This window comes from Bos javanicus, chromosome 2, assembly GCF_032452875.1.
Source record: "Bos javanicus breed banteng chromosome 2, ARS-OSU_banteng_1.0, whole genome shotgun sequence".
Lineage (NCBI taxonomy): Eukaryota > Metazoa > Chordata > Mammalia > Artiodactyla > Bovidae > Bos > Bos javanicus.
Genome location: NC_083869.1, coordinates 70133752 through 70277930, shown reverse-complemented (window position 1 = coordinate 70277930; position 144179 = coordinate 70133752). Strand labels below are relative to the sequence as shown.

The 144179-nt window shown below is 39.6% G+C and overlaps 1 long non-coding RNA gene across 2 annotated transcripts; it reads left to right on the top strand.

The window, feature by feature from the left end:
• Positions 1 to 125132: 125132 nt before the first annotated feature.
• LOC133261143 (uncharacterized) lies at positions 125133 to 129295 on the top strand. 2 transcript variants are annotated; one of them, XR_009741029.1, is made up of 3 exons: positions 125173 to 125587; positions 128575 to 128838; positions 128985 to 129295. It is a non-coding gene; the product is annotated as an uncharacterized LOC133261143 (long non-coding RNA). The 2 variants fall into 2 exon arrangements; XR_009741028.1 differs by having other exon boundaries at positions 125133 to 125587; positions 128575 to 129295.
• Positions 129296 to 144179: the final 14884 nt, after the last annotated feature.

Here is a 144179-nt window from a genome sequence, read left to right as displayed (position 1 = left end):
TTAATAATAATGACAATGCTAATAATGTCAGTGTAGGAAAAAAAGGGAGGCAAAGAATGGCCATGTGTATGCAGTGCAGCCTGTAAGGTGATTACAAAGATGCCCAAAGGCATCAACCTACAGGATATGTCCCAAATTGTCTCAACCCCCATAATATTATATTCACTCCCTTTTATACACCACATATAAGGCAGAAGTCCTTTAGATCTAACATACGTCTTCCTTCACCTGAAAACCCTTGAGAGCAGATCCTGTAGAGAATAAGGAAACAGTGGCAAAAAAAGGCAAATAAGTTGCCCAAGTGGCTTACTTAGCTATCTATTGCATAGCAGCTTAAACCTAATGCTTTAAAACAAGTTGGTGCCTTAAAACTTTAACTTATTGTCTCTACAGTCTCTATGGGCCAGGAATCCTACTGGGAACAGTAGATTTTTTTTTTTTTCCTGCTCTATGTCTGGGACCTCACATGGAAGACTTGAAAGCTGGGGACTAGATTCATCTATGGGCCAGCTCACTCAAATCTCTGGAAGTTGATTTTGGTCATTTATTGGGGCTGTTGTTTGGGACACTTAATGTGTGGCCTCTTTATGTGGCCTGGGCTTCCTTACAACATGGAACCTAGATTCCAAGAGCAAATGTCCAGAGAAAAGTGAAAGTGTTAGTCCCTTAGTCATATCTGACTCTTTGCAACCCCATGGTCTGTCCATGGGATTCTCCAGGCAAGAATATTGGAGTGGTTTGCCAGTCCCTTCTCCAGGGGACCTTCCTGACCCAGGGGTTGAACCCAGGTCTCCTGCATTGCAGGCAGATTCTTTACCATCTGAACCACCTAGAAGCTATGCCCTTTATGTCCTTACCTCAGAGGCCATGTAAAACTACATCTACCATATTCTATTCATTAAAACAACTCTAAATGTTCATCCAGGTTCACGGGAAGAAAACATAGACTACTACTTCTCAAAGATCAATGTCAGTGTCACATTAAAGAAGAGCACTTGGAACGGAGTATATATTGAACATCTTACAAAAACAATCTCCCACAGTGACCAACTGTCAAAAGGCTGATTGGACACCTCTCCCAGATTGGCTGCACAAAAACCCCTGCCTTTTTACAACAATACCAGCTTCCCCACTGGAAGGAGACACATTTGTTCTATGGATGTCTGTGTACCCAGAGGCATAATCTCTCAGCTGGAGTTGGATGGAGAAGGTGGTATTGCCTGAGCCTTGTCTTCCTTTGACTTGCTGGTTATCTGAGCTCCCAGCCATTGCTTTCAGAGAAATATGCATGACAGAACCCTGAGCGATGAGGCTCAGAAGAATGAGCACCAGCATAATCACCTAAATAAGTCTGCCTTCCTTACCTTAGTGTTTTGCAGAGGGGACATCCTTAATCTTGTTTCCAGCTGTTTCTGCATTTCTATGCTGCCTATCACCTTTTAGACCCAGATGTGATATGAATTATTCATTTGATTTGGGGCAGGTGCACCCATTTCCTCCCAGGACCCCAGGGGCAAGCATAGGAAATTAATTCACAATGTCTGTAGCTGAAGTCACTTGCAATTTCCACACCAAGGCAAAAATAAACTGAAGATATGGGACTTGAGAAAGCTCAAAGGTGTTGAGAATAGTCATTAGCAATTCTTCATTGCTCTAGAGAGACAAAAAATGGATACTGATTTCTACATGATAGGTTCATGTTAGCTATCAGGAAAGGACTTCTCCATCACAGAGGTGACAAGAGAGAGTGACTGAAAAGTGTCACAGAAGCTCATCCCTGGAAACCATGAGACAATGGTACAGAACTGTCTGAACACAGGGGGATGGACTGGTTGACTTCTAAGGTTCTCCCTACCCTGACTCTTCTGTTATTCACTGAGTACCACTCCAGGTAATGAATTGGAGCTCAGATCCTGAAGAACAGAGTAGGGGTCTCTTTCCCCTGGGCATTTTATGAGACTGATAGGCACACATTATTGACTGCAACCCTGACTGTAGCCAGCTCTCACTGCTCTGGGTTTCCCAAGAGCTATTTGGTTATGATGTGCTATCATCAGAAATGTCATTCATACTGCCATATTTATCATTTTAGAGCTGGCTTCCTCTTATTATAAACTTTAAAATATTCTCTAGCAGTCCTGACCCTTTAAACATGTCCTTATCCATGGGAAATTTGTGGGTAGGGAAGATTATTCTTGAGTATTAGAGATAAATAACTGTAGACAATTAGATCTTGGTGAGGAGAGAAAGTACCTTTCAGATGGTCTCCACTGAGTTCTGAAAGTCCCTCTGAGTTTCCATAGGTCCCTCAGGTGCAGGAAAGGGCAGAAAGTGGATGGGCCTCAGCATGAATTAAAGTGATTTCTGTTTCTCAGTTTTACCCTCTGAATGAGGAGATCCTCATTAAAAAGAGCTCAACAAACACAAACCTAACTCCCTTGACAGAAGGCAAAGTGAAGGCTGAAAGAGAGCCATTTCTTACCCATAAAATATTAAATGGGTTTTACATTAAGGGAATTATCTGGGAACTTCAAAACCCTAACTCTATCACATTTCCTTCTAGAAAAGTCACCTTCACACTGAATGTTTCGACTGTAACTCATGCAATTTTTCCCTGAGTCAAAAGCCATTGTTTGTTGGGGAGCTATGGAAACAGAAGGTTTACAAGGTGCTAAATCGCCTTTCCAGAATTACCTTGGTAAAAGACCCTTTTTTACATTTTTTCTCTTTGCTCCATTTTTGTTATTTCCATAATTGCTTTACCTAGACTCTTGGGACAGTTAGGGACCTGGCTGAATTGATTCTTTTCACACTTCAATTTGAAAGGAGTCATGGCATAAAATACATCTACCTGGATTCTCTTCTTCACTTCCATTTTACTTGGTAACTATTTGGCCTTAGCAACCCCTACTGATTAATAAGTGTGAGAGCTACAAGAAAGCCATGTAACTATAATTCTAAATGGATATGGTTATTTATGGCATGAAATTTAACAAATGCATCTGATACTAGGAATATTTGACTAAAATTTCTAGGAAAAAAAATGTCCTCTTAATACTTGGGGTTGGTTTTTTTTTTTTTAAGATTATTTTGTGGTCATCTTTTGGATGACAACTGATATGATGATTAATTATTGCTGTCATTCTGATTAACAGACTGTTGTGGTGATGGTGAGACAGGAGCACTCAACATCATTTAACTTTTCAGGTAAAAATAATAAAAAGCTTTCACTAGTAAATTTCTATTATATGCCAAGCATCATATTTACATATTTTATGATTTAATCCTCATGATCAAACCCTTTATTTAATAGATGAAGAAACTGAGACCACGTGTCCATGGCTCACAGTGACGAAAGGCTTGGATTTGGACCTGTCTTTGGTCCATGTTCTTTGTGACCCTACGGGACTAGATGCCCCTCTAGATGCCATTGGAGGTACCTGTGGTTAGAAATCTGCACCCTTTTCTTTTAAAAGTAGATTCAGAGGATTCTTTAAGCTTTTCTTGGTAATTCTGAACTATTGTTGAGGATTCCAAGTTGTTTAAAGCTTCAAAAGTGAATACTTAAGGACTATTAGAATTTGTGAGAAAGTTATCTCTGCATCAGTTGACACTGTGTTGTGCTTAGTCGCTCAGTCATGTCTGACTCTTTGCAACCCCATGGACTGTAGCCCATCAGGCTCCTCTGTCCATGGGGATTCTCCAGGCAAGAATACTGGAGTGGGTTGCCATGCCCTCCTCCAGGGAATCTTCCCAACCCAGGTATCAAACCCAGGTCTCCCGCATTGCAGGTGGATTTTTTACCATCTGAGCCACCAGGGAAGCCCTAAGTTAGATATTTTCAGTGTGTATGACTCTTTATTTTAAGTGACTTTTCTGCCCTCTCTCTTATCAGGAACTCTCACTTCTAGTTTGGGGAGATAAAATCACCACGTATGTTATGATTAGGTACAAAGTGATCAATGCAAAGAAATAGAGGAAAACAACAGAATGGGAAAGACTAGAGATCTCTTCAAGAAAATTAGAGATACCAAGGGAACATTTCATTCAAAGATGGGCTCGATAAAGGACAGAAATGGTATGGACCTAACAGAAGCAGAAGATATTAAGAAGAGATGGCAAGAATACACAGAAGAACTGTACAAAAAAGATCTTCACGGCCCAGATAATTACGATGGTGTGATCACTGACCTAGAGCCAGACATCCTGGAATGTGAAGTCAAGTGGGCCTTAGAAAACATCACCATGAACAAAGCTAGTGGAGGTGATGGAATTCCAGTTGAGCTATTTCAAATCCTGAAAGATGATGCTGTGAAAGTGTTGCACTCAATATGCCAGCAAATTTGGAAAACTCAGCAGTGGCCACAGGACTGGAAAAGGTACATTTTCATTCCAATCCCAAAGAAAGGCAATGCCAAAGAATGCTCAAACTACCGCACAAGGGCACTCATCTCACATGCTAGTAAAGTAATGCTCAAAATTCTCCAAGCCAGGCTTCAGCAATATGTGAACCGTGAACTTGCTGATGTTCAAGCTGGTTTTAGAAAAGGCAGAGGAACCAGAGATCAAATTGCCAACATCCACTGGATCATGGAAAAAGCAAGAGATTCCAGAAAAACATCTATTTCTGCTTTATTGACTATGCCAAAGCCTTTGACTGTGGATCACAATAAACTGTGGATCACAATAAACTGTGGGAAATTCTGAAAGAGATGGGAATAGCAGACCACCTGACCTGCCTCTTGAGAAACCTGTATGCAGGTCAGGAAGCAACAGTTAGAACTGGACATGGAATAACAGATTGGTTCCAAATAGGAAAAGGAGTATGTCAAGGCTGTATGTTGTCACCCTGCTTATTTAACTTGTAAGCAGAATACATCATGAGAAATGCTGGACTGGAAGAAACACAAGCTTGAATCAAGATTGCTGGGAGAAATAACCTCAGATATGCAGATGACACCATCCTTATGGCAGAAAGTGAAGAGGAACTAAAAAGCCTCTTGATGAAAGTGAAAGTGGAGAGTGAAAAAGTGGGCTTAAAGCTCAACATTCAGAAAACGAAGATCATGGCATCCAGTCCCATCACTTCATGGGAAATAGATGGGGAAACAGTGGAAACAGTGTCAGACTTTATTTTGGGGGGCTCCAAAATCACTGCAGATGGTGATTACAGCCATGAAATTAAAAGACGCTTACTCCTTGGAAGGAAAGTTATGACCAACCTAGATAGCATATTCAAAAGCAGAGACATTACTTTGCCAACAAAGGTTTGTCTAGTCAAGGCTATGGTTTTTCCTGTGGTCATGTATGGATGTGAGAGTTGGACTGTGAAGAAGGCTGAGCACCAAAGAATTGATGTTTTTAAACTGTGGTGCTGGAGAAGACTCTTGAGAGTCCCTTGGACTGCAAGGAGATCCAACCAGTCCATTCTGAAGGAGATCAGCCCTGGGATTTCTTTGGAAGGAATGATGCTGAAGCTGAAACTCCAGTATTTTGGCCACCTCATGCGAAGAGTTGATTCATTGGAAAAGACTCTGATGCTGGGAGGGATTGGGGGCAGGAGGAGAAGGGGACAACAGAGGATGAGATGGCTAGATGGCATCACTGACGCAATGGACGTGAGTCTGGGTGAACTCCAGGAGTTGGTGATGGACAGGGAGGCCTTGTATGCTGCGATTCATGGGATCACAAAGAGTTGGACACGACTGAGCGACTGAACTGAAGAGCAAATAGCTTCCAAGTAGGACAACTGAGCACTAACATATGAGCACTAGGACACCTATATCAGCCACTCAGTACTTTAGTTTTCTTTTGGATCCTCAACTGCATTTCAGACCACTGGTTGCAAGGAAAGTGACTTTGAATTAAGAATATTTCACCATAACTGCTATGATTGCTGCTATTACAACTACAAGAACCCTTCTTATATGTTGTTAAATATTGAGATGCTGCCTCACACCCTTTAAAGTAATGTTGGCTTGAAAAAATCAAAAGGCCTTTGTTACTTGGTACATTCATTTATACAGTGCTCCATTGCAAGAATACCTAAAATAGCAATAGGATTCCATGGTTTGTGATAAATTATATTAATTTTTATTGGTATTGGGCAATGATTAAGTCATTGATCTATCAGATATTAATTGAAGACCTACTCAGTGCCAGGTACTGTTTCCCTTATGGTTCAGATGGTAAAAAATCTGCCTGCAATGCAGGAGACCCATGTTAGATCCCTGGGTTGGGAAAATCCCCTGGAGAAGGGAATGGCTATACACTTCAATATTCTTGCCTGGAGAATCCCATGGACAGAGGAGCCTGGAGAGCTACATGCAGTCCAAGGAGTCCCAAAGAGTCAGACAGGATTAAACGACTAACACTTGCACTTCCATTTCAGTGCCGGGTACTGTTTTAGAGGCTGAAAATATTGTAATGAATAAAAGAAAGTACCAGTCTTCACAGAACTTATATTCTCTACGAGTTTTCTGTTTGAATGGCCGTCTTAAAATGTGATCGTATCCGTCTTCACATGCGACCTTTGGAAAAACTCTCAGGACTCAGCGGGCAGGTATAAATCATCCCATTTCACAGATGAAGAGAATTCCCTGAATGTTTCCCTTTCTGGACCCAGGAAGGACTGGACTTGGTGAACTCTGTAAGGAGAGAGGAAGTAAATGGGGCTGAGTGTGTGAGAGAGCGAGCACAGCATGTGAACACCTGGGGGACTTTATAGTTGTGAAGCCCATGGTCCCTGAGCTGGGTTGGATGTGGTTTTTAATCTGCTTTGGAGTGTCTCTGTTCTTGTTCCCCTGTCATGTTCTCTCTGGCTTCTCATCACTGCAGGAACATGTAGTGAATAGCAAGGAAGGTTCTGCTGGGCCCGGCGGAGCCCTTCCTCCCCCGGCTATAACCTGTGGCATGTGGGGTAGACCCATGGGCACATCCTAGTGGGAGCATCTGTCCCCATGCACAAGGGCATCCCATAAGAGCAGAGCAGTGACACATCTGCCTACAAGAAAGGACGTGTTCATCACAAACAGGACATTACAACTCTGCAGAGACTCACCAGAAAAGCATTTACTGCAGGACGAAAATTACACAGGTTCCTCATCCAGCAGCAGTTCTTAGGTGCTCGGATGCCCATTAATTCCCCAGCAGGGGAGGTGTGCAGTCAGGAACGTAGAGGAGCATCAGACTGCTGCAGTTCCTTACCCTTCGGCTCTCACAACCTCTATTCTTGAGGAATCCAGGAGGGATTCTCCCTAGCAGAGATAGACTGCAGAGTCATTGCCTTCAGATAATTTCTAGGGGCAGAAACGTGCAGAGAACCTAAAGAAATCCCAGGGAAATTCCCCCATGCATCCTCCATCCCCACAGAAGCCAGCGATGTTTCACCTGCTTAGGCCCACAAAGCTTTGATTCCCACCGCCCACCCTCACCCAGGGCATATCATTTTCTCCAGGGAATGTTCCAAAATATCCATCCACTGAAATAAATCATACTTTATTTTTATGGCTCCTCATTATCTCAAATAGGAGTGACTCTGCTATAAAACTTTCCTGTTAGAAAAATTAAAACTGAAATTGGGGATATTACAGATGAAGTCAGATCTTTGATTTTATCCACAGATCACATGGAGTGAAGATGAGACAAATTTATAGAGCACATTAAACATCTGAAAGGACAGTCATCCCCATTATTTAATTAGATTGTTGTTTTTCAGTTGTGAAGTCGTGTCTAACTCTTTGTGACCCCATGGACTGCAGCACATAAGGCTTTTCTGTCCTTCACTATCTCCCGGAGTCTGCTCAAACTCACAGCCATTGAATCAGTGAGGATATCCAACCATCTCATCCTCTGTCGCCCTCTTCTCCTCTTGCCCTCAATCTTTCCCAGCATCAGGGTCTTTTCCAATGAGTCAGCTAGTCTTTAATGATAGAGGATATTCCTTTATAATCATTTCTTTATAATGATTATAAATGACTGGGCACCTCACCATTCAAACGTTTATCTGAAACACTCAATCATGTGTTAATACAAAAGCACTACACTCAGTCTTTCCTTTAGCAATCCAGAGAAAGGAGTCATGACATTATGGCCACCTGTAGATTAAGAGCCTGAGGGCCAAAGATGGTCGGTGATACCCACAGGGACACAGGCTGGCTGGTCTCAAGATGTCCTGTGTCCTGGCCTGCAGTCTAGTGGATACTCCACTTACCTGCTCCCCTTCACCACCAGCTGCTGCCTAGATCTCTGCTGCCTAGAAATTCCCCTAGGCGCAAAGCCAACAAAAACAAAACATAAATTAATTTAACCTAAAATCCTTTCTTTTACCCATAAGAAATGTCATAAAGGTGGCCAGCTCAGGAATTCTGGGTGTAATGAGAGCAGCAACCTGTGGAAGGCTTGGTCCTTGCTGACTGGAAACGGTGACAAACTTCTACCAAACAGAAGGGCCCTTAGACCCCATTTACATCAACCCTGTGACGCAGACTCTGAGAAAGAGTGTTCAGGAAAGAAGCCTAATCAGTTCAAGGGTGAACAGAGAAAAGGGAAGGATGAATAGATGAATTTTACGTTTGAAACACTTTTGGATTTGCTCTTTAGATCGAGAAATCAAGGCTAGCTAATGATATTCCTATTTTAATAAAAGCCAAGTCTTCAAAAGTGGGGTCTCTGGGCACAGCACCAGGAAGTGGCAGGACTAGAGACAGAGGGACTGAAAGTCTGTATTACTGCAAACCACCTCAAAAACATATTTTTCCTCTATCATGCCGACCTCATTGGTTCTAATTCCTTGAAAAGTGGGAGGGGAAGGAACACCCCCAAACCATCTGCCTCATTCTTTTGTGGGAAAATATACGCACTTAAAGGGGAAACGTTATTTGCCCAGTCTGATGCTTTCAGTGCTCCCCCACAACTATTTGACCTGAATATATTAAATATTGTAATGTTTTGTTACATGTCCCAGGGCAAAAAAGAAATCAGGCTATCACTTATTAGCTTTCTGTTCCTGGATCCTTCCACAGTTGATTCGACCGTGCAGAAGATAGTGGGGAAATCCAAAGGTAAAGGTTAAACTCTGTTTTATTATGTTTACAGGATTTAAAGGGTAAGTCAGGAAGTGCTTACATAACAGCAAGTGAAAGTGGTGGATTAGTAACCAGAGCGGGACTTGAAAGCGGCCTTAATCCTCCGAATCTCCAGGGGTGAAAGGTCAACCTCTAACACCAGGTTGTGTAAAGAAAGGAGAAGGCACAAGCTTCTGTTTCATCGTGGCCCTGCTAATCCACTGAGGAAATGAGCAGCTGGGGGTCTGGCGGAGAGGTACCGCCTCCTCCCAGGGAAGCCACCTGTGAATTCCGCTGAGAGGGTGTAATTAAAGTCAGCAGGGCCTGTGCAGGGGGCAGGCCGGACAGACAGACGTGTGGCCCGGCTGCAGCAGTGGAAGGGGGGGCTTCCTCAAGCTCGGAGGAGTCAACTGTGCTGGGCCCCCAGCCAAAAGCTGTGACGGGATCCAGCTTTTCCCTGACAGGCTCTCATCAACCTGAAAAGTGGGCTGATAGACCAATGACAACTGCACACACATACAGACACACACACACATATGAACGTGCATGCACGCCCTCTGCCTATTGGTAACTCCGTGAGGGTTTACTGGACGTACTAAAAGAGCCAGCTGCTGAACACGGGCCTCAAAGAAATATTAATAAATCAGTTCTTCCTCACCTTCTCTCTTCCTCACTTGCTCTCCTCTGTTGCTCATCCAAAATGGAAAGAAAAAACTTTTCTTACTCATGAATATAAGATTTAAATAGATACTCTAAAATTATAGTCAGGCTTCTCCCCTAGGATTTTAAACACTTTGGGAAATAATTGCCTGTAATAGACTGAAGTATGTTTATCTAGCTCTCCATCCTTCTGACTGTCTACCTATATATCCATCTAACTGCCTCCTGCTTATCAATTGAGTGTGTGCTTAACATATCTTAAGCCACAAAAATAACCCAGAAGGCAAGTATGACATCATATGGACATAAGCACTTTTTATGAGAAGCTTAAGATTAGGGACAGCAAAATCCCCAGGTGCAGATTCCTTTTCTCCTCTGTCTGTTTTGGTAGCCATTTCAGCTCAAGAAAAGTCAAGTCAACTTTTTGATCCCCGGCCCCTCACTTTGCCCCAAAAAACATCTTTCCCTAAATTTCCCCTTAAGCCACAGCATGTTACATGGAATGTTTAAAGTCCACAAGTTAGTCTATGTCTCTCTTCCATGCATGGACAAATCGGAACTTTGGATACAATCAATTTACGGAAGAAAGTTCCAATGCATTTCAGCACAAAGCTAAAAAAGCTTTCAGAGTAGCCGTTCCATATTTATTCTGAGCTGGCCTTTATTAAATCACTGGTGAAAAATACGGAGATTCGTCTCAGCCGTAGTTTCATCATCTTAAAACAGCAGAGGCATTTATCTTATGAAATTGCAGGAGTCGGGCGCTCTGCAGACTGATGGCTCAGAGGTGTTCTTGGCATTAGTATCTGATTGTCTCGCCTAAGGTGTTTATGACGCGTACAGCTGCTAATAGGTTAGGCTGTTCATTTTTTATAGAATTTGTGGTTTAAGCATTATGCTTAGAATATCTAAAATATTTCTTCCCTTCTTTTAAAAAATGGTATCAAACTGTTTAATGTGAAAAGTGCTTAGTTGCATATATTTCATTCTCTGCCACCTTGTTTTTTTTTCTTCAGAACCCTCAACACTTTGCTTGGTGTTTCAGAGCCTGGCTCATTCCTACCAACTATTCTCTTTATTAAACCAAAATTAATAAGCTAAGCGCATTTGGAAAATGAAGGGGAAGTTCGAGTATTTGCTGCCCTTGGGATATGGGTTTAGAAAATAGACGGAACATGGGATTTAGGTGCAGGTCATGAGGATGGAGGGGCTTCCCTGGTGGCTCAGTGGTAAAGAATCTGCCTGCCAATGCAGGAGACGCAGGTTCAATCTCTGGGTCGGAAAGATCCCATGGAGTAGGAAATGGCAACCCGTTCCAGTATTCTTGCCTGGAAAATCTCATGGACAGAGGAGCCTGGCGGGCTACAGTCCATAGGGTTGTAAAGAGTCAGACACGACTGAGTAACTGAGCATGTGAAGATAGAGCCCCAGACTGGAAAAAAAAAAAATCATGATTTATTACACTGATTTGGTTTTTCAAAGGGCCAAATTGTGCCTCTTGACACAACCCTTTGGATAGTCAAATTTAAGGCTAAAATTAATCCCCAACAAAACTCTCAATGCTTGTCACTGCTATACAGCATTACTTTTGTGGGGGAAAGTAGGAAGAGTGGAGGCCTTTAAAAACTTGAAGTAAAATCAACTGGAAATTCCAGTCACAAGGGAACTTGTTTGGGAGGAAACTCAGTTGAGGAAAGGAACTGGTTGTGATAAATAGGTACAAAGTCAAAAGACATGAAGATTTATTTAAGGAAAAAAAAAAAAAAAAGTCCGAGTTATGGCCCCAAACTAACTCTTAGAAAGAGTAAGTTGCTTCAAAAAGAAGCAGCGTCCAGTGCATTCATGGACAGAAGTCATGGAAGGTTTCAGGACACTGGCTGGTAAACCCAACTAGGATGTCAGCGATCATGGCCTGTTGAAGAGGACCAGCCAGGACTTACATGCACATGGAGGATCAGAGGAGGGGTTGCTGCTGCTGCTGCTGCTAAGTTGCTTCAGTCGTGTCCGACTCTGTGCGACCCCATAGACGGCAGCCTTCTTCCTGACTGGCTGCCTTTCAAATGTCCTTCCTCATCTCCAGATTTGGAGTCTAATATTAAAAACAAGTGAAACCTGAAGGAAGAGAATTTTCCCATTTTCATTTTGCCAAAAGAGAATCAAGTAGATTTGAAGTAAAAATGGTTTTGTCCTATTTAGTTCCCAATTTAAAGCAAACTCTGGGAAAGCACAAGCAGGAAAACAATGTCTTAGACCTAAAAACTTTCTGCTTACATTTTAAGGCTTTCACAAATGCAAGGAACATGTCAGACAGACTGATATAGATCTAAGAAAAAAAAGACCAACTGTAGTCCCTCACCTCACAAATGAGCCAGACATTGTCATTCAGGAAGATTCCAGATTCCAGGCACTAGGACAGCCCATTTTCTAGGGGCAAAGGCCACATGTAATTTTTCTCTCTTACATAGGAGGAAAAAGGAGAAATTAGGGGTCAACCCTGTTGTCCTGAGTGATGCCAGGATGGGAGGCTCAAGCTGAGGGCCAGCTCTGCCCCTTGCTGGCTGTGTGAACTTGGCTGAGCACTGCATCCTGCAGAGCTCTGTCTGGGAAATGAGGGTGATGGTGGCCTCTCTTGAAGGATTGCTGGGGGAATTGAAAGGGATACTGTGTAGAAGCACTTAACACTGTCTCAAGCACAAAGTAAATCCTCCAGAAGGACACCATTTATTAGCAACTAGTCTGGCAGGCCAGCCATGGTGGGCCGGTTACTTTCTCTGTAACGATCAGCCCTAATGACCCAGCAGAAGTCTTTAAGCAGCAGAATCCTGCATTTAAGGAAGAATCATGCCACCTGCCCACAGAGGTCAACCGCAAACACAGGTTTAAGCTCCCCACAGATGTCAAGTTCATGTTCCTGAAGCTGCCTGTCCCTTTCTGAACAGTTGTGCTTGCCTGGAGTTGGGCATGGGTATCTTTGTGGCATAACCTGTATAGGGTGGAGCGGGGTGGAGCTAATTTCTGGCCTTTGGGGATCAGAGTGGGAGCACAGGAGAGTTGACAACTCCTTAGAAATTTAGCAAGCCTAGGTGCTAACATGATGTGTATCTTTCAGAAAAAGTGTCTTGAAAAAGACAACACAGACACAATTCCCATTTCCATAAAGCAGTTTTCTTCTTTCAGAACAACAAATTGTATAAAACCATACAATATTCATGGGGCTTCCCTGGTGGCTCAAACGGTAAAGAATCTGCATGCAATGCAGGAGACCCGGGTTCAATCCCTAGGTCGGAAAGATCCCTTGGAGGAGGAAATGGCAACTCACTCCAGTATTTTTGCTTGGAGAATTTCATGGACAGAGGAGCCTGGTGGACTACATACAGTCCTTGGTGATGCAAAGTCATACATGACTGATCAGCTAAAACTTTCAGTTCATTTTTCAATCAACATACATAAGAAATAAAGGTGCATCCTTGTATCCTTTTTAATAAAGACACAACGCACAGAGGCTCTACTTCACTCAGGATACACTGAGGGTTGTTGGGTAAGTATAAACAATATCCAGTTTCTCCAGGAAAAAATAAATAAAGAAATATTCTCTCTTAATTAAACTAAGTCCTAACACAGGGAATAAGTGCTTTCTTATAATATGTGTGACCACAACACCAATCCTCCCTGTATTAACCCAGTTTCTTTCTCTTTACAAAGAGATTCAGAATAAAACTAAAGTATCTTTGAAGCAAACAGCTCTAACTCCAAAGCCTCACTTTCAAACTGACAACAGTGACTGTCTGAAGAAAGCCTAAATGACTTGAATTCCTCTTACAGGAATTATTATACATGATGAGAGATGATTCTGGTATCTGCATCTTTGTATTGCTGGTCAGTGCTAAACACCTTTCACTGCATCATACATTCTTCTGGTTAAGCACGTAACAACAAGAAGAGTGAACAAGAAGGCACTGTTTGAAACACTTTGCATGGATGGGCTCACTTCACTCTTGCACAACCTCTGGGGCAGATACCACCACTCTGTTCATCTGGAAAAGGGCTCTGGCATCCTTTGGGGTCATCCTTTGGTGGAGCAACTGGCTGGGGCTCCTATCCAGAGTCCTGGGTCACTAACAGTGGGTGATCCTGGCAAGTTATTTGAGCCCATTAACTTTAATTTCCTCATCAGATATAAAAAAGGCAGAGAGCATATGACGTCTACTGTCCTTTTGAACTATGAATAGTCACTGCTTTCATAGAAGCCCAAAGCCAAGCGCCTATAAAGAGCCAGTGTTTATTTCTCCAGTGCAGTCACGTCTTGAATGTCAGGCCTGGGTATCTTATCTCTTGAAGATGTGTTGCTCTAATGAGTTGGGGGTCCTCAAAAACTAGTTGCATCAGAAAGAAAGCAAAAAAGCAAGGAAAAAAAAAGCCTGGACAGACAGGGTTGCTTGCCAAATCCAATTTCACCACATGTGGCTCCAGTTACCTCAAGGAGTGTCAAGAAAATTTTAAAGTAAAATTAATTCATTCTCATTTTAAAGTATGAGGGGGAAATGTCATTTTTCTTTCTAAAATGGGATGAAAAAAATAAATATCTGATCCTCGTTTATCAAAGTGGTATCTGCATGCTGTTAAAGTCTTTTATTTTTACTCTTTTGACATGCTGTTCACTTAAACTGTTAAAAAAAAATAAGGCTGTTATGTTTATAATGGCCTAGAAAGAAAATTATATCCAAGAAGCTTTATAGCTCTTAAAGTATGTCATCCTCTCCTATACCACACCCTAACAGTGAGGACAATAATTTACTCATAAAAATTGATAGCTGGCATTTGTATGCAAGTTATTCAGCTATTGCATGAGAATTAAAATAAAATTATCTTCTCACCAAAAGAGTTAGTAATCACCCGAGGCTAAGGCTGAGGTTGAGTTCAGAGGAATCTGGGTTCTGAGGATCTTTATTTTCTATGAAATTAGTAACTTCCTTGCACATTAAATAAATTACACACAACCTTAAATACCTATTTTGAAAACACAGACCCGCCCCAGAGGTCTAAAAATAGATCTTTCTTCTCAAAAATCAGTCCATTTTGACCACTTTGGCTTTTGTCATTGTCAGAAATGTTTTTCCAAAGACCTGATTGCCTCTTTTCCAGCCGGCACACTGCCCAGAGACGGTGTTCTTGTAGCTGCAGCCCCTGGGGCTGGACAGCTCATACATCAGTCAGAGAGGAAGAGATGAGAGGGAGGAGGAGGAGAGGGTGGCATGGGGGAGCAGGGGGTGGAGAGAGGGAGGGCGAGAGAGAAAGAGAGAAAAGAAGGAACCTGCAAATAGTCTCTGTTGTCCCGTTTGTCTCTCAGACTCTAAGCCTGTTTCAGAAGAGAATGAGTTTTGATAGAATGTCTTGCCTCTCTGAGTCTGTGACACATCTTTGACTTTGCCAGCACACACTAGGGATCTATCCTAGTCTATTACCCACCAGTCTAGTCATCTGTCCTCCTCCCCAACCCAACTACCTTCTGATTCTGTGTGTGTGTGTGTATCAATCTATACCACATGGATGTGCACATGTGTGATGAATAATACTGCAGTTAAAAGTTATAAAGATTCATGCATACACCAAAATACTCTGAAGCACAACTAGTTCAAATATCTTCTGAATTCTCAAAATCAGGAAGAGGAAGTTGCATATTGCACTAGAGGTCATAAATATAAACTTCAGAAGTTATTGCTTATTTCTGGAAAATACTTTAATCAGTGCAGATCTATTGTACAACTTAAATTTACACTTGCATGGTTTTCCCATGATAAAAATTGTTTACGATCATAGATATTTTTTCTAATTCAGGAAAAGACAATAAACAGAGGAGAAAAAAATATTCCTCAACAGAGAATTTAAAAAAATTCTAGAAATATAATAGTAGAAAGTTACTACTAACAGTTTGGTGTGTTTGCTCCTAGTGTTCACACATAGCTTTAATAGTTACAATCTTAGGTTCTACACAATTTTCTGTCATTGTATTTTTCACTAAAAATAAAATGAAACAACTGTTACACGGTCTTTGAAAACCTTGTCTTGAATGCCTGTAAATAATTACATTGAATGGAATATCATAATTTACATATCCCGTTTCTCATTGTTGTGTGTATCACAGAGCAGTGAGTCTCATCCATCTGCTTAGTGTCTGTGAGACCCTGAGGCCAGTTATTTAACTTCCTTGCACTTCAGTCTTCTCATCTATAAAATGGCCATGATAGAGGCACCTTCCACATGGTGATGTTGAAAAGAGAATGAGTGAAGTGTGTGCTCTAGTGACTGTGATGATCCTTTCTGTTCATGGGGACTCTCAGCTGTCTCTCCATCCACCACATCTTCTGTTCCATGAAGTGGTCCCTTTCCTGACTGTAATACAGTATGGCCATCTCTTTCTTTCCCTGTGCAGACAACTGCCCTCCCTGCAAGGGTCCAATGCTTAGAGTTTTCAAACTCTGTTGTTTGTCTCTTGACTTATTCTTGGTTGTACCTTTTCTCCCTTCAACTATTTTGAGCTCTTGGAAAGCAGTAGAAAGTCAATAATTTTCCTTATATGCCAAAACATACTACCACTCCAGCTCAATAATGCACAGGTTGAAAAAAAAATAATACACAGGTACCAGGTACAAATTCATACCTATTGATGAATATCAATTTCCCAGGGTTTTGGCATAGATTGGTGTCAGAGGATTGACTGAAAGAGGAGGTGGAACATTCCTTTCATCATTTTTTAGGTCTCAAGGGTTCAGATGGTCCATGGATGGGTTAGTCAATGGGAACCGGGCTGAGACAATGATTATTCCAAGACCAGTTAGGGAAGATAAGAGGGGGTCCGAGTCAGAGCTCCAGGGTAAGATGGTGCCAACATCAGGGCTCTTCTCAGAGGCCCACAGACAGACAGGTGATGACAAAGCCAGCTCCCACTTCAGGCTGCACAGCTGGCACCAGGTGGCTGATTCCCAGGCTGGGAGAGGTGGAAACGGCCCCAGGCAGACTGCATGTCTCTGAAGTGGGCCTTCTGCCAAAAAAGAACTCCATCAACTCCTGACTGTGCAGGACCCTCCTCCAGCTGCAGGCATTTCCAGCCTCAGTTTGGAGGAAATTCATGCTCATTGTTGATTATTTTATTTATATGTCTTTTATCCCTTTATGTTCATCAAAGGCTTGAATTTTAAGTATTTGTGTGGATGTTTATTTCATTTCAATTTATTTATCAGTCTTATTTTTCTGATTTAACAATTTGAAGTCTGACTTCATCTCATTGCCTTCTGCCTGCTTTCACTGAGGGTAGTTGTGTGCAGGTTTGTTTGGGGGTTTTTTGCTTTTTTAAAATTTTGCTACTTTGAACTCCTTCAGTTGGTTCTTTGTCATTGCTGAGTTGCTAAGTCATCTCCGACTCTTTGCAACCCCATGGACTGTAGCTTTCCAGTCTTCTCTGTCCATGGGGTTCTCTGGGCAAGAATATTGGAGTGGGTTGCCATTTCTTTCTCCATTTTTGTCATTAATAATACTTTAAAAATACATTATTTTTATAGTACCTTTATATGCTGCATTTTAAATAGCACCTTGCTCCTTGCACCTATTAGCTGATTGAATTCTCACAGCAACTGTATGATGTAGAAACCTTTGCTATTCCTATTTCCCAGGTGGGTAGATTGGGTTAAGTAATTTGATAACGCCATGCAACCAGCAAATGGCAAAATACTGATCTGAACTCCAGATCTTTCTTTGGAATTCACCCTTAAATCACTCCCTATGGTGCTAACCTGTAAGAGTAATGGCCAACACCACTTTCAGGCTTACTGTGTGCCTGGCCTGTGTGAGGTGCTTTGCATGTGTTGCCTAATTTAAGCCTGGAGTAGAGAACGTTGTTGTCCCAGTTTCCTAATGAGAACACTAATGCTGGAAATATTTAAATCCTGCCTCTGCTTCGCAGCAGCAGACCTGGGATCTGAATCCAGATGTGTGGACTCCAGAGGGTGCTTCCATAATCATCTTGCAGATCATCTTCATTTTTTTTCATGACTTTTTAAAATAACACAGGCATTAAAACTATGGGTTTATTTGACTCATCTTGAAGGAGAATTGTAAAATTCTAAAGGAAAAACAATAAAAGCTAAATTCTCTATAATGTCAATAGTACAATAGGATCTTGGCACACAATCCTGGTAAAAGGATCAAAGCAAGGACCGGAGCCTGTCTGCACCTCCACAAGGTTGGGGCTGGCAGTGTACCCCAATAGAAAGCTTAGGTTTCCAGACTCTTGGCTCATGCAGACTTGGAACTTTACCCACAAGCTTTGAGTTTTGATTGAACTTTAATGGTTCTTTTCTGTTTGGATGCCGGCACCCAGAGACCTCCAGATCATAGGCATAAAGTCTTGTAAGTCAAATGATGAAGAAATAAGAATTAACAAACATCAGGTGCTCCCCAGGAGAGCTTCCAGGAGCCCATCAGCTCCCTAGTTCAAGTATCTTGTCATGGCGGGAAGGGTTAATGAATAAACTGACTGGACCTGGAGGATGTATAGCTTTAAGGCTCTTATGGCTAAGTCATGTCATAACTCTAAGTATCTTTGGGAAGTGATACAGCAGTAGCTTCCTTTCCCTGTTCCCCCAATCATTAGGAAGGAGAAATAAATTTGTAAAGGGAAATAAAAAGCAAAAGGAAAGAGAAGAAGTAAAAGACAAAGATCATATGATATCACTTATGTTTAGAATCTTAAAAAAAAAAGATAAAATGAACTTATTAATAAGATACAAACAGATTCACTGACTTAGAGAATGAGTTTATGGTTAGCAGGGGGGAAAGGTCGGGGAGAGGGATAGATTGGGAGTTTGGGATTGACACACTGCTATATTGAAAATAAAATGCTTTTCTATGGCAGTGAAAAAAAAAAACAAAGGAAAGCTAGCTTTTCTTGATCACTGAGTGAGAATGTACATTATTTCATTGAATATCTGCTGCAGAGTTAAAAGGGAAATGTTATTATTCCAATTTCACAGTTGAAGGTATTGAGACTTGGAGAAGTGAAGCAGGATCATCAGCCAACAAGAGGTAGCACCTACATAAAATCTTACTTCCATCCAAGTCAGGCTAAATCACTATGCAGACTTCCTGGGAAGACAGGTGACATGTAGCCCCATTCCTCAGACCAGGAGCAGGCCAGTACAACACAGCAAGCATGAGAGATTCTAGTCTTGCACTGGTGGCCAGAGAAAGGGCACCCAGGAGCGTGGCAGATGCAACAGATTGAAGCTGTGAGTGGGTCTAGTTAAAACAATGCAGCGATTTTCCATGTGTGCTGGGACCTGAGTTAGAGGCTAGGGAGATGGAGGGTGGAGCAGAAGTGAGGAAGGACACCTAAGAAATTGAGACCCTGGGCTGTACTGCCAGGAGCTGGGGAAGAGGCAAGGGAACGACTGTCATGAACTTGGTTGCACATGGTGTTACAGAACCTGGACAACCACTCTGAGATTACGTGTACTGCTCGTGTCACATTTGGTCTTAAGTAAAACGAGCCTGACTTTCAAAAACAGAGATAATTTTAAAAAGAAAGAAACAAACAAACAAAAATAATCTTTAACCTTGTAGCCCCAAATAGCACCAGTTGACATAGGGGAAAAATGAAATTGCTACATGTGCATGCTTAGGATATTCAAAGTGTGAGAGAGGCAGGAAATTAAAAGTCATCTGCCTCCTTCTGACTCTCAGCTCTCAACCGTCACACAATTAGCAATGTTTGTTCTTACCTAAATGTATGCATTTATCAGTATCCAAACATCAGAGATCTCTCTATATTTTTACATATTTTGCATAATATATTTATATAATACATGTATGTAATTCTTTTTCACAAGAAACTGTAATACAGCATTCATCTCCACTTGATATTTACACTCTAATTACACTTTTTTTGTAGATCTTTCCACATAAGCATGCACCTCGAATCTCACATACTTTCATTGGTTACTAATGTGTTCATCATTTGAATGTGACAGTTTTAACCAGTTCCTTATTGATGGTCACTTTGCTTCCACTATTCCCCCCAGATTACAAACAATCCCATATTGAATAACCTTGTATCTCTTCTTTGGTGAATGTTTCAGTTCAGTTGAGTTCAGTTCAGTTGCTCAGTCGCTCAGTCCTGTCCGACTCTTTGTGACCCCATGAATTACAGCACGCCAGGCCTCCCTGTCCATCACCAACTCCCGGAGTTCACTCAGACTCACGTCCATCGAGTCGGTGATGCCATCCAGCCATCTCATCCTCTGTCATCCCCTTCTCCTCCTGCCCCCAATCCCTCCCAGCATCAGAGTCTTTTCCAATGAGTCAACTCTTCGCATGAGGTGGCCAAAGTACTGGAGTTTCAGCTTTAGCATCAGTCCTTTCTAAGAAATCCCAGGGCTGATCTTCTTCAGAATGGACTGGTTGGATCTCCTTACAGTCCAAGGGACTTACATATGGTCAAAAGATAAATTCCTGTAAGTGATCTCCATCAAAGGGAGCAAGTTCTGGCAGGTGCCACCAAACTGTCTTCTAGAAAGTTTATCCCAACATAAATGCCCATCAACGGTGTATATAAAGCCAACTTCCTCATGCATCATCAAATCCTTTAATAATTGGCCATCTAAGCTACCAAAATTACTGTTGCTTTTATTAAATTATAACAGAAATTATTCCTTCTTTACTGGCAGCTTATTCATAAGCCTCACACATTTTTTTGATTGAATTGTTACTTATTGATTTTTATGTTCTTTGTTAATTAAAAAATATGAGACTTTTGTGATATGTGTAACAAATATTTTTCCTTAGGTTTTTTCCTGTCTTTTTGCTTTCTGTATATAATTTTGCTTGCAGATATTTTAAATTTTTAAATCATCAGCATTGCCAGTCTATGCTTTTATGGTTTCTAAATAATGTATCTGCTCTGTAAATGCTTATTGCACTTCTTGTCTTCCAAAACTTAATGTAACTTTGTGTTTTCATATAATTAAGTCTTTTGTCTAATTGTAACATCTTTTCTAAAATGGGTAATCCAGCTTATCTTTTTCCATGCAATTGTCCTAAAACTACTAAAAATATAATCTCTCTTTTTCCTGATTTTAAGTTGTTGCTTTATCTTCTATATAGAGCCCACATATATTTGTGTCTATTTCTGTTCTCTCCATTTTACTCCATTAACTTTTCTTCCTGAAATTATTTTCTTCAGGTCTCCAAAGTACATTATTTACTGTGACTGCATATTTTAATATTTAGTAAACCTAGCAATGGCACCCCACTCCAGTACTCTTGCCTGGAAAATCCCATGGATGGAGGAGTCTGGTAGGCTGCAGTCCATGGGGTCGCTGAGAGTCGGACACGACTGAGCAACTTCACTTTCACTTTTCACTTTCATGCATTGGAGAAGGAAATGGCAACCCACTCCAGTGTTCTTGCCTGGAGAATCCCAGGGAGGGCGGAGCCTGGTGGGCTGCCATCTATGGGGTCTCACAGAGTCAGACACGACTGAAGTGACTTAGCAGCAGCAGCAGCAGTCTTCTTTCATTTTTCTGTTTTTCCAGAAGTTTTGATATTTATTTTTCCAGCTAAATGTCACATAATATATTTTAATTAAGATTGCAGTTTAGAGACTAATTTTTAAAAAATGATAGCTTTTTATCAAAGAATTCGTTGTATCTTTTTTCACAGTATAACTGTTTTTGAGACTCTTAAACTCTTCTGTTTAGGAATTGCATATATGTTAAATTAACTTTAGTTATAGATATTATATCTTTAGTTGCCATTATTAGTGGGATTTTTATTCTGCTATGTTTTCTGATTTTTGCTTCTCCACAGAAAAATGTGTTGATTTTCGTGCACTCATTTATTAACTAACACCCTATAGGATTGTTTCTTCCACGTTGAATTTTTTTCTAAGCTTTAAAGTATATATATTTTCTTTTTTTTCACTTATGCATTTTTTTAAATTTTATTTTTTATTGAAGGATAATTGCTTTACAGGATTTTGTTGTTTTCTGTCAAACCTCAACATGAATCAGCCATAGGTGTACATATATCCCCTCCCTTTTGAACCTCCCTCCCTTCTCCCACCCAATCCCTTCCCTCTAAGTTAATACAGAGCCCCTGTTTTGAGTTTCCTGAGTCATACAGCAAATTCCCATTGCATATCTATTTTACATATGGCAATGTACGTTTCCATGTTACTCTTTCCATACATCTCATCCTCTCCTCCCCTCTCCCCATGTCCATAAGTTTGATCTCTATGTCTGTTTCTCTGTTGCTGCCCTGTAAATAAATTCTTCAGTACCATTTTTCTAGATTCAATATATTTGCATTAGAATACGATATTTATCTTTCTCTTTCTGACTCACTTTACTCTGTATAATAGGTTCTGGGTTCATCCACCTCATCAGAATTGACTCAAATGTGTTCCTTTTTATGGCTGAGTAATATTCCATTGTGTATATATACCACAATTTCTTTATCTATTCATGTTGATGGACATCTAGGTTGCTTCCATGTTCTATCTATTGTAAATAGTGCTGCAGTGAACAATGAGATACATGTGTCTTTTTCAGTTTTGGTTTCCTTGGGGTATATGCCTAGGAGTCGGATTGCTGGGTCATATGGTGGTTTTATTCCTAGTTTTTTAACTCCATACCATCTTCCAGAGTGACTGTATTAATTTACATTCCCACCAACAGTATAAGGGCATTTCCTTTTCTGTACACCCTCTCCAGCATTTATTGTTTGTAGACTTTTTGATGATGGCCATTCTGATCAGTGTGAGATGATATTTCACTGTGGTTTTGATTGGCATTCCTCTAATAATGAGAGATGTTGAGCATCTTTTCATGTGTTTGTTAGCCATCTGTATGTCTTCTTTGGAGAATGTCTTTTTAAGTCTTTCTCCCACTTTTTGATTCGGTTGCTTGTTTTCCTGGTATTGAGCTGCTTGTATATTTTGGAAATTAATCCTTTGTCAGTTGCTTCACTTGTTATTTTCCCCCATTCTGAGGGTTGTCTTTTCACCTTGCTTATAGTTTCCTTTGCTGTGCAAAAGCTTTTAAGTTTAATCAGGTCCCACTTGTTTACTTTTGTTTTTATTTCAGTTACTCTAGGAAGTGGGTCATAGAGGATCTTGCTTTGATTTATGTCATGAAATGTTCTTCCTATGTTTTCCTCTAAGAGTTTTATAGTTTCTAGTCTTACATTTAGGTCTTTAATCCATTTTGAGTTTATCTTTCTGTATGGTGTTAGGAAGTGTTCTAATTTCATTCTTTTACATGTAGCTGTCCAGTTTTCCCAGCACCATTTATTGAAGAGGCTGTCTTTGCCCCATTATATGTCCTTGCCTCCTTTGTCAAAAATAAAGCACCCATAGGTGCATGGGTTTATTCCTGGGCTTTCTATTTTGTTCCATAGGTCTATATTTCTGTTTTTGTGCCAGTACCATACTGTCTTGATGACTGTAACTTTGTAGTATAATCTGAAGTCAGGAAGGTTGATTCCTCCAGCTCCATTCTTCTCTCTCAAGACTGCTTTGGCTATTCAGGGTCTTTTGTGTTTCCATATGAAGTGTGAAATATTTTGTTCTAGTTCTGTGAAAAATGCCATTGGTAATTTGATAGGGATCACATTGAATCTGTAGATTACATTTGGTAGTATAGTCACTTTCACAATGTTAATTCTTCCTACCTAGTAACATGGAATATTTTTATCTGTTTATGTCTTATTTGATTTCTTTCATTAGTGTCTTATAATTTTCTGTGTATAGTTTTTTTGTATCCTAAGGTAAGTTTATTCCTAGGTATTTAATTCTTTTTGTTGCAATGGTGAATGGGATTGATTCCTGAATTTCTCTTTCTGATTTTTCATTGTTAGTATATAGAAATGCAAGTGATTTCTGTGTATTGATTTTGTATCCTGCAACTTTGCTAAATTCACTGATTAGTCCTAGTAATTTTCTGATGCTATCTTTAGAGTTTTCTATATGCAGTATCATGTCATCTGCAAACACTGAGAGCTTTACTTCTTCTTTTCTGATCTGGATTCCTTTTATTTCTTTTTCTTCTCTGACTGCTATAGCTAGGATTTCCACAACTATGTTGAATAATAGTGGTGAAAGTGGAAGTGGATATTCCCCTGATCTTAAGGGAAATGCTTTCAGTGTTTCACCATGGAGAACAACATTTGCTGTAGGCTTATTGGAGAAGGAAATGGCAACCCACTCCAGTATTCATGCCTGGAAAATTCAATGGATGGAGAAGCCTGGTGTAGGCTTATCATATAGGGCCTTTACTATGTTGAGGTAGGTTCTTTCTATGCCCATTTTTTGAAGCATTTTAATCATAAATGGGTGCTGAATTTTGTCAAAGGCTTTTTCTGCATCTACTGAGATGATCATATGGTTTTCATCTTTCAGTTTGTTAATATGGTATATCACATGGATTGATTTGCATATATTGAAGAATTCTTGCATCCCTGGAATAAACCCATCTTGATCATTGTGTAACATGAGCTCTTTGATGTGTTGCTGAATTCTGTTTATTATGTTATTTCTGAACATAGATTTTTGCATCTATGTTCATCAGTGATATTGGCCTGCAGTTTTCTTTTTTTGTGTTGTCTTTGTCTGGTTTTAGTATCAGGGTGATGGTGGCCTTGTAGAATGGGTTTGGGAGTGTTCCTTCCTTGCAATTTTTAAAAAGAGTTTTAGAAGGATAGGCATTAGCTCTTGTCTGAATGTTTGATAGAACTCTCCTGTGAGGCCATCTGGTCCCAGGCTTTTGTTTTTTGGGATATTTTTGATCACAGCTTCAATTTCAGTGCTTGTGATTGGGTTGTTCAGAATTTCTATTCTTCCTGATTCAGTCTTGGAAGATTGAACTTTTCTAAGAATCTGTCCATTTCTTCCAGGTGATCTATTTTATTGCCATATAGTTGTTCATAATAGTCTCTTATAATCCTTTGTATTTTTGCATTGTCTGTTGTAACCTCTACTTTTTCATTTCTGATTTTCTTGATTTGATTCTTTTTTTCCTGATGAGTCTGGCTAAAGGTTTGACAATTTTATCTTCTCAAAGAACCAGCCTTTAATTTTATTAATCTTCATTATTTTTTATTTCATTTCATTTATTTGCTTGGATCTTTATGATTTCTTTCCTTGGGTTGGGGCGGGAGTGTTGTTCTTCTTTTTCCAGTTGTTTTAGGTGTAAAGTTAGGTTGTCTATTTAATATTTTTCTTGTTTCTTGAGGTCGGATTGTATTGCTATAAACTTCCCTCTTACAAATGTTTTTGCTGCATCCCATAGCTTTCGAGTTGTCATGTTTTCATTGTCATTTGTTTCTAGAAATTTTTTGGTTTTCCTTTTGATTTCTTTAGTAACCTGTTGGTTATTTAGAAACATGTTGTTTAATCTCCATGTGTTTGTCCTTCTTACAGTTGTTGTTGTTTTTTTTCTTGTAATTTATATCTAGTCTCATAGTGTTGTGGTTCAAGAAGATGCTTGACACAATTTCAATTTTCTTAAATGTACTGAGGTTTGATTTGTGACCCAAGATGTGGTCTATCCTGGAGAATGTTCCATGTGCACTTGAGAAGACAGTATATTCTTTTGCATTTGGATGGAATGTCCTGAAGATATCAATGAGATCCATCTCATCTAATGTATCATTTAAGACTTGTGTTTCCTTATTAATTTTCTGTTTTGATGATCTGTCCATTGGTGTGAGTGAGGTGTTAAAGTCTCCTACTTTTACTGTGTTACTGTCAGTTTCTCCTTTTATGTCTGTTAGTGTTTGTCATATATATTGAGGGGCTCCTGTGTTGGGTGCATAGATATTTACAATTGTTATGTCTTCCTCTTGGATTGATCCCTTGATCATTATGTATTGTCCTTCCTTATCTCTTATATCTTTAAGGTCTATTTTGTCTGATATGAGGATTGCTACTCCAGCTTTCTTTTGCTTCCCATTTGCATGAAATATACTTTTCCATCCTCCCACTTTCAATCTAAATGTGTCTTTAGGTTTGAAGTGGGTTTTAAAGTATCATATATTTTCTGAGTCTATAATTATATGTCTAAAAATAACAAAGTCACCACTTTCTTTTAAGCATTTATATCTCTTATTTTTTCTCTTGTCCTGTTAAAACAGCTAATACTTTTAGCAAATTATTAGATAGTAATTATGATATTGTCTTTGTTTCATTCCTAGTTTTAAAGGAAACATTTCTACTAGCTTTCTCTAAATATGATACTGACTTTTGGTTTGAACACACAGACAGAGATATTTATTTCTGTTTTACTATGACTTTTTTGGTTACTATTCTCATAGTTAGGAATAAGTATTACTTCTTTATTTTATCATATTAAGAACCTGGTCTATCTATTCCTGTTTTTACTGTTTTTTTTTTCTTTTTAATTTCAGGAATAAATATTTACTTAGTGAAGTTCCTTTTTAATACATGTTGATACTATCAATTTTTGACATAATAGTGTGGTGTATTCCATTGGTAGATATTTGCATTTTGAACTCCCAGGTTGAATCCTTATTGTTGAAGCATATTATTCTTAATTTTTGTAGTCCTGAATACTCTCTTATGCTGACATTTTATCAATTCCCACTTTATGTGCATTCAGATTGATAAGTAAGATTCAGCAACAGTTGTGTTTGTGCATGAGTATTTGTATGGGTGTGTCTGTGTAAGTTGTCTTGTCAGTATTTGGTTTAATTTTACTAGTAGTTTACTTAGTGCCACCTTCACAAGCCTTTGACTCTCTTCAGGGGAAAACTGTGCCTGAATCATCCCTGACCCCTTAGCACCTAACAGTGCGTAGCATTGAAATGCCACTCAGCACTTGCTCATAGGGTTTACTTAGTGGTAGCGCTGCCAAATCAAATATCATATTAGTGTAAGTCTGTTCCAAATATGGTATGGAGCATACAGATAGTAAACAATTATTTGTTGCTTATCTGAAATTCAAGTTTAGCTGGACATCTTATAATTTTGTTTGCTAAACCTGGCAACTCTAGTTTTTGGAACAAAGAAAGAAACAATACTGTCAGTTCTTACTCCAAAATGTTATTGAGAGAGACCACAGTTCCACTTATCTCTCAGAAGTGCTCCAAAGAGTCAAATGATGAAGGTTTCCTAGATGACCCCATGGACTGTAGCCTGCCAGGTTCCTCTGACCATGGGATTCTCCAGGCAAGAGTATTGGAGTAGGCAGCTATTCCCTTCTCCACGGTATCTTCCCTACCCAAGGATCCAACCTGGGTATCCTGCATTGAAGGCAGATTCTTTACAGTCTGAGTCACCAGGGAAGCCCTTTTTTCTTCTACTTTTAATTGCTAAATTTGGAAACTCTAGTTTTTGGAATAAAGAAGGAAATAGTATGGTTAACACCTGCACCAAAATGATATTGACTGAGACTACAATCCCACTGATGTCTCAGAGGCATCCATAGAGCCAGTGATGAAAGTTTCCTAGTCCTAGGAGCCTCTAAGGCTGAACCTGGAAGGACTGTTTGTGGGAACTGAAACCAACACCTCTGGATATGCACTATTGGTCTGTCTCATGGTGGGAGTGCTTGCCTGGCTCTGGAATGTTGCTATCATAAAAAGAGGGGAAAAAAAGAGTAGACCACGCTGGCTTTATGGCAATGACTAATGCAATAAAGTAGAAAAACAAGTAAATGGGCATGTTTAGTGAATGAAAGTAGTGATTTCTTCTTTTTATTTCTTTCCCTTTGGCACTTGGCTGAGACACCCAGAATAAAGCTCCTAAGCCTTGTCACGCTCAATGGAAACAATAAGCAGACCAACAAAGACTTAAGTGTGGCCATGTAGACATCAAGTCATCCTTAATTAGGCCCAGAGAAAACCATTTGCTGGGCAAGCCCAGCGGAGGCCAAAGCTGGTGGCTGCCCTGCCCTCACTAGCTCCACCCTGGGGAGATGTAGGGTTGCAGCCCCATTTGGCTCCTTTCCCACAAGCTGATGCACCAGTCATCAGAAAGGAGAGAGTTTGTTTGGCTGGTATGTGGGTGGAGGCCTGTCACTGAAGGGTATTTCCCAAGCAAGAAACAACTGGGGGACCTTGGGGATGGGAGAGAAGTAACAATGCTAAAATTTCCTGTTGGCTGGGCATTTAAGTGTGATAAGTCCTCTATCTCATTTGCTTTGTCTTTTAATCAAAATAATCCACATTTCTTAGCCTTTCATTATGTGTCCCTTCCTATTTCTCAGGCTCATCCCTCAGTATTATCCCCCTACCCTTGCCAAGTATAATCTGCTCTTTCTCACTTCCCAGGAGGTTCCTCTGTCCATGGGATTCTCCAGGCAAGAATACTGGAGTAGACAGCCATTCCCTTCTCCATGGTATCTTCCCTACCCAAGGATCCAACCCGGGTATCCTGCATTGCAGGCAGGCAGAAGATTTCTCACTTTCCAGGAGGCACCATGTTCTCATCTGGACCCTTGAGCATACTTTTGGCTCTGCTTGTAGATCTCTTCAAGTCATTATTGCCTCAAAGAGATATTTCCAACCCCTCCAGATGTAGTGACATGGATGTGCCTTAGTGCTCCAGCAGGGACTGGTCGTGCCTGCAAGGCAGGCCTCAGCACACACTTTGCATTGAAATTGCTCTATGTCTGTTTCTTCAACTTCTCTATGACCTTGTTGAAGGTGAGAACCATGCCCTAGATTGCTGCATACCCCTGGACCAAATCCCTTGTGCAGCAGGGCATCAATAATTAATAAGTTTTAAAAGTTCAATAAATAATGGTGCAGTCTTTCCCCAAAAGAAGAAGAAAGGATGTTCCAGGCCTGGGGCACAATCCCAAACATATTGAGCCAGTCTGATATGTGCTTAGTCACCCAGTCATGTCCGATTCTTTGTCACCCCATGAACAGTAGACCACCAGGCTCCTCTGTCCATGTCCTTTGTCCATATCCAAAAATACTGAAGTAGATTGCCATTTCCTTCAACACCAGTATGACATGGTAGGTACTTTATTCCATATCATTTAATCCATTGTCACTACCTAGAGGGAGCTCAGCCTTGTGCTGGCTTCCATGTGCACCTCCTGACTTTGAAAACATTGCAGTCTATAATCCAGTAAGGTGTACATCAACATGAGAACAGTCATGTATGGATGTGAGAGTTGGACTGTGAAGAAGGCTGAGTGCCGAATAACTGATGCTTTTGAACTGTGGTGTTGGAGAAGACTCTTAAGAGTCCCTTGGACTGCAAGGAGATCCAACCAGTCCATTCTGAAGGAGATCAGCCCTGGGATTTCTTTGGAAGGAATGATGCTAAAGCTGAAACTCCAGTACTTTGGCCACCTCATGCGAAGAGTTGACTCATTGGAAAAGACTCTGATGCTGGGAGGGATTGGGGGCAGGAGGAGAAGGGGATGACAGAGGATGAGATGGCTGGATGGCATCACCGACTCGATGGACGTGAGTCTGAGTGAACTCCGGGAGTTGGTGATGGACAGGGAGGGCTGGCATGCTGCAATTCATGGGGTCGCAAAGAGTCGGACACGACTGAGCGACTGAACTGAACCGAACTGAACCTATTTTTAAAAACTTATAGTATAATGAATCAACAGAGTTATGAATTGACAAGACCACATTCAGTGAAATAGCCATAAGTTTTAAAAGGAAAAATAGTTTATTGAAAAGAAAGTCAACTGGGGTTTGAAATCAGGCTCTACTAATTATAAATTGTGTAACTTCAGGCAAGTGAGAAAAACTCACTGAACCTCGACTTCCTGATGTATAAAATAATGCATTCATGCTCAGTCACTTCAGTAGTGTCTGACTCTTTGTGATCCTATGGACTGTCGACTGCCAGGCTCCTCTGTCCAACGCATTCTCCAGACAAGACTACTTGAATGGGTTGTCATTTCCTCCTCCAAGGATTTCCTCCTCCCCTTTCTGACCCAGGGATTGAACCCGTGTCTCTTATGTCTCCTTCACTGGCAGGCATGTTCTTTACCACTAGCACCATATAAAGTAGGGATAATAGTAAAAGACAAGGATTAAATGAGATTATGCCTATAAAGCACTTGATACAGTACCTACTGCATAGTAATATCTCCACAAATGGCAGCAAATATTACTCTACACTGTGCTCAACCTTAGGATATTTGTGACCAGGCAGATATTTCAATGTCACATAAATGAAGATGTTAGAATATTTAGGTTTTCTTTTTCCTAGTAGTTTTTTTTATTTTTTTTAATGGAGGAACACAGTGTGTGCTCAATGAACCATACTCCTTATGATAGTAGAGGATTGTTTTCAGTACTAACTCCTTTCCTCCTGCAAATCGGTAAGACCAGCTTAGTCTGAGTTTTTGAGAGGGCAAAACCAAGGTATTGTATGTCTGGATATGTTACTGACAGCCAAGTTCAAGTTACCACAGGTCCTGTTTATGCCTCATACTTGCTCATCCACTGTCTTTTTCCTGCTGGTCGGAAAGTAGGGGTAAGAGGATGAGGGCAGGGAGGACTAGTTTTCAAAAGAAGATATAAACCTCTGGGCTTTCTAGCACTGCTTGCACCCAAGATGTAGATTTTCCTCACTACTGTACATTTCCTTCTCATATTGTGAAAGAAAGGGTGCTATTCTTCATCTCTTTTCAGGGTAAACTTGAAAGAAGCAGCATCCTCTGGGGTCCTAGAGGAGAATTCAGCCCCTCAGAATTCCTGGGTGTGGCCATTAACTCCCCACTCTTGAGAGGGGACATCCTGAGTGCTTGCCACTCTTCTTGATATTTCCTTCTTCACTTGTCTGTCTTCTCCAATGGGCTGTGAGCCCAATGAGAACAAGGACTATATCTTGTTCATCTTTATTTCCAGCACCTAACATAGTGCCTAGCACATAGGAAATACTCAATAAGTATTTAATCTCTCTCTCTCTTTAGTCGCTAAGTCGTGTCCAACTCTTGAGACCCCAGTCTCAAGACCCTGGCAGGCTCCAGTCCATGGGATTCTCCAATCAAGAATACTGGAGTAGGTAACCATTTCCTTCTCCAGAGGATCTTCCTGACCCAGGAATCGAACCCCGGTCTCCTGCATTGCAGGCAGATTCTTTACCAACTGAGCTAGGAGGGAAGTCCAAATAGCCTAATGAAAAAATGAACAGATAAATCAATCAGTGAGTAAATATTACAACATTGCAAGTGTGTTTTCATTCTGTTTCTGAGAGATCATCTGCATCTAGGAGCAGTCAACTCAGACTTGTTCCCACTCCTGTCTGTTAAGATACTTTGGAAGATACCTTTTATATCAGAACCATTTTCTGTATAGTATGCATGGGATTCCTGAAATAGTCCCATGTTCATGCCAGGCCAGCTGTGACATAAGTCAGGCAGTTGCAGAAAAGCCAGAGGAGCTAAACTATTCAGCAACCCTAACACTGTGATTCCTAGAGATGGACACCTAGGTCCAGGGGGGCAACAGGCATGCACACACACTGCTTCCACTCACTCTGGGCTCCCTTTTAGTAGGTTTGCTTTTATTTGTCCAATTCCATGGACATCTCCATATAGGTCTGTACATACCAGATGCAGTTTTCAGATTCTCCAGTTCAAAAATGTTCCTCTGCAAACCCATAATGGTTCTCAACTTTTTGTTTTAGAATCATCTTCCTTCACAACTTAGGTTTATCTCTCCTGTCTATCATAAATAAATAGTGCCCTCTCACAATCTCCTGGCAGCCCAGGGGATTGCACTATCACCATAAATATCCTGCTCTGGATATCTTCCTCTCATGCTTACTTCTGTCCCATCCAAATCAGGGTTAAACCAATCTCTTCCAATGTATCATGGAAATTAGACTCTTCAAAAAGAAAATCCAGCAAGATATTTGACTGTAACAAACTCCTACCCTCTGCCCTGCTGCGAGAGAGGGATGATGGGCATATCATCAAGAAAGCTGGGGAGATATTTTTAGGAAAACAACAAAAGAAATTGTTGAATAGATGTTGCCTAGAATCTGTCTAGGTGTCTAGGTGTCTAGAATCACACTAGCACAATCTTGCCAGTGTGCTAAGGAGACATATCTTAATCACACTGCAACTCTCAGTAAATATTTGACCAGTGAATGCTGAGTGATTCAAGGGCAGATGTAAAAATGTTAAGATATCTGAACATTTTACCAATTAGCTACATATAAAAAGAAATACAAATCTGCTCAAAGACTCTGGTCTTTTATTTATTGATGACAATGGTGAGAGATATCGGGTCCAATGTTTGGTATGTAAGGTGTGTTAGATATACATCATTATGGATTGAAGGCACTTAGAGGCTGCATTTAAAACTCATTTCCTTTATTTGTGAAATCTGTGGAGAGTCCTGTTAATTACTCATTTTTGGTGAAATTTAAAACTACATCCTGAAAAGGTGACAGAGCCAAGCTGCTTGTGTGACACTGAGGTTCTTTGGCATACCAACATGATAATGGAAAGTGTTGTCCTACTATATCCAAAGGAAGAATATGTGCACTATTTAAAGTGAAAAAACAATGGCTAAAAAAATTCAACTTCTGGAAGAAACTGCTTTGTGAAGTTATGCTTTGAACATGGTCATCACTCTCAACTCAAATACATAGCTAAGATGGACTAAAAATGATAATTAAAAAGATTAAAAAGATAATCATACTAAAAAATACAATGCGTATCTCCATAGAAAAATAGAATAGAAATAACAAACAGATAAGACCTGCAGGATTCCAGATCTATATGATATGTGGGAATGGATTCATGTCCTAGGCTAACAGGCTAAAAATACCACCTCCTTCACACACACACACACACCTGGAGCAGGATAGCAGACTTAAGTTCACTGGTTAGAACCAGAAATTGAAGCAGGTCATTCCTGCCTGTAACTAAAAGCTAAAGAAGTTGTTGTCCACCTTGTCCTAGGGATGAAGAGAAGGTTTATGATTAAGCCTTAAGAGAAGTATCCTGCTGACTCCTTATTCCCAAGAGAATGGGAAATCCAAACCACAGTATAAACCACAGTGCTGGTCTGGGTCATCCCAGGAGGAGAGAGGGACATAACTACAGAGCCATAAGACACTACATGATGAGCCAAGAGACACAGAAAGCAGAAAATAAAAATTCTTATTCAAGATGGACCTGCAAACCAAAGTCCCAGAATACACGAAGAAAAATGATTTTTTAAAAAAGTCAGCTTAAAAAAATCAAATTAGATTTTTTAAAATCCCAAATGAAATGAAAATAAGAGAGAACTCTAAAAATGACTTTAAAGTATGATTATGAAAATGTAGTAGGTGGTAGCAGACCACTGATTTTCCTGCAGCAATTTGAAAGTCTAGATAAATTTAAAAAAAAAAATCATGTTTGTAAAGACTGGAGAGTTGTAGAAACAAAGAACTAAATGAACTAAAATTTCAGATAAAAGCCAGTCCTTCTAAGTGAATAGTCATTTTATGATTGTTGGATCTGGCTAAGAGTCAGGCCTAACCAACATAAGGGATTTTTTAGAGGAAACAGAAATGAATAAAGCTTTTGAAAGTTGAATAGACAACACAGTTTTGGAAGTATTGGCCACAGCAATCAGAGCAGAAAAAGAAATAAAAGGAATCCAAATTGGAAAAGAAGAAGTAAAACTCTCACTGTTTGCAGATGACATGATCCTCTACAAAGAAAATCCTAAAGACTCCACCAGAAAATTGCTAGAGCTAATCAATGAATATAGTAAAGTGGCAGGGTATAAAATCAACACACATAAATCCCTTGCATTCCTATACACTAATAATGAGAAAATAGAAAGAGAAATTAAGGAAACAATTCCATTCACCATTGCAATGAAAAGAATAAAATACTTAGGAATATATCTACCTAAAGAAACTAAAGACCTATATATAGAAAACTATAAAACACTGGTGAAAGAAATCAGAGGACACAAATAGATGGAGAAATATACCATGTTCATGGATCAGAAGACTCAATATAGTGAAAATGAGTATACTACCCAAAGCAATCTATAGATTCAATGCAATCCCTACCAAGCTACCAACGGTATTTTTCACAGAGTTGGAACAAATAATTTCACAATTTGTATGGAAATACAAAAAAACCTCAAATAGCCAAAGCAATCTTGAGAAAGAACAACGGAACTGGAGGAATCAACCTGCCTGACTTCAGGCTCTACTACAAAGCCACAGTCATCAAGACACTTCTGGCATGAAGACAGAAATATAAATCAATGAACCAAAATAGAAAGCCCAGAGATAAATCCATGCACCTATGGACACCTTATCTTTGACAAAGGAGGCAAGAATATACAATGGAGAAAAGACAATCCTTTAACAAGTGGTGCTGGGAAAACTGGTCAACCACCTGTAAAAGAATCAAACTAGATCACTTTCTAACACCATACACAAAAATAAACTCAAAATGGATTAAAGATCTAAATGTAAGACCAGAAGCTATAAAACTCCTAGAGGAAAACATAGGCAAAACACTCTCCAACATAAATCACAGCAGAATCCTCTATGATTCACCTCCCAGAATATTGGAAACAAAAGCAAAAATAAACAAATGGGACCTAATTAACCTTAAAAGCTTCTGCACAACAAAGGAAACTATAAGCAAGGTGAAAAGACAGCCTTTAGAATGGGAGAAAATAATAGCAAATGAAGCAACTGACAAATTAATCTCAAAAATATGCAAGCAACTCCTGCAGCTCAATTCCAGAAAAATAAACAACCCAATCAAAAAATAGGCCAAAGAACTAAACAGACATTTCTCCAAAGAAGACATACAGATGTCCAACAAACACAAGAAAAGATGCTCAGCATCACTCAGTATCAGAGAAATGCAAATCAAAACCACAATGAGATACCATTTCACACCAGTCAGAATAGTTGCGATCCAAAAGTCTACAAGCAATAAATGCTGGAGAGGGTGTGGAGAAAAGGGAAGCCTCTTAAACTGTTGGTGGGAATGCAAACTAGTACAGCCACTATGGAGAACAGTGTGGAGATTCCTTTAAAAACCGGAAATAGAACTGCCATACAACTCAGCAATCCCACTGCTGGGCATACACACTGAGGAAACCAGAATTGAAAGAGACACGTGTACCTCAATATTCATCACAGCACTGTTTATAATAGCCAGGACATGGAAGCAACCTAGATGTCCATCAGCAGATGAATGGATAAGAAAGCTGTGGTACATATACACAATGGAGTATTACTCAGCCATTAAAAAGAATACATTTGAATCAGTTCTAATGAGGTGGATGAAACTGGAGCCTATTATACAGAGTGAAGTAAGCCAGAAAGAAAAACACCAATATAGCATACTAACGCACATATATGGAATTAGAAAGATGGTAACGATAACCCTGTATGCGAGACAGCAAAAGAGACACAGATGTATAGAACAGTCTTTTGGACTCTGTGGGAGAGGGAGAGGGTGGGATGATTTGGGAAAAGGGCATTGAAACATGTATAATATCATATGTGAAATGAATCACCAGTCCAGGTTTGATGCATGATACAGGATGCTTGGGGATGGTGCACTGCAATGACACAGAGGGATGGTACGGGGAGGGAGGTGGGAGGGGGGTTCAGGATGGTGAACATGTATACACCTATGGTGGATTCATATTGATGTATGGCAAAACCAATACAGTATTGTAACGTAATTAGCTTCCAATTAAAAGAAATAAATTTATATTAAAAATAATAATAATAAAAAGAAAATTGAATAGAGATGCCTGGGGCTTCCCAGGTGGCACTAGTGGTAAAGAATCCGCTTGCCAATGCAGAAGACATAAGAGAAGTGAGTTCGATCCCTGAATGGGGAAGAGCCCCTGGAGGAGAACATGGCAACCCACTCCAGTATTCTTGCCTGGAGAATCCACAGACAGAGGAGCTTGGTGGTCTACAGTTCATGGGGTTGCAAAGAGTCGGACATGACTGAAGCAGCTTGGCAAGCATGCATGCATGGAGCTGTCTTAACAATTTGGAACCTCAGGAGACATTAATGCACAATTGTTTTTTTGCATAGTTAATCTTCAAAATTTAAGGCTATATGAAATGCTAGACAAGAAATATCAGCTAGCCTTATAATATTTAGGAGAAATTATCCTGCTTGAAGAGTATGGCCTACCTCAACCATATGCCTGCCCTCCTCCACAAGACATTTGTCAAATTGGGAATCTTGAACAAAAGCTCAGGAGAAACATGCCCAAGAAGTGAAAGGAAACAGAGATGAACGAGATGAATCTTACTAAAACTTCAACTAAGTCTCAACCTGGCTCAAGTTCTGATTAGATTGAAGTGGTCAGCTGCTTACAAGTCTGCCTAAAGGTTCATAGGAGAAGAAAGAGAGAATAAAAATAGGTACTATTGTAGTGAAAACTTTGCAAAACTGATAAGAGATACCAACCTACAGATTCAGAAGCTCTAAGCAATGTAAACACAAAGAAAACCATACTTAAATGCATCAGAGTCAAGTGACTAAAAAACAGAGACAAAGAACATTGAAGCATGCAGAGGGGCAGAGAACATGTTACTTTAAAAAAATCAACAATAAAACTGAAAGCTAACAATAAAATACTGATAAAATAATATCTTAAAATGCTGAGAGCAAATGCTCTAATCTAGAATTTTCCTTCCCTGAAAAATACTTTTCAGAAATTTAGGTAAAAACAACAACCAATAACAAACCTTGGAAATAATAAGTGTAGTCAACTTAATAAGCAAAACTTCAAGAATAAAGTTTGGATTGGACACAAAGAACAAACTGTGAAATGCAAGATAGTTCTAAGGACGTAACTCAGATTTAGCAGGAAGATAAAGATGCTAAATATTGTAAAGTGAAGCTAAAGATGTGCTTAGTGGGAATTTTATAGTCTTAAATGTATTTATTGAAAAATGATGTGTTTAGTTCAAGAAATTAGAAAGGCAGTAAAACATTAAGTGGAAGGAAGAAATAAGTAGTGATATGAACAGAAACTAATGGATTAGAAAACACACTAATAAATCAAACACATCAACAAAATCAAAATCTAGTTCTTTTAAATATTAAGACAAATTTTAGCAAGCCCAGTCAAGCAAGTAGTAGAAAACACAAATAAATAACACTAGGAATTACAAATAAGACAAAATTATGGATATAATAGAGATTTTCTCTTTCTGTGTCTATGAAAGTAAAAAAGTGAAAGTATTAGTCATTCAGTTGTGTCCAACTCTTTGCAACCCCATGCACTATACCCCATCAGGCTCCTCTGTCCATGGAATTCTTCAGGCAAGAATACTGGAGGGGGTTGCCATTCCCTTCTCCAGGGGATATTTCTGATCCAGGGGGTCAAACCTGGGTCTCCAGCATTGCAGGCAGATCTTTATCCTATGAGCCACCATATATACATATATATTAATATATAGTGTGTAACATGTATTGTTAATAGATGTAAAGAAATATGTATTACGGATATTATTTTAAATAAATTTTGAAACATAGAATGGTAAAGTGTCTGAAAAACATAAAGTACAAAAATTGACTAAGAGAATAACTATTTTGGTACACCCATACAATGGAATACTCAGTTCAGTTCAGTCAGTCAGTCGTGTCCGACTCTTTGCGACCCCATGAATCACAGCACGCCATGCTTCCCTGTCCATCACCAACTCCCGGAGTTTACCCAAACTCACGTCCATCGAGTTGGTGATGCCATCCAGTCATCTCATCCTCTGTTGTCCCCTTCTCCTCCTGCCCCCAATCCCTCCCAGCATCAGAGTCTTTTCCAATGAGTCAACTCTTCGCATCAGGTGGCCAAAGTATTGGAGTTTCCGCTTCAACATCAGTCCTTCCAATGAATACCTAGGACTGATCTCCTTCAGGATGCACTGGTTGGATCTCCTTGCAGTCCAAGGGACTCTCAAGAGTCTTCTCCAACCACAGTTTTGAACCACAGTTCAAAAGCAGCGATTCTTTGGTGCTCGTTTTTTATAGTCCAACTCTCACATCCATACATGACCACTGGAAAAATCATAGCTTTGACTAGAAGGACCTTTGTTGGCAAAGTAATATCTCTGCTTTTTAATATGCTATCTAAGTTGGTCATAACTTTCCTTCCAAGGAGTAAGTGTCTTTTAATTTCATGACTGCAATCACCATTTGCAGTGATTTTGGAGCCCAAAAAACTAAAGTCTGACATTGTTTCCACTGTTTCCCCATCTATTGCCCATGAAACGATGGGACCAGATGCCATGATCTTAGTCATCTGAATGTTGAGCTTTAAGCTAACTTTTTCACTCTCCTCTTTCACTTTCATCAAGAGGCTTTTTAGTTCCTCTTCACTTTCTGCTGGAAAGGTGGTGCCATCTGCATATCTGAGGTTATTGTTATTTCTCCTGGCAATCTTGATTCCAGCTTGTTATTCTTCCAGCCCAGTGTTTCTCATGATGTACTCTGTATATAAGTTAAATAAGCAGGGTGACAATATACAGCCTTGACGTACTCCTTTTCTTATTTAGAACCAGTCTATTGTTCCATGTCCAGTTCTAACTGTTGCTTCCTGACCTGCATACAGGTTTCTCAAGAGGCAGATCAGGTCGTCTGCTATTCCCATCTCTTGAAGAATTTTCCAGTTTATTGTGATCCACACAGTCAAAGGCTTTGATATAGTCAATAAAGCAGAAATAGATGTTTTTCTGGAACTCTCTTGCTTTTTTTATGATCCAGCAGGTATTGGCAATTTGCCTTTTCTAAATCTGCCTTTTCTAAAACCAGCTTGAACATCTGGAAGTTCACGGTTCACGTATTGCTGAAGCCTGGCTTGGAGAATTTTGAGCATTACTTTACTAGCGTGTGAGATGAGCGCAATTGTGCGGTAGTTTGAGCATTCTTCGGCATTGCCTTTCTTTGGGATTGGAATGAAAACTGACCTTTTCCAGTCCTGTGGCCACTGCTGAGTTTTCCAAATTTGCTGGCATATTGAGTGCAACACTTTCACAGCATCATCTTTCAGGATATGAAATAGTTCAACTGGAATTCCATCACCTCCACTAGCTTTGTTCGTAGTGATGCTTTCTAAGGCCCACTTGGCTTCACATTCCAGGATGTCTGGCTCTAGGTGAGTGATCACACCATCGTGACTATCTGGGTCATGAAGATCTTTTTTGTACAGTTCTTCTGTGTATTCCTTCCACCTCTTCTTAATATCTTCTGCTTCTGTTAGGTCCATACCATTTCTGTCCTTTATCGAGCCCATCTTTGCATGAAATGTTCCCTTGGTATCTCTAATTTTCTTGAAGAGATCTCTAGTCTTTCCCATTCTGTTGTTTTCCTCTATTTGTTTGCATTGATCCCTGAGGAATGGCTTCTTATCTCTCCTTGCTATTCTTTGGAACTCTGCATTCCGATGCTTATATCTTTCCTTTTCTCCTTTGCTTTTCACTTCCCTTCTTTTCACAGCTATCTGTAAGGCCTCCTCAGACAGCCATTTTGCTTTTTTGCATTTTTTTTTTCCCATGGGGATGGTCTTGATCCCTGTCTCCTGTACAATGTCATGAACCTCCGTCCATAGTTCATCAGGCACTCTATCATATCTAGTCCCTTAAATCTATTTCTCACTTCCACTGTATAATCATAAGGGACTTGATTTAGGTCATACCTGAATGGTCTAGTGGTTTTCCCTACTTTCTTCAATTTAAGTCTGAATTTGGCTATAAGGAGTTCATGATCTGAACCACAGTCAGCTCCCGGTCTTGTTTTTGCTGACTGTATAGAGCTTCTCCATCTTTGGCTGCAAAGAATATAATCAGTCTGATTTCAGTGTTGCCCATCTGGTGATGTCCATGTATAGAGTCTTCTCTTGTGTTGTTGGAAGAGGGTGTTTGCTATGACCAGTGCATTCTCTTGGCAAAACTCTATTAGTGTTTGCCCTGCTTCATTCCGTACTCCAAGGCCAAATTTGCCTGTTACTCCAGGTGTTTCTTGACTTCCTACTTTTGCATTCCAGTCCCCTATAATGAAAAGGACATCTTTTGGGGGTGTTAGCTCTAAAAGGTCTTGTAGGTCTTCATAGAACCATTCAACTTCAGCTTCTTCAGCATTACTGGTTGGGGCATAGGCTTGGATTACCGTGATACTGAATGGAATACTATCCAGCACTAAAAAGAAACACACTGTTAAGGCCTGAAAAAATACAGAGGTATGTTAAATACATATTGCTAAGTGAAAGAAGCCAATCTGAGGTGGAGATATCCTGTATGCTGCTGTTGCTGCTAAGTCGCTTTGGTGGTATCCAACCCTGTGAGACCCCATAGACAGCAGCCCACCAGGCTTCCCTGTCCCTGGGATTCTCCAGGAAATAACACTGAAGTGGGTTGCCATTTCCTTCTCCAATGCATGAAAGTGAAAAGTGAAAGTGAAGTCACTCAATTGTGTCAGACTCTTCGCAACCCCATGGACTGCAGCCTACCAGGCTTCTCCAACCATGGGATGTTCCAGGCAAGAGTACTGGAGTGGGTTGCCATTTCCTTCTCCATAGTCTGTATGACCAAAATATATACATGACACCCTGGAAAAGGCAAAACTATGGAGACACTTAAAAGATCACAAATTGCAAAGGGTTGTGGAAGGAGGGATGAATAGTCAGAGCATGGATTATTTTTAGGGCAGTGAAAATACTCTCTTTGATATTACAGTGATGGATACATGTCATTATACACTTGTTCTACCTTTAGAACATACTGCTGCTGCTGCTGTTAAGTTGCTTCAGTTGTGTCCGACTTTGTGCAACCCCATAGACAGCAGCCCATGAGGTTCCCCTGTCGCTGGGATTCTCCAGGCAAGAATATTGGAGTGGGTTGCCACTTCCTCCTCCAATGCATGAAAGTGAAAAGTGAAAGTGAATTCACTCAGTCGTGTCTGACTCATAGCGACCCCATGGACTGCAGCCTACCAGGCTCCTCTATCCATGAGATTTTCCAAGCAAGAGTACTGGAATGGGGTGCCATTGCCTTCTCCATAGAACATACTACATGGTATAAACCAAGGACTTTGGATGATTATGATGTGTCAGTGTAGGTTCATCAATTGTAAAAAATGTGTCACACTGGGAGGGGTGGTTATCAGTAATGAGAGAGGCTATGCATGTGTAGCAACAGAAGGAAGTATAGAAAGTCTGTAAATCCCACTCAATTTGCTGTGAACTGAAAAATGCTCTAAAAATAAAGTTGTTTAAAAATTGACTAAGGAAGGACTAGAAAACCTAAATGATTCATAATCATTAAAATAATTGAATCTATAAATATCTATATCTTATAGATTTACAGCTTACATCTTTAAGGTACCAACAGATGATTTTAAATGAGATCTCATTAACCTTTAAAGATCAGATAAGCTATATACTGCATAAGTTGTTTCAGAAAAAAAAAAAGGCAGGAAAATGTCCCCATATTTTATGAGCCCAAATGTGACATCAACACTGGAAAAACACGAACAAGAAAACACTATTGATCAATCCCACATGTGAACATTCATGCAAAAAAAAAAAAAAAAATCCTAAGGAAAACTAGCATATCAAACCTATCAATTTAAGAACAAAAGTGTTTCAAGAGTAAGTAAGGATTATCTCAAAAATGCTAAGATAGTTAGAAATTCCTATATATTCATATGTATGAGTATTGTCCTTTAACAAAATAAGAATAAAAACCTATAAGAATTTCTAAATGAAACAAAACATTTGCAAACTTCAACAGTCACTGATGATTTTATAAATAATAAAATAAAACTGTTAGAGATTTAGGGACTTCTTTACCTTAATAGACTTAATCATAAACCTATGGAGAGAGAGAGAGGAAGGGAAAAGGAAACGGAAAAGGGGAGAGAAGAGGGAAGGAAAGGAGAGAAAAGGAAAAAAGAGAAGAAAGCCCTTACAAAACGGTAGCATTTCATTAAAGTCAGGAACAATACAAAGGTTCCTACCATCCATGCATAGAATTGTCAATGGGGAAAAAGATCAAAATTAATTGCTAGAGATTTTTAAACAGATTTATTAAACTGTAAGTGAAATATAATAAATTGTACATATTTAAAGAGTTCAGTTTGCTAAGCTTAAAGCTATCACCACAATAAAAGTAAAGTATATACCCATTACTCTTAAAAATTATTGCATGTCCCTTTGTAACACTCTTTTATACTCCCAGACCCAAGACTCAGCCCCATGTAAACACTGATGTGCTTTCTGTCACTACATAGATTATTGCAGTTTCTAGAACTTTATATAAATGGAATCATGCAACATAAAGTCTTTTTTGTCTGGATTATTTTATTCATCTTAAGGATTTTGTGATTCATCCATGATTTTGCATGCATGTCTCAAAAGTTTATTTCTATTTCTTGTTGAGCTGTATTCCACCATATGGATATATCACCATTTGTTTATTCATTAATCTTTGGATAGGATAGACATTTGTGTTTTTTCCAGTTTGAGGCTGTTACAACAAAGGCTGCTATGATCTATATATTAAATATAATACAAATCAAAATCCCATCAAGTTTATTCTTCAAAAAAAATAGACAAGCTGATTCTAAAATTTACATGGAAATGCAAATGACCTAGAATAACAACATTTAAAAAGAGAAAAGTTGGAGAACCTAATAACTGATTTCAAGATGTATTATAGGTCTACAGTGAAACCTCAAGGCAGTGGCAGAGGTTTACACAAAAAGACAGAGATGAGATTAATGGAACAGAACTGAAAATTCAGAAATAAGTCTCACATTTATAGTATTGATTTTCAACAACATTGCCAAGGAGAATCTTTTCAGCAAATGGTTCTAGAACAATAGGATAAACAGATGCAAAAAATGAAATAAAACAAAACAAAAATCAAAACATAAACTCTTACCTGATGCCAGAAATTAACTCAAAATGGATAAGTTTTAAATGAGAGAGCTAAAATTATAAAATAAAACTTAGAGAAGAAAACAGGAAAAAATTTTAAAGCCTTATTTGGATTTGGCAAAAATAATGTTAAGCACAACATTAAAAATATGAACTACAGAAGAAAAAAATCAATATATATGACTTTAAAAACTCCCTTCTTCAAGAGGTAATCAAAACAGCATGGTACTGGCACAAAAACAGACATATAGATCAATGGAATAGAAAAGAGAGCTGAGAAATAGACCCACACACCTATGCTCAATTAATCTTTGACAAAGGAGGCAAGACTCTATAATGGCAAAAAGACATTCTCTTCAGAAAACGGTGTTATGAAAGCTGGACAGCCACATGTAAATAAATGAAATTAGAATACTCCCTCATACTATACACAAGACTAAATGTAAAATGGCTTAAAAATTTAAAAACAAGACAAGACACCATAAAATTCCAAGGAGAAAATGTAGGCAAAATATTCTCTGATATAAATCACAGCAGTGTTTTCTGAGGTCACTTCCAATGCAATAGAAATAAAAACAAAAAATTTTAATGGGACCTAATCAAACTTAGAAGCTTTTGCACAGCAAAGGAAACCATAAGCAAAATTAAAGGACAACGTATGGAATGGAAGAAAATATTTGCAAATAATGGGACCAAGAAAGGCTTAATTTCAAAAGTATACAAACAGCTCCTACAACTCAATAACAAAAACCCAATCAAAAACTAGGCAGAAGACCTAATCAGAGATTTCTCTAAAGAAGACATATCGATGGACAACAGGCACATAAATAGAAGCTCAACATCACTAAGTACTGGTGGTGGTGGTTTAGTTACTAGGTCGTGTCTGACTCTTACAACCCCATGGACAGTATGTAACCTGCCAGACTTCTCTGTTCATGGGGTTCTCCAGGCAAGAATACTGGAGTGGGTTGCCATTTCCTTCTCCAGGGGATCTTCCTGACCCAGGGATTGAACCCAGGTCTCCTGCACTGCAGGCAGTTTCTTTACCAACTGAGCTACCAGGGAAGCTACCAGGAATCACTAAGTATTAGACAAATGCAAATCAAAACTATAGTAGATACCACCTCACTGGTCAGAAAGGCCATCATAAAAAGGTCTACAAATAAAAAATGTTGGAGAGAGTGTGGAGAAAAGGAAACCATCCTATACTGTTGGTGGGAATGTAAATTGGTGTAGCCACCATGGAAAACGTGAGGTTTCCTTAGAAAGCTAAAAATAGATCTACCATATGATCCTGAAATTCCACTCCTGGCATACTCTGTAAAAGACAAAAATGCTAATTCAGAAAGATCCATGCATTCCAGTGTTCATACCATCACTATTTCCCATAGCCAAGACATGGGAAGAAACCTAAGTGTCCATCAACAGATGAATGGCTAAAGAAGATGTGCTACGTATACATATATTGGAATATTCAGTCAGTTCAGTTCAGTTCCGTCGCTCAGTCATGTCTGACTCTTTGAGACCCCATGAATTGCAGCACGCCAGGCCTCCCTGTCCATCACCATCTCCTGGAGTTCACTCAAACTCATGTCCATCAAGTCGGTGAAGCCATCCAGCCATCTCATCCTCTGTCGTCCTTTTTTCCTCCTGCCCCCAATCCTCCCAGCATCAGAGTCTTTTCCAATGAGTTAACTCTTCACTTGAGGTGGCCAAAGTACTGGAGTTTCAGCTTTAGCATCATTCCTTCCAATGAACACCCAGGACTGATCTCCTTTAGGATGGACTGGTTGGATCTCCTTGCAGTCCAAGGGACTCTCAAGAGTCTTCTCCAACACCACAGTTCAAAAGCATCAATTCTTCAGCGCTCAGCTTTCTTCACAGTCCAACTCTCACATCTATATATGACCACAGGAAAAACCATAGCCTTGACTAGATGGACCTTTGTTGGCAAAGTAATGTCTCTGCTTTTCAAAATGCTATCTAGGTTGATCATAACTTTTCTTCCAAGGAGTAAGCGTCTTTTAATTTCATGGCTGCAATCACCATCTGCAGTGATTTTGGAGCCCCCCAAAATAAAGTCTGACACTGTTTCCACTGTTTCCCCATCTATTTCCCATGAAGTGATGGGACCAGATGCCATGATCTTAGTCATCTGAATGTTGAGCTTTAAGCCAACTTTTTCACTCTCCTCTTTCACTTTCATCAAGAGGTTTTTTAGTTCCTCTTCACTTTCTGCCATAAGGGTGGTGCCATCTGCATATCTGAGGTTATTGATATTTCTTCCAGAAATCTTGATTCTGGCTTGTGCATCTTCCAGCCCAGCATTTCTCATGATGTACTCTGCATATAAGTTAAATAAGCAGGGTGACAATATACAGCCTTGACATACTCCTTTTCCTATTTAGAACCAGTCTGTTGTTCCATGTCCAGTTCTAACTGTTGCTTCCTGACCTGCATATAGGTTTCTCAAGAGGCAGGTCAGGTGGTCTGGTATTCCCATCTCTTTCAGAATTTTCCACAGTTAATTGTGATCCACACAGTCAAAGGCTTTGGCATAGTCAATAAAGCAGAAATAGATGTTTTTCTGGAACTCTCCTGCTTTTTCCATGATCCAGCGGATGTTGGCAATTTGATCTCTGGTTCCTCTGCCTTTTCTAAAACCAGCTTGAACATCTGGAATTTCACGGTTCACATATTGCTGAAGCCTGGCTTGGAGAATTTTGAGCATTACTTTACTAGCGTGTGAGATGAGTGCAATTGTGCAGTAGTTTGAGCATTCTTTGGCATTGCCTTTCTTTGAGATCAGAATGAAAACTGACCTTTTCCAGTCCTTTGGCCGCTGCTGAGTTTTCCAAATTTGCTGGCATATTGAGTGCAGCACTTTCACAGCATCATCTTTCAGGATTTGAAATAGCTCAACTGGAATTCTATCACCTCCACTAGTTTTGTTGGTAGTGATGCTTTCTACAGCCCACTTGACTTCACATTCCAGGATGTCTGGCTCTAGGTAAGTGATCATACCATTGTGATTATCTTGGTCATGAAGATCTTTTTTGTATCGTTCTTCTGTGTATTCTTGCTACCTCTTCCTAATATCTTCTGCTTCTGTTAGGTCCATACCATTTCTGTCCTTTATTGTGCCCATCTTTGCATAAAATGTTCCTTTGGTATCTCTAATCTCTTGAAGAGGTCTCTAGTCTTTCCCATTCTGTTGTTTTCCTCTATTTGTTTGCATTGATAGCTGAGGAAGGCTTTCTTATCTCTTCTTGCTATTCTTTGGAACTCTGCATTCGGATGCTTATATCTTTTCTTTTCTCCTTTGGTTTTCGCTTCTCTTCTTTTAACAGCTATTTGTAAGGCCTCCTCAGACAGCCATTTTGCTTTTTTGCATTTCTTTTCCATGGGGATGCTCTTGATCCCTGTCTCCTGTACAATGTCACGAACCTCCGTCCATAGTTCATCAGGCACTCTATCAGACCTAGTCCCTTACTCAATCATAAAAAAGAATGAAAAATCCCATTTGCAGCAACATGGGTGGACCTAGAGATTATCATACTAAGTAAGTCAGACAGAGAAAGACAAATATATCACTTATATGTGGAATCTAAAAGATAATACAAATGGACTTACTTACAAAATAGAAACAGACTCACACATATAGAAAACAAACTTATGGTTACAAAAGGGAAAGGGAAGAGGGATAAATTGGGAGTATGGAATTAAGAGATGCACACTACTGTATACAAAATAGATAAACAATGATTTATTGTATAGCACTGGGAACTACATTCAATGTCTTGTTACAAACTATAATGAAAAAATTGAAAAAAGAATATGTACATATATAAATAAGAATATATATGTATAAAATAAGAATATCTATCCATATATATATATATATATATATATAACCAAATCACTTGGCTGCACAGCTGAACTAAAACAATATCATAAATCAACTATACTTTAACAGAAAATGATTAAAAAATATAAAAAACAAGGCAACAAACAAAAAAAGAGACAAAAGACATTGTTAAGAAAATGAAAAGACAAGCTTCAGACTAGGATAAAATAGTTAGTAAACTATTTGTTAGTCTATCTAACAAAAGACTTTAAATATATAAAGAACTTTTACATATTAATTATAAGAAGACAGACAGCCCAATTCCAAAAACTGGGCAAAAGATGTGAACTGACATTTCACCAAATAAAATATTCAGATGACAAGTAATGAAAAAATATGTAACTTCATAAGGTTAATTAGGGAAATGAAAGTTAAAATTGTAGTAAAATGCTTCTACATACTAAGTACAATGTTTAAAATTAACAAGGCTGAACATATCAAGTGTTGGCAAGGATGCCAAGCAACTAGAACATTCTCACACTGCTAGTGGGAATGCAAGGGAAAGTTTGCCATCATTTTGAAAAGAGATTGACATTTTCCTAGGAAGTTAAACATTTACTTACCATGCATCAGTCATCCCACTCTTTACTTATGAGAAATGGAAACTTTTACCTACTCAAATATTTATACATGAAAATTATGACACTTTTATTTATAATAATCGAACCCTATAAAAATTTGAGAATAATAAAGTCATTTTTATATTTATAATGTAAATACCTTTAGAAAATCTGAGAAAAGTTTGGAAGCAATAAGAAAATTCCTAAAGATTGCTAATGGAATTTGAGCGGATTACGCTAAGTGAAACAAGTCAAGGAAAGGCTGTGATCACACCATATGATCTCACTTACATGTGAAATCTACAATACAAACAAAAAGCAAGTTCATATATACAGAGAACAGATTGGTGGTTGCCAGAGATGGGGTGTGGGAGATGGGTAAAATGGACGAAGGTGGTCAAAAGGTACAAACCTCCAGTTATAAAAAAATAAGTCCTGGGAATATACATACAGCATGATGACTGTAGTTAGTAATACTGTATTGCATATTTGAAAGCTGCTAAAATAGTAGATCTTAAAAGTTCTTATCACAAGGAAAAAAGGATGAAGGATGTTGTTAAGGATGCTAACTAGATTTATTGTGATGATCATCTCATGATATATACAAATATCAAGCCATTACATTGTATATGAGAAACTGATATAACATTGTATGTCAATTATAATGATAAAAATCAGTTAAAGTGATTTTTAGATTGACATACAAAAATCATTATCATTTCTATACACTGAAAATAACAATTAGAAAATATCATGGAAAAAAAGATAATATTGTAAATGTTAACAAAACAATAAATTTTTAGGAATAAATCTAAAAGAAGACATTTTTCAATAAACTGATAAAGAAAAATTACAAAATATTTTTAGGGAAAATGGAGGTTAATCCAAGTAAAAGTATAGATCTCGTTACGAATTTTGAAATGTTTAAAAAAGATAACAATCCTACCCAAATTAGTCTATAAATTCAGCATAATTCCATTTAAACACCAATAAGAATTTTCATAGAGTTAAAAAAAAAATACTAAAATCCACATAAAGGAATCAAAGTTCAAAGTTAGTAGTCAAGTAAAATTTGAAGAACAAGAGGAAAGACTCACCTCTCCAGATATTAAAGCTCATTATAAAACTGTAGTAATTGAAACAGTATGGTGTTGGCTGAAAGGTAAATAAATAAAGCAATAGAAGAGACTATAAATTTTAGAAAGAGAACTGTGCATAGATTAAAATTCTATAAACTGACAGAATGGTATAGCAAATCACAGGGTAAAGAAAGACTACATCATGTATGGCTGGGAAGAATCAGAGAAAAATTAATTGCAATTCCTATTTCTTTACATTCTGGAAAAGTATATTTGCAATGCATATAATTAGCTGATGCTTAGTATACAGATAATTGGTATATCAAATATATAAACAATGCTGCAAAGTAATAATTAAATAGTGCCTACTAGAAAAATAAACCAAAAATATGAATAGCCATTTTCACATACAAGAAAGTTTGATCAATATTGTCAAATAAATGTTCAATTTCATTAATAATTACGGAAAGAATCTTTGAATAATTTCACACTAGATGAGCAGAATTTTTTAAAGTTTCGCAATACCAGCATCTGGCAACTTGGGAATTCTCATATGTTACTATTGTGAAGGTAAATTGGTGTAAACCTTATGAGGTACAATTTGGCAGCAAGTAATGTTGAAGACACTCCTAGTCTATGACCCAGAACATGAATCATAGACTGGGAAATTGCATGAGTTATAGATCTTATAGTGGGAATCAGATTGTCATGTTGCTAACTTTGCATTTTGATTTCTTTCCAACAGTTTTTCTCAGAAAAGAAAAAAATACAGAGAAGAAGAAAGACAGAAAGGAAGGAGGAAGTGGGGTGAGATGAAAGAGGAAGGAAACAAAATTTTAAAAAGGAAAAGAATATAAAGAAAACATTAGGATTTTTCATATAAAAGTACTATAACCTATTGTTTTTTAAACTGCTAGTCTCAGCAGTTAGTGTCAAAAAATAATTTCATATAGACTAGCATCTGAAAAAAATACTCTTTGGGATGGTGTTCCTTCATGTATTTTTACCTTTTATCACACTTAACAAGAGTATCATTTTGTGAAGTTTTGGTGTTAGCTATGTGCATGTGTATGCACTGATTTGCAATGTGAAATATATTTATTACTATGCATTGCAGAGAAAATATATTTGGAATACATAGCCATAAGGAGACACTGTGAGTCATTTTCTCATAGAAAGAACGGTTCCTATGGTGAATGTGCCTTTCTTTACAGTGCTGTGACCCAGGCAGAGGGAGTGCCTAGGCCAGCAGGGTGCCATCCACACCATGCTCTTACCCATTGTGCTAAGCAAACAGTGCTGAACAATAGGACTGATGAAAGAAGGCTGTGTGCTTAGCAGCGTATAGCCCAGCAGCATTTGGAAAGGGGGCAGGTAGCTGTCCAACTGGCATCAGTGTGGAATGGGCACTATTGGAGAGTGATGGCAACTGAACCCACCTCCACTAAGGAAGTACTCATGGTGGATCATTTTCTCCTTGATGTTATCCATCCACAGTATGCTGTTGCAGAGAAGAGAAGTGATGAATCCTGACAACAACGACAATGTTTTCCAATCGTGTGGCATTTCCAAAGATAAGAATAAAACAACAGAAGACATTCCCCCCATACTTACTCCTAGTTTGTGATATATCTAGACCTGGAAATAAGGCATATCATTCTGTTCTTGACATCCAAAGAGTCAGGAGGCTCTCATGATAAGCAATAGGATTGAGACACTGAACCATTGTCTGATCTAAGTGTGCAGACATTTTAATTCTGAGAATAAAGACCAAAAAGAGATTAAATTGCCCATTTGTAAAATCTAGAAGAATTTAACCATTCACTCCTTGAGTTCTGAAGTCATGGTAATTCCCACCACTGTCACAGGAAAAATAGCGACCCACTGTATCAGTATGAGAGCTTCCCTGGTGGCTCAGATGGTAAAGAATCTGCCTGCAGTGTGGGATACTCGGGATTGATCCCTGGATCTGGAAGATCCCCTGGAGAAGGAAATGGCAACCCACTCCAGCATTTCTGCCTGGAGAATTCCACAAACAGAGGAGCCTGGCAGGCTACAGTCCATGGAGTCGCAAAGAGTCAGACACAACTGAGCAACTAACACTTATCAACATGGGCTATGCAAACAGAATCTTACGTAAAAGATGATAAAGAAATGTACTATTTTTAAAAGAGTCTGGATGAATTCTTGAGTGATAAATCTACCCCTGGTTAATATGGGGAACTAGAGTATTTGAGACACACCCCTGAATATGTAATACACTCTTTACCTTGGTGACTCTCACGGGGCGGGGGGTGGGGGGGAAACCTGGCTTGGTAAACCGTGAAAGCAACCTTATGTGATATTTCTAAAATCCTAATGACTCACAAGAGAACCTTCAGACCAAGGACACCAAACCACCAAATAGTCAAAACCCATTGCTTTTTTCAAGATGGAGGAGTGGCTATCTCATCTTTATTCAGCCCTGGCTCCCATAGTACCAAGAACCCTCTTTGCTGCTCTCCTTCCCATTTCCCAGCAAATTTCCAAAGGTCTATCAAGGCCAGATGTGGAAAGAGGTGAGACGCAGATGCAAACATAAATTCTTCCCTCTGTGACAGTGATTGCTCAGCCATACATGCCCCCACCTATGTAAAATGCACGGTTCACTCATAAAAATTAAGGACACATGGTGTTGACATTGCTCAGGTTCCAGAAACAGAGCTGAGACAGCAGGTGGTGTGTGTGTGTGTGTGTATGTGTGACTCGAGTGGTAGGGCTCAAGGAAGGGAGTAGTCACAAGTGTGACTTTATGGAAATTACCTTTATAGAAATTTATTTCATTTCTGGCCAAATAGAGGACAGTAAGAGGAGTAAGGGGAAGTCAAGGAAGGCGGTAATACTGGTCTGGAGTCAGGGAAATGTGAGATCATGCACCAATTCTATCAGCGCTTCATGACTTGAGGTCAATCACTTGACCTCTTCAGACTTCACTTTTCTCCAGTATTAAAGGGTAGAGTGGAAAGGTTCTGACTACCATAGGACTCCATGATTCAGCCTATGCCTAGCATCAGGAAAAATCAAAAAACAACTTCAAACCGCTGCAGTGCAAAATCCAGTGTGTGTGTGCCCAATCTGGTAAAATTATTCTCAGCTAGGAGATGCACCATCCACAAAAATTTATGCAGTATTTCTCACAGGTGGTGTCAATGCTCCAGCCTCATGGTATTATTCCTGTTACCTTGTTTATTCCTTTAGTCCTTGATCCTCAGTCCCTACACTCAATGTGATTAGCATCCCCTCAACGGGTCCCCTTGCATCTCCAGTGACTTCCAAAAAGCAACTCTAACTATCCCAAGACCATGTCTCTTGGAACCCAGAATGTTCGTTATGTCACTTTCTACCCCTTTATGCCTAATTTGTCTGGTGTTGAGTCAGAAGCAAAGCCTTGGGAAAAAAACAACAAATAAAGACCTGCAGAACAGCCTAAGTGTTCATGTTCATCTCAGTAGCAAAAAGGACTAATTTCTGCTTTTTTATAGGTTAAATTCAATTAGTTGTCACATACCTTTCCCAGATTTTAACTATATGACAAGAGAAAAACTAAATTGCTTTCAGTAGTTGATATCAAGAAAATTATGTTCTTAGTTCTAAAAAATGATATGGTTATGATCAGTGCTGTCTATGATTAACATACCTTTTTTCTTTCTCTGATTAGTGCAAGTGTCATCACCAGCCAGTCAACAATAAAAGCATTACACAATGAAGGCTTGATGATGATGATGATGATGTCATTTATTGAGCAATTACCAGGAACCCTTACAAGCACTTTACATGTACTAACCTCATTGTCCTCTTTCCAGCCCCATGAAATAGCTACTATTATTAACCTCATTTCACAGATGAGTCAAGTTTAGGGCTCAGAGAGGTTAAGCAACCTGTTTCAGATCAAACAGCTCATCAATAGTAAAGCTATGTTTCTAATACAAAGGCTCCAGGAAGGTTCTGTTTTTGGTATATTTATTTCCAGCTGGCATGTACCGATTCCTCAAATATTTATTGAGTTCTTACTGTGTGCTAGATAGGCTCTCACATCATAAAGCATTTTGTCTGGTGAGAGAAATAGAAACTAAGCAACTAATTATATAGATAAGTATTGGAATTATGATTATGATGAGTGCTATAAAGAAGCTCTGAGTGCTTCTTGGAGAAACTATAATGGAGAGAATGGATCTCCACCAGGGGGTCAGGAAGGGCCCTGAGAAAGTGACTTAAGCTGAGAGTCAAAAATAAGAAGGGGGAAGTAAACATGTACCATGGCAAAGAAGGAGCATGTCCAGAGCAAAGGTCCTGAGTCAGTAACCAGATTAACATTTTGGAAACCAAAAATATGAGATGATGGAGTCAAGTGAGAGTAAGAGGGAAGAGCAGGGTGGAATCCCAGACGAGTTGTATAGATCTTTACGTACCGAAATAAATCTTTGGTCCTTTAAGAACTCTTGGCGGTACTATTGGATATTCTCCATCTGCCCCTACAAATGCTCTGTAACTTCCTCACCCCATGGAGATTGACTTGAATTGTCTATACTAACAAGCTCCCATATGTTCTGGTTTCAGTTGTGTCAGCCCACGGGAAGCACATGCAGATCAGATGGAGGCGAGGAGGGAGGTCAGGGCATCTGTTCCCCAGCCTGACCACTGTATTTCTCTACATAAGATCATAGATGTTATTTCTCCATCTATTTTATTGCCTCTCTATGGAACCTTTTAAGACATTTTATTTTACTAATCACTCCCAAGTGAAATGTATTTATGCACACTGCGTATCTGTTCAGTTCAGTTCAGTTCAGTCACTCAGTCGTATCCGACTCTTTGTGACCCCGTGAATTGCAGCATGCCAGGCCTCCCTGTCCATCAGCAACTCCCGGAGTTCACTCAAACACGTCCAGTGAGTCGGTGATGCCATCCAGCCATCTCATCCTCTGTCGTCCCCTTCTCCTCCTGCTCCCAATCCCTCCCAGCATCAGAGTCTTTTCCAATGAGTCAACTCTTTGCATGAGGTGGTCAAAGTACTGGAGTTTCAGCTTTAGCATCATTCCTTCCAAAGAACACACTGGACTGATCTCCGTTAGGATGGACTGGTTGGATCTCCTTGCAGCCCAAGGGACTCTCAAGAGTCTTCTCCAACACCACAGTTCAAAAGCATCAAGTCTTTGGTGCTCAGCTTTCTTCACAGTCCAACTATCACATCCATACATGACCACTGGAAAAACCATAGCCTTAACTAGATAGACCTTTGGCTATCTAGTTGGCAAAGTAATATCTATCTAGGTTGGTCATAACTTTCCTTCCAAGGAGTAAGTGTCTTTTAATTTCATGGCTGCAATCATCATCTGCAGTGATTTTGGAGCCCCCAAAAATAAAGTCTGACACTGTTTGCACTGTTTCCCCATCTATTTGCCATGAAGTGATGGGACCAGATGCCATGATCTTCGTTTTCTGAATGTTGAGCTTTAAGCCAACTTTTTCACCCTCCTCTTTCACTTTCATCAAGAGGTTTTTTAGTTCCTCTTCACTTTCTGCCATAAGGGTGGTGCCATCTGCATATCTGAGGTTATTGATATTTCTCCCAGAAATCTTGATTCCAGCTTGTGCTTCTTCCAGCCCAGCGTTTCTCATGTTGTACTCTGCATATAAGTTAAATAAGCAGGGTGACAATATACAGCCTTGACGTACTCCTTTTCCTATTTGGAACCAGGCTGTTGTTCCATGTCCAGTTCTAACTGTTGCTTCCTGACCTGCATATTTCTCAAGAGGCAGGTCAGGTGGTCTGGTATTCCCATCTCTTTCAGAATTTTCCACAGTTAATTGTGATCCACACAGTCAAAGGTTTTGCCATTGTCAATGTAGCAGAAATAGATGTTTTTCTGGAAGTCTCTTGCTTTTTGTGCTATACACATAAAATAAGAATTTTTTTCACATGCCCCCCTCTCCACAGGAGTAATATCACTCCTACTGAGAAATCCTGATACCTGTTCCCTCACACTGACCTTTTAACCCAAAGGATCATTGGTGGTGGCTCCCACTGTTGCGAAACTGGGGGTGCACCACCCTCCCTTGTTGGTTTCCCTTACCCCTGTCCACAGCAGTTTTGTAAGTCACTCCTTTGTTGAACTCCCCAGTTTACCATTTGAGCCATCTTTTCTTCCTACCCCAAAATACTGACTGGTGCAAAGCCATTAAAAATCTCTAAGAGAGAGAATGGCATTGCCAGATTTGCACTTAAAATACATTGGTATCATGTGAAGTATGCACTGAAGAAGGGTAAGAGTAGGGGACCAACTCCAAGGCCATTAACATGGTGACAATGGTAGGCAATGGCATTCTAGTTACTCAAGTAGATTTTACAAATTTATCCAAATGATCACTACATTAAACTCAAATCTCTGTATCAATTTCAATAGTAATGACCTCTAGAAGGAAAAACATGATGAGAGAATTTACCAATTCATATTATCACATAAGCCTTTGTGATAAGTAAATTTACTTATGTGATAAGCACATAATAAAACTTATAAGAGGCTGAGGAAGAAAGCAGGTGAAGTTTTCTCGCCTTTTGAGAATCATACCCATTTTTGGTATGGGAAGGGCTTAAGTTCAACTCTGTCTACGCACAGAGTCATGGGCCAGATGGATCCTCAAGCTCTTTAAGGATCAAATCCAGTTGTATATCCCCTCATAGTCCAAATTTAGGGACTCTAAATTTATATCTTATATAATATCAATCCATAGCCCTGCAGGAGTTTTCATTATTTCTCCACTTTAGAGATGGGTAAACGAAGGTTAAAAAAATAGGTAGTAACATTTGTAAAGTGAAACATATGTAGATGGTGCTTTTTCTGGCTTAAAAGTCAAACTCATTGTATCTCCTAAACAGTATTAAACTCAGCATGATCCTATCCATGGGAAAGATAGTTATCGTTAACAAATAAGTTGCATTTCTCATTCCAGTTCCATCTGATTGAAAGTGACAGTCTGGAATGCTGTACTGAGAATTGTGAGACTAGACCAGGCAACCTGGGAAAGATGCTATAACTTATTAGTGTTGTCTGTCACAGATAAGAGTGGGAAATGGGAGCATATATACTACTTATCCTCCATCTCTCATAGACTTCTACTACCCATGGAGATATAAAAATCAATAGCTCTTACAGCATGCTTCCCCCAGCCAGGTTTCCACTTGCACTGACTGTTCTCAGGGTTTTAAGTCTATCTGTAAATGTGATGTTATATTTTCAAACAGGTTTATTTCTATTATTCCACAACTTAAGCCAGTGAGCCCATAAGAATAATGTGTTGGAGCAATTCTCTTTCACTGCCTGTCATGCATTCAGCATGTTGACATCTCCAAGTCTCAAGGAGCTATTTTCATCATATCACAGGGCCAAGGAGATATGGCCTGAATTTTTAGTGTTTTCCCTACCGCCCTCCCCTGCATATGTTCTAAGGTCTTTCATGGAATAAAGATTAGAAAGACAAACACTCAAAGCATAGTCACTCAGGAAAGCATCCTAGGATTCTGTTGTTGTTCAGTCACTAAATCATGTCCAACTCTTTGTGACTCCCTGGACTGCAGCAGGCCAGGCTTCCCTGTCCTTCACTATCTCCCAGAGGTTGCTCAAATTAATGTCCATTGAGTCAGTGGTACCATCTAACCATCTCATCCTCTACTGTCCCCTTTTCCTTTTGTCTTCAATCTTTCCCAGAATCAGAGTCTTTTCCAATGAGTTGTCTCTTCACATCAGGTGGCCAAAGTACTGGAGCTTCAATCAGCATCAGTCCTTTCAATAAGTATTCAGGGTTGGTTTCCTTTAGGATTAACTGGTTTGATCTCCTTTCTGCCCAAGGGACTCTCAAGAATCTTCTCCAGCACCACAGTTCAAAAGCATCAATTCTTCAGCGCTCAACTTTCTTTTTAGTCCAACTCTCACATCCATACATGACTACCGGAAAAACCGTAACTTTGGCTGTATGGGCCTTTGTCAGTAAAGTGATGTCTTTGCTTTATAATATGCTATCTAGGCTTGTCATTGATTTCCTTCCAAAGAGCCAGTATCTTTGAATTCATGGCTGTAGTCACCATCTGCAGTGATTTTGGAGCACCCAAAATCTGTCACTGTTTCCACCTTTCCCCCTTCTTTTGTCATGAAATGATGGGACCAGATCTCATGATCTTAGTTTTTTGAATGTTGAGTTTTAAGCCAGCTTTTTCACTCTCCTTTTTCACCTTCATCAAGAGGCTCTAGAGAGTGGTCATGTTTCTTTTTTTTCTGGCAGAGGGACATAAAATCACCTATAAAATAGGACAGAAGCACCATAAGTAAGGGTGACAATTGAGAATAAAAATCACAAACATTTAATTCAAGCTAAATATGAACAAGTCTGTTGCATCATGGACTATTCTCTGATATACCATTTAGTCACTCATCAAGTCTATATGGTGGATCCATACAAAGTGGATACAACTGGGGCAACAAGTTATCCACTAAACAGAAAGGAAACAGGAGAAAACGTAAAAGCAGTGACAAAACCACACCGACTTCCTGACCAATTGCGTTACTGCTATCAGAACAAGTGGGACATGTTTACCAGTGGAAGGAACTGTGGCAGGCTGTACTGGTCCCAGAGACTGCACAGAGGGAGTAAGGGCTGCCCTGAGCTCTGAGGAGGGGCAGACACTGAATTTGTTCTGCTAAGACAATGGTAGCACTAGTGGTAAGACCCCGCTTGCCAAAGCAGGTGCTACAAGAGGTGAACATTTGATCCCTGGGTCAGGAAGATCCCCTGGAGGAGGGCCTGGCAATCCACTCAGAATTCTTGCCTGGAGAATCCCATGCACAAAGGAGCCTGGTGAGCTACAGTCCACAGTGGGGCAAAGAGTCGGATACGACTGAAGTGACTTAGGATGCACACATGCACACAAGACAAATTTACCGCAAAACGCCTTCTAAATTTCAAAATGTATCATGGATGAACCAAACACAGAGTGGTCAACCCATGCCCCAAACATCAGTGCTTAGACTAGTTTCACAATAAAATGAGTACAGTCCAGAACCTACTTCAGAGGCAGTTTTAAATGAAGAAACGAGTTAATACAGTGCTTAATACATGGTAAGCACTCAATGTGTGTGTTAGTCACTCAGTCGTGTCCGACTCTGCAACCCCATGGAAACCCACCAGGCTCCTCTGCTCATGGAGATTCTCCAGGCAAGAATACTGGAGTGGGTTGTTGTTCTCTTCTCCAAAGGATCTTCCTCACCCAGGGATCAAACCCCATTCTCCCACATTGCAGGCAGGTTGTCTGCTGTTTGAGCCACCAGGGAAGCCCCCAAGCACTTGATAATATTAGCTTATTATTACTATTATTGTTTCTGGTATAACATGAGATTCACAATGACAACTATCTAACTCCTTTTTTTTTTTTAATTTTATTTTTAAACTTTACATAGTTGTATTAGTTTTGCCAAATATCAAAATGAATCCGCCACAGGTATACATGTGTTCCCCATCCTGAACCCTCCTCCCTCCTCCCTCCCCATACCCTCCCTCTGGGTCGTCCCAGTGCACTAGCCCCAAGCATCCAGTATCGTGCATAGAACCTGGACTGGCAACTCGTTTCTTACATGATATTTTACATGTTTCAGTGTCATTCTCCCAAATCTTCCCACCCTCTCCCTCTCCCACAGAGTCCATAAGACTGTTCTATACATCTGTGTCTCTTTCGCTGTCTCGTATACAGGGTTATTGTTACCATCTTTCTAAATTCCATATATATGCGTTAGTATACTGTATTGGAGTTTTTCCTTCTGGCTTACTTCACTCTGTATAATAGGCTCCAGTTTCATCCACCTCATTAGAACTGATTCAAATGTATTCTTTTTAATGGCTGAATAATACTCCATTGTGTATATGTACCATAGCTTTCTTATCCATTCATCTGCTGATGGACATCTAGGTTGCTTCCATGATATTAAAAGTACTGGTACATCTCAGATTACTAAATGTCTTCTGTCTTCAACTGCATTTTCTTTCTTCCTCACCCCTGCTCTCTGCTGGTAGGTATTATTATCACCATTCTACAGATAAGAAAAGTGAAACTCAAGTAGTTGAAGTGGACTCCAGTCTGGGTCTCTCTGCTGCCTAGCCTGTTCTATGAATTGATGATGGAAAATCAGGGCATGATTAATTTTATGCATCCCCAGCTGTGATTAGTAGGTGGCAAGAATTTCTCCACACCACTCAGATTTTACCTGGGATAGCCCAAGCAGGATTTAGCTTTAAACTCTCCATCTTGGTCTTCTGCATTCTTCCTGCTTTCTCTTCATCTCTCTCACCTGGTGGTCAGGAGCAGTGGAGCCAACTCCGAGCTCATATCCTGACTCTGCCTTTTAGCAACTGTGTGAGTTTGGGCAAATGACTGAATGTCTCATTACCTCGGTTTCCTTATCTCCAAAAGGAATAACAGTGATGGTGATGATGATGAAAGCTCCCATCAGTGGTTGTTGGGAGGTGGCTTAGTTGTTCAGGTGTAGCCACTCTTCTGGGCTACTTTCTCTAAGGTGGAGATGGGGTAGAGGTGGAGCACGTGGCTCTTCTTTTCTCCAGCTGTGCACCTTTCCCCTGTGTTCTTTTCCTGACTGCCACTTCCCATTTCTTCACCATCTGCCAACCTCAGCCGTCCCTGGGGCCTGCAGGAGCCCTGCATCCCTCCTGCCCAGCTGCTGGCAGCATCTTTTTGAAACCCCTCAGTGTCTTCAACCTCATGTACTTTTGGCCTCTGCGGTGCCCTGTCCTGGTCCCACCATGGCTCTCTGCCCTCAGTGAGGTGGAAAATCTGAAACAAGCACCACAGCAAGCAAACAACAGTTCCACCAGCCTCCTGGATGCACTCCTTCTCTGCTTTAGTTTCTTCCCACGATCCTGGAGACTTTTGGTTTCTGGCATGTCCCCTAGTCCTTCTGATCTCATTGTTTTCCTCTGTTCTGGGTTCAACGGTTTTCTCCTCCTCAGAGATGGCATGAGCCTCATCCCACGTCCTCTCAACCCTCTCTCGTTTCTAACTTTGTCTTTTCAAGTTACAAGCACCAGGGACACAGAGCTTGTGGGTGGAGGAGGCATCTGACTGGAGCAGGTTGAGGCCACAATTTCTTACATCCTTATTTCATGAGGAGGGGTGAAGGAGGAAGAAGGACTGGGTAAGTGCAGGGTCATGACCATCACAATAATGGAATCATCACAAATTTTTTGGTGTCTATATTAATTAATTTTAATCTTTAATTTAAATTCTTTAATTTTGATTTTTTGAGCTTTATAGAAGTCTTTAGTAAATGTCCCATTTGCCTCACCCTATCCCCCATGTACTACTAACTTTGGAAACATACAAAGTGATTAAAATCATTCTGCTTCAGTTTTCCCACCTGTAAACAGGTATCATGCAGTCTCTTCCAATGAGCTCTGAGAGTCAGGTCTAAATGGAGAAATGTATCTGGGGACTTAGCACAGCTCCCAGAGCATTGCCAGTGCTCCAGAAATGCTACAGTTATTATTATATGCAGAAGTGGAACCAGCATAGCTAAGTTCAGCCTCATATTCAGATTATCTTCAAATATCTTCAGAAGAACTTTTGCAGTCTTTGCTCTTTCTTCCTCCTCCAACCTCCCCTCAAGTATACCTTATCCCAAGAGTGACTCCAGCCACCTAGAAACACATCACAGAACTAAAACCTCTTTAGATGAAAGTGTTGATGTTTTTAACATTAACCAAAATTGCATATGGCAGGGCCTGCAAGGGTAAACTGAAGAAAAGACTCTCCAACTTTAAACATCACACATTTTAATCCACATCTTTGGGAAAAATTACCACTAAAATCACTGTGTTGAAAATCCATGGAAAGACCTTATGGTTACACCCACCTTATGGTTTGGAGGCGGCTGTGGAGGTTGAGGGTTGCAGAAAGGGGTGGGAAGTGAATCCCAGAGCACCCATCATCTTGTAAACAATAAAGGCAGTTTCAACTACCAGCTTTCAATGTGTCCTCCAAAGCTGGAGAGAGGTCATCATGGAAGACTTTTTCACTTGTCAGTCAACTGAAGCTTTTCAACTGAGTTCACATTGGAATCATCCAATCCCCCAGCTTGACAACTATTATTTCCCACTATTTCCCCACTGGAAGGGAAGCTTAATTCACATGTTTCTGATTCATTTACACCCAGCTCATCACAATGGTATTGGAGAAGGAAATGGCAACCCACTCCAGTGTTCTTGCCTGGAGAATCCCAGGGACGGGGGAGCCTAGTGGGCTGCTGTCTATGGGGTTGTACAGAGTCGGACACGACTGAAGTGACATAGCAGCAGCATCACAATGGTATATTGAGAGAGCTATTGGAGAGTCAGAAAAATTCCATTCCTTCTTTCATTTTCTTGTTCTGCTTCCTCAGTCCCCATTTCCCTCACTGTGTGGACCTGGACTCTTCCTTTGGCCAGTCGTAAATTACCTGCACTCCAAATGTTGCAGTTGAATTCCCTGCTCCCAGCTCAGGATACGTCTATGGGCTTGTAATTTGGCAAACATGGGTTCTTTCATCCCTGTAAACTGGAAATCCAAACATAACTTTTATAGAAACCCCATACCTATTGACCCCCACTCCTGCTACCCCCTGCCCTGCTGCAGCCATCAGGCTGATATGAAATAAAACAGATGTGCTCAGAAAGGCACTGGTCCTCCCCCACCCTACCCAGCTCCCTGGAACCCACTGCCAACTCAGTTACTTCTATGATGCAGGCCAGCAAATGCCAGCACTCAGGGCTTTTCCATTGTGGGTCCTGCCGGAAGTCCACTGGATGTCATCTGCAAGGTCAAATGACAGCTGCCAAGAGGTTAAAAAATATTCACCCCCAAAGCTCTTAGAGTAGTTGGGCTAAGTGGGTCAAAGGTAGAGAGACATAAGAACACATTAAAATGGACATCTTAAAGCCTGCAATTTGTGGCAGTCAGAGCTCATCTACTCAGCAAATATCTTATTTAAAACTAGTTGAGTGTGTATGTCTGTGTTTGGATTCTTTTTTTTAATCCTGTTCTCAAAGACCTGTTAATGTATCAGACATATACCCTTCCAGGAATAAGTTATCAGTTTCATAGTTTGACCATTAAACTGAGAAAAACAAGTCATTTGTAAACCCCATACAATTCATAAGTTCCCAGTTATAATGTAATCCCTGATATCCACTCCAAAGCCCCAGGGACAGCTCAACACAACCAGTTTTTGGTGATCTGGTGATGAAAGATATATTATTGAAATCCAGGAAACCTTGGGAAAAAAATGTAGAGCAAATCTAAATTGAAATGAAATGCAGATTGCTTGGCTGCCAGCAGAATTTTCTTCCTTCCTTCCTTCCTTCCCTTCTTTTTTTCTCCTAAACTATTCCACATAAATGTCTCAAGGCTTAGGACATGCAATTAAAAGATTTATATGTAGACTGGAAGCAAAACAATTGCATGGTTTTCAGGGTCTGGGGCATATTCGAGATGGATTGGAGAGACGTGTGGAGGACACAGGCTGACATATGACCCATTTCCTCTGCCCCACCAGCCGGGCTGTGCTGGGTGCCACTCTCAGAACTCATTTTCCCAAGCTCTCTAAGCCTGTCCTGCCTTCCCATATGACTAGAATTACTCGAATGTCCACCGCGTACAGTCGTTGGTGAAAGCTACCTTGTCCTGAGTGGCATTTTTCATTAAGCAACACCATTTGAGGCGTATTTGGGAAAAGAAACCCTATGGGAAAGTCAGATAGCTTAAAAAGACAAAAGAAGCTCTGTCTGGCACAATGATACAGTTATTGTAGGATTTCACACTTTCAGCTCAACTCCCAAGTCCTCTATAAGCCAGACTTATGATTACAGTCCGACTGTCCCTCCTCTGACTCAAACAGGAAGGTCTCCAGATTCAGGAAGGATTTCACTTACAGCCACAGAACTTTTCCTGTGAAAGGGACACCGACTCATGTCTAAAAGTTATCAGAGAAGACAATATTCATTAGAATTACCAAACCATCAACAAGACCAGCAGTTTCTCTAATAACTGCTTCTCTTTCCCATCTGCCCAAATTAGAATTTCAAATATATTTGCTCTTTCTCCCTGGACATTCTTTCCCTCAACACCACCTCCACTATCAACAGCTCTCCAGAATTTAGTAATGAAACCCTGGTGTGGAGTAGATTCCTTCTGAAAGGAGATGTTATTAACAGAGAAATGTACCCTGACGAGTTCAGTGTCTGCAGAAAGCAAAGTCGGATGTGATTCAGTGGCCATATTTTCAGAACACTCTGTCAATGACAGTTGGAAACATATGTTTTTTATAAATTTCTCATTCCAAAACAAAGACTGACAGTAAACCCAGGGCTTTGATATTTATATAAATTGTTAAGTGGTTCACTGGGGAAAGTACATTTCAATTAGCGTGTCAGTGCTCATCATGGAGGCTTCAAGAAAAGCGTTCTGATTAAGCTGGCTATTTAGCAATACATCAAAAGTTAGGGCTTACTTAAGTGCTGTTCTCTTCAAGGCCAATGGTGTCACCTGATGCTAGGCAACATTTCTGAGTTTTTATTTAAAATCAAATTAGACATTCAAAATCCTACTTTAACCTACATCAATTCAAAACATCACTCCTTTTTAGTTCAGTAAGCATGAACCAAGTAAATGTCAGGCACCAGGCTAAGTGAGGTAAAGAACAGCCTTGAATAAGGCCCAAGTAAGTCCTGGCTTCTCACTGTCAATTATTGACTACCAAATTAAAAAAAAAAAAATCTATGTCTAGTTATGAATTCTTTTGTGGGAGAAGAGATGAGCTATGATCAAAAGCAAATGAAAATAAACTTTGCCTTTACAAAACTGCAATTCTCCATCTTCAAATAAGAGATTTTCTTTCTTGAAACATCTTCTCATTTGTCTTTTGAGCCTGAGATTATGCCCATAAGCTGTAGATAAATCAACAACTCATCATTCAAAATCTTACTGTTAGTTGTGTTTTTCCCCCTTCTTTTATGTACTCTACTGCCGCCCTTAGGACAGCATTATAAGTTATGAGGTTTTTCAGTTGGACTGTTTTCTTTGACATGTCACTATTTGCATTTCATTAGCTAAGCAGACATTCTTAAGATTGACGGTACAATTTTGTGCAACTCAATCCAGGGGAACATTCCCATCTCTCCCAGTCTGAAGAGTCCGGGAAAGACAAGGACACCAAATTTGTTCTCCTTATCTACCCAATTTAGTAGCTATTTGTCACAGTCAATTAGTCAAGGGTGAAGTAATTACCCATGCCTTGAGTTAGGGAACAAAGTCTGGTTGGCAGCAAAAAAAGGGAACAGTCGGTTCATATGGGAAATGTGAGGTGAGTAGGTGCTATGGTTAGAGGACACAGGGCAAGACTACACCCAAAATATCTCTGACTCATGTCTGAAATTCTGCCATTTATGATTCATCCTTTTGTGTTAAACATTGCTTTCTTTCTGGAGTTGTTTTAAAATATCCACAGTCCAAGAAAGGGTAGCAAAATAAGTCTCTGCTTCAACCAATCTATATTTATTGAGCCTTTTCTACAAATCAAGTGAGACATTTCAAAAAGTAACAAGATGTAGTCATAGCCTGCAAGGAGTGCTACACAAGAAGTTCTATTTCTGAGAAGATCCTTTTAATGACTGATCTTGATACCCTACCCCTTTTGGATTGTTCTCACTTACTCATTTCTTACTCAAGCTTATTTAAAGTAAAGTTTACTTTAAATACCTCTACTCCCATGCATTTCATTTATTCCTCACCTCCAGGTTCCTGCCCTCCCCAAGCCTGTGAATAAGGTCACAAAAGACCTTCCCATCACCAAAGCCAAAGATCATTTTGTTCTGTCCATTTCTTTTATAACTTCTCTAGCTATGCTGGGCTTAGTCGCTCAGTTGTGTCTGACTCTTTGCGATCCCATGGACTGCAGCCCACCAGGCTCCTCTGTCCATGGGGTTTTTCCAGGCAAGAATACTGGAGTGGGTTGCCATGCCATCCTCCCAGGGAATCTTCCCAACCCAGGAATCAAATTCAGGTCTCCCACAGGTGGGTTCTTTACTAACTGAGTAACCAGGGAAGCCCAACCTCTCTAGAGAGGTTGACTTTTCAAAATAACTTTCTTGGAACTCTGCAATCTTGATTGTTCACACTAACTCCTCTTTTTCTACCTTACTTTTAAATATTGGTGAACTTCAGGGTTCTGTCCTTTGACCTCTTGACTTTATTTTAAACAGTGGTTCTCAACCAAAGCCAGTTGTGTCCTCAGGAACATTTTACAACTTCTGGAGATATTTTTAGTAGTTATAACTGTATTGGGGAGATGTTATGGCATCTAGTGCGTAGAGGCCAGGGATGGTAGATGCCAGTGAAGGGCAACATCCTCCAATGCGCAGGCAAGTCTCCACTTCCCCAATCAGGAACAGAAACAATAACAACAACAAAAAGCAATCCCATCCAAAATTGTAGTAATTAGGTTGATTTTATACTATCTGTGGCTGTTTTATACTTTCTGTGTTCTATACTATCCAAGGGTGATAACAATCGCACGTATGGCTTCCACTTCTACTGCTATGAAGATACTACCCAAATCTTTGTTTTTGAATGAGATGGAGAGAACAAAGAAGTCCAAAGCCACAGAGCCAATGGATTGTAGTTATGCGTACTCGAGTGCCTCCCAGCACATGGAAGTGTAAAGGGCCAAAACCTAGTTCATTTCTTCACTTACAAAACGTCATTCGCTTGATGACAGCATCTAGTCTCCTAGATTTGAACCCTGGGGATTAGCCTCAACTCTTTCCTTCCCCACAACCAAGGCCTTCTGACTTTACCTTCCAGACAACTCTCAAATATGTCCTATACTCACCATCTCTATAGCCACTGCCTTAGTTCAGGTCCTCTTCATTATCACATGCACTAAAAACAGACTTAGAACTGAACTTTTATCTGAAAATTCACACCCCTGAACCTACCCTTTAAACACCTGCCTAAAAGGCTTTCCTATTCTGCTTTCTCTGAGTCCTCCATCCTTTTATCACCACATCCAATTAATTGTAATAGTGTTTATTGAGGATTGTTATTTGTGCTCTACATGAATTCTGTATTTATCTCACCTACAATGCTGGGCTGGAAGAAGCACAACTGGAATCAAGATTGCCGGGAGAAATATCAATAACCTCACATATGCAGACGACACCACCCTTATGGCAGAAAGTGAAGAACTAAAGAGCCTCTTGATGAAGAGAGTGAAAAAGTTGGCTTAAAGTTCAACATTCAGAAAACTAAGATCATGGTATCTGGTCCCATCACTTCATGGAAAATATATGGGGAAACAGTGGAAATAGTGGTTGACTTTATTTTGGGGGGCTCCAAAATCACTGCAGATGGTGATTGCAGCCATGAAATTAAAAGATGCTTACTTCTTGGAAGGAAAGTTATGACCAACCTAGATAGCATATTAAAAAGCAGAGACATTACTTTGCCAACAAAGGTCCATCTTGACAAGGCTATGGTTTTTCCAGTGGTCATGTATGGATGTGAGAATTGGACTATAAAGAAAACTGAGCACCAAAGAATTGATGCTTTTGAATTATGGTGTTGGAGAAGACTCTTGAGAGTCCCTTGGACTGCAAGGAGATCCAACCAGTCCATCCTAAAGGAGATCAGTCCTGAGTATTTATTGGAAGGACTGATTCTGAAACTGAAACTCCAATACTTTGGCCACCTGATGTGAAGAGCTGACTCATTGGAAAAAAAAAACCCTGATGCTGGGAAAGATTGAGGGCAGGAGGAGAAGGGGATGACAGAGGATGAGATGGTTGGATGGTATCACTGACTCAATGGACATGGGTTTGGGTGAACTCTGGGAGTTGATGATGGACAGGGAGGCCTGGCTTGCTGTGGTTCATGGGGCTGCAAAGAGTCAGACACAACTGACTGACTGAACTGAACTGAACTGAACAAGATGGGGATGTTATCCTATCCATTTTACAGGTGCAAAGATGAAACCATGGAAAATTAATTAACTTGATCATGGTCACATAGCTGTAAGTGGCAAAATTTAAGCCTAAGAGTGTTAGGTTCCAGACCAATACTCATAATGATCATATGCTACTGTCTCCTTTGTTTTCATCCTGGGCAGATCCTCTTATAACAGGGAATTAATTGAACCTATAATGTATAATGGAGGTCTAATTTAACATAGACTAATTTATTATCAGATATAAGTAGTCTTTGTCCAATACCTGCATAGTACTTTATTTGTTTAATTCAGTTCAAATCAATTCCACAAATATTTGATGCATGGTAAATAAGTATATGTCAATATATTTATACATTCATATGTATTGCACATTAAATATATTGCCTATGTTTGAGACCAAGGGCCCATAGTCAAAATACTCAGAGAAGTAAAGGCTGGAGTCTAGACCTGGAGTTTTTTAGTGTCAGTCTAGAATTTTTACCCTAATGGAGTGGCTCCAAGATAAAATTCACCAACTTTTCAGTTTTTCTGAAGAAAACTCTAGACTTTACAAAGACAACTCCTGTCCCTCAAGCCTCTTCTTTACAACATGCAAATAATATTTGTCTATACTTTTCTTCCATATCTCTTGAATCCATCCCAAGCAGGCTTCCATCCTGTGTCTCTACCAATTCTACATTAGTTAAGGCCATCTTATTAATCCAGTAGTTTCCATTTTTACTTAACTTTTTGTTGTTGTTGTTCAGTCTCTCAGGTGTGTCTGACTGTTTGCAACTCCCTGGACTGCAGCATACTAGGCCTCCCTGTCCTTCACTATCTCCTGGAGTTTGCTCAGACTCATGTGCCTTGAGTCAATGATGCCATCCAATCATCTCTTCCTCTGTTGTGCCCTCTTCCTCCTGCCCTCAATCTTTCCCAGCATCAGGGTCTTTTCCAATGAATCAGCTTTTTGCATCACTGGCCAGAGTATTGGAGCTTAAGCTTCAGCATCAGTCTTTCCAGTGAATATTCAGGGTTGATTTCCCTTAGGATTGACTGGTTTGATCTCCTTGCTGTTCAAGGGACTCTAAAGAATTTTCTCCAACACCATGGTTCAAAAGCATCAATTCTTCAGCACTCAGCCTTCTTTATGATCTAATTCTCACATCTACTGGAAAAACCATGGCTTTGAGTAAACAGTCCTTTGTTGAGTCTCTGCTTTTTAACTTAGCAATAGCATTTGCCCTCAATGTCACATGTCCTAAACGGTAGGGATACAAGACAGAGGAAAGTTGCATTATTCCCACTAGACTTTATGGAAATTAGAAACAAACTTTTACTGTGTTAAATCACTGAGATTTCACGTTACGGTAGGCAAGAAAATAACCCTCCAAAAATGCTCACACTCTGTGTATATATTTCCTTATATGACAAAAAGAATTTTGCAGATATTGTTAAAGATATGGACTTTGTTAAATGGGAAAGATTTATTTTGAGTTATCTGGAGGAACCCAGTCTAATCACCTGAATCACTAAAACCAAAGAACTTTTCCCAGGTAGGTCAGTGAGATGCAAAGTGAGAAGGGCTCAACATGCCATTGGCACTTTGAAGGTAAACAAAGGGGACCATGAGCCAAAGAATGACAGGAATTGGGTCTTCATTTACAGTCAGCTAGAAAGAGAGAGCCTGAGTCTACAACCACAAGGAACATGTTCTACCAACAACATGAATTTAAAAAATGGTTTCTTCATTAGAGCTTTCCAAAAGAAAAAGAGCCCTGCTGGCACCTAAATTTCAATCTATTGAAACCTGGATCAGACTTCTGACCTGAAGAATAATAAATCTGTGTTTTAGCCCATTAAATTGATGATAATTTATTATGACAGAATAGGAAACTGATATACAAGGTAATTTTGTTACTGTGACATATCCCAGCCTGTACTGACTTACACAAACATGCAAATCATTGCATTGAAGGACATAATAAATACTCAGTAAACCTTATCTATAACAGTTATTTTTGTTATACAGCATAACTCTTTCATGTGAACAGACTCTCATAGGAAAAGCACATTGGGTTTCACTGCATAGCAACATTTTCAGATTTTTCAGGATTGAAGTGGCTGTAGGCACTAAAAGTCTCCTACACTAGCCAAACTCTAATTTTGAGTGGAAAGAAAGTATAGCTGCTTTTTCAGCCTCATCAACAGACCTGACAGATTGGGACGAATAGCCACCCCATTCTCATAACAACATGGCTCAATCTATATTACACCCTCTCTATAGTCTCCATCTTGCAGCAAGTATCTATAGGAATGATACCCTGGAGATCACAGATAAATGAAAGTGAATAAACAGTAAATAGAGACTGTAGAAAAAGTCCTTTTGGATCTTAAATTACTAGGGAGAGAGTTAGATTACATATGCTAGGCCTTTTTTCTTAAGTGTTTGGGGGAAAATATCCATCCACACTAGAAAGAAATTCTAGACTTGTTCAGGAATGGTGATGGCAGAGGCCAAAGATAATCAGTTCAGGCTACCTGGCCTAGTCAACACCTCTCTTATTACCTATGGGCAGGACTGTGGAGGTAGGTGGCATCTCACTGGAGTCATATAACCTTTTCCACAAAAACCTTACTTGAATGAATAGAAGGAAGATCTAACCCTGAGGAAGAACTTTAGATACCAGCTCATCACAGTAAGTGTCCTGGTGAGGAAAACATTCTGACTTAAGTCAAGGTATTGGATTCTACTCCTGGCTCTGCCACTAAGCCCTGTGTATCTTTGTTTTCATAGTCCATCTTTTAATTTTTTTTCTTCTTGTTTTAAAAAGAAAGTGATTGAGAGAACTGTTTTAAAACGTTTATTGAAATATCGTTGATTTACAATACTGTGTTAGTTTTAGGCATATAGCAAAGTGATTCAGTTATACGTATGAGATATATGCATAACTTATGTATATATATAAAATTTTAGATGATTTTCCATTATTATGAGATATTGAGTATAGTTCCTTATGCTATACAGTAGGTCCTTGTTGGTTATCTATTTTGTATACAGTAGTGTGCATATTTTAATCCCAAACTTCTAATTTATCCCTCCCTTCTCTTCCCCCTTTGGTAACCATAAGTTTGTTTTCTATGTCTGTGAGTCTATTTTTTTTTTGTAATTTTGTAAAATTTTTTAGATTACAATATAAACAATATTATATGATATTTGTCTTTCTTTGACTTACTTCACTTAGTAAGATAATCTCTAGTTCCACCCATGTTGCTGCAAACAGCATTATTTCATTCTTTTTATGGCTGAGCAATATTCTACTGCATATATATACCACATCTTTTTGATCCATCCATTAGTCGATGGACACTTAGGTTGCTTCCATCCATGTATTGATTATTGTAAATAGTGCTGCTATGAAGATTGGGGAGCATGTATCTTTTCAAATTAGAGTTTTCTCCAGATATATGCCTAGGAGTGGGATTTCTGGATTATATGACAACAATATTTTTGGTTTTTTAAGGAACCTCTATACCATTCTCCATAGTAGCTGCACCAATATACATTGCCACCAACAGTGTAGTAGAGTTCCTTTTTCTCCAATTGAAGAAAATACAAGCAGCAGAAAGATATGCCATGTTCTTGGACTGGAGGAATCAATATTGTTAAAATAGCCATACTATCCAAGGCAATCTATAGATTCAATGTAACCCTTATCAAATTACCTATGGGATTTTTCACAGAACTAGGACAACTTTTTTTTAATTTCTGTGGAAACAGAAAAGATCCTGAAGAGCAAAAGCAATCTTGAGAAAGAATAGAGCCAGAGGATTCAGGCTCCCTGACTTTAGACTGTACTACAAAGACAGTCATCAAAACAGTACAGTGCTGCATAAAAACAGAAATATAGATCAATGGAACAGTATAAAAAGCCCATTTCACTTATGGTTAGTAAACCTATGACAAAGGAGGTCAGAATAAACAATGGACAAAAAAAACAATCTCTTCAATAAGTGGTGCAGGGAAAACTGGACAATTACATATAGAAGAATAAAATTAAAACATTCTCTAACACTATATACAAAAATAAACTCAAAAGTTATTAAGGATTAAATGTAAGACCAGATACTATAAAACTCCTAGAGGCAAACATAGGCTAAACACTCTTTATCTGTCTCTTAGAGTAATGGAAATAAAAATAAAAAATAAAACAAATGGGACCAAATTAAATTTAAAAGTTTTTTACACATGACAATCCTTCTTACTCTTAAATTAAGAAATCTTAATTTCCTCATCTGTGAAGTGAAAATAATAGTTTCTTCCCTATCAGCTGTACTAGTTATTGTGAAGATCCAGTGAGAAAACCAATGTTTGCAGTTCTATGGTTTGAAGAAAGATAAGAAGGATACTGAAGTAAGTGTTAAGAGAAGGAGGGTTCCAGGAACATTGGACAAAGTAAGAATAAAGACAGATATAATGACAAGACTACATCCATAGTCCAAATCTAAGATCTGGAGTGGATCTAATGCTCCCCAAGTTCTTCCCTTCTCTGTTGGCTGTTGTGGAAGACAGAATACTTTTTTTGACAAAGACATATGAGACTTAAAAATTAATAACCAGAGGGAAAGAGCACAGTGATTCATTCCTTCTAAGATGTAAATGGTAGACAGGTACTGATTTCCTAAAATCAACTCTGCATAGCCCAGAAGTATCTCAAAAGGTCTATGTACGTAGGTATAGGAGTAGCCACTCAAGATGAGGAGGACCTAAAAGACAAACACTTCTCACTTCTGCATGAGAGTCAATCCTGTGAGAATATCTAGGGCAAGAACAATTAGATTATGCCCACCACCAACTCTTGATGGGGCCAACTAAATAGATATGTCCTTCCTCTATCATCCCATCTGTCATCCCCCCTATCTGGGTACTTTAAAAAGTTTAGAGCATTCAACTTTGACCCAAGATATTCAAAGTTTTTTGCTTCTCTAAGAAAATCTCCAAACCAGCTCTGAATATTCTGTTATCCCTAATAGGAGCAAAGGTTGCCCTGGAAAAGTAAGCCAGAGCACTTAGAATTCTTCTTTGACTTCATTAACAATAACTTATTAGAAAGTGAAAGTGAAAGTCTCTCAGTCATGTCTGACTCTGTGTGACGCCATGGATTGTAGCCCACCAGGCTCCTCTCTATGGAATTCTCCTGGCAAGAATACTGGAGTGGGTTGTCATTTCCTTCTCCAGGGGATCTTCCCAACCTAGGGATCGAACTTAGGTCTCCTGTATTGCAGGCAGGAGCCACCAGGGAAGCCTTTAGAACTTCTTAGAAACACATGTTATTTTAGCAAACAAAGTTTCTTGGTCCATTCTAGCTAGTTTTCCAGGCTTTCAACATTACTGCCATAATAATAGGGCTTCCCCAGTGGCTCAGTGGTAAAAAAAATTTGCCTCCAATGAAGGAGATGAAGGAGTTGCAGGTTCGATTCTTTGATCAAGAAGATCCCTGGAGGAGGTCATGGCAGCTCACTCCAGTATTCTTGTCTGGAGAATCCCATGGACAGAGGAGCCTGACAGGGTACAATCCATAGTTGTGGATGTCTATAGGGTTTCAAAGAGTCAGACACGACTGAGCATGCAAGCATGCACCATAATAATAAACAATCCCATGGCTTTTCAAGCCTCTTCTATGACTATTTATTGAGAATCTATTATATGCTTAGACCTGTGTTTGTGAAAATGAGGATTATAAAATGAAAAAAAAAAAAAACTGTATTTCTTTCCCTTGGAGCTCTTACCCTCATCTGCAGAAGCATTAAGTTCTCCACGGAATAACCACAGAGAACACTTTGGACAATGCACCAGGTAAAATGAGGTCATGTCCAGCTTTGAGCTACCCAGGATGGATACATTTACAAGGTACCTTCTTTTGGATTGATATTAGTAGAAAATTCACATCCATATGTATGTTTTTTCCTTTTATCTATGTCAGAGGAAGACTAGAAGGAAACATACCCAAATTTAATTAATGTCTCCTCTTGAGTAGGACAACAAGTATGTTTTTTCTTCTCTTTTCTACTTTTGAGTACTTTCCAAATTGTTTTTAGTGTGTAATGGAAAGTTGGTAGGAGAGGTGGTAGGAGGGGAAAAAATCACATTTAGAATCTAACCCCATACTAGTCAGAGATGCTAGAAGGGCTCAAACAACCTTGTGTGAAGCTCGTGTGCTCCAGGACCCAGGGACCCCACAAGAGGCTCAGTCAGACCTGCCTTTGAGTGTTTGAATGTCTCCTGTGGAGTCACAGGTCAGCAGTGGCCTGCCATGGGGACAGGGGCTCTGGCTGCAGCAGACCTGGGAGACGCAGCATGTAAGCCCCACCATAGAACCACTGAGCAGACAACCCAAAAACTGGAGAAAATTATACCAAAGAACTTCTCATGCTGTTGTGAAGCTTTTAGGGCCCACAACAGATTTCCCAACCTGGGGTTTCAGCAAAGGGACTGAGAACCCTCAGGGAATTTCACTTTGAAGGCCAGTGTGATTTGATTATAGAACTTCCACAGGACTCCGGAAACAGACTCTTGGAGGGCACAAACATACCTTGTGCATACCAAGACCCAGGAGAAAGGAACAGTGACCCCACAAGATACTGAGCCAGACTTGCCTGTGAGTGTTCAGGAGTTTCCAGTGGAGGCATGGGTCGACAGTGACCTGACATGAGGTTAGGGGCACTGAATACAACAGTCCTGGCATAAGTCCTTTTGAAGGAGGTCACCATTACTGCCAATACCCCTACTGTAGTTTGACCTCATGCCAAAATACAGGGAGGGAACATAGTCCCACCCATCAACAGAAAATTGGATTAAAGATTTACTGAGCATGGCCCCGCCCATTAGAGCAAGAACCAGATTGCCTCACAGCCAGTCCCTCCCATCAGGAAGCTTCCATAAGGCTCTTAGCCTTATTCATCAGAGGGCAGACAGAATGAAAAACACAATCACAGAAAACTAACCAAACTAATCACTTGGATCACAGCCTTATCTAACTCAGTGAAACTATAAGTCATGTGGTGTAGGGCCACCCAAGATGGATGGGTCATGGTGGAGAGTTCTGACCAAATGTAGTTCACTGGAGAAGGGAATGGTAAACCACTTCAGTATTCTTGCCTTGAGAAGCCCATAAACAGTATGAAAAGGCAAAAAGATATGACACTGAAAGATTAACTCCACAGGTCAGTAGGTGCCCAATATGCTACTGGAGAAGAGAGGAGAAATAACTCCAGAAAGAATGAAGAGTCGAGTCAAAGCAAAAAAAAAAAAAAAATACCCAGTTGTGGATGTGACTGGTGGTGGAAGTAATGTCAGATGCTGCAAAGAACAGTATTGCATAGGAACTTGGAATATTAGGTCCATGAATCAAAGTAAATTGAAAGTGGTTAAACAGGAAATGGCAAAACATTGACATTTTAGGAATCAGTGAACTTAAATGGACTGGAATGGACGGATTTAATTCAGATGACCATTGTATACACTACTGTGGGCAAGAATTCCTTCCCTTAGAAGAAATGGAGTAACCCTCATAGTCAACAAAAGAGTCCAGATTGCAGTACTTGGATGCAATCTCAAAAATGACAGAATGATTTCTGTTTATTTCCAAGGAAAACCATTCAGTATCACAGTAATCCAAGTCTATGCCCCAACCACTAATGCTGAAGAAGCTGAAACTGAATGGTTCTATGAAGAGCTACAAAACCTTCTAGAACTAACACCAAAAAAAGATGTCCTTTTCATCATTGAAGACTTGAATGCAAAAGTAGGAAGTCCAGAGATACCTGGAGTAACAGGCAAGTTTGGACTTTGAGTACAAAATGAAGCAGTGCAAAGGTTAACAGAGTTTTGCCAAGAGAACACACTGGTCATAGCAAACACCCTCTTCCAACAACACAAGAAACAACTTGGATATCACCAGATGGTCAAAACCGAAATCAGATTGATTATGTACTTTGCAGCTGAAGATGGAAAAGTTCTATACAGTCAGCAAAAACAAGACCAGGAGCTGACTGTGGCTCAGATCATGAATTCCTTATTGCAAAATTTAGACAAGCTGAAGTAAGTAGGGAAAACCACTAAGCCATTCAGGTATGACCTAAATTAAGTCCTTTAGGATGAAACAGTGGAAATAACAAATAGATTCAAGGGATTAGATCTGAAAGATAAAGTACCTGAAGATCTATGGACAGAGGTTCATAACATTATACAGGAAGCAGTGATCAAAACCATCCCCAAAGAAGAAATGCAAAAAGCAAAATGCTTGTCTGAGGAGGCCTCACAAATAGCTGAGAAAAGAAGAGAAGCTAAAGGCAAAGGAGAAAAGGAAAAATACAGCCCTTTGAATGCAGAGTTCTAAAGAATAGCAAGGAGAGATAAGAATGCCTTCCTCAGTGATCAATGCAAAGAAATAGAGGAAAACAATAGAATGGCAAAGACTATCAATCTCTTAAGAAATTTAGATATACCAAGGGAATATTTCATGCAATGAGGGGCACAATAAAGACAGAAAAAATATGGACCTAACAGAAGCAGAAGATAGTAAAAAAGAGGTGGTAAGAATACACAGAAGAACTACACAAAAAAGATCTTAAAGATCCAGAAAACCACAGTGGTGTGATCATTCACCTAGGGCCAGACATCCTGGAATGCAAAGTCAAGGGGGCCTTAGGAAGCAGCACTATGAACAAAGCTGGTGGAGGTGATGGAATTCCAGCTGAGCTACTTCAAATCCTAAAAGATGATGCTGTGAAAGTGCTGCACTCAGTATGCCAGCAAATTTGGAAAACTCAGCAGTGGCCAGAGAACTGGAAAATGTCAGTTTTCATTCCAGTCCCAAAGAAAGGCAATGCCAAAGAATGTTCAAACTACCACACAATTGCATTCATCTCACATGCTGGCAAAGTAATGCTCAAAATTCTCCAATCTAGGCTTCAACAGCATGTGAATTGAGAACTTCCAGATGTTCTGGCTGAATTTATAAAAGGCAGAGAAACCAGAGATCAAATTGTCAATATCTGCTGGATCATAGAAAAGCAAGAGAATTTCAGAAGAACATCTACTTCTGCTTCACTGACTACGCTAAAGCCTTTGACTGTGTGGATCACAATAAACTGTGGAAAATTCTTAAAGAGATGAGAATACCAGACCACCTTACCTGCCTCCTGAGAAATCTGTATGCCAGTCAAGAAGCAACAGTTAGAACCAGACATGGAACAATGGACTGGTTCCAAGTTGGGAAAGGAGTACATCAAGGCTGTATATTGTCACCCTATGTATTTAACTTATATGTAGAGTACATCATGTGAAATGCCAGGCTGGATGAAGCACAAGCTGGAATCAAGATTGCCGGGAGAAATATCAATAACCTCAGATATGCAGATGACACCACTCTTGTGACAGAAAGTGAAGAGGAACTAAAGAGCCTCTTGATGAAAGTGAAAGGAGAGAGTGAAAAAACTGGCTTATAACTCAACATTCAAAAAACAAAGATCATGGCATCCAGTCCCATCTGTTCGTGGCAAATAGATAGGGAAACAATGGAAACAGTAAAAGACTTTATTTTCTTGGGCTCTAAAATCACTACAGATGGTGACTGCAGCCATGAAATTAAAAGATGCCTGCTCCTTGGAAGAAAAGCTATGACAAACCTAGACAGCATATTAAAAAGCAGAGACATTACATTACCAACAAAGGTCTGTATAGTCAAAGTTATGGTTTATCCAGTAGGCATGTATGGATGTGAGAGTTGGACCATAAAGAAAGCTGAACAGCGGAGAATTGATACTTTTGAACTGTGTTGTTGGAGAAGACTCTTGACAGTCCCTTGGACTGCAAGGAGATCAAACCAGTCAATCCTAAAAGAAATCAGTCCTGAATATTCATTGGAAGGACTGATGCTGAAGCTGAAGCTCCAATACTTTGGCCACCTGATGTGAAGAACTGACTCATTGGAAAAGACCCTGATGCTGGGAAAGATTGAAGGCAGAAAGAGAAGGGAATGACAGAGGATGAGATGGTTGTATGGCATCACCGACTTCATGTGCATGAGTTTGAGCATGCTCCAGGAGTTGGTGACAGACAGCAAAGCCTGGTGTGCTGCAATCCATGGGGTCATAGAGAGTTGGACACAACTGAGCAACTGAAATAAACTGAATTGAAAGTTATAGGTTTTTAAACTTATAATGGAAAGTCTAAATTTTTAATGCATCCCACTAATAGGTACTCACTAACAATGTGTTCCTTTACATGCTTGTATGAGGCTAAGTTCTGTTATGATCTCCATTTTATCATGTATGAAGATTTCAAGGTGTAGATAGATTACATTTTTGCCCAAGTACACACAGCTGGTAAGTAGTAGACGTAAGAATTGAAGCTAGGTAATCAAGCTCTAGAATTGCTCCCTTGACTATTCTGTCCTACTGTGTATTTTTTCACATACAGTGATCATGCATTTTATTTCTCCCAAACCTGTGTGTGCTGTGCTTAGTCGTGTCCTTTGTGACCCATGGTCTGTAGCCCACGAGGCTCCCCTGTCCATGGGGGTTCTCCAGGCAAGAATACTGGAGTAGGTAGCCTATCCCTTCTCGAGGGGATCTTCCCAACTCAGGAATTGAACCAGGGTCTCCTGCATTGCAGGCAGAGTCTTTACAGCAGAGCTACCAGGGTTCCAAACCCTATGGCTCCTAGAAAATCTTCTGAACTTTGCAGAAATTACTTCAAAAGGGAAAAAGAAAGGAATCCACAGAAGAAAAAGATTCAGCTTCAACATATTCCTTGGCCATTTTCATCATAAGTTATACCTAGAATATGATGCGTTCTCCTGAAATGTGAAACTGTGATTCTAGAGGAGCTTCCCAGGTGGCGCTAGTGATAAAGAACCTCCTTGCCAGTGCAGGAGACCTAAGAGACGTGGGTTCAATCCCAGAGTTGGGAAGATCCCCTGGAGGAGGACATGGCAACCCACTCCAGTATTCTTACTTGGAGAATCCCATGGATGGAGGAGCCTGGCAGACTAAGGTTCATAGGATCACACAGAGTCGTACATGACTAAAGTGACTTAGCATGCACACACATGATCCTAGAGGGCTATAAACTGTGAAAGCTGGTGGGAACTGCCAACACAGATGCCAGCTCCCCAGGAATCCAGGCACTAAAGTCAAGGTTTATATTAAGTGATGAATGTCAACCAGTGTTCTGACCTAAGCATGGGCTTTTGTGAAATTCATACTCCAGTGTCTTAAAATGCTTGATGCATGAAATGCATAGTTCTCTTACAATTGTTTTTTTAAACACATGGACCAAAGACTTAAATACTTCCTCCATTTTCTATGATATCTGTAAAAAGAGGGATTGAGGCAGTTTGATGTGGTGAAATTTTCTCACCATTTTTTCTACACCTCCCCTCCCCTAATTCTTTGTCCTAGACATAGCAGAGCATTATGGAGGGATATGTTGGGAAGCAGAGGGTGAATTTCTTGACTTAATATTGAAGTTGGCTTGTTGCAAGGTGGAATGCCTGTTTGTGAACTAATCTCCCATATGTCAAAAAGACCAATTGTTTGTTGAGAGAAAGGGATGGCCAGAGATGTGAAATGAGGTCAGATTCCCTAGAGTGCAATGGTTCACATGCCAAAGGAAACAGATGATAAAGGATGTAAAGATACAAATAACTTCCTTAATGAAAGAAATCTTAAATCATCTAAGTGTACATTAGAGAGCATTTCTGGCTAGGGTGGGTCAGCAGGTCACAAAGTTTGTTGCTTTTGCTCCCCAGGATTCTCCTTCTCCTGGGAGCTTTCTGAGATTACCCCTGGCCCACAGCACTGAGCTCCAGGGAGAGGAGTGACCACTGTTTGCTGACACTCTGTTCCTGAGGCAGGATTAGGGCTGTTCCCAAGAAACACTGTGCAGAGTTGAAATGAACTTTGTAAGCAGTAGGATTTTAAAGAGGAAGTCAATTGAGAACTCAGAGCATGGTTCTCAAGATGGAACTTCAGCTTCCCTCAGCCTGCAGCCAACTGCAGGTCTCCTTCTCCCTCACCCTTCTCCTGAAGTGGGCACTGCCTTACCCTTCCTCCTCCTCACACCCTGAAAGCACCAGCAGGAGTGCTTGTCAGGATGTCCGCCCTGCTCAAGGGTTAGACTGAATAGAGCAGGGAGGGTTGACATCCTGAAGTTGTTCTCTCCTGCCTCCCTCTCCAGACCACTCCTTCCCTAGAGGATTGACTCTTTATGTGAAAATCCATTCTGAGGAGACCTGCCAAGACTTCATATAAAACAGATGACAATATTACAAGAAATACACAAAGAGCAAGAGTCTTTATATATATAAATACATATATGTATGGGGAGAGTGTATTTGTATTTTTCATGTGAGTCAGAGATGTTAGAATTCCCTGTCAGTTTAGAATTTTTCTTCCCAAGACTGTAGATTTGGCTCCCGCATTAACTTCATATGTTACTCTAGCAAATCTCTTCATCTCTCAGAATTGAAGTGGGCTCAATAAGATGTGGGAGTTCTATCAGTCCCTCTAGAAGTTTCCCTGTTGGGCCTCCTTTCCGAAATTACAGAGAAAGCTAGCATTTGTTATATATAAAGAGGTACCAATATTTTTCTGTCCTTCCAAAAAATTACGGTAAGGTCAATGTACAGACAACTATCTAATAAAAATGTCTATGATAAGGAGAAATAAGTCAGGAAAGAGAAAGAGAATATGAGAGACTAGGGAAATTAGAGGTAGATTCTGGGAGAATAAAGTATTAAGGAAAGAGTGATTCTGTTTTTTCCATGAGTATACAGACATGTCTTATATGCCACAGTCTTAATTACTGTAATTTTCTATTGCCTTAATATCAGGCAGTAGAAAAACTACATCTTTGTTGCTCTTCTTCAAGATTATCTTGATGATTATTGGATTTTTGTATTCCCATACATATTTTAGTATCAGCTTGTCAATTTCCATTTTAAAAAGCAATGATAACTTTGAATTAGATTGTCTTGAATCTATTGATCAATTTAGGGAGATATGACACCTTTACAAAATTGAATATTTCAGACTAAGAAACATGATATATCTTTCTAGTTATTTAGGTCTTCTCCAATTTCCCTCAATTATGGCAATTTTTACAGCAGAGGTGTTTTGCATTATTTGTTTATTTCTAGGTATCAGGTGGATTTCTAAGTTACTGCTTATGGTATCTTTATAAAAATGTATATTCTAGTTGTTTATTGGTTGTGTGTCAAAAGTAATTAATTTTAAAATAGTGCTTTATATCTAGCAACCTTAGTAAAGTCATTTATAGTTTACCCATAGATTTTTTCAGTTTATGGTTTATAAAATCATGTTCTCTGTAAATAATGACAATTTTATTTATTCACTTTCCACCTGTAGAAGCATGAATGATGACTGTCCAAGGATATCAAATCTTAATTTCTGAAACTCATAAATATTATCTTGTTTGGAAAAAGGCTTTTGGCAGATATAATTAAATTAAAAATCTTGAGCTAAGGAGATTGTTGTGAGTTATCTGGATGGCCCTAAATGCCATTATGAGTTATCCCTATTAGAGAGAAGGAAGGAGAGATAATAGGCACACAGAGAGGAAACTGATACAAAAATGGAGGCAAAAACTGGGGTCATAAAGCTACAAACTAAGGAACACTAGGTCAGCCACCAGAAGCCAGAAGAGACAAAGAATGGATTCTCCCCAAGGCCCTCAGAGGAAGCACAGTCCTCTCAGTTTTTGGACTTCTAGTCTCCAAACCTATAAAAAGAATAAATTTCTGTAGTTAAAGCCACCAAGTTTGTGGAAATTTGTTACATTGGTCACAGGAAATTAACACACCCCACCATCCAAATGGTATGGATGTATGTATGTATTGTTTTCTTGCTCTGCCTAGGACTTCCAGGACAATGTTAATAGAAGTGTGACAGCAGATACATATAATACCTTTATTTCAGTAGAAAAATTATTTTCTAAATACAGGGACCACCAGTCATTCCTTTTGCTGTTGTTGATAGCAGATATTTTTGTCTTGTTTATAAATCATGTTGACTGAAAAGTTTTTGTAAGAAATTCATTAATTAGACTTGGGTAAGTTTTGTCTATTCCTGGTTTGGTAAGAATATTTTTGTGAACCAAGGTTAAATTTGATACAATTTGCAATTATGTGATTTTTTATGTAATTATTGAGATGACATAGTTTTCTCCCATTATTCTATTTATGTGTTAATATACTGTGCTTTGTTTAATTTTATCATTTACAATGATAAAATATTGTAATTTGTGTAGAACTAAATGTCCATCTATTATCATATTTATTCTGCTTCAGTTCAGTTCAGTTCAGTTCAGTCGCTCAGTCATGTCCGACTCTTTGCAGCCCCATGAATTGCAGCACGCCAGGCCTCCCTGTCCATCACCAACTCCCGGAGTTCACTCAGACTCACGTCCATCGAGTCAATGATGCCATCCAGCCATCTCATCCTCTGTCGTCCCCTTCTCCTCCTGCCCTCAATCCCTCCCAGCATCAGAGTCTTTTCCAATGAGTCAACTCTTCACATGAGGTGGCCAAAGTACTGGAGTTTCAGCTTTAGCATCATTCCTTCCAAAGAAATCCCAGGGCTGATCTCCTTCAGAATGGACTGGTTGGATCTCCTTGCAGTCCAAGGGACTCTCAAGAGTCTTCTCCATCACCACAGTTCAAAAGCATCAATTCTTTGGCGCTCAGCCTTCTTCACAGTCCAACTCTCACATCCATACATGACCACAGGAAAAACCATAGCCTTGACTAGACAGAGCTTTGTTGCCAAAGTAATGTCTCTGCTTTTTAATATGCTATCTAGGTTGGTCATAACTTTCCTTCCAAAGAGTAAGTGTCTTTTAATTTCATGGCTACAGTCACCATCTGCAGTGATTTTGGAGCCCCCAAAAATAAAGTCTTACACTGTTTCTACTGTTTCCCTTAAAGGAGTTCATTTAACATTTCTTAATGCTTCATGCAGGTCATTTGGCAATATATTTTTTCAGCTTTTGTGTGTCTGAAAAAAACTTATTTTCTCTTCATTTTTATAAAGATATTTGACCTGAGTATAAAATTCTGAATTGACAGCTTTTTTCTTTCAGGGCTTTAAAGATGCCTCATTATTGTCTCCTGGCTTACATAGTTTTGGCTACATGTCTGCTGTCATTCTTCACTGCTCTGTTTGTAGTGTTTCTTTTATTTCCACCTACCTTCAATATTTGCTCTTTAATTTTGATTTGCAGCAGTTTTATTATCATTTATCTTGATGTGTATGTCCTCTCTCTCTCTATCACTGTGTGTGTGTGTGTGTGTGTGTGTGTGTGTGTGTGTTTTCATTCTGCTTGTATCTATAGTTTGCAGTCTTTTACTAGGGGAAATTCTTAGTAATCATCTCTTCAAGTACACATATTTGTTTGACCCTATTTTCTCTCTCCTTTCTTTGTGGATCTTAAGTCATGCTTACATTTGAACATCTGATATTGTCCCACAGTTCTTGGATGCTAGTTTTTGTCACTTTTTTTTCCCTCTCCCTGTTTCAGTTTGGATCATTACTGTTGATATATTTTTTAAATAATTGCCTCTTTCTTCATGTGTATCCTGTCTTATTATAAACCCATCCTGGGACTTACTCATCTCTGATATCCTGTTGCAGTTTTCCCTTGTATTTCTATTTGATTATTTTTCATAATTATCAATTTGCTGAAATTATCCATTCATTTATGTATGCTATTTGTGTTTTTCATGAGATCTTTAATATAAAGTATAGTTATTTTAAACAATCTATCTGATAGCTCCAACATTTGTGTTATCTCTGAGTTTCTGAGTGTATTTCTGTCAGTGATCTTTTCCCTTGACAGTGGGGTAGTTTTTTGTTTTTTTTTTTTTTTCTTGCTTCTATCTCATAGTTTTTATTACATACCTGATTATGATATGTAAAAAGACAATAGAGATAGAAACAAATAATACTGCCTGAAAGTATCCATGTGTCTTCTTGTAGCAAACAAGAGTGTGTGTATCTGTTGGGGTGTGGTGGGGGGTGGTTTGAGTTAATATAGGTAATAATTAATTTGGATTTTTGCTTGGTTGTTGCAGATTGACCAAGAACTTTAAGTTTCTGTCTCAATAGTGTGCTATTAACTTGTGCTTCGAATGAGGTATAGATGTGGGAAGACTTTTCTCAGTGCTGTGACTCCATTGTCAACTTTCAGGAGTCTCTACACACATATGCCATGTCTGACCTCTCCTCTGGAATTAGACACATGTTGCTTGTTATTCACTGCAAAGCTAGTAGCTGGGACAAGAAGATTCTTCATTCTTATAGATTAGCTTGAGTTTTACACTTACCCTATGCACATGCTTCAGGAATGGAGCATTTTCTGTATTTCTGCCCTTCCCTGCCCATGTGTTATATTCTATGCTTAGTCACTCAGTCATGTCTGACTCTTTGTGACCCCAATGGACTGTAGCCCATCAGGCTCCTCCGTCCATGGGATTCTCCAAGCAAGAATACTAGAGTGGGTTGCCATGCCCTCCTCCAGGGGATCTTCCCAACCCAGGGATCAAACCCAGGTCTCCCACATTGCAGATGGATTCTTTATCATCTGAGCCAGCAAGGAAGCCCACCCATGCAAGTTCCTTTTACTTGTGGAAGCTCTTGGACAGAGATAATTGCTTGCCCCTTCCTAATGATAACAAACTACTGCTTTGTATCTATGCAGAATCCCTAAGACTAAAAATGTTTTTTTCTCTCATTTCAGAGAAAAACAGCTTTTGACCTCTCCTCTTTCTTTTAGAACCGATGGAGTTTTCCTGAGTCCAGGGCAGAAAGATTTCTTATCTCACCTTCAGTGACTTGTCTTTGTTACATGTGAGAAAAAGGTTCAGAGATATGCATGGTATTTCATGCCTTTTCTCTCACCCCCCAGCTATTGAAAGCTTCCTGACTGCTTATACCATGGGGAGAAGTCTTCTGGTCTCTTGACCTGTCCCTGTTCTTCCTTTGAAGAACAGATTGGAAGCTCATAATACATAGCTTGCAAGTGAGTACAGATTTCTCTTGTGGATGGGGTTCTCAGTTATTCTAAATTGTCACTCTAGCTCACACTTGGCCTTAAGAATGTATTAAGTTAACGGAGGCTATCTCTTTCTCTTTCTCTCCTGTCTTGTTGAATGCAGTTTCTGTGACTCATCCCCCTTCAAAGAGGTTTTACACTTCTTGGAATTTAGTTCATCTGTTGTCTTATAACCTCAGTCTCTGACAGACTCAAGGAAAATTTGATTTTGTCTATTATCGAGTTTTTTTTCCTTATAGATAGGTTGGGAGGTATGTTTTTGTGTGTGTGATTTCCTACTTTTTTAGAATGAGCACACACTTTGTGCAAGCTCTCTTTTGGAAAATACTGGCAAGGCCCATCTTTTTTAGGAATTTATATTCTAGTAGAGAGAAAAACAATAAGCACATAGATAGGTAAATAAGCAAATAGGGAATATTTGCTTATTTATAAGCTATAAATAAATTCAATCCATGAAAAGAATTATAAGAAAAAACAAAGCACAATAAAATGACTGAAGATAACTTTGAAATGTTACTTTCCAGTAAATATTAAGAAACTTGAGAATTGACCAATTATGCACAGATGTGGGAGAATATTCTTAGCATAGGGCATAGTATACTAGAAAGTGAAAAAAGTGCATGAGGCATAGACTTAATATTTTCAAAGAAAAAACAGAGAACTGATCTGGGTAGAACATAGTGATGGGGAGAATAGCAAGAGATGAGATAGGAAAAATTGGTGGGGGTATGATGTAGGACTTTATGACCCATAGTAAGGAGTTTGACTTTTATTCACTGGAGTGTTCTTGTTGTTCTTCAGTTACCAAGTCATGTCTGACTCTTCATAACCCCATGAACTACAGCACACCAAGCTTCCCTGTGCACTACCATCTCCTGGAGATTGCCCAAGTTCATGTACATTGCATTGGGCATGAATATGACTTTCATTCAGTGGACTGATTTAAGACAATTATATCATGATGATCAGTCACTTGCTTGGTTATAGTAATCTTAGTCATTAGGGACTACACAGAATTGATTTCTTACTAAGACTAAAATCCCTAGTGTATTTGACCATTATTTCATATACTACTCAGACTTGTTGAGGTGGAAAGGATAGTAGACATCACCCAGTCTCACCTCATTAGTTAGATTTCTTATCTTGCCCCTTCCTGGTTTCTTCATTCTACTATGCAGTTTCATGCATTTCTTTTGAAAAGGAAAAAATATAAAAATTCAGTCTGCAACCTTGCATTCAAAATTCTTAGACATCTGGATGAATCTCATATCCCAAGAAGAAATGCCTCTAGCGGAATTGCAGCACTTTCCAGATTAACTTCACAATATGGTTCCCACAAGATTAGTGCTCAAAGTTCAATGATATGTATCAAATTTAAAATGGTAATGCATTTTTACCCTAATCCAACCTATAGTCTTTCCTTAAATGCGCATTTTCCAGGGGACTGTCCCACTTTTCCATCCTTCAAGTGAGGAAGAAAGACATAAGTATTTATAAATTTGATTTTCAAAGCCTCTGAGACTCAAATGCCAACCATCTCACCTTTTAAATGTAGCTAACAGCATTAGAAGCCACTTACTAGCTATACACTAAACTCTTAGAAAATATGAGTCACAGATTTTCAGAGAAGGCATGCTTTTGAAATACCGTAGTGCCCACTGTAGTCTCTGAAGGCCAGAAAATTCAGTGCTGGGGTTCCTCTAGGAGAATATCTTACTTTTTATTCTGTTCATTCTCTTATTTATTCTTTTAGTAAATGTTTATTGAGCATATACTACAAAATCACCATTTGACTTTCTGTGGGGCCACAAAAAACATGCAACACAGCTCCTATACTGAAGGAGCTCACACAATCTAAAACAGGGAATGAATCGGGCAAAAATAGTTATAGCTATAATAGAGCAGTCAATTCTATGCTGCCAAAAAGCTACAGAGAAAGAAAGGTACTTAGTTTTGGATCACTACTTAAGTAAGAGGGCTTAGTTATTTTGCTATATGCAGCTTTAGAAAATTCAAGGCTACTTCTTCTTTTTAATATTTATTTGGGTGTGTCAGGTCTTAGTTGTGGGATATGGGCTCTTCATTGCAGCACACGGGCCTCTCTATTTGCAGCGTGTGGACTTAGTTGCCCCACAACATGTGGGAACTTAGTTCCCTGACCAGGGATCGAACCTGTGTTCCCTGAACTAGAAGCACACAATCTTAACCACTGTACCAGCAGGCAAGTCCCCGGGGCTACTTTTTATTGAATGAGTTTTCTTAATGTGAGGGTACCCTCCTCCTTTAAAGGCACCATTTCCAAAGATAAGAAGGTGGAAAGGGAAAAGCAGTTTTAGGTGTTGGAGAGAGTTGTGTGCTTGGGTAGTTGAGACAGTTGGAACATGGTAGGCACCTCACCTGAGTCTTTGAATCAGTGATCCAAATACAGCAAAAGATGGAAAATACAGCTCTAAAAGGTTGCTTATATTGGGGTAGTAATTAAAGGCACCAGGCCAGATGTGTTTTCAAATGGAGAGGGTATAGAATGAGAACATTGAGAGCTGATCCTAGGGCTTTGGGGAATACTCAGTCTTTCATGAAGTCTGCAGCCATGGCAGAGCTCTGCCTGGGTGGAAATCACATCCAGAGCCCTTGAGTCATTAACACACTTCTAACTAACTGCACTTTTGCCTGGTACAAAGCACCATGCAAAGCAATTATGCTCCACTTACTCCAGGCTGGATGTTTATATGAAAACTAACCATGGATTCCAAGCTGTTTAACTTGACCTCTTGTGTATAAAAGCACTTCAGTCAAAGATTGCCTGTTCATTTTTATTTCATGTAAAGCAGAGCCCCCACTGTAAAGACCTCTCCTTCTTACTTTTCACTCCTAGGTAACTTTAGCCTCCTGGTCCTCTAGGGAATTACCCAGGTAAACTGACAAAGCACATAAACCCAAACTGCCTGGGTCAAGTTTTGGTTTCTGTTCTTTCTTTAATTATAAGTATTTCTCTTGGTGGGGACCTGGGCTCAGAAGACAGATAGAATTTATCTAACTGCTGCCAGAATGTAATTTAAAATGAGTCCAAGAGGAAAAGAGCCTTCCCAAATATTCCCACTGTGGGAGAAGTGGTGGGCGGGTGCTTGATGAAGCCCAGTGGGAGAGGGGTGGAAGCTCGTAAGCTGTTTATGCTGACAGGCTTTCAGGAATTTTAGAAAAGCAGCTAACATGACTGGCTATATCTTCTGCCCTTCTTCCTTGAAGAGTGGATGTTCTGTCCAAAAATGACTCTATCTGATGTATATTTAATTCAAATCTTGTGAGATTTTTCAATTTACAGATACAGCATTAAGGCATGGTTGTAGTGCAATTCTTCGCAAAACAGATTTACTAAATATAGACTTCCCAGCTGTTTTGTGACCAAGCCAGGACTTAAATTCAGGCTTTGCACCTTTTCCAATGCTCTGCATTTAATATTCTGTGCAACTGGAAGCATTTGACATAGAGCATGAAAAATTGCTGGTAGGAGAGTAGCTAAAATGTCATTCATTATTTGTGTAGGCCATTGATAGGAGAGGGAAAGGAAACAGAAATTAGCAAGCTAGGGGGAAGGCAGAAAGCTGAGGAGAGAACAGAAGGAGAAAGCAGGAGGAGAGGAGTAATCCTAAGTGAGTGAACAGTCAGGGTGAAGGGACCCAGGAGGGCGTTAAACCCTGAACATTTGTGTTCTCCACGGTAGAGCAGGATTTGTATGTAGTGGAGCATGAGGCCAAGTGATGCTGTGGAGGAGGCAAGGGGTTCTCCTCTGTCACTGAGGAATTTATTAAGCCAGAGTTGCTCAGAAAGGAGGAGTCAATAATGAGATTTGCCTGCCTCATTCTGTCTTACACTGGAGGGAACCCAAATGGGGAGGAGGAAAAGGAAAAGAATCATCTTAATGGCTTGCTGGAAAAGAAGAGGAGGTCAGAGTATCCAACAAACAAATCAAACCTATACCAGCCAAGATGGAACTCAGAGAACACAAAAGATGAGGAATGACAACATACTTTGAAGCCTCTCTCAAAAGTTCTTCCCAGAATTGCATGATTTGAGCACACACATCCCTTCAGACCACGAGGGCCACCCACAGGTGCTCCCTAGGCAGATTGCTTCCATGACAAACAGGGTGACCTTGGTCTATAGAGACCTAATGAGAGGAGGGAAGCACAGAGAAGGCAAACATGAACAGCAGTGATTCTCACTTAGAGTAATTCCCATTCAAAGGCGAATTCATGTTTATAAATACTTTGTCTTTTTTTCCCCCATGAAACATATGCAGTGATCGCTTACCTAGAAAGTGAGTGTTCATGCTGTTTTTAAGGAGAGACACTTTCCAGTTGAAAGTGATTGACACAGGAAACTGTTGGCACTTATATATAATCCATAAATTTGACTACAGGTGGCAAAGTTTTTAAAAAATGATGATTGACCTCTATTAGATTTGGAAACAATTCATAAGAAAAACTATGAAAATTATTTTAGAAACAAAAAAAAGAGTGAGGAATTATATGGAAAGTAAATAAGCTTGCTAATTGTTTTATAGGTATTAACTGGGAGTAGAATTCTGCTGTGAGGGAAAAGAGAGGTGCTAAATATTATTTATTGATTTATTTTAATATTGTGTATAGTAAGAAACCAATGGGCAGTACCTAAAAAAGAGGGAATTAAAAGTATTGTATATTTTTTTAAAAAGTATTGTATAAAGATATTCACTGAAAGGTAATAAGGAAAAAGGGGCCATAAAGCTAGCCTTGGTAAATTCAAAAAAATAGAAATCATTCCAAGCATTTTTTCTGACCACAATGCAGTAAGATTAGATCTCAATTACAGGAGAAAAACTATTAAAAATTCCAACATATGGAGGCCAAACAACACACTGCTGAATAACCAACAAATCACAGAAGAAATCAAAAAAGAAATCAAAATTTGCATAGAAATGAATGAAAATGAAAACACAACAACCCAAAACCTGTGGGACACGGTAAAAGCAGTCCTAAGGGGAAAGTTCATAGCAATACAGGCACACCTCAAGAAACAAGAAAAAAGTCAAATGAATAACCTAACTCTACACCTAAAGCAACTAGAAAAGGAAGAAATGAAGAACCCCAGGGTTAGTAGAAGGAAAGAAATCTTAAAAATTAGAGCAGAAATAAATGCAAAAGAAACAAAAGAGACCATAGCAAAAATCAACAAAACCAAAAGCTGGTTCTTTGAAAGGATAAATAAAATTGACAAACCATTAGCCAGACTCATCAAGAAACAAAGGGAGAAAAATCAAATCAACAAAATTAGAAACGAAAATGGAGAGATCACAACAGACAACACAGAAATACAAAGGATCATTAGAGACTACTATCAACAATTATATGCCAATAAAATGGACAACGTGGAAGAAATGGACAAATTTTTAGAAAAGTACAACTTTCCAAAACTGGACCAGGAAGAAATAGAAAATCTTAACAGACCCATCACAAGCATGGAAATTGAAACTGTAATCAAAAATCTTCCAGCAAACAAAAGCCCCGGTCCAGACGGCTTCACAGCTGAATTCTACCAAAAATTTAGAGAAGAGCTAACACCTATCCTGCTCAAACTCTTCCAGAAAATTGCAGAGGAAGGTAAACTTCCAAACTCATTCTATGAGGCCACCATCACCCTAATACCAAAACCTGACAAAGATGCCACAAAAAAAGAAAACTACAGGCCAATATCACTGATGAACATAGATGCAAAAATCCTTAACAAAATTCTAGCAATCAGAATCCAACAACACATTAAAAAGATCATACACCATGATCAAGTGGGCTTTATCCCAGGGATGCAAGGATTCTTCAATATCCGCAAATCAATCAATGTAATACACCACATTAACAAATTGAAAAATAAAAACCATTTGATTATCTCAATAGATGCAGAGAAAGCCTTTGACAAAATTCAACATCCATTTATGATAAAAACTCTCCAGAAAGCAGGAATAGAAGGAACATACCTCAACATAATAAAAGCTATATATGACAAACCCACTGCAAACATTATCCTCAATTGTGAAAAATTGAAAGCATTTCCTCTAAAGTCAGGAACAAGACAAGGGTGCCCACTTTCACCATTACTATTCAACATAGTTTTGGAAGTTTTGGCCACAGCAATCAGAGCAGAAAAAGAAATAAAAGGAATCCAAATTGAAAAAGAAGAAGTAAAACTCTCACTATTTGCAGATGACATGATCCTCTACATAGAAAACCCTAAAGATTCCACCAGAAAATTACTAGAAATAATCAATGACTATAGTAAAGTTTCAGGATATAAAATCAACACACAGAAACCCCTTGCATTCCTATACACTAATAATGAGAAAACAGAAAGAGAAATTAAGGAAACAATTCCATTCACCATTGCAACGGAAAGAATAAAATACTTAGGAATATATCTACCTAAAGAAACTAAAGACCTATATATAGAAAACTATAAAACACTGGTGAAAGAAATCAAAGAGGATACTCATAGATGGAGAAATATACCATGTTCATGGATTGGAAGAATCAATATAGTGAAAATGAGTATACTACCCAAAGCAATTTATAGATTCAATGCAATCCCTATCAAGCTACCAACAGTATTCTTCACAGAGCTAGAACAAATAATTTCACAATTTGTATGGAAAGACAAAAAACCTCGAATAGCCAAAGCGATCTTGAGAAAGAAGAATGGAACTGGAGGAATTAACCTACCTGACTTCAGGCTCTACTACAAAGCCACAGTTATCAAGACAGTATGGTACTGGCACAAAGACAGAAATATTGATCAATGGAATAAAATAGAAAGCCCAGAGATAAATCCACGCACATATGGACACCTTATCTTTGACAAAGGAGTCAAGAATATACAATGGATTAAAGACAATCTCTTTAACAAGTGGTGCTGGGAAATCTGGTCAACCACTTGTAAAAGAATGAAACTGGACCACTTTCTAACACCATACACAAAAATAAACTCAAAATGGATTAAAGATCTAAACGTAAGACCAGAAACTATAAAACTCCTAGAGGAGAACATAGGCAAAACACTCTCCGACATACATCACAGCAGGATCCTCTATGACCCACCTCCCAGAATATTGGAAATAAAAGCAAAAATAAACAAATGGGACCTAATTAACCTTAAAAGCTTCTGCACATCAAAGGAAACTATTAGCAAGGTGAAAAGACAGCCTTCAGAATGGGAGAAAATAATAGCAAATGAAGCAACCGACAAACAACTAATCTCAAAAATATACAAGCAACTCCTACAGCTCAACTCCAGAAAAATAAACGACCCAATCAAAAAATGGGCCAAAGAACTAAATAGACATTTCTCCAAAGAAGACATACAGATGGCTAACAAACACATGAAAAGATGCTCAACATCACTCATTATCAGAGAAATGCAAATCAAAACCACTATGAGGTACCATTTCACACCAGTCAGAATGGCTGCGACCCAAAAGTCTACAAATAATAAATGCTGGAGAGGGTGTGGAGAAAAGGGAACCCTCTTACACTGTTGGTGGGAATGCAAACTAGTACAGCCACTATGGAGAACAGTGTGGAGATTCCTTAAAAAACTGGAAATAGAACTGCCTTATGATCCAGCAACCCCACTGCTGGGCATACACACTGAGGAAACCAGAAGGGAAAGAGACACGTGTACCCCAATGTTCATCGCAGCACTGTTTATAATAGCCAAGACATGGAAGCAACCTAGATGCCCATCAGCAGATGAATGGATAAGAAAGCTGTGGTACATATACACAATGGAGTATTACTCAGCCATTAAAAAGAATACATTTGAATCAGTTCTAATGAGGTGGATGAAACTGGAGCCTATTATACAGAGTGAAGTAAGCCAGAAGGAAAAACATAAATACAATATACTAATGCATATATATGGAATTCAGAAAGATGGTAACAATAACCCGGTGTACGAGACAGCAAAAGAGACACTGATGTATAGAACAGTCTTATGGACTCTGTGGGAGAGGGAGAGGGTGGGAAGATTTGGGAGAATGGCAATGAAACATGTAAAATATCATGTAGGAAACGAGTTGCCAGTCCAGGTTCGATGCACGATGCTGGATGCTTGGGGCTGGTGCACTGGGACTGCCCAGAGGGATGGTATGGGGAGGGAGGAGGGAGGAGGGTTCGGGATGGGGAACACATGTATACCTGTGGCGGATTCATTTTGATATTTGGCAAAACTAATACAATTATGTAAAGTTTAAAAATAAAATAAAATTAGAAAAAAAAATAAATTAAAAAAATTAAAAAAATAAAAGTATTGTATATTTTTTTAAAAAGTATTGTATAAAGATATTCACTGAAAGGTAATAAGGAAAAAATGAGCCTTCTCAGCAAGAGAAATATCAAAAAGAAAGGAAGAAAGCAAATGAACAGACCACATAGTATAACACATGTGCACACAATGCAAGCTAAAATGCGGTTATTGGTGGGGGGTGGGGGTGTATATTTTAAAATCCTATGGACAGAGGAGCATAGTGGGCTACATTCCATGGGGTTGCAAAGAGTTGGACACTACTGAAGCAAATGAGCACACATGCACACATTTTATAAATGCTAAAGTTTGTAATTCACCATAAACATATGATTATATCTATGTATCCAATATAATAACAACTCAAAACAGAAACTACAGGAAAAACATGGAAAAATGCATTAATACAAGATGATTTTAACACATTTCTTATAGTAAAAAGACAAATAAAAAAATTGTAAGCACCAAAGACTTAGGTAACACAATCTGTAATGTAGATCTTATGGCTAAATATCAAATTCTTAATTCCAATAGGAGAGAATAAATCTTCTTTTGCATGTACATAAGAAGTGTTTTAATTTAAAAGAAAAAAAGGGAAGTTATCTGCTGACTCATGTTCCTGAGAAGTTTAGGGGTTAACTTCATTCAGGTGCCCAAACAATGGCAACAATCTTTCTTTAATTTAAATGCATTTATTTATTTTAATTGGAGGATAATTACTTTACAATATTGTGATGGTTTCTGTCATACATCAATAGAAATCAGCCATAGGTATACATGTGTCCCCTCCATCCTGAACCCTTCCTTCTTTATCACTTGGTCCTGTTTTGCTTTGTTTTGATTCTCCGGCAGATTTTTTTCCAAGAGGTGACAAAGATGACCACCAGAATCTCTAGCTTGTGTTACTCCAACAGTTAAAGATTGTGACTCCATCCTCTAATATCCATATCAGTCTCTCTTAAAAAAAACTCCTATAGGTTATTTATTCATGTATCCATCACAGTCCAATCACTACAAAGTACTCCATTGTTCAACATGAGTCATAAGTCAATTTCAAGAACAAGGAGATAAATCCCTGTGACTGGAAGCCTCTCTCAGTTCAGTTCAGTCACTCAGTCACATCCAACTCTCTGTGACCCCATGGACTGCAGAATGTCAAGCATCCTTGCCCATCACCAACTCTGGGAGCCTGCTCAAACTCATGTCCATCAAGTTGGTGATTCCACCCAACCATCTCATCCTCTGTCATCCCCTTCTCCTCCCGCCTTCAATCTTTCCCAGCATCAGGGTCTTTTCCAATGAGTCAGATCTTCGCACCAGGTGGCCAAATGATTAGATTTTCAGCTTCAGCATTAGTCCTTCCAAAGAATATTTGGGACTGATTTCCTTTAGGATAGACTGGTTGGATCTTCTTACTGTCCAAGGAACTCTCAAGAGTCTTCTCCAACACCACAGTTCAAAAGCATCAATTCTTCAGTGCTCAGCTTTCTTTATAGTCCAACTCTCACATCGATATATGACTACTGGAAAAACCAAAGCTTTGACTAGACAGACCTTTGTCAGCAAAGTAATGTCTCTGCTTTTTAATATGCTATCTAGGTAGCATAGCATAGCTATGTCATAGCTTTTCTTCCAAGGAGCAAGTGTCTTTAAATTTCATGGTTGCAGTCACAATCTGCAGTGATTTTGGAGCCCCCCAAAATAAAGTCTGTCACTGTTTCCATTGTTTCCCCATCTATTTGCTATGAAGTGATGGGACCAGATGTCATGATCTTAGTTTTCTGAATGTTGAGTTTTAAGCCAGCTTTTTCACTCTCCTCTTCTACTTTCATCAAGAGGCTCGTTAGTTCCTCTTCACTTTCTGCCTCTCTATCATCAGGAGGACAGGAGGAGAGAAGGCTCCCAAAAGAAAACTTGGGGTCTTCTTATCATAAGAGAGAAAAATGTTGGGTAGTTTAGTTCAGTTGCTCAGTCGTGTCCAACTCTTTGTGACCCCACGGACTGCAGCATGACAGGCTTCCCTGTCCATCACCAACAGGGAACTAAAACTCATGACCATCGAGTTGGTGATGCCATCCAACCATCTCATCCTCTGTCGTTCCCTTCTCCACAGAACTAAAATTTATCTGCCTCACCTTGAAGGCAAAGTGAAGAATGTTATTATAGAGAAATGGGATGTAGGGGTAGAACACATAAAGGCCTGATTAACTCAATTTGGAGCAATGTAAGGAACATTTTAACATAGAAGATAGTGAGGTGAGTTTTGAAAAATAAGTGTTAATTCTCTAATCCTATCAAGGGAGGGCATTATAAGTGGAAGGACCATTCACCAACAATGAAAGAAAATGTTCCATTTGGGGAATTCTGAAGAGTTCAGCACAAATAAGGGGAGAGGAGAAGTTGGGGGAATGGTGAAACATGTTTTTAAAAGCATGTTTGTATGTGGACCATTTTAAAGTCTTTACTGAATATGTTACAATGCTGTTTCTATTGTTTATCTTCTGGTTTTTTGACCATGAGGCATGTGGGATCTTAGTTCCCTGACCAAGGATCCAACCTGCACCCCCTGTGTTGGAAGGTGAAGTCTTAGCCACTGGACCTCCAGTGTGCTTTTGTTTCTTGCTCCTCATTAAGTGGCCTTCCCAGTGTCAGCCCCTTATCTCTGTGGCTGAAGCTTCTGCTGGAACCCCCTCTCAAAGAAATCAGCCCCACCTCTACTCCTATCTACTCCTTGCTAATGTCTGCATTTCCTTATCATCCTCCATTTGGTTTTTTAGCTCTTCTATTAGCTATGAAAACAATTCTCTCTATTAAGCTCCATCTATTTGAAAACCTAGAATAATTGCTTTTTTCCTCACTGGATTATGACTAATATAGTAATACTACAGAATTTGTACTTTATCCTATGCCCAATAAGAAGGGTCTTATCCACAGAAATGATGTCTAATTTATGCTTTAGAAAAACCCTTGAGGCAACAGGTGGGAAGAGACTGGAAGAAGGAAGATGTTATATAAGACAGAGATGATGAGTGTCTGAGCTGGAGCAGTGACTGAGAGAATGAATTAGATTAATAATATATTTAGGAGGTGGCATTGTAAAGTTCTCATAACTAATTAGTTAAGAGTATTTACACATAAGCATTGGCCATTTGAATATAAGCCTGTGAGGACTGTAAGGGAATAGCACATTTTCTCCCTTATCCCCATCTTTCAGTTCACATTGGAGTCTAGTATCAAATGCTTTGTGTCTGGCTCACTTGGTGAGTAGCAGTCAATAGGAAGTGCAGTGCAGTCAATAGGAAGGTCCTAGAGCCGATGAAAGTGAAAGAAGAGAGTGAAAAAGTTGTCTTAAAAGTCAACATTCAGAAAACAAAGATCATGGCATCCGGTCCTATCACTTCATGGCAAATAGATGAGGAAGCAATGGAAACAGTGAGAGACTTTATTTTGGGGGGCTCCAAAATCACTGCAGATGGTAACTGCAGCCATGAAATTAAAAGACGCTTGCTCATTGGAAGAAAAGCTATAATCAACCTAGACAGTATATTAAAAAGCAGAGACATTATTTGCCAACAAAGGTCCATCTAGTCAAAGCTACGGTTTTTCCAGTAGTCATATATGGATGTGAGAGTTGGACTATAAAGAAAACTGAGCACCGAAGAATTGATGCTTTTGAACTGTGGTGTTGAAGAAGACTCTTGAGGGTTCCTTGGATTGCAAGGAGATCCAAAAATATTCAGGAAATCAGTCCTGAATATTCATTGGAAGGACTGATGCTGAAGTTGAAACTCCAATACTTTGGCCACCTGATGCGAAGAACTGACTCACTGGAAAAGACCCTGATGCTGGGAAAGATTGAAGGCAGGAGGAGAAGGGGACAACAGAGGATGAGCTGGTTGGATGGCATCACTGACTCGATGGACATGAGTTTGAGCAAGCTCCAGGAGTTGGTGATGGACAGGGAAGCCTGGCATGCTGCAGTCCATTGGACTGCAAAGAGTCAGACATGACTGAGTGATAGAACTGAACTGAGAGCTTATCAAGAGAGGAACTCATTCCTGACCAATATATTCTTAGAAACAGCAACATCTCTGGAATATCATACCTTACCTTGTATATGGGTATGCTGCCTGGTATATGGATGTTCTACGCTGAGACAGAGCAATCACCTTTGCTGTCTGGACCTAAATCTTCTGATGTAGACATGAAAGAGTCAACCACACTCTCCTACCACAAAGGCACATACATGTACATGAATATGTGTACAGAGAGAAGAACCTAGATGAAAAAACTAGGAAACTAGTCAGAGGCAAAAAAAAAAGAGATAATGATGGATTATTAGAACACCACTGAATGGCCCAGAGTACACTGAATACAGAATCTTAGAAAATGAGTCAAGACATTTGGATCTTATGATCTCTCAAATTGTGATAATCCTGTTCTCTTTTCCATTAGCACTGATAATTGAACTTTAATAGGAAGACAGAGTGATAAGCTTTCTAAACACAAGAGTTGAGCACTGACCAGTGATCAATCATAACTACTCTGACCCTTCTAGACATGAGTATCCTCCTGCTGTTGCTCCTTTTCTCCTAATAGGCATAAGAACATCAGAATCTTCTCCATGTTTCACCCAACCCATGAATGCATCTCTGACAGAGACATCAAGGCCTTTGATAGGAGAGTGTGGTTGACTCTTTCATGTCTACATCAGAAGATTTAGGTCCAGGCAGCAAAGGCGATTGCTCTCTCTGTCTCAGCCTAGCACATCCATACACCAGTCAGCACACCCACATACAAGGTAAGGTATGATATTACAGAAATGTTTCAGTTTCCAGCTTGGTCTTGTTGTGATCATACTTTTCCTTGATATTAAACCTATGACTGTATTTATCAAACCTGATCAAAGTGCTGATCCTTGGGTATTCCCTGACTCCAAGCTTTCCCTAATGGGCTTGGGCCTTTCTAGTTTTGAAGTGTCTCAGAGAAGCCATTCAGGCTTCTCTACCACATCTATGAATTTAACCATCCCTGTTTCAGTTATCCATCTCTATATAACAAACTAACCCAAAACTTACAGGTTTAAGCAACAACTAATTTACTATTTCTCACCATTTTGTAGGTTAGGGATTTAATCAGAACTCAACTGGGAGATCATTCCATTCTACATGACATCAATTGACATTGGCTGGAATGTCAACTTGGTGGATAAGCTGGGTCTGTTGGATCCAAGATGACTGGACCCTTCTACAGAGTGGCTAACTAGATGGCTTAGTTGTTGATCAATATGCCTACATGCAGCCTTGTCATCATGGAAGTTGCAGGATATGACATCTAACTAGATGTCATACTTGGTTACTTAGAACTCCAAATGTGATGTGGCTAAAGCTATTTAGGCATGCATGATTTACTCAGAGCATGCTTCTATTGTATTCTATTGATTGAAGCCAACCAGATTCAAGGGGAGTAGACATAAACTATGAAGCCATGTTTTAAAACTACCGTACTTCCTTTGGATACAAATCCACTATCTAAGTGCAGCTCTAGAATTAACTGTTGAAAGTCTGTGCCAAACATCACTCGGAGGGAGCATGAGTTTGGCAAAATGTAGTTATACAATGTTAAACAGTTTTCTTAACTACATAGGATTCTCAGAACCTTTTAAATGCATTGGGAATCTCCAAGAGTAGAAGAAGATGTCATCTTGCAAGGTATTTTGACTTTGAAATGTCCTAGAATTACCCTTCTGCATAAGACGTCTCAAAAATGCTGACCTAAGACAATGACGGAAACAATGAGAGAAGAAACAGACATGTAAGTACAGACACGTAAGAAATGTAAGAACATTTTATAAATTTGAAGAGGACAAAAGCAAAAATAAAATGGACATGGTTTTCTAAGATGACTTAAGTAACTAGAAGACATCTAAAGATGAATGGCCAACAAAATGGTTATCATGGGTTAAAGAAGCAAGCTCATAGATGGTCCCAGTTACTATGGAGATTAAAAAATTAGTACCTGCTTAAAGAAATATTAGTCATAAACTACCCAGAACCTTTTACAGGCTTTTTATTCTTTCTGAACATCTTAATTAAAATTTAAAATGACTGACAATATTAGCTTCCTTGAGAACTGAAGGAGCATCCATAGAAGTCCATGGAATGTGCAAAGTCTTGCAGTACTCACTGAAGGCAAAGCAATCCCATAAAACAGTAAGATATTAATTATTTATTATAGGGCCATGGAAGAAGCCAAGGTATAGGGCCTCTTTTACTTTGGGGATTTGGGTTTGCAAGTTACAGGACAGAAGGGAAATAACTTCAAAATTACAGGAAATCAGAGACAGGAAATTTTAGTTTTGGTCAAAAGCCATAATGTCTTTTGGTGAGCTCCATTTGATGAACCTCAATAATAACTGAAGGGGGTGGGGGAGTCTATTAAGCTGTTTCGGGACCTGGATATATTCTTCTGGAAAGATATATGGCTTCATATTACTTTCAGCATATTAAGGTGCCGTTCACAAACAAGATGATCTATGGTATTCATCATTCACAACTCACTTCCATATAGACTGGGAACAGTACCCTGAAGAGATCCCACCATGTAGCCAAAATGCAAAATACAAAGATATGACGGGTCTGGTTTTAATTTGGGAACAGGATGGGGCTGCAGGAAGCTGCCCCGACACTGAGAGGACCTCTGGGCTCTTATTGCATCTTGGTGGGGACAGGCGTGGAAGGTGAGGAAAGAGCCAGGACCACTGCAGGGCAGATATCGGCAGCATTGGCCCCTTTCTGTCTTTATCCTGGTGATGTGGGCAGCATCGTGTTGCTGCTTCCATTGAAACAATGAGGGAGAAGAAAGAAGAGACGCAGGGACAAGTGACCAGTTGACACTTGCAAAGCAAAGTGTTTGTCTCACATTTTTCCCTTTACCAAAGGGAATGACTTCTACAAACTATTTTATTCCACTTCCCTACCATTTGCTAGCCGAGTTCTAAAGAATCATTGGGCTAGTTTCCACAGTGATACAGTACCTCCCCCAAGGGTTATAAGGGTGATTCTAGGTGGTGTGCAGGCAAGGCATGAAACTGCAGTGGTTTGCACCATGACAAAATGAGTCCCTTTCAAATATTCTGTAAGGCTTCTGATTATATCAAAGAGGTCTCCAGCATTGGCTACTCCCTTTTGCTTTCCACACTCAGCAGAACCTAGCCAGAATATACCACAGGGTTGGTATATTTTTGTTGACATTGTATTTACGTCACCATTTTCTTCTTTATGTTGTAAGTGATTCTGGTTTTTATTTGGAGTAATGATATAGCTGTAGCTTATGAAGTAAATTTAAGTTGTCAAAGGGGGATCCATTTAAATACAAAGTACTTAGTGAAGTTCAGGTGGCATGAAAATATGGTAAAAATAAAAAAGATAGGAAGTAAATACCGAAATGTTAGAAGTACTAAACTGGTGTGACCCTCAAAGTTAATAATAGAGAAATTGAAGCTCCAAGAGTTTAAACTCCTTGATTACCACCCCTTGTAGAAGCAGATCAAGAACAGGCAGTGGCTGCTGCTATTTCTATAAACTGCAGCATGCATGTTGGAATGCCTATAGCTGGTTAACAAAAGAGACAACTAAAATTAACTTAATATAGGGTCATTATTCTGTCACTTAACAAGAAGGTAAATAGTGACCCAAATCAGATAATAAGCTTTAAAAACATTCTGAGTAAGATCTTAAGTGAGAGATCATCTGTGGTGTCTTAGGCATTAAGCCAAATAAATTAGAAACAAACAAATATTTCCCCTTTATGTTCCAGTGACATTGCGCACTAGACTCAAGGGACGGGTATTATATTTGGTGCAGACAGGAAATGAGGTGAGACAAGAAGTTGGAATGAGGGACAGATACTGTAAGAATCTCAGGTGGTGGTCAGAGCTTGTGATCTACACAGAGGCAGCTGGGCAGGAGAGAATACAGAACAAAGCAGCAAGGATGGGGCCAGATTGCCATGTGAGACTTGAGGTATGGAGTCAGCTAATCAAAGATAGAAACACAGAGCAGTCAGCCCCAAGTTCCTGGGTCAGGGGCATAAGCAGAGTGGAGCTCAAAACCTACAGACCTATAATGTCGCTACCTCTCTGCCTAGTCTTATATTTTGAACTTTTTACTGAAGTATAGCATTCATAAATTAAAGGTTATATATTTTAAATGTGTACCTTAATAAGACCCAGATGATCACGATGGTATGATCACTCACCTAGAGTCAGACATCCTGGAATGTGAAGTCAAGTGGGCCTTAGGAAGCACCGCTATGAACAAAGCTAGTGGAGGTGATGGAATTCCAGCTGAGCTATTTCAAATCCTAAAAGATGATGCTGTGAAAATACTGCACTCAATATGCCAGCAAATTTGGAAAACTCAGCAGTGGCCACAGGACTGGAAGAGGTCAGTTTTCATTCCAATCCCAAAGAAAGGCAATGCCAAAGAATGTTCAAAACTACCACACAATTGCACTCATCTCACACGCTAGTAAAGTAATGCTCAAAATTCTCCAAGCCAGGCTTCAACAATACGTGAACCATGAACTTCCAGATGTTCAAGTTGGTTTTAGACAAGGCAGAGGAACCAGATATCAAATTGTCAACATCTGCTGGATCATCAAAAAAGCAAGAGAGTTCCAGAAAAACACCTATTCTGCTTTATTGACTATTCCAAAGCCTTTGACTGTGTGGATCACAATAAACTGTGGAAAATTTTTAAAGAGATGGGAATACCAAGACCACCTGACCTGCCTCCTGAGAAATCTGTATGCAGGTCAAGAAGCAACAGTCAGAACTGGACATGGAACAACAGATTGGTTCCAAAGAGGAAAAGGAGTACATCAAAGCTGTACATTGTTACCCTGCTTAATTAACTTATAGGCAGAGTACATCATGAGAAGCACTGGGCTGGATAAAGCACAAGCTGGAATCAAGATTGCCAGGAGAAATATCAATAATCTCAGATTTACAGATAATACCACACTTATGGCAGGAAATGAAGAACTAAAGAGCCTCTTAATGAAAGTGAAAGAGGATAGTGAAAAAGCTGGCTTAAAGCTCAACATTCAGAAAACTAAGATCATGGCATCCGGTCCCATCACTTCATGGCAAATAGATGGGGAAACAGTGGAAACAGTGGCTGACTTTATTTTGGGGGTCTCCAAAATCACTGCAGATGTTGACTGCAGCCATGAAATTAAAAGACGCTTACTCCTTGGAAGGAAAGTTATGATCAACCTAGAGAGATATTAAAAAGCAGAGACATTACTTTGCCAACAGAGGTCCATCTAGTCAAAGCTATGGGTTTTACAGTAGTCATGTATGGATGTGAGAGTTGGAAAAGAAAGCTGAGCACCAAAGAATTGATGCTTTTAAACTGTGGTGTTGGAGAAGACTCTTGAGAGTCCCTTGGCTGCAAGGAGATCAAACCAGTCCATCCTAAAGGAGATCAGTCCTGGGTGTTCATTGGAAGGACTGATGTTGAAGCTGAAACTCCAATACTTTGGCCACCTGATGAGATGAGGTGACTCATTTGAAAAGACCCTGATGCTGGGAAAGACTGAAGATGGGAAGAGAAGGGGACAACAGAGGATGAGATGGTTGGATGGCATCACCGACTCAATGGACTTGAGTTTGGGTAAACTCCAGGAGTTGATGATGGACTGGGAGCCCTGGCGTGATGCAGTCCACGGGGTCGCAAAGAGTCAGACACAACTGAGCAACTGAAGTGAACTGAACTGAACTGAGTTTAATAAATGTTCCCAAACTAAACACATCCAAGTAACCAGCACCCAGATCATGAAACAGAATATTGCCAGCATCCTAGAATCTTCCTCATAACCACTTTCTGGTCATTAACCCTGCAAAGAAGAACCACTACTCAACTTTTGCACCTTCTATAAGCACAATCGTACAGTGTACCCACTTTTTCTCCCACCCAAACTTTGTTTGTAAAACTGCACCATATTGTTGTGCATAGTTGTGGTTCATTTGCGTTCTGAGTCGTTTTCCAGTGTGAATGTGCCACATTTCATTTATTCATCCTTCTGTTGATATGCATCTGGGTAATTTCCAGTGTGGGGATATTACCAACACCGAATGCTGTTATGAACATTTGCACACATTATTTTTGGTGCATAGTGTATGTTTTCCTGTGAAGTGTATACCTAGGAGGAGAATGGCTGGGTCATACAATCCAGCCTAATTTTACACTATTCTGACCCACGCTCATTTTACTTCCCTTCTCAGGGTGTTCCCATACGTGCCATTTTCTCTTCCTGGTGCATCTTCCCCCTCACCCTTCACCTGGCTAATCCCCACTCATCAATTGATGGGGCAAATAAAGCTGTTCAGAGGAACCTTCCAGTTCCCTCGATACGACAAGCCCTATGTTGATTTACTCTTTCCTAAAATCCCACTGATAATGAACAGGTTTTTTTTCAGGGCCTGGGATGGAGCTAGATCTACAGGCAGGAGTCAGGTAGCAGTTGTATGAGCTCTTGTCTTATGGAGAGGGGAGAAAGGATTTTACATGGATTTTACAAATAATCTTCAAAGCAGAGCCTATTTCTAAATGAGTCAAGCCAGATTTTCTTTAAGGGAGGTGGTCTCCAAGCCCTTTCCTCTAACTTCTCCCTTTTTCCCTTAGGACATTTTTCTTTCTTCTTTTCATCCTTTCTTTGAATTGTAACAGCCGTGGCCCCCACCAAGCCTGCGAGTATTGGCAGCCAGATCAGGGCCAGCTTCCGTTCCATCTTGGCATGAGGACACTAATCCATAAAAAGATATTAACGTTGAAATAGTTCTTTTATGCGTATGGGAAACAAAATGCAATTTCAGAAATGTCTTTTCAGAATTACATCCCCAACTTCATTTTTAATAGATGTCAGTGTGCTTTTGCTAAGTCAATTCAACCATGTCTGACTCTTTGCAACCCTGTGGACTGTAGCCCACCAGGCTCCTCCGTCCAAGGGATTCTCCAGGCAAGAGTACTGTAGTGGGCTACCATGCCCTCCACCTGGGAATCTCCCTGACTCAGGGATCAAACCCATGTCTCTTACATCTCCTGAATTAGCAGGCAGGTTCTTTACCACTAGAGCTACCTTGGAAGCCCTAGATGTCAGTGACTGGTATATAAAAACACACCATCAGTTCAGTTCAGTTAAGTTCAGTCACTCAGTCATGTCCGACTCTTTGAGACCCCATGAATCGCAGCACGCCAGTCCTCCCTGTCCATCACCAACCCCCGGAGTTCACTCAGATTCACATCCATTAAGTCAGTGATGCCATCCAGCCATCTCATCTTCTGTCGTCCCCTTCTCCTCCTGCCCCCAATCCCTCCCAGCATCAGAGTCTTTTCCAATGAGTCAACTCTTCACATGAGGTGGCCAAAGTACTGGAGTTTCAGCTCTAGCATAATTTCTTCCAAAGAAATCCCAGGGCTGATTTTCCTTCAGAATGGACTGGTTGGATCTCCTTGCAGTCCAAGGGACTCTCAAGAGTCTTCTCCAACACCACAGTTCAAAAGCATCAATTCTTCAGCACTCAGCTTTCTTCACAGTCCAACTCTCACATCCATACATGACCAATGGAAAAACCATAGCCTTGACTAGATGGACCTTTGTTGGCAAAGTAATGTCTCTGCTTTTCAATATGCTATCTAGGTTGGTCATTACTTTTCTTCCAAGGAGTAAAAACACCATACAAATGTCAAATAAAATATGGTTATTACTTAGTATGTTATATGTTCCTAGATAATCACAGCAATTATTGTGACTCTCCATGGGTGCTTGGAAGCTGACAGCACCACAGAGCACTGGAAAAGGAACTGTAAGATAGTGGTTGTTAGTTTGAGACACTGTTCTTGTTGACACCCCAAAGCCTGGAAATGTGAACAGAGACAAATGCTGGGAGTCAAAGAGTTTCATGAGTGGGAATTTGTATATTTCATGTATGGGAAGTTGTGTATTTTCTACAGAAATGCTTCCATGTTTGACTGGGGGTGCTGCCCAGATCCTCCTGAGGACTGAAGTCACTTAGCACAAATACACTAACATCTTTAAAAATGAAGTTGGGGGTATAATTCTGAAAAGACAATATGAAATATATGGATGGTATTGCTTTTCTAAAACCTAAAGCTGATTTCTGAAACATATCAGACTCAAAGAAGTCCAGACAAGGGACTGTTTGTGAGTCTCTCTACATTCAGGAGTCAAGGAACCAAAGTCCAGTGGCTGCCCAAAGAGGTTCCAAGTAGAATTGATAAATCTCAGACTATCTCAAGAGGTAGATGTCAGGAGAGGAAGCAGGACATAGAAGCCCTAAACAAGAACCCTTCCCTCCTGTAGACTAGATTCCATCCCAGGGGACATGGGTGCATGTCTCCAGCTTTCCCTAGATGGCTAACAAGAATTAGCTGTCCCCATATCTTGGCTTCCAGGTGGCCACCATGGCTGGTTCCCCATATGGCCCCACACTTTTGTCACCATTGCTAGACTTGCTGGCCTTCTTCAGTTCAGTTCAGTTCAGTTCAGTCGCTCAGTCATGTCCAACTATTTGCGACCCCATGAATTGCAGCACTGTCCATCTCCAACTCCCAGAGTTCACTCACACTCACGTCCATCGAGTCAGTGATGCCATCCAGCCATCTCATCTTCTGTCGTCCCCTTCTCCTCCTGCTCCCAATCCCTCCCAGCATCAGAGTCTTTTCTAATGAGTCAACTCTTCACATGAGGTAGCCAAAGTACTGGAGTTTCAGCTTTAGCATGCTGGCCTTCTTAGCTTATTATTAATCATAACAGCAAAAGCCATGCCCTATGAGGCTTTCAGTATGCACCGTATCTTAAATGTCCACTACCCACAGTGCCTCGCTCAGGGTCTAAAGTAGAATAAACACTCAATAAATGGACTCAATAAATTTTGTAATGAATGTGTACAATATCTTACTCTTCATAATATGTTTTTATATGCATTATCTCATTTAATTCTCAAAATGACCCTGTGAGTCAGCCAAGTGAAATGAGTCCCAGGGAAGTTAAGGGACTTGCCCAAGATGACAGCAAGCAAAAAGTTCTGTTGGGACTTGCACCAAAGTTGTCTGGTAAAAATTCTCCTCCTTTTTGGGCATCATTGTTCTTCCTTCCTATGTCAACTGAACCCTCAGAAAAAGATGGTCTGGTAAAAATACGTGGTCTCAGGAAAGACATGGGAATAAGAGAAACAGCTGGTGTAGGTGTCTCATGGACTTTAGATAGGGCCATTGGGAGATAATGGCCTGGGGTGCCTGGCGTGCTGCAGTCCATAGGGTTGCAAAGAGTCAGACACAACTGAGCGACTGAACTGAACTGAACTGATTGGGAGATAATGCCCTTACCTATGTCTGTCCTCTTGGGAAGTTAATTTGGTGAGAAATCCAGGACTGCCAAGAGAAGGGGTACTATGAAAGCACAGAAAGAGATCACAGAAGGGCCAAAGCCTGTTCAGGGCATCCCAGATCCCAGCACTGCTGCACCCCCTTGTTTGTACACATCTGAAACCGACCTGGGGACCAATGAAGGGATGGGACTTTTGAAGGTTAATGGAGAAAACAGGAACTACATGACAAGGAGACAAATGGTACCAGTGCCCACCTCAGGTAATAAGAAGCTGAACTTGCTACAAAACAAGAATCTCACAAACATCTTTGTTAGAGAAACTGTCCAAGGTAAGGATGCCACCTCCTTCTGTGAGAACAAGTCTGTAAAGGAGGTCCTAACCTTACATGAGGTCATTCCAATGCTCCTCCAAGGGAAAGATGGTTCAGCCTGGTACCCTCCTCTGTGGCCTCTGCCTGATATCTGGAGAACAGACCCTGGGCCTGAAGGGAAAGAAGTGTGGGGGGCAGGGAGGGCTCAGTGTCCTGAGGCCCTGCACATTCCTCAGCAGTAATCAGTGTCCTTGGAGGCACCCCTGCCCTGCAATTCCCCACCAAGGAAGGGAGCAGGTAATCTACACTCATTATGGTTCTGTTTCCAGTGACATAAAACTGGGCTCCTTTCTGTCCTCCCTCTGAGCAGCACAAAGGCTATGTGCTATGTGAATTCCAGGCCAGTCTTCTAACTCCCTGATGGTAGAGAAGCCAGAAAACTGAGAAACCAGGTCCAGGTTAGGTCCCAGACTCGATCTCATCTTTTACTCCTGTCCTGACTCAGGCCATCCATCAGAAGACACTTAATGGGATCTATTGTCTTCCCTCTATTTACGGATCCTTGTCCTCTTTGTGCTGAAATTCTGGATTTTGTTTGCTTCTGGTGCCATATTCACCTCAGGGCTGTGTGCCTTAGAGAGGCTATAGGCTTTGTGAAGGACATTATAAAATGATAAAGATATCAATGCAAGAAGATGTTATACTTGTTAACATATATGCATTCAATATAGGAGCATTTAAATATATAAAGCAAATTTTAACAGATGTAAAGGGAGCAATTGACAATAATACAATAATAGTTGGGGGCTTTAATACATCCACTGACATCAATGAACATATCATCCAGACAGAAAATCAATAAGGCAACAATAGTTTTAAATGATAATAATAGAATAGTTGGACTTAATACATATCCACAGGAAACTATATCCAAAAACAGAAGAATACACTTTTTTTTTTTCAAGTGCATAAGGGACATTCTCCAGGATAGATCATGTACTAGACCACAAAATTGAAGTGAAGTGAAAGTGTTAGTCACTCAGTCATGTCTGACTCTTTGTGCCCCCGTGGACTGGGGCTCGCCAGACTCTTTTGTCCATAGAACAAGAATACTGGAGTGGATAACCATTCCCTTCTCCCAGGGATTTTCCCAAGCCAGGGATCAAACCCAGGTTTCCTACATTACAGGCAGATTCTTTACCATCTGCACGACCAGGGAGGCTCACAAAATAAACCTCAACAAATTTAGGAGAATAGGAATTATGAGTAAGTCAATGCTGGAATCACCTACACTTCCAGGGAGTTGTTAAATGCAGCTTCTTTGATCCATTCTAGACTCACTAAATCAGGATGTTTGCATGGGAAACTGATTCCAGGAATCTGCATTTTAACAAGCCCCTCTAGAAAATTTGATGCAGACGCATAGAACATTCTTTGAGGAACACCTTTACAGGCTTTGGGAGTCAAGCCTAAATTAAACCTTAGCCCCATCAGGTAACCATGGAAAAAATGATTGCTCTAAGTCTCAGGTTCCTGGTATAAAATGAGGCTAACAAGATTAAATGATTGTGTGGATTAAACAGAATATGTATATAAATTGTCCAACAGATAACTGACAATAAAAAGCAACTACAACAATCCTGAGCTGTGGAGCAGTTTGCCTAGCCAAATGGCTTTCTTCATTCTCTAGGCCTTGCAGTGGGCCCCAAGTGCTTAACTCTGCTTCCACATTTTAATTCAGTGAGAAGAGTTCATACATTAATACCTGCAGTAGGCAGAATAATGCCTCTTCCCTAAATGTCCATGTCCTAGTCCATAAAACTGAGGGAATTAAGGGTTCAGATGGAATCAAAGTCGCTAATCAGCCAATGTTAAGATACGAAATTATCCTGTTGGCCCAACGTAATTACAGGGTCATTAAAACTGGAAGAAGGGGACAAGAGGTCAGAGTGATACAATGTGAGAAGAATTCAGCCCACTGTTGCTAGCTTTGACAACAGAGGAAGGTAGCCAGGAATTGCAGGCGCCTCTAGAAACGGAGAAGTCAATGGCACCCCACTCCAGTACTCTTGCCTGGAAAATCCCATGGATGGAGGAGCCTGGTAGGCCACAGTCCATGGGGCCATGAAGAGTTGGACACGACTGAGTGACTTCACTTTTACTTTTCACTTTCCTGCATTGGAGAAGGAAATGGCAACCCACTCCAGTGTTCTTGCCTGGAGAATCCCAGGGACGGGGGAGACTGGTAGGCTGCCATCTATGGGGTCACACAGAGTTGGACACGACTGAAGTGACTTAGCAGCAGCAGCAGCTAGAAACTGGAAAAGGCAAGGGAACCATTCTCCCTGGAGCCTCCAGGAAAGAATATAGCCTTGCCAACATCTGGATTTTAGTCCAGTGAGACCCACATCAGGTTTCTGACCTATAGAAGTGTGAGATAATAAATCTATGTTGTCTTGAGCTACTCAGTTTGTGGCAGCAGACACAGGAAACTAACATTATACCAAAAATTGGGCTGCCAGGTTCTGGAAACCTCACTCAGTTCCATGCTTAGGGGGCTTTCTGACTTTGTGGTGGCATCAGTGTTTTTTACCATCTTTGTGGTCCAAATGACTGAGGCCAAAGTCATGAATGGGTTCTCTAGATTATTTCCATCCTACCAGGTAATAATAATACTAGTAATCATAATGGCTACGATGTATTGAGTGCTTCCTCTGTGCTGAGTTCTTTATATCTCATTTAATTATCAAAACCATCTCTGCATCTACTATCAAACCAATTTTACATGGGGAAATGGGCTAGGTGAAATTTTCAGTTCAAAGTCACACATCAGTAAGAATTAGAGCCTGGATTTAAAGCCAGGTTTGCTGTCCCCAGAGCCCAAGCCCCTAACTGTATCATTAAACAGCCTAGTTCTGTCCTGGGGCCAAAGGAGGAAGGAGTGTGTTCTCACAAAATCTCAGGTTGAACCATCTATTAAATTTACCCATATTTGAAAAGATGCATCCTGCTGGCCAGGGAGCTTCCTGGTAAAAGATGGGAGGGTTTGACAGCCTGGGAGAGTGCTTGGAGTTATGCTCTTGTCATGGCTGATGGTATCAGCAGGAGAGAAAAGTTCAGAGACCCAACCTTAGAATTCTACAGCCAGGTACAGCAGCAGTCATGTTAGTTAGTCCCAAGTGGTCTAGAAGAGAAGTGGGGCTATTAAGGCTGGGGCCCAGACTCCACCATCCACTGATAGGCTATAAGACCTTGAGCAAGATTCTAGACCTCTTTCCATCTCTTCTGAAAATGGGACCAATTACACCAATGCTTCCCCATCACACCTGGCTGCTGTGGCAATCCTATGAGATCATGTTTGTGGGCACGCTCTGCGAATTACAGAAGCATCACACCCTTACAGTCTTATAAGGGCTATCATTTAATTTTTATAACTTGAGGTGAATGTGGCTCATTATTGCTGTCATTAGTAATAATCATTGTACTAAACCACACCAGAGAAGAGAATGTTCTCTCACTGGTTTCTTCAGTAGGATCTGTGGAGTAAGCATTTTTCAAAAAAAAAAAAAGTTTTTAAAAAACTACGAAACTGTAATGTTCTGGCATGTTGTTGTGCAGAGTGTGCTTTGTTTTTCTCATTTTTAAAAGAGAAAGCTTGAAAGGATGACACCTTGAATATTAGGTTAAGATCTGCTTCTTTAGGCTTCCCTGGTGGCTCAGAGGGTAAAGTGTCTGCCTGCAATGCAGGAGACCAGGGTTTGATCCCTGGGTCGGGAAGATCCCCTGTAGAAGGAAATAGCAACCTACTCTGGTACCTTGCCTGGAAAATCCCATGGACGGAGAAGCTTGGTAGGCTACAGTCTGTGGGGTCTCAAAGAGTCGGACGTGACTGAGCAACTTCACTTTCACTTTCTTTGTAAAAAAAATTTTTGGTGAAAATGTCCTTTCCAAAAGCACTTAAAAATTATTTATTTAATTGGAGGATAATTACAATATTGTGGTGGTTTTTGCCATAAATCAACATGAATCAGCCATTGGCATACATGTGTCCCCTCCCTCCTGCACACCCCTCCCATATCCCTCTCCACCTATCCCTCTAAGTTGTCACAGAGCACCAACTTTGGGTTCCCTGTGTCATACACCAAATTCCCATTGGCTATCTATTTTACATGTGGTAATATATATGTTTTAGTGCTAGTATCTCAAATCATCCCACCCTGTCCTCCCACTGAGTCCAAAAGTCTGTTCTTTACTTCTGTGTCTCCTTTGCTGCCCTGCATGTAGCATCATTGGTACCATCTTTCTAGATTCCAAATATATGCATTAATATGTTTGTTTTTCTCTTTCTTACTTATTTCACTCTGTGTAATAGACTCTAGGTTTATCCACCTCATTAGAACTGACTCAGATGCATTCCTTTTTATAGTTGAGTAATATTACACTGTGTATATGGACCACAGCTTCCTTATCCATTCATCTTATTTATTCATCTGCCAATGGACATCTAGGTTGCTTCCATGTCCTAGCTTTTGTAAATAGTGCTGCAATGAACACTGAGGTACATGTGTCTTTTTCAATCCTGGTTTCCTCAGGGTATATGCCGTGTAGTGGTAGTTTTATTCCTAGTTTTTAAGAAATCTCCATACTGTTCTCCATAATGGTTGTATCACTTTGCATTCCCACCAACAATGTAAGAGGATTCCCTTTTCTCCACATGCTTTCCAGCATTTATAGCTTGTCGACTTTTTGATGATGGCCATTCTGACCGGTGTGAGATAATACCTCATCGTGATTTTCATTTCTCTAATAATGAGTGATATCGAACATATTTTCTTGTGTTTATTAGCCATTTGTATGTCTTTGGAGAAATGTCTTTTGAGGTTTTCTGCTCACTTTTTGATTGGGTTGTTTGTTTTTCTGGTATTAAGCTGTATGAGCTGCTTGTACATTTTGGAGATTCTTTGTCAGTTGTTTCATTTGCTATTATAACAGATGGAAAGATACATCATGTTCCTGGATTAGAAGAATCAGTATAGTGAAAAATGACTGTATTACCCAAAGCAGTTTATAGATTCAACATAATCCCTATCAAACTACCAACAATATTTTTCACAGAACTAGAAAAATAATTTCACAATTTGTATGGAAACACAAAGACCCCGAATAGCCAAAGAAATTTTGAAAATGGAGCTGGAGGAATCAACCTTCCTGACTTCAGACAATACTACAAAACTACAGTCATCAAAACCATAGTGTATTGGCACAAAAATAGAAATAGAGATCAATGGAAATAGAAAGCCTGGAGATTAATACCTATGGACACCTTATCTTTGACAAAGGAGGCAAAATATATGATGGAGAAAAGACGATCTCTTCAACAAATGATTCTGGGAAAACGAGTCAACTACGTGTAAAAGAATGAAATCAGAACACTTTCTAACACCATACACAAAAATAAACTCAAAATGGATTAAAGACCAAAAACACTTTCTCATCAGGACCTGGAATCAAGCTCAGCCATGAGCCCTGTGGCGATTCTAATGAGAAATGAAATGCAGGCACACCTTAGAGACTAAACTAAAAGATACCCAGGGAACACCCTAGAAGAGAGATGACCACTACCAAGAGAGCACAGAGTCACTGCCAACTGTCCTAGAGTCACCAGGAGTCCCTGAGAACAACTGAAAAGCTCCAAACCCAAGGAAGGGTAGTCTACCCAGAGATGGAGTCACTCCTCACCAAGTGCAGGTCAGTCTTTCCAGGAGATTCACTCTGCTCAACTCTACCACCACTATTAATTCAGAACTACAGGTAAATCATCTGTTTTTCACAGGCCATTACTTGGGAGAGTTAACACACTGGGTCACAGTGGTTTTCAGGGCCCTGGGGCAAATTACAGGACAAGATTCAAGTTCATTTTTCCTTCCTTCCTTCACTCATTTCTTCCCCCTCCCTCTCCTCATTACCTCTATCCTTTTCTACTTTTCTTTTGTAAGTTGGCAACATTTAATGAAAACATCATAATGGTTATAATACCAGAAGCTCAGAACAGATTAGTTAAGCATCATTCTGTCAAGGAATTCTCACACTAGAGACTGGCATGCAAACATACAGTACCATTTAGTGACTCCATTGTTGCCACAGAGGCAGGTGCTGAGTACAATATGATCAGAAGATAAGGAGGCACTGTGCCAGCCAGCCCAGTTGTGGAGCAGGGGAGCAGACTTCAACAATTGTGTGGAGTCTGTGCAAAAGCAGGGGTAGGCAAAACATAAGCATTGGGTCAGACTCATCGGACTCAAGCCTTGGGTCTACCCACTCACTGACTTGCTATGTGACCTGGAGCCTCAAAGATGATAGTCACATGGTTATGCCCATGTCATGATGCTGTTGTAAGGGGCCTAAATGGTGCTTTGTACAGCACAGCAACACCAGTTAGCATCTATCCAGATAGTGAGACCCAGGTGGCACACAGTGTGCGAACACAGATTCAAAGTCACGTGATTGTGTTTAACAAGCCTCAAAGGCTTGCCCCAGTTCTTTCACAAACCTTGCAATAATGCAAACCCACATTAGATTATATTGGGTGTAGATGACTTCATCTCTAGCACTGGCACTGCCAGGAATGGTAGTAACAATAGTAGAATAGTAGTGAAAAATGCTCCTCAGCCTCAACTGTTACAAACTAATATTTGGAGGCAAGTGTCTCCTATGTCTCTCTACTTAGCCAATACAGCACCTGGACAAATGTTACACTATCTATGTGTCCTTAGACTCAAGAACTTTGTGAACATTTTTAATGGGTATGTGCCTAATTTTCACCAGGCTTTCTCTGGGTAGCTTTCAGTGACCCATCAACAGAGTTCCAAAAATTCAAAATTAAAATCTGAGTTTAATTATAAATAAAAGAGCTAACAGGATTTTAAAAATTCTAATGCATATGAATGTGTGGAGACATGAGCACCCTCGCGGACTACTGGAAGGAGTAGGTTTTATATAACCTTTCTGGAGCGCAACCTGATGACGTGTGTCAAAGGAATTACCTGTGTTTTTACTTTAAACTTAAAAAAAGTAAGCATTAATTTAAATTTTACCAGTGATACTAATTGTAAAAATTTATCCTAATAACCATAAGTGTACATAAAAATTTGTCTTCAAGTATGCTTGTTGCCTGATCTTTTAGAACAAGAAAATTGGGAAACAACATAAATGTACAATAGTAAATTATCATTAAATATATTGATTTCCTAAAACATGAAATTTACATGCAACCATTAAAAATTACCTATAGAGAAGTGTGTAACAATACAAAAAGTGTTTATGATATATTAGAGGATAAAAGAGTTTTAAAAACTGTGTAGTCTAATCTAATTATGTAAATTGAAAAAAATGTTTAAAGAAACTAGACAGATCAATCCCAAATGTTAGCAGTTTTTTCCAAATTGTGGGATTACTAACAATTTGTGTGTGTGCATTCCTACACTTTTCAAATTTTCCATAGCCAATGTCTTATACAATGAAAAAAGAAAAACAAAAAAATTAAAGCCCAAAGCTTTAAATTTAGGTTTAAATTCAAATGATCACTTTGCTATGTGTCCTAGGATAAACTACTTAACCATTCTGAACTTCATTTTCTTTCCATCCATAGAAAGCAGGTAATCATAACTACCTCATAAGGTTGTAGGAGATTATAATAGATAATACATGTAATGGGCTGTACATATAACATGAACCCAATAAATTCATGTTCCTCTCACTTCTTCCTCCAGACTTCACTAACAAGATGTTTAATGCTTAACGCAGGAGGCAAGATTAGAGCGTAGCATCTTAGTTTAGGCCTGAAGTTAAACCAGGTGTGATGACAAGAAAGAGGAATATTTGTGATGGGAGAGCATAGAAAAGGCATAGTGAAAGTGAAGTCGCTCAGTCGTGTCCGACTCTTTGCCACCCTATGGACTATAGCCTACCAGGCTCCTCCATCCATGGAATTTTCTAGGCAAGAGTACTGGAGTGGGTTGCCATTTCCTTCTCCAGGGGATCTTCCCAACCCAGGGATCAAACCTGGGTCTCCTGCACTGTGGGCAGACGCTTTACTGTCTGAGCCACCAGGGAATCCCACAAAACAAGTAACCTGGGTACTGTTTCTCTGCTCTGCTTCCCCGTTGAGCAGGTCCCAGGAGATATCTCAATGCTGACTCCTCATATTTAGCAATTCTGCTGAAAATAAATTTTCACTATTATACTTATCAGTGTAACAAATTATTCCAAGATTTAATGGCTTAAAATGGCAATCAGCATTTATTATGTCATACAGTTTTTGTGCGTCAGAAGTGAGAGAGGAGCTTAGCTGGATGGTCCTGGCATGGGAATCTCTCATGAGGTTGCAGCCAAGAAATAAGCCAGAGCTACAGTCTCTGAAGGCTTGAGGATCTGATTCCAAGATGGCTCATGCATATGGTTGACAAGTTGATACTGGCCATTGGTAGGAAGTCCCAGTTCTTCCCTATTTGGACCCCTTCACAGAGTGACTTGACTGTCCTCATGACATGGCAGTGAGCTTCCCCCAGAGCGAGTACTCAAAGAAAGAGCAAGAAAGAAGCTGCAATACCTTTTATGACCAAACCTTGGAAGTCAACCCTAGTTCTACGATGTTCTATTGGTTATACTGATCAGCTCTACTCAAGGCGGAAGGGACTACACTGGGGCATGTGCGTTAGGAGGCAACAGTCTCTGGGACCTTCTTGGGGGCCGGTTACCACAATTACACTTATAGTCCTTCTGCTAGGAGTGTTCTTCCCCCAGATATCAGCACAGCTCATACTCTCATTTCTTCCAGATCTCTACTCAAAAGTTACTTTACTGGAGAGGCTCTCCCTAAACTTTCTCTCAGAATGGAATCCCTCTCACCATTCTCTCTCTCCTCTTATGCTGTTTTATTTTTCCTTATAGCATTTAGAACATCTTACATGTTACATACTCCTTTATAGGTAATTTGTAATGATTGTATGTAAATTTCATGTATGTAAAATATAAGCATCATGAAAGGCTTGCCATGATCTTTCCTGGTACCTAGGAGGAGCTCAGTAAACAAATGAATGAGGCATGACATCACCTGACACTTCTGATACTTCCTTCACCCACAAAAAATCAGTAATTCCCTCTTTGGTGCCACCACCCTAGCTTTAAATCTCCTAAAACTGGTAAATTTAGCTTTCTGAATGCCATCTTCTGCTTTACATCCTTCCCAATCCACCTCCCGAGCATTTCCTAGCTGTCCTGATCCTCTTGGTGCTCTGCTTCCTCTATCCAGACATGCCCCTTTACTGGCTGCTTCCCCCTGACATTCATACAGTTGAGGCTTCCTTATTCCAGTTCTTACCTCCTAGAGGCCTACAGAAAAGAATGACAACTAAGAAGCATATATGCTGGCACTCCTCCTCCCATATCCATGGCAAATATTGCTAAGAGATCAGGCTATCTCTGACTATATCTGGGCCCATGAGATAATGACACTTTGTCAGGAAGATAATTGATCCCTGTTGCTTAACACACCATCAGTTCTACTAGCAGGCACTGTAACAATGAAATCATAAAGATATTTGAATATGAGAAGGACAAATGACACTATATAGATAATGTATACTAACCACCAAGCAATTATATTAAGCAATTAATGTGGATTACCTGTAACATTTAATCTTCATGACCATCTACAAGAAAGTTACTATTATACCCATTTTACAAATGAGGAAACTGGGGCTCAGAGAGGTAAACAATTTATACAGAATAACTTACCTAAGAGTTGGTATGAATTCAGGCCATCAGATCTGGAGTCTGCTCTTAAAACATCATGATATTGCCTTAAGGTCTTCAATAACCAACTGGCTCCATGGGATTTTAGGATTAAATGTCTAGTTGTCAGGCCTGAGAGTCCCCAGGAAATTGTCTCTGTCTGAAATTGCCCCCAGAGAACCTTCACTCACCCTTAGAGATCCAATTTACTTCTAACCACCTCTATGAAGTTTTCGTTGATATATTTATGCCAGCACTGCTTGAACTTCGTATTATTATTTCACTTACCAGCCTGGAATGCCAGCCCACATTTTCTTGTAGGTCTTCTTTACTGCATCATAACTGCATAAATTTCTCATTTCTTAATCCTCACAATTTTACAAAGTATCTAGCCTATAATAAAGCCAATAAATAAATAAATATCATCCCTACTTCCATGATATACTTTCCATTTCTCAAAGTTAGGCTTAAGTTTTATATGCATGTATAACTGAGTCACTTTGCTGTTAGGAAGAAATGAACACACACTGTAAATCAACTATACTTCAGTCATTTTCTTTTTTTTTAAGATAAGCTATGTTATACACTTTTATAGCCTGGGTATTACGGTCTTTACATCAAAATGAAGAAGTTCAGCAAGCGATGGCTTCCCAGGAAATGCAGCACTGAAATCTTCTCTAGAAGCAAACTTCATGGAGAGTCATAGCCCAGAGCATGAGTGTGAGCATTTCAGTTCTGTCCTAGGAAGATAATGAGACACTGAACTTAAATACCACTCACCATGGCATCCCCAGGCAGAGTTTCTCCTCTACTGAGCTTGTAAATCCTCTGCCTCCAGCTTCCTAGTTGCTTTGATAAAAGGAGGTGTAGAATTTCTCTCCTTGGGAGGTCACAGAACTGACAACACAGCAAGAAATTAACATTAACTTCCACCAGCTCTTTCTAACAACAGGGCTCTGTCGAGTTCTGAAGTACTCATGGGCTTTCCAGGAGACCTGGACAGATATGGTAATGGAATGGGAAAGCTGTGAAGAGTGAGAGGTACATTCTTTTAAAAAGTGGGAAAAGCTTCCAGACTTACTAAAAGAAGGTGGACTTAAAGCATAAATGAATAGGGAGTTCGTGCCAACTGCCCAGGATGGGGCATCAGATGGTGTGATACGGTGCCACCTATATGAAAAAAAAAATGTTATAATCTGGGGGACAAAGAAATGTGACCTTCTCTAAGGCTATCCTCATTTCAGAACCTTGGCTTATTCCCCATAAAATGGAGGGAATGGAGCAGTTGAGGAAACATCCCGGTCTTAGTGAAGGTCTATAGCACGTGAAGTCAGTCACTCATTGTGTCAGAGTGTAATTCCTAGTGCAGCCCTTACCCCAGCTTGGCTATGGTCTGCATCTCTCTGCTCCAGGGTGTATATATGACTCACCTCTGTATGTCATGCTCATTGTACCTTGAATAGTGCTTGCCCTAAGATAGGTGCTTAGTAAATGAATAATGAATTTCATTAGATTGAATTGAAATCAACTTTGAAACACTCTTTCCTATCAGAAACCCCACTGTATTTCAGATTGGATCAAAATATCTTTACAAACATAGGCTGGCTCTCAATCATGATGGGAAAAGATAGACACGACCTGTTTTTCCAGAAATATAGGGAGAAATGGAGTATTAAGATTACCTAGCTTACTTAAGGTATCTCTCTAGTAAATGGTAGAACAAAATACAGTTCTGTCAAGTTTTGAAATCTGTAGTTTTCAACTACACAAGGGGGAAGTCTTCCATAGTCACAGAAAGTTCAATGTTCTATGTATAAAGTCTATAGGCACAATTTGAAAATCCTTAATACTTCAGTTCAGTCGCTCAGTTGTGTCCGACTCTTTGCGACCCAAAGAGTACGCCAGGCTTCCCTGTCCATCACCAACTCCTGGAGTTCACGCAAACTGATGTCCATTGAGTCGGTGATGCCATCCAACCATCTCATCCTCTGTCGGCCCCTTCTCCTCCTGCCCTCAATCTTTCCCAGCATCAGGGTCTTTTCCAATGAGTCAGCTCTTCACATCAGGTGGCCAAAGTATTGGAGTTTCAGCTTCAACATCAGTCCTTTCAATGAACACCCAGGACTGATCTCCTTTAGGATGGACTGGTTGGATCTCCTTGCAGTCCAAGGGACTCTCAAGAGTCTTCTCCAGTCTATGGCCATACCACCCTGAATGTGCTTGATTTCATCTGATCTCAGAAGAGTCTTCTCCAATACCACAGTTCAAAAGCATCAATTCTTCAATGCTCAGGTTTCTTCACAGTCCAACTCTCACATCCATACATGACTACTGGAAAAACCAAACTTGACTATATGGACCTTTGGTGACAAAGTAATGTCTCTGCTTTTCAAAATGCTATCTAGGTTGGTCATAAATTTCCTTCCAAGGAGTAAGCGTCTTTTAATTTCATGGCTGCAGTCACCATCTGCAGTGATATTGGAGCCCCAAAAAATAAAGTCAGCAACTGTTTCCACTGTTTCCCCATCTACTTGCCATGAAGTGATGGGACTGGATGCCATAATCTTCGTTTTCTGAATGTTGAGCTTTAAGCCAACTTTTTCACACTTTCATCAAGAGGCCCTTTAGTTCTTCTTCCCTTTCTGCCATAGGGTGGTCATCTGCATATTTGAGGTTATTGATATTTCTCCCAGCAATCTTGATTCCAGCTTGTGCTTCCTCCAGCCCAGCATTTCTCATGATGTATTCTGCATATAAGTTAAATAAGCAGGGTGACAATATACAGCCTTGACATACTCCTTTTCCTATTTGGAACCAGTCTATTTTTCCATGTCCAGTTCTAACTTTTGCCTCCTGACCTGCATACAGGTTTCTCAAGAGGTAGGTCAGGTGGTCTGATATTCCCATCTCTTTCAGAATTTTCCACAGTTTATTGTGATCCACACAGAGGCTTTGGCATAGTCAATAAAGCAGAAATAGATGTATTTCTGGAACTCTCTTGCTTTTTCCATGATCCAGCAGATGTTGGCAATTTATCTCTGATTCCTCTGCCTTTTTTAAAGCCAGCTTGAACATCTCGAAGTTCACAGTCCATGTATTGTTTAAGCCTGGCTTGGAGAATTTTGAGCATTACTTTACTAGCTTGTGAGATGAGTGCAATTGTGTGGTAGTTTGAACATTCTTTGGCATTGCCTTTCTTTGGGATTGGAATGAAAACTGACCTTTTCCAGTCCTGTGGCCACTGCTGAGTTTCCAAATTTGCTGGCATATTGAGTGCAGCACCTTCACAGCATCATCTTTCAAGATTTGAAATAGCTCTACTGGAGTTCCATCACCTCCACTAGCTTTGTTTGTAGTGATGCTTCCTAAGGCCCACTTGACTTCACATTCCAGGATGTCTGGCTCTAGATGAGTGATCATACCATCGTGATTATCTGGGTTGTGAAGATCTTTTTTGTACAGTTATTTCGTGTATTCTTGCCACCTTTTCTTAATATCTTCTGCTTCTGTTAGGTCCCTACCATTTCTGTCCTTTATTGAGCCTATCTTGGCATGAGATGTTTCCTTGGTATCTCTAATTTTCTTGAAGAGATCTCTAGTCTTTCCCATTCTATTGTCTTCCTCTATTTCTTTGCATTGATCACTGAGGAAGGCTTTCTTATCTCTCCTTGCTATTCTTTGGAACTCTGCATTCAAATGGGTATATCTTTCCTTTTCTCCTTTGCTTTTTGCTTTTCTTCTTTTCACAGCTATTTGTAAGGCCTCCTCAGACAGCCATTTTGCTTTTTTGCATTTCTTTTTCTTGGGGATGGTCTTGATTCCGGTTTCCTGTACAGTGCCACCAACATCCGTCCATAACTCACATGGTACGCGGCACGGTGGCTGCAATGGCATGGAAGCGTGGCTGCCGAGAGGAGCTACCCCACGTCCAAAGTCAGGGGCAGTGGCAGAGAGGAGCAAACCCATGTCCAAGGTAAGGTGAGGCAGCTGCAGTTTGCTGGAGCAGCTGTGAAGAGATACTCCACCTTCAAGGTAATCGAAACCCAAGTAAGATGGTAGGCACTGAGAGAGGGCATCAGAGGGCAGACAGACTGAAACCACAATCACAGACAACTAGCCAATCTGATCACATGGACCACAGCCTTATCTAACTCAATGAAACTAAGCCATGCCATGTGGGGCTACCCAAGACGGTCGGGTCACGGTGGAGAGGTCTGACAGAATGTGGTCCACTGGAGAAGGGAATGGCAAACCACTTCAGTATTCTTGCCTTGAGAACTTGAATGTCCCTAAAAATGAGTTCTCCATTAAAATATAGAAGGGCATTTGGCAGTACTAAAATTATGATGGGAAACAGAATTTTGGAATCCCAAATAACTTTCTTGCCTGCCATCAATGTGAATAAAGTGGGCCAGCCATGTCCTTTACATATGTTCTACACTTTCTCTAGTGTCCCTTATGATACAAAGAGGGAAACTAGATGGACAACCTCCACCATAGCTATTTATCAGCAAAGATGTCATCATAATGAACTGTGGATTCTCTGTAGACTTTTCCATAAGCATGAAGCTCATCAGGATAATGGGGAGGCTGTGAATCTCTGTATTAGGACATGATACGCAATTCTGGCTGCGGTAAGCAAAGACATGGTGTTGAGGGATGAGGACCCTGAAGTTTTAAGATCTGACATCCCTGTTAGCACTGAAATTTGAACTACAGCAGTGATTTTCAACATTTTAAAAGTCATATTGCCCTTTCTCACATAAAGTCTTAATGAAATCCCAATATATAAAAAAGATACAAGCAGACTTGATTGAAACTAGGACGGGAATCCTGTGGCTCCACCTCCTCATTTGCTCCCTCCTGTTTGAGATGGCAAGATATTTCCTGGGAAAACTAGGGCTTCACAGAACTGCATGAAAATTTCTGACCCAAAAGACACGTCTCTCAAGTGACTTGTTTCCATATTAATGCCTAATTCTCTCTTAACATCATAAAATAAGAGGTGGCAATTTATTGTTTTGGTAAACAAATTGACATCAATATGGAAAAACATCATACTTAAGAATGGACTAAGCCTTTTCCACCTATTGAAAAAGGACAATGTGAAATACTGCTCAAAAATTTTTTTTAATCATTGCAAAGTGCCTAGGGATATTTTTCTGGTGACCAACAGTCTAAAGATCTAAGGGAAACACAACAATGCCAGCTTAACTGAAGCATACACAGAGGAGAGAAGAGTCCCTTGGCATCTAGCCATCTCTGTGCCCAATATTCAACAGGAGGGCAGCATAGAAAGCAATCTAGTAAAGTGTTGACAGAATTAATCACCCTCCACTTTCCAGCTTTCTTTTACTTCCTGGGCTAAGAAATTAGAAGGCTCTGGCTGAATCAGCTACACAATGACATTTCTCCAGAAGCACAGTTTTCCTGGGGAAATAAAGCTAATGAAAGGACAGGCTAACTATGTTTGATTTCCTCAAAGCCCACTGCCTAATTTTATATGAATTGTCTGATTTCTTTTAGACCTTAAGTCCATGGCCCAGTGACGCTGCATTTCTCAGAGAAAACAGAGAAAAACACCTGTGAATAAATTGAAAATTTAAAGTACTGATGTCTTGCACATGGATGGCACTTACCTAATGTCAAAGCCCTTCCGCAGATTACTTCAACGCATAGTAATAAATATCTACCACTTATTCCAGTCTGTCTCTAATCCCTATCATGATAGGTGAGTTAGATATTATCCCTCAATTTTACAGAAGTGGAAACTGAGCCAGAGCAAGAATAAGTGACTTGCCCACAAATGGCAGACTTCCATTTTGAATTCAGGACCTTGGACATCTGATCCCCGAATCTGATTGCCTCTCCAGGCTCTCTTTCAATGTCAGTCCTTCTCAGGCATGATGCAGTACTACAAAATTACCTCAAGAGCTACAGATGGGGTCCCAGCCAAGACAAATTCTCTTCAAACAAGAGCATGGAGAAGTGTGTTGATCTTCAGAACTCAGAGTAGACGGACGGTATCATCCTTTCTCAGGGATGGGGAGAATAACCAGTTTAAGCTTTCCAGGTGTTCCGGGAAGATTGTGGTTTCTGTAAGCATGAAGGATTTTGTCTGTTATTCTAAAGGCAACAGGGAAACACTGAATCTTCTGAATATTTTACAGTAGTGAGAATTTGAAGGTGCAAAAAGGCTTAGCATTTTGTCTAAGACCGCTAGTTTCAACCCTGGCCTCAGTATATGATTCATGTTCCTTGTTGCATCCAGTTTCAACTGGTCAGAAATGCATAATCTCAGGCCCCAGGCTCACTGAATCAGAAAATAGTTTGAACAAGATCCCCAGGTGACTCATAGGTGCATCAGAGCTTGAGAAGCACTGCTCTGAAGTATGAATACTTCCCCGAATGCTGGGCCTCTGCCTGCAGTCAAGTTTGTATATCTGGGCTTCCTGCAAGTCAAGGAGGCAAATGGAAAGTGAGAAGGAATATGTGGTTTCATTTAGGGGTGGTTATGTCAACACCCTCCCCTACAGGCTCCTCCCCACCAAGCAAACAATTATCAGCTCCAGGGCAGGTGGAGTCCAAGGCCCCTGATTGACCCATTTCATCAATCATCACCTCAAAGCACACAGGAGAAAGAGGTCCTGGTAGACGAGCACTCAGCACTGAGAAAGACTGAGGTCCCCGGTCGCTGACAAGATGGGCCCGTGGAGTTGGGATGAGGAAGGTCGGGACTAAGGAACATTAGGCATTCACCCCGCTGCTCTGATTGGTAATTAAGTGACTCGTCTACTGGCGGACAGTCCTGCATGTTCCCCCAGGCATCTGTTAGTTCTTCGAAAACCACTACTGACAAAATGAGGTTTGCCCTTGGTACACAGATAATGACTGAGCTTGACAGGTGTGGCGCGATTAGAAAATTTCTACATGAAGCTCATTCTGCTAGCCACTCCACAGTAAACAGACTCATTAGAACTTGCAGGTCCCTGGAGGCAAAGCATGTTTGACATTATTAATTGGCTTTTCTGTATAAGGAGTCAAATAGATGAAAAGGTTTATCAAGCTGAAATAATTAATTTTGCCTGAATTCGCTGACAGTTCATTTCTCCTGTAAAAGACCATTTTAAGGTCCCCCCTTTTTTTTTTCAAATTTCAAAGTTCAAAAGACATAATAGTGGCAAAAGTGAAGCTTTTTAGTAAATTATAATTAAAGGGAATTTAATTAACTTAGACCTGGGGAAGGGGAAATAAAGGAATTGCTATCTGTGTCTATACAGAGGTCTAGATGGTTGAACATCTCATGACTTAATAATGCATTAATTTTAATCTAATCAAAGTATTATAAAAGAGGTAATTATATGTTTAAAAATTACCAGGCTCCAATAGTGGGATTTTTAAACACTTAATACTTACCCAGTTTCTCGTTAGCAAAGTTATAATTGTTGTTCTCAGATTCTGCTTATTTAAAGATGGGGGTTACAGGCAAGAGGTTAATTGAATAAATCATTGTAAGAACCCATGTTGAAACTATGATGAACTACAAAGTTTGCATTCCCTGGCTGCAAAAGATTTTTTTTCTTCCCTTTTTTTCTCTGTGTCTTTCTGTGTCTCTAAAAATAGCAAATTATTTCCATTCCTTTATATGTGCTCCTGAATGCTCCCACACCCACTCTTTGCCCCACAAAGCCAAAATCCAGTTCACATAAGAGTCTGCAAAACTTTCATTTCCAGTGTGATTTTGTAGTTTCAGTGTGAGACTTCTTAGTCTTAAGCAATGGATGATAAGATGCCAAGAATGGGTGAAAAGAATCATGATATCTCCAAGTGGTCATTAAACAGTAGGGTTTTGATTTCTGTAAAGGGCAATGTATCTGGACGTTTCACTGATTAAAGACTGAGTTCTTAGGAATATCTGAAAGAGTATAGCTGCTTTGCAGCTAAGAAGTGTCTTGCCATATAAGCCCACATAATCAGTTTGTAGTTCAAAGATGATTCGATTTTCCCTAAAACAGTCTGACCCTGATGAAATAAAAACTGGTCAGGAAGGAGAACTAGGCAGAGGAGTTATGGAGAGTGGTTCTTCCATATCTAGTGGTATGTATTAGACCAGTTCCTCAAACTGTTACCTCCTTCCATCATGGACTCAGCTCAGGCAGCCTGAATATCTTCACCCAACTCACCCCTCCTCCTATTCTATCCCATGATGACTGACCTCCTAAAAATCTAATGGCAATGTTGGTTATTTTCAGCTTGTCATTGACATTTTTATAATGCAGAAATACTTGTTGGCTATCTTCATTAAATACCAGGGCATTTATGGAGTCTCTCTGTTTGCTCTTCAACCTCAATTGGAGGCAAGAGTTTGGTTACCCGAGACTCACTATTACATTTCTTCAAGTAGTGTCTTTAAAAAAGTGATCACATTCAAGTGAAAATTAACACAGAAAGATTCACATCCTGTTGCATCATTTTGAAAAATATAAGAACTCTTCTACCTTTTGCCAAAACATCCTTAGGTACACTCTTCAAAGGAGAGACATAGGGCATACATAGTGGCCACCTTACAGATATCATCTCAGTTCTCAGAGCAACCAAGTGATATTGTCTCCATATTAAAGATGAGACAGTTGAGGGTCAGAGATAGGGGGGGAAAATGCTCCTTAAGGTCACACATTTCAGAAACAGAGCTGGTTTGCTTGACTTCAAGACCCATGTAATTTCCATTAGAAAGGAGTAACCCAAAAAGTTACAGACATCAGATTCCCAAACTGTAAACACTTGTAACATTTACCAGAGAGTTAACATTTGGGGTAAGAAATGTCATAACCCAAAAAGCAAATATCTATTTCCTTGCTCAGAGGAATACTCGCAAAGACGTATTTAAAAAAATGGGAAACTTAAGACCTTCCAGTCCAACAGTCACAAACTTATTGTTGATCAATTTCCCACTCCTGCTTCCTTATATTAGTTCCCTAATTAACCATATGTTAATTCCCTGTGCCATTGTGATTGAATAGAGGGCTGGATATGAGGTTGGGAAGAGGGAGGAGGTTTTTGTGCAAAGATTCAGGGCTTGTGCTGCTATCACTCACCAGCATGTTTTCCTCTGAAGTCAATACGTTGTTCCATTTCAAACACGCTTAAAGAAAACACAAATTGATTTATTTACAATTCTGAACTACTTATCAAACACTAATGATCAGTGCCTAGTAAAACACAGGCTGAAAATATGCCATGCAATGCTTAGTCATTCTGCTAATGGAACTAATATTTCTCCACTGTGCCTCTCATTCTACTCTCTCACCCTTTGCCTCTCTTTATTTATTTCTATAATTCTTCCTGGTAAGAGTTAGAAACCCAGAAGGGATCTATGTTAGTGTGGTCAGTTCCAAAGACTCCAGAGAAAGCCCACATCTACCCAACACCTCCCTTTCATTCATTAACCCACCAGGGGCCAAGACTAATTAGATCAGCCTGCTCATTTTGAGCCGATAATTGATTTAAATAGGTTGCTCATTTAAAGTAGAAGAAAAGACTGCTAAACATTTGGTGCTGGGATTTTTTTTTTTTTTTTTCCTTCCCTGCAACTTTCAATTGCTTGTTCAATGTAGCATAAAATGTAGAGGTCTCCCTTTTCTTTTCTCTCTTTTTTTAAAGGGGCCATAAAATTAATTACAATAAGTAGGCAACGGGCAGGGGCAGGGGGTTAACTGATGGCTCTAATGAGCTGCGGAGCTTTGGGAAAGCTGGACCACTCATGCTGTTTGTTGGCTGCGAGGGGCCATGGCTTCCAACAGGAGCACAGCGTAAAGAGGTCCTTTGGACTGATTCTGTCTTCATGGCAACCAAAGTAGCTAAGCTTCAAACAAAAGGAGCCTTCCTTTCGGAAGGTGGGGACATTCTGGAATTGTTTCCTTACCATTAAGCAAGAAAAGACCCTCAAAATGCCATTCCATGATACACTCCCACCCCCAAACTCCTGTTTTTTACACAATTTGTGAGTGGGAAAGTTAGAGGAAAACTTGGACCTACTCTATATTCTGAAGACCTTTCCCTTCTCAAAGGGTCTTTCATGACCCGTCCTGTACCATATTGATTTATTTCAAATGTGAATCAAAAACGTTTAGACTAGGCTCCTCTTGGAAACTAAATCGTCCTGTTAGTTTATACTATTCAGCTGACACAATGAAAAGAGCTTTTGTCTGCAGCCTGGAGGGCAAGAGGTGGAAGCCACACTTGTAATTTGTTCTGTAAATTTTATTTTGCAGTGTTTCCTATCACAGGAAGAAGGGAGTGCTCAACTTGGTGAGGGGAACTGAGGAGTGCCGCAATATCTTTAAAGGTAAATAAAATGATTGGAAATAGAAAAGTTACCCCCCAAACAGCACCATGCTATATTTCAGATGTTTCTAAGTTCCTACTTTACACTAGCAACATGATCCACATAAGAAGCACATGGGCTTTGAAGGCAGAGCGACAAACCTGGGTTTCTACCCTGATTCAGTCACTTCTGTGCTCTGTGTAAGTCACTTGTTCTCTCTAATAATCTCTTTACCTTTAAAATGGAGACACTGAAGTCTATTTTGGAGGCATATCCTAAGGGTTAGAGATAATGTCAGAGCCTAGCATAGGACCTGGCTTTAATAAGCACTCATAGATAGTAGCTATAATGCAAAACTGGCTTCCTAAAAACCAGGGAGGGTCACTCAGCCTTGTTTTGTTGTCTGAGGCCAGGCAGTTCAGAAGAAAGTATCATTGTATTGCACACAGGGCCAGCCTCGAGAGTACAACCTGCACAGAGACAAAGGGCCTAACACTCAGAAGGACCCCACCGTTGCTGTCTTGAAATGCTTAATTTTTGAACAGAGGACCCTGCATTTTCATTTTGCACTGGGTCCTGCAAATTATGTGGCCCATCCTGATGGCATATTCCCCTTGGCTAATGCTGTCTCTGCCAATCTTGGTCTCTTGAAGAGTCTCCTTATATGAGGTCATGTCTGCGTTGGTGGCGCACTGCTTTCACACTTATAAATCACATTCTTTCTGCCTCTTCCACAAATTAGAACCAGAGGTGTAGCCTCTCCATTCCTTTGGGCCCAGGGCCTGACTGCCATGAAAAACTATTCAAGAGCACATGCTAGTGGCCGAAGGTCAGAATGGCACCTTTACAGTCCCATTGCCGACCCACTGAGAGCGCTCCTGTCTCAGAGGATGGATGCCTGAGCCAATGGGCGACAATGAGGACTGAGCATCCCTTTGTTAATTCAGCATTCTTGTGGCGGATCATTTTCACTGTTAATGACATACGAGTTGAGTCCCAGGTAATTTTTTTCAAAGCAACCAGTTGTGAAATATCTTGAGAAAACACTGCCAATTTCCAATCCTAATGACAGAGACACTGAAGGTAAATAAGATGAATATTTATGGGATACCTGATTGCCTAAATGAGTTCCCTAAGGTATGAATAATTGAATGTATGCTAATTAATTGGGAAAAGCCAGTAGGTAACTCTTTTTTATTTACATTAGCCTCATTTTATTTCATTTCTTAGAACTATTACAGTTCCCAGTTATTTCCTATGCTTCAGTAAAGTTGAGTGTCATTGAGAGAATTTCTAATAGACATCATGAGTCTTAATTTCAATAAGTGTATAAGCTAAGGTAGAATATGTAATGATAGTTCTTAGGACATAGTTACTTGGGTTTTCCTAACAAAAGCTGTTGGTTCATTGGTGCCTCGTGCTAGCTAGTTTTTTACATATGTATCCTGAATTATTCCTTATATTAATCCTATAAGGTTAGACATTGTACAGTTGTCTCCATTTTACAGATATGGAAACTGAGATAACAGTTAAGTGAACTGCTCATGGCTATGTGATGATAAGTATTAGAGCACAGATTCAAATTTGGCCTGCTTCAAAGTCCTTCCAGAAAGGCAACACAGACTTTCACCTCGAACAGAAGGTTTGGAAAACACAGGCCTTTCCTTACCATTTTGTAAACATGATCCCTGAAGACTTCACTCTAATGTCTGATATTGTTCTCAAAGAGCCACTAAAGTCAAATCAGTCAAAGTGACTAATTATTTTTTGAATATAGACTTTTAAAATAGTTTTTATTTTAAAACCATTTTAGGTTTATTTTAAAAATTACACAGAAGGTGCAAACAGATATCTTATGTCCCCCTCTTTCCACATCCAGGTTTTCCTATTAACATGTTGCATTCCTGTGGTATATCTAATTTGTGAGCCACTATTGATATACTATTATTAGGAAAAGTCCATACAGTTCACTTTTGCCTTGGGTTTTGACAAATGCATGTCCTATATCCACCATTATGGTGTCATATGGAATAGTTATACTGCTTTTGCTCCACCTATTCATTCCTCCACCCACTCTCCCACCATCCCCCCATCTGAAACCCTGGCAACCACTGATCTTTTTACTGTCTCTGTAATTTTGCCTTTTCCAGAATGTCAGGCAGAATCATACACACACAGTCTTCTCCAAGTGTCTTTTTTCACTTAGCAAAGTGCATTTGTTTCCTCCATGTTTTTCTATAGCTTGATAGCTCATTTCTTTTTATTGCTCAATAATATTCCGTTGTATGGATTATCACAGATTATTTATCTATTCACCTATGAAAGGACATCTTGGTTGCTTCCAAGCTTTGGTAATTACGAATAAAGTTGCTATAAACATTTATACACATGTTTTTGTGTGGACATAAGTTTTCACTTCATTTGAGTAAATACCTGGGAGCCTGATTGCTAGATCCTGTAATAATACTGTGTTTCAGTCAGTTCAGTCGCTCAGTCGTATCTGACTCTTTACTACCCCATGAATCGCAGCATGCCAGGCCTCCCTGTCCGTGTTCAGTTTTGTTAAAAATTGTCAAACTGTCTTCCAAAGTGACTTCACCATTTTGCATTCTTGCCAGCAATAAATGAGAGTTCCTTTGCTCTGCATCTTTCACCAGCATTTCCTGTTGTCTTTGTTTCAGATTTTAGCATTTTAATGGGTGTGTAGTAGTATCTCATTGTTGTTTTGATCAGCCATTTGTTCTTATTCAATTAAGAGTAAGCAGCTGTCTCCCAAGTAGGATGTGTATATCCTATCATTTGCACAAGATAATGCATTGAAATACACAGAGAAAAATGGCAACCACTTTTTTTTTCATTCATTATGTGAAATTTTATATTCTTTGCATATATTCTTAATGTATATAATATTTTATTAGCATAGAAATTCTGTATATTAATGCTTTATAAATTAAAAATTCTTATATTGTTAAGGTTCATGTTCTCTCTTTTTTTTTTTCAATTGACAGAAGTGTTCTATTAAAAGAGGACCCCACTGCCATAGAAAACCCTGGATCTATGAAGACATCAAAGACAAAGACCTAATTTTTCTCTCAAAAAGTGAAACTTGATTTCCATTCAATATTGAATTTGATGTTTAAAAATTCTGAAGTATGTCAGAGCTGAAGTTTATCTATGCTATTTTGTACTGGATACATCTACTAGTGTGACAAATTAGGTGTTTTCCCAGAGTAGCAGTTGTCTGAATTCATCTGCATGAAGGATACAAACAGGTATGTTTTCAGAATATTGTCAGAGTGGTCTTAGCTTTTCAAAGCAGTTTCTCCTATACCATTTTGTTAGGGGAAGCATATTGACTGAAACTGCCCACCCTGGCCAGGCACCATAGTAACTATTTGCATGAGTTATTTTACAATAGGAGGTCCTGGTAAGGAACACAGAACTAATAAGCCACCACCAACCAGAAGAGTTCGGGAAAGGTCAAAAGGAGACACCACATGTCCGACCACCTCCCAGAATCCTCCTCTCTGGCATCCATCTTGGCTGAACAAGGCGTGCACCACCAGGAAGGACTCTGAGTCGGAATGATTGGCTAAAGACAACCCGGAAACTAATCCCATCACCATAAAACCTGCAAGCTGTGTGGCAGAGCTGTTCTCCTGGGTTCCCTTACCCTACTGCTCTCCACCCGGGTGCCCTTTCCCAATAAAATCTCTTGCTTTGTCAGCACATGTGTCTCCTCGGACAATTTATTTCCAAATGTTACACAAGAGCCCAGTTTCGGGCCCAGGAAGGGTTCCCTCTTCCTGAAACAGTTTCACTTCACATATTAACAGAATGACTACTGCTGTTTTATTGATAGTTTCCTTTTCAAAACTGATTTTTAAAGGACCAGGGTGAACTGATAATCCTTATAGAATGAGTTCTATTGTTAATCTCATTTTATAGATGAGGCAACTGAAGCATAGAAAATTTAAATAATCCGCCAAAAGCTCCCAATTTGTAATTGGCAGAACCATGATTCACACTCAGGTGTAAATGCCAGAGTCCAGGCTCTTACTCATTAGATTATTTTGCCTAAAAACATTTATGTGCTTTATGAGGAGGCTTGTAGTCCACATAATTTAGAGGAAAAACTTGACCAGTTTGGCAAAAGGAAAACCAAACTGTGGACTACACCATCAGTGTAGATCTTTGTTTTCAAGTGCAAATACATGCTTTTTTCCAAAGCAATATATATTCAGGGCAGACACTGGCAAAAATTTTAATCACTACACATCTTGTGTGTTTGATGGGAAATACTAAATATCTTCTGTATATAGAGAGAAAATCTAAACCAAAGAGATCACATTTGTAAAAATATCACTCTTCACATCATAAAGACAGTATGAGAACCTGTCAAAAAAAAAAAAAATACCAAGGAACAAGTTGATACAGCCAGTAGAAGAAGAACTCTAAGTTTGGAAATTATTAATAGGCCTGATCCTTCAAAATGAGATGCTGGAAAACACTATCTTCAGTATGACAGTTGGACTCCAGAACACTTTAAGAACAACGATCAAAAATGTTAGATAGGATTTTCCTCCTGTTGACTAAAATGATGCACAATTTGAGAGCTGTGAGTTAAGTTTTATTTGGGGCAAAATGAGGACTGAAGCCAGGGAGGCAATACCCCAGATAACTCTGAAAGACTGCTCCAAAGAGGCACTGGGAGGAAGGTCAACACATAAGACTTTGGCAAAGGGGGAGTTCAATACCATTAAATCCTCATTTTATAAAAGGTTTTTTGCTAGTCATGAGGATCTGATGTCACCATGCAGGGATTTAGTACTTTTCTAGAAATAAGAGGAGATGCAAGGATTGAGATCATAAAATCTGATCCTAAAAACATCCAACTATCTAAAGACCTGTCCCACCAGATTCCCTGGAGCACAGAATGCCTCACTCGACCCTGAATTCCTCAGGGGCTGTTGAAAGTCAACAGCTGCAAGAGCACAGGTTTCACTCTCCAGAGGGTTCATCTGCAGAGGCAGATGGCAAGTTCCCTTGTACAATCACTGGCAATGCTCTTGGTAAGTGCCAATTTGTAGTTAACACTCCCTTCTTTCTTACTTCTCTCCCTCTCTTCCTCCCTTCTTTCTGAAATAAAAGAGGATATTGAGGATTTCATTGAGAACCACTGGTTGAGAATAACAGCTCTAAAGAAAGTTATGGAGGAAAGTAGTTTCATAAAATACAAAAGAACCTTTTTTCAGCTGGATTGGCCAGAATTTTGGAGTTAGATCCACTCTTGAAACCTCAATGAAGCATGATGATTATGTGGTTGTCAGTCTTTGATATAGCATTCAACAATCTAGTACCTTTTAGTATTCTCTCCTTTCTGTAGTCTCCATAGAGGTCTGCTAGTGAGACCTTCAGAATATGAGGGAAGTGATGGTTTGATTCCTTAGGCTCGGTCACAATAGACATTGAAGCTTCTGACTTGCTCTCTTAGATTTTTTGCTCTGAGAGAAGTCAGGCATCATGCTGTTATGAGACTCGAGATGTCCTGTGAAATGACCTGCCTGGAAAGGAACTGAGAACTCCTACCAATAGCCAGTACCAACTTATTAGCCACATGAGTGAGTCACCTTGGAAGAGGATCCTCCAGCCACAGGCAGTCCTTCAGATAACTGCAGCCCCAGCTAACACCTGACTGTGACTTCATAGAGATCCCTAGTATAGCCCAGTCATGCTTCTCCTGCATATCTAACCCACAGAAACTAAGAAATAATAACAATGGATTATTTACGTTACTTAAGTACTAGGGTGATTTATTATGCAGCATCAGGTAACTGATTCTGTCAGAAAGTCTGGATATTTGGCCAGAAATACAAAGGAACTGAGGCTGCAGATGAAACCAATTGGGTCAAAACCACATGTCAGCACCAAATTAAAACTAAAAAATGCCTGAACTAAAAAGTAAGTGACTAAATTAATGTAAAGCAAATGAATTTTTTTTTCAAATACTCCTTGAAACATGATCAGTTATCAAATTAGTGAAAAGAGAGAAAAGGAAAGGAAAGAAATAGAACATTCTTAGGAATATTTTAGTTTTATCAACTAAGCATTTCTCCAAGTCTGTGTTTTTTAGATAATAGTAATAGTAATAAAACTATTAAATTCATTCAAAGACCAAAAATTTCTAAGGTAGAGAAGATGCAAGGTTAACTGAAGATGTTAGAATGAAATAGATACATCTGTTGGGCAAGGGATACAAATTGTAGTGTCATTCATTTCCCCTGTGGGACATAGCATGTCCCAAAGATGGCTTGCCAGCATGAGATACCTAGATATAAAGCCAAACTTAACATAAACACTTTCTCCCAGATTTGACCAAAAGGGATGTTAGGTGAAGCCACCTGTTCAAGTAATAGCAGCCACAACAACAGTAATAATACTAGGTAGCATTTACTTAAGGTTTACTATGTGCACAAGCACTGTTCCAATTCCTTTATGAGTATAAACTCATTATTCATTTATTTAACTTAATAACCCAAACATCTGTCAGTCTGCTGTTATAGCTTCCTTCCTTTGAAGTCTGATGCATTTCTATGTCTAAAAATATCCCTTTTAGTAAAGGGTTCCATTAATTACCACTATTCACATGCCTACTGTGTGCCAGGAATTGTACTTTATGTTTTACAACAGCATCACCATATACAATCATGTAGGTTACTTCAGTACTCTTGCCTGGAAAATCTCATGGACGGAGGAGCCTGGAAGGCTGCAGTCCATGGGGTCGCTGAGGGTCAGACATGACTAAGCGACTTCACTTTCACTTTTCACTTTCATGCATTGGAGAAGGAAATGGCAACCCACTCCAGTGTTCTTGCCTGGAGAATCCCAGGGGCGGGGGAGCCTGGTGGGCTGCAGTCTATGGGGTCGCACAGAGTTGGACACGACTGAAGTGACTAAGCAACAGGTTATGCAGGTATATATGGTCCCATCTCATATTAGCATATCTCATCCTTTTAAAAACCTATGTCAGAATTATTATCTTTATTTTACAGAATAGTAAACCTTGACTCAGAAAGATGAACTCATTTAATATGGCCTCAGAGCAGATAAATGGCAGAAATAGAATTTAATACCCAGAATTTGTAACCCCAAAATATATGCCCTTTCCTCTCTAGCATGCAGATTTAACAAGAAAAAGACATATTATATGAGTCTCATTTTAAACAAGAGCTAGTTTCTAAAGTTAGCTACAAAAATGAAAACTGCTTTTAATCTGTTAGATTAATGAAAATATATTACATTGTCTCATAAATAATGTGGCATTTTCATATAACCATTCTTCCTCCCAGCTCTCCTACAAAAAAAATCTTGGTGGCTTAAAACAACAACCATTTTTGTTTACTTATGATTCTGCAGTTTGGTTAGGACATGAGGAAGGCTAATATGTAGTGCTGCTGTTGCTGCTGTCTCTTCAGTCGTGTCTGACTCTGTGCCACCCCATAGACGGCAGCCCACCAGGCTCCCCCATCCCTGGGATTCTCCAGGCAAAAACACTGGAGTGGGTTGCCATTTCCTTCTCCAATGCATGAAAATGAAAAGTGAAAGCGAAGTTGTTTGGTCGTATCCAACTCTTAGCGACCCCATGGACTGCAGCCTACCAGGCTCCTCCATCCATGGGATTCTCCAGGCAAAAACACTGGAGTGGGTTGCCATTTCCTTCTCCAATGCATGAAAATGAAAAGTGAAAGCGAAGTTGTTTGGTCGTATCCAACTCTTAGCAACCCCATGGACTACAGCCTACCAGGCTCCTCCATCCATGGGATTTTCCAGGCAAGAGTGCTAGAGTGGGTTGCCATTGCCTTCTCCATAGATTGGTATTATGCATGAGATTGCCACTTTGCTGAAGCTAAGCTGGGGAGTCTTAGTGTTCCACTATATAGCCTGTATTTCCATGTGGTCTATTACTGTTCAGTGACTTAACCTAAGATTCTTTACATGATGGCTGAATTAGAGGCTGAAAGTAAGAGATAGAAGATCTTCTGAGACCTTGGCTTGGTAGTCCAAGAACAACATTTCAACAGTATTCTAATGATCAAAGCAAGTTTAAAAGACATCCCTGATCAAGGGAGGGTAAAACACACCCCAAGTCTAGAAATAAGAACTAGTATATATGTTCAAGAAAGAGAAAATTTCTTTTTGACCATTTTTGAAAAAGATCTACCACACTATGAAATTGAATGTGTTAGTCACTCAGTAGTGTCCCTCTCTTTGTAACCCCATGGAGCCCAGCAGGCTCCTCCATCCATGGGATTATTCAGGCAAGAATACTGAAGTGGGTTGCCATTACCTTCTCTAGATCTTCCCAGCCCAGGGATCAAACCTGGGTCTCCTGCATTGCGGACAGATTTTTTACCATTTGAGCCACCAGGGAAGCACCCCTACCATACTATGCACGTATTCTCAGTAGCTAAGTAATGTCTGACTCTTTGCAATCCCATGGAGCCCACCAGGCTCCTCTGTCCATGGCATTTTCCAGACAAGAATACTGGAATAAGTTGCCATTTCCTTCTCCAGGGGATCTTCCTGACTCAGGGATTGAACCCACCTCTCCTGCATCTCCTGCAATGGCGGGTGAATTCTTGACCAATGCCATCTAACCTCTAATAAATGCTTTCATGTCTGCCACATTTGAAATACATGCACGCCTCTTTCAAAAATTTCATTCCATTGTGGTAACAGCTTGAAGTTCAAATCTCATCATTTGATTCAGATCTGCATGTGCATGAGGCTCCTTTGTGCAACACTCTTGGTCTGGAGATCTGTAGGTTAAAATAATGTTGCTGCTGCTGCTGCTAAGTCGCTTCAAGTCTTGTCCGACTCTGTGCAACCCCATAGATGGCAGCCCACCAGGCTCCCCCGTCCCTGGGATTCTCCAGGCAAGAACACTGGAGTGGGTTGCCATTTCCTTCTCCAATGCATGAAAGTGAAAATGAAATAATGTTATCTGCCCTCAAATGTTCAACATAAAATGGTAAGACATGGATTGAATAACTGTACTAGAAGCTTTCATTCAAAATAGGAAAAATGAAGTGATACCAGCAAAATAGCAAACTAGGAACTTCCAAGCCTTTGTTTTCCCCATGAAAATAAATGAATAAAGTAAGATAAAACAGAACTGACTGAACAAATACACAAGCTTTAGAAAAGAGTGAAAAATCTACAGCAACCAAATCAGCATCCAAATAAAAGTCCACATTCAAAATGGTAGGAAACTTTGTGACATAGTTATTCAAACTTTCCCTACTCTTTCTATCCATGGTGTGGTCTTGGTCTAAAGCAAACAGTGACATAATTTCCAATTTTCACCCTTGGACTGAAAGGAGCAGAGTAGCTGATACTCACAATGTTCTAACCTGTCTGGGGGATGCCTGAAAAACTGGTTTTGTCTTGTCTGACTCAGATCTTGGATGAGAAAGATCAGCAGCTGCTATTTGTGAAAGTTATGGGGGTGGAGGTGGGTACAATAGACCCACATATACCTGAGCAAGAGACTATATATGGAATCATACAGTAGTCATGTAAAGTCCCAAGGAGAATCTAGATGAGAATGTTTGAGAAATTAAAGCATTCAAAGGCAGATGTGTGTAAAGGGAATATAGAAAGTCACATATAACCCAAGCAAGATGCATGCTCAAAAAAGACCTGAGAAGAATTTCAGATTGCACTTCAAGTTCATACCTACACATAGGGCATGCCCATCTACTCAGTGAATGACTTTCCAGGCACAAAACCAGTCTGCAGATGCTATTTTTACAGATGCCCAATTTTCAACAAAAAATTACATTACAAGGCATACAACAAAATGAAAAATCAGAAAACTGAGTTAATTGGTAAATACCATCCATGAAGAAGCACAGACTTCAGACTTAGTGGACAAACACATTGACAGAGCTGTTTTAAATATGTTCAGAGAGTTCAAGAAAAGACAAACAAGAAAAACTAATGAACTCAGTAAAAAAAAAATAATAATAAACACAATGAGAATATCAACAAAGAGACATATATTAATTATTGTGCTGTGCTTAGTCACTCAGTCGTGTCCAACTCTTTGTGACCCCATGGACCATAGCCCACCAGACTCCTCTGTCCATGGGATTCTCCAGGCAAGAATACTGAAGTGAGTTGCCATGCCCTCCTCTAGGGGATTGTCTTAACTCAGGGATTGAACCCAGGAGAAATTATTAAGAGGAACCAGATTCTGATGCTGATAAAAAAAATAAATGAATTACAATAATACTTTGCCAACGAAGGTCCATCTAGTCAAGGCTATGGTTTTTCCAGTAGTCATGTATGGATGTGAGATTTGGACTATAAAGAAAGCTGAGCACCGAAGAATTGATGTTTTTGAACTGTGGTGTTGGAGAAGACTCCTGAGAGTCCCTTGGACTGCAAGGAGATCCAAACAGTCCATCCTAAAGGAGATCAGTCCTGGATGTTCATTGGAAGGACTGATGCTGAAGCTGAAACTCCAATACTTTGGCCACCTCATGCAAAGAGTTGACTCATTGGAAAAGACCCTTATACTGGGAGGGATTGGGGGCAGGAGGAGAAGGGGACGACAGAGGATGAGATGGTTGGATGGCATCACCAACACAATGGACATGGGTTTGGGTGGACATCGGGAGTTGGTGATGGACAGGGAGGCCTGGCATGCTGTGGTTCATGGGGTCGCAAAGAGTCAGACACGACCGAGCGACTGAACTGAATTGAATCACTGGAGGATTTCAACAGCAAATTGGAACAGGCAGAAGAAAGAATATGTGAAAATAAATTAGCATGTCTGAAGAGCAGAAATAAAAAAGAAGGAAGAGAAATGAACAAACCCAAAGGGACATACAGGATACCATCTAAAGGAACAACATACTCATGGGAGTTTCAGAAGAATAAGAGTGAAAGAAACGGGTAAGAGATTATTTGGAGAGCTAAAGTCCAAAAAAGATTCCTAAATTTGATTCAACACATGAATCTACAAATACAAAGAAGCTCACTGAACTACAAGTGGAATAAATCCCAAAGAGATACATTTTATAATTAAACTGTCAAAGGCAAAGACAAATAGAGAAACTTAAAAGCACTCAGAAAGAAGCAGCTTGTCAGATACAAGGAATTCTCAATAATACTATCAATTGATTTATCAGAAAAAATCTTTCAGGCTAGAATGCAGTGGGATGATATATAAGTGCTGGGTCAGAGAGAATAAAAACCTGTTAACCAAAATTATATATCGAACAAAACTGTCCTTCAAAAATGAGGGAAAAATTAAGACAATCCCAGATAGATAAAAACCAAGGGAGTTCATTAACATTAGACCTACAAATAAAAATTGCTGAAGGGAATTCTTCAGGTTGAAATAAAAGGATACTAGGCAATACCTCAAAACTATATGAAAATATAATACTCTCTAGTCAAGGTAAACACATGGGCAAATATAAAAATTGGTATTATTATAATTTTGGTTTGTAACTCCACTTTTTATATTCTTCAGGGCTTAAATAATAAATACAAAGTTATAAATCTATGTTAGTGATCAGTCTAGTTACCATCTGTCAATAACAAAATTAATGTAATATTATTGACTATATTTCCTATGCTGTATGGGAGCTTCCTTGGTGACTAGGACAATTAAGAATCTGCCTACAATGAAGGAGACCTGGGTTCAGTCCTTGGATTGGGAAGATCCCGTGGAGAAGGAAATGGCAACCCACTACAGTATTCTTGCCTAGAGAATCCCATGGACAGAGGAGCCTGGCAGATTACAGTCCACGGGGTAGCAGAGTCAGACACGACTGAGCAACTAACACTCCTTTATTGTACCTCCTCATGACATTTATTTTGTAACTGAAAGTTTCCACCTCTTAATCTCCCCCTCCTATGTCATTTACCCTCCTCCCTCCTCTTGACAGCCACCGTTTGTTCTCTGTATTTTTGAGACTGTTTCTGTTTTTTTGTTTGTTCATTAGTTTATTTTCTAGAATTGACATATAACTGAAATCATGCAGCATTTGTCTCTCTAATTTCACTTAGCATGATATGCTTAGGTCCATCAATATTGTTGCAGATGTTAAGATTTTATTGTTTTTAATGGCTGTGTAATGTTCCATTATATATGTGTAATGTTCCATTATATATATATAATATTCCATTATATATATACATATATATACACATTATATAGTAAATGCTTATATTATACATAATATATATATAGTATATATGTTGTTGTTCAGTTGTTAATCCAACTCTTTGTGACCCCATGAACCACAGCACACTAGGCTTCTCTGTCCAACACTGTCTCCCTGAGTTTGCTCAAACTCACATCCATTGAGTCAGTGATGGGTAAAGAAGACATATAAATATATGTGTATGTATATATAAAAAATACTCATTATATACATATATATTATATACATTCATAATATTGTAACAATATTACATAGTATTGTAACAGTATTACATATATATGTATATAATGAGTATATATAATATGTATATATATGTATATGTATCTTCTTTACCCATTTATCTCTCAGTGGGCACTTAAGTTAGTTCTATATATCTTGGCCATTTCACATAATGCTGCAATGAGCATAGGAGTGCATATATTTGTTCAAATTAGTGTTGTTGCTTTCTTTCTTCAGAAAAAGATGCCAAGATTTGGAATTGCTGGATTGCATGGTAGTTCTATTTTCATTTATTTTAGAATCCTCCATATTGTTTTCCATAGTGGCTGTACCAATTTACATGCTCATTAACAAGGCACAAGTGTTTCCTTTTCTCCACAGCCTTATCAACACTTGTTACTTATTATCTTTTTGATAATGGCCATCCTGACAAGTGCAATGTGTTATCTCACTGTGGTTTTGACTTGCATTTCCCTGATGATTAGTGGTGTTGAGCATCTACTCCTGTGTCTGTTGACCATCTGTATGACTTCTTTGGAAAAAATATCTATTTAAGTCCTCTGCTTATTTTTAACCAGTTTTTTTTTTTTAATTGAGTTGTATAAAATCTTTGTATATTTTAGATACTAATCCTTTATCAGAAATATTTTCAAGTATCTTCTCTCATTCAGTAGGCTGCATTTACATTTTGTTGATAGTTTGCTTACCTGTGAAAAAACTTTTTAGTTTAGTGCAGTCCTATTTGCTTGTTTTGCTTTTGCTTCCATTGCCTGAGGGAATATATCCAAGGATATAGTTAAGACTGATGTCAGAGAGCCTATTGCCTATGTTTTCTTCTAGGAATTTTATGGTTTTCCAGGTCTTACATTTAAGCCTTAGATCTATTTTGAGTTTATTTTTTGTAAATGGTATGAGAAAGTAGTCTGGTGTCATTCTTTTGTATTTAGCTCTCCAGTTTTCCCAATACCATTCATTAAAGAGGCTTTCTTTTCCCCATTGTATATATTTGCCTCTTTTGTTATAGATTGTGTGTGGTAGTCACTCAGTCATGTCTGATTCTTCCCAAACCCATGGACTGTACCCTCCAGGCTTCTCTGTCCATGGGTTCTCCAGGCAAGAATACTGGAGTAAGTTGCTATGGCCACCTCCAGGGGATCTTCTTGACCCAGGGATCAAACCTGCATCTCCTGTATTGCAGATGGATTCTTTACTGCTAAGACACTGGAGAATCCCTGTCATTTTTCTTTAATCACTTACTATTGTTGATTTTTATCAGCTTATTGAAAGAGTTATTTTAGATGTATTTACCCAAATTTGTATCAACTATCACTATTGTGCATACAGAAAATAAATAATAAAAGCAAAGCAAATTAGTTAAGGTATTTCCAAAATTTTCTCACAGTCAGAGTCTGACTTGAGAGTCAACATTTATGTTTATCCACAAAATATCACCCTCCATGCCATCAAGTACATATCAAGGCTGCTGCTACTGCTGCTAAGTCACTTCAGTCATGTCTGACTCTGTGTGACCCCATAGACGGCAGCCCACCAGGCTCCCCCGTCCCTGGGATTCTCCAGGCAAGAACACTGGAGTGGGTTGCCATTTCCTTCTCCAATGCATGAAAGTGAAAAGTGAAAGTGAAGTCGCTCAGTTGTGTCTGACTCTTCGCGACCCCATGGACTGCAGCCTACCAGGCTCCTCCATCCCTGGGATTTTCAAGGCAAAAGTACTGGAGTGGGTTGCCATTGCCTTCTCCATGTATCAAGGCAGCATGTCTTAAAGATTACTCCACTGTTACATCTAGAATTTTCTTCCAAGCTGCTAACATGCATTATTCAAGTTTTGATGCTGATATTTTCTTAATTGACTAAGAGGTAGCTTGAATCAGTTACATTAGCCCTGTGTTGCTTTGAATTTCTTCCAGAGACTTGGCAGTTCATTTTGCTTTGGGTTGTATTGCTTGGACTATGATAAGTAATCCTTTTGCACATAACGCAAATGCAGACTTTTTCACAGCTTCATATATCTGTGGGTCTCTTCCTTTTTGAGCCTCCATAAAGTACTTGGTCTCCACATTTCAGGAAGATGCAGACTTGTGGCGATTGTCCAATCATATTTGCTTTTAATTCCACTGCTTTATTTCCATGTCTTCTGTCTTCACTATAACATTTTGTATCAGTATCAAATCACAGTATAAAATGTATTTAAATTACAATTAAACTCAATAAATGTAGTGCTAGTAAAGCATATAACTCAACTGAAGTGATGATAGTGATGCAGTGATAACCAAGTTCATGCTTGTGCAGTTAAAGGCAACTGTGTCTTGAATGTTACTTGACTGATGGTGTCAAATGCTAAAAATTGTAATGTGCATCTCAATTTCAAAGATATTTAAGTGTTAAAAAATACGATATTTATTGAGTTTCTCCTGTGTATCCAGTGATGTGTTAAGGACTGTCAGATAGATATATTTAAAAATTTTTAAAATACTGCTTGTCTCAAGAAATTTAACAAAGAGAGTTGCTCAAATGAAGTAGATAACCATGACAAATGGCATAGAATAAATTTTAAAGTAATAGCAGGACATGTTGGAGTTTGAAGGGATGTAAATAGTGGAGGCCATTCATCATGTCTCTCTGCATTTTATCACCTCTTCATATATTTCCCTATTTTTTGTATTTTGATCATTTTATTATTAATGAAGAGAAAGAAAGAAATTGTACTATATTTAAAATATTAATATTTGTGAGATGAATTTTTGAAATACTTTGTTCTAGCCTGTGATGTATTTTTAAATTTGTCTAGAAGTCTTGATCATACAGAAGTCTGCAACTATAGCACAGTAAAATGTATCCATGTTTTTCTCCACGGCATATAATTTTTATCTTATTTTATAAATAATTCTGGATATTTTCCAATATTTCCTAAAAATTTTTAATTTTGGCTTTTCACACAGGTTTTTAACAGCCAGAATTTGGCTTTTGTGTATGGTGTGAGGTAAGGTTTTCATTTTCTCCACATGAATGACCAATTATCCCAAGATAGTCTGTCAAAAGTCAATCCTTCTTCACCCTCCTGATTTGGAGTGCAGTCAATTTAGGGCACACAGTTGAGGGAATAAAACCCTGGCTTGAAAAATAGAATTTTCCTTTGAGAACATAAACTCATAATCAAATTATTATGTAAGTACTTAAATATGGATGGAATTTACTCTAAAACACTCTAATCTGATAATGTTTAATCTTTTAATGCCAGAAATAGGTTCTGATTAAACCTATGGACCTCTGTCTAAAATGAAAAAATAAATGCACAAGCACATTAAAAATATACTTGAAATTTGTGCACTGGCCCCTTCCCCTCAGTTTAGAGTGGAGAAATTGGGGGAATGTTAATATATTAATGAAGAGGTCACAGGTACTATATGTCATAGCCAGAAAAAGAATCCATATTTCCCATGTCTCTGCTTTGTACCATTCCACATGCATACTTTCAGTTGAGCCATGAAAGTAGAACACGGAAACATCACAAATTGTGATCACATGCTCAAAATAATCAAAGAATCTATACCAAAACAGTAACATGAATTTCATTTCTGATCTAAATTTAACAGTTAATTGTATATGACAGATGAAACTGTATGGTTATAAAAAGAATTGAATTTGAGAGAAGGATTTAACTTTAAATTGTTCATTGGGTCTGTTGCCCCATTCAATGGGAAGGACTTTAGTAGCAGGTTATTTCTAGATTGATTTATGGCTTTGGCACCATATAAATAATCATTGGAAGACCTAATTTGTTTGTTATATGCAAATTACCTAGGTGAGCTTATTAAAGATAAGGTTGGACTGGTATTGAATTTAATTCAAGACAAACCAAGAAGGATTAGGGTACTTTGTGATTGATTGAGTTGGGAAGTTGAAAGTCAGCAGCTAGACAGATTGATGTGTTCAGCAGGACATTTTGAATCAAGAGCCATCACATACAATGTAGGAAGCTCAGTTAATAAATTAACCAAGAAAAGAACAATCTCACTTTGAAGGGATAGAATGATAGGAATTCCATCTAGGATATTAGAGAAATTTGAAATTAAAGGTGTTTTAAAATTGTAAATTGTTTTAAAATTAAAACCTGTGGAAATGAACCCAGTTGGGCAATAAATGAGGATTGAAGGTTATGACAAATCTACTGGTGGTTTTGGTGATATTGATCTAGGTATTTCTCTACCTTTATCATTCGGGGGGAAGAATCAAACTACTCAGTTCTTAGCTGAGCCCAAACTGCCAAACCCACAAAGCTCTAATTCCCATTCAAGCTGGATTGATGTGAAGTGAAGCTATACCTTGAGAAGCCCTTGACCTCCATGATCCCTGAAACAGTTTCAAATTATTCCAATGAAACTGAATCAGTGAAAGAATAAAGCTGCATCTCTGAAGAAGTGGTTTTATAGACTTGACAATCCTGCTTCTTTGAGCCATTTGTCACACTTGTTCATGGGCAAACAGCTTCTGCATCTTTTATAAGACTGAGGGGTTAAATGTCTTCCCAGCCATGGGAGTAAATTGTATTACACCATTTTTTATGTAACACATTTTTTCTTTATCTCATTTTAATTTTTTTTATTCCCAGCATTCTACTGCATCAGGGAATGAATCTCAGTCCTCCTTTCTTTCTCTTTCCCTCCCACAGTATTTTTTTTTCTCCTCCAGCCTTATTCTTTCACTTTCAGAATCCTCCCTCTACCTGCTTTCAATACAACTACTCAGTAGTTCTCTTGTCCTGCTCACATGTTCTGTGTTTCCCTTTTTTAGACACTAGCCTTTTTTAGACCTTTTTTAGAGGCCTTTTTTAGACACTAGCAGTAAAAGTAGTACTGAAGTGGCAGTAGTAAAAATGGTGGTGGTTGGAGTGGGTGTGTGTGAGTTGCTCAGTCCGACTGTTTGTGACCCCATGGACTGTAGCCCACCAGGCTCCTCTGTCCATGGAACTCTCCAGGCAAGAATACTGGAGTGGGTAGCCATTTCCTTGGGGATTTTCCTCAGCCAGGAACCAAACCTGGGTCTCCTGCATTGCAGGCAGATTCTTTACTATCTAAGCCACCAGGGATCTTGTGTGTGTGTGTGTGTGTGTGTGTGTGCGTGTGCACACTCAATTGCTCAGTAGTGTCCAACTCTTTACAACCCTATGGACTGAAGCCCACCAGGTTCCTCTGTCCATGGGGTTTTTTCAGGCAAGAATACTGAACTGAATTACCGTTTACTCCTCCACGTGATCTTCCGGACCCAGGGATCAAACCTGCCTCTCTGTCTCTCCTGCATTGGCGGGCAGATTCTTTACCCCTGACCACCTGGGAAGCCTCTATAGTAGTGATAGTAATAGTATTTATTATTTTTATAGAAGTGCTGCAGCAGTAACATCACATTCTTGTAAAAACATTCAACACACTTTCCCGTTGTTAACCCTTTGATCTTGCCAAAACCTAGCCTCACAAATCTTTAGATGATTAGCCATCAACTAATGAAACAACATTTACTCCCCACGTAAGCCACTGGGGAGCCCATAGAAATAGAAACTGAGGCCTCCAACCAGAAAGAGCTCCCACATAGCTCAATAAAAAGCCAGTGGACTAAGAGCCATATAAGTGAACACACTGCAGAGCTATAAAATTTTAGAGCAGGTAGATACAATGCCCTGAGGAGGTCAGGAGAGGTGTCTAAGAGGTATCAATCTCTGCCAGGCACTGAGCTGGAATTGGGCATTCCTAATAATGGGAACACAATCAGAAAACTCACATATATGGGGAAAGGGCCAGGGAAAATGAAGAAGAAGAAGACAGATTAAAAATCTAGTCCCATTATTAGTGACAATTATGAAGATATGATAAGAAAATGAGCTCTTTGCTAATAAAGCCGCAATTACATATGCAAGTTAAATGAAGTAAGGAAGTGGAACCTAAACAAATCTAACTCAGACTTCTTGCTTTCCAAGGACCACTCTCTTGCTTGCACTTGGCAAGGATCCTACCTGTGGCACTGTGACAGTGTATTTGTTCAGGTTGATGTTTGTGTTCTTCTGAGACAGATGTGTAGAGTATCATTATGACAACAAGGGATATGCATTAACTTGCAGGCAGTTGACATGATGGCTGTAGGGT